Below are 111119 nucleotides of genomic sequence, written 5' to 3' on the forward strand. Positions count from 1 at the left end.
GCATTTTCTCTAAAGTTTGATGGATTGTTTTTAAAGAAAGAAAAACAAAATAGATATTCTGTAAATAAAACCTAAGGTGTTGTTTTATTTATGAATTTATTACCTTTTTTTATGGTTGTTTTATTTGTTCTGATTTTTGTTATAAGTCACAAGAAATGTCTGGATATTAAACAAATCCAAATAAAGTCACAGAAAATCATAACGCAATGCTTGTCATATTTGCGCTTTAAGAGCATGTGGTGTTTTGTAATTGTTTGTGTTAGTTCTCTTTCAAGAATGAAACATTTCCTAAAAATCCAAGTATGTGAATGAGTGAAAATAATAAGTTATAAAATGATCCATTTTTTAACAATAAGAATCCCATACACCCACATATCCAATTTTTTACTTGACAAATTTAAACGGAAATGAAATAACTCCCCTTTATTGTTTTTTTTCAAAATCTATATCTTCTGTCTTGGTGACAAACCAAAGGCTTTTATTTATACAGACTTTGTGAGATGAGGAACTATACGGTGAAATCCTAGATATGTTTTCATGTTTACAATACAGTAATGTAATTTCCAGTTACTTCATTCCTTCCCAGAAAAAGCTGGTTATGGCCAGCTCACACTACGGGAATTTCTGCTGGATTTTGCTGTCGGGACAGATCTCCAAGGTCTGTGACAAAACCCCAGGGTCGCAACCAAATCCGTGTTCGTTTCGGTCACCGAAGCTTGTTTATTTTAAGCAGGTCAGCAAAGTGATCTGGACCACTCTCGAGCTATCAGACGCTACAATATCTTCAAACCATCTTGATATTATCAACAAGTGATCTTGTTGTGTGTGATACTATGGAACTAGTCCAGCCAATCACAGTTCAGAAAGTTTACATCAAATTGTTTCGTGGAGGAGTTAAACACTGCTGGCAAATATATTTATTACCATTACAGAGCGTCAAATGGCTGGTATAACATAATAGAATATTGAAAACCCTTTAATAACACTTCAATGTTTCCCCAACAACTCATTTGCCATCCATCAAACTTGTTGTTTTCACTGTTAGTCGCATCTGCTCCTCGACCAAGGTCTAGTTGTTAATGCACTTTGTCTGCCTTGTGTTGTGTAGTGTGCGTGCGTGCGTGTGAGGTGCTACAACAAGAAGATGAAGGATGACAAGAAACCTTGTTGGTTAGTGTAAGCGCCATAGTAATTCAAGTAGTATCACAGTCCCGTAGTGTCAGCTTGGCTTTAAGTGACTGTGAGATGAATACAGATTTACATGAGCAGAATGGATACATGAAGAAATAAATATTTAATAACAATATTTAATAAGTAATAAAAATCAACACTGCACATAACACATCCTTCTACTAAAACCTGAAACAAATTAACTCCACTTTGTTCTGTGCTTTAAATGCAAAAAAGACATTTCCCCTGCACTTCGAAAACTGTCTGGTCTGGCTCAGTTGCCAAGACCGACCTCTGAAGACTACAACAGATAGTCCGGACTGCTGAGGGAATCACTGGCACAACCCAACTCTCCAAGAGCTGTGCTCATCAAGCTCATGTTTTGACATGTTTTCACTTGAGGAGTTTTGAGTATGGTCAAGCTAAAATCTTTGATAGAGACATGCATACACATGTTTAGACATCATCGTGACTCTTTCTTTAAGCTACCTTTGTTTGGAAGAACATTTTAAATTCTGTTTCTTTACTGTGCAGAAGTTTCTTTTATATCAGACTTTGAGTCTCCTGTACACTTGAACAGATCAGCACTCTTCATGCTGGTTTTGTGATAGGAGACGGGCCACTCGCCAACCACTGACACAAGATGTGCCCGTAAAAACAGATGGAGTGACATCTCTGTCGTGCACTCTTCTTTAGCGGAAAAGTACATAAAATCTACACTTGACTTGATGCCTCAGACTTTGTTTTTTGCTTTCTCTTCCTCACTTTTATAACCTGTTCTGCAACTTTAACTTTCATTCTTACATAACATTCCCTCAGGTTAAGAAACACGTTGTTCATGGAAAATATTGGTAATTTCCAAAGAGTTACAAGGTTCAAACTTACTCCAAGCACTGCTTTTTTTTACTTTTATCTCTATATTATGAAACAATGTCATTTATTGACTGTGTTCGCCAAAAGAGTGTTCATGTCTCGTGATTAAACTATAAAACTAAAAAAATGATGGTTGAAGAGTGTTCAAAAACAGTGTAAAAACATCATTAATATAAATATAATATAAATATAAAAAATATAAATTTGTGTCATTCCAATAACGTGCTTATGAAGAAAAAATCCAGGATTAGATCATGAGTAGAACAAAATCAATTCTTGAAAAAAACAAATTCTTGTTTAATATGGATATAACAGCAATCATGTTTGAAGTAAGAAAAAACATTAAACAACTGTATACATTCAATAATAAGAATACATGAGCTACACAAAGTATACACTACAAACAAAACTGATCAAACTTATTGTTCATTTATATTAAATTTCCCTCTACTGCTATTTTAGATACTAATCCTAGAAAACTGAACTCTTAAATAATTATTTGAGTAATTATAAATCAGATTAATTTCCTTTTATCAGCTTGCAATCTTTCTATAGAAGTACAGTAAATTCAGGATGACAGTCAGATGGTGTAAGGATTTCTCATCTTGTAGCATCAACAGTGTTTTAGGTGTGTCCCAATTGACAAAAAATAAAAGCGAAAGAAGCACACGACAACGTGTGACGTAAAAGGAAAGATCTTAAAAGCTACAATATTAAGTGCCTGTTACAACCTCTTTCAAAAGAAGCTCATTGTGTGATCATAAATAACTGTGATTTTCACGCACTTGTGTTCATTTCAACACCAAGAACAAGAAAATTAAGAAGAATTAAACACAACAATAATAATACCAATAGGTTTAACCTATATAGTGACTTTTCATAGCTCAATGACATTAAAAATAAGTAGAGCAAACAGGTCACAGGGTTACACATCAAAATATATTCAAACAAAAAGAGTATAATGTTAGTTATTAAGGTTTGAGTTTGGATTTGAATTTAGAGTTCTTGTTGATGTTAACTGGGGAAGAAAGTTGAGGTGCCAAACACCCATATGACCAATGAATAACAGCCAACATCTGCTCACACCTGTTTCAGCAGAATGCCATACGGGCGAATGGATTTCTCCACGATCTCTTTCTCTTTCTCAGGTGAGGTGCCTTCAGGGATCTCGATCAGCCAGTAATCTCTTCTGTCACACACTTTTCTCATTTGTGGATTGATTCTGTTCTGCATCATTACTCTGTAGGTCTTTCCATTGGTTTTGGATGTAAATTCTTTGCTGTAACCAGAAGCCTGATCGATGTCATATGTTGAATAGATTCCTCTGCCGTAAGCTTTTCCAGATCCTGGTTCAAAATTAGATTTTGTGATTCCTATTGCTCCCTTAAAGCTGGTTCCATGATAGGAGACGGGCCACTCGCCAACCACAGAGTCCTTCCTCGATCCTGCCTGGGCCGGACTGGCAGACTGGTTACTGGGTGCAGCCTTGGGTTGTGCTGTGCCCAGCCAGGTATTTCCATCAGGATACTTGTCCAGGACTTTAAGGGCAATGCGGGACCATCCACACGGCCGTCTGTACAACTCACCACCACGCATGCAAGTTAAATCTTTTTCATTTGTGTAATCATGATTAAAACGCGGGTCCAGGAATTTCTCCAGGTTTACAGACAGCTCCTTGGGACAGCCTCCAGACAAATCCAGACACCCTGGAATGTTTGAATAATTTCCAGTCACAATGGGAATAAAATTGAATATATCGAGTTCAGCAGCCGGTTTCAAGTCTTCAGCTGAGTTTTTCAGATGAATTCCCATGAGAGCAGACAGAGCCTCCAGCAACACATCTTTATGTGTCATGTTCGTAGACATGTTTAATGTTGATTCTTTCTAATGAGAAATGAATAAGTTCAAATCTTTCTCAATGTGTTGACTGCTCCAGACTGAGCTTTTCTGCTGAACCCTCAGTTTTATAAGAAGTGCTGCAACTTTCACTTTAATTTGCAACAGTAATTTAGATTCTATTGTCAGAAATACAACTGTCCCGTTTCACATTGGATGATACGCTGAGGAGGCTGTTATCTGATTGGTCTCCATTTCTAGCATTATTAGGGAGAACCAGTGGAACTAGAATCTGAGGATACAAAACAGGTAGCACAAAAAGTACAGGTTTTAAGGATAGCCTACAAGTTATAAAGAGTTTCTAAGAAATCACATGACTGTTAATTTAGAAACTTAAGTGTGAAAATGAAACCTGGCATACTACTTGAAATGGAAATTTCTTAAAAATATAAATATATTCTATTATTTATTTTTACACATTTATTTTAGAATTTGTATACATAATTAAGTTTAACATGAAAATATTTATGAGCAAGCATCTCCTCGTTGAACAGGTAAAACTAAAGGAAACAAAGAAACAAATATCAGGGGGTTATAGGTAAAGTGTATTATGAGGCAGATCAACGATAAAAGACATGGATGTATGTATAGAACATGACAAACAGAATGAGCGAAAAAAAATGTTTTGTTCTCTGCGATCATGGAAGAAACCAAATAAATAAATTGCAATGGCAGTTTAATGGCCTGCATTTTCTCTAAAGTTTGATGGATTGTTTTTAAAGAAAGAAAAACAAAATAGATATTCTGTAAATAAAACCTAAGGTGTTGTTTTATTTATGAATTTATTACCTTTTTTTATGGTTGTTTTATTTGTTCTGATTTTTGTTATAAGTCACAAGAAATGTCTGGATATTAAACAAATCCAAATAAAGTCACAGAAAATCATAACGCAATGCTTGTCATATTTGCGCTTTAAGAGCATGTGGTGTTTTGTAATTGTTTGTGTTAGTTCTCTTTCAAGAATGAAACATTTCCTAAAAATCCAAGTATGTGAATGAGTGAAAATAATAAGTTATAAAATGATCCATTTTTTAACAATAAGAATCCCATACACCCACATATCCAATTTTTTACTTGACAAATTTAAACGGAAATGAAATAACTCCCCTTTATTGTTTTTTTTCAAAATCTATATCTTCTGTCTTGGTGACAAACCAAAGGCTTTTATTTATACAGACTTTGTGAGATGAGGAACTATACGGTGAAATCCTAGATATGTTTTCATGTTTACAATACAGTAATGTAATTTCCAGTTACTTCATTCCTTCCCAGAAAAAGCTGGTTATGGCCAGCTCACACTACGGGAATTTCTGCTGGATTTTGCTGTCGGGACAGATCTCCAAGGTCTGTGACAAAACCCCAGGGTCGCAACCAAATCCGTGTTCGTTTCGGTCACCGAAGCTTGTTTATTTTAAGCAGGTCAGCAAAGTGATCTGGACCACTCTCGAGCTATCAGACGCTACAATATCTTCAAACCATCTTGATATTATCAACAAGTGATCTTGTTGTGTGTGATACTATGGAACTAGTCCAGCCAATCACAGTTCAGAAAGTTTACATCAAATTGTTTCGTGGAGGAGTTAAACACTGCTGGCAAATATATTTATTACCATTACAGAGCGTCAAATGGCTGGTATAACATAATAGAATATTGAAAACCCTTTAATAACACTTCAATGTTTCCCCAACAACTCATTTGCCATCCATCAAACTTGTTGTTTTCACTGTTAGTCGCATCTGCTCCTCGACCAAGGTCTAGTTGTTAATGCACTTTGTCTGCCTTGTGTTGTGTAGTGTGCGTGCGTGCGTGTGAGGTGCTACAACAAGAAGATGAAGGATGACAAGAAACCTTGTTGGTTAGTGTAAGCGCCATAGTAATTCAAGTAGTATCACAGTCCCGTAGTGTCAGCTTGGCTTTAAGTGACTGTGAGATGAATACAGATTTACATGAGCAGAATGGATACATGAAGAAATAAATATTTAATAACAATATTTAATAAGTAATAAAAATCAACACTGCACATAACACATCCTTCTACTAAAACCTGAAACAAATTAACTCCACTTTGTTCTGTGCTTTAAATGCAAAAAAGACATTTCCCCTGCACTTCGAAAACTGTCTGGTCTGGCTCAGTTGCCAAGACCGACCTCTGAAGACTACAACAGATAGTCCGGACTGCTGAGGGAATCACTGGCACAACCCAACTCTCCAAGAGCTGTGCTCATCAAGCTCATGTTTTGACATGTTTTCACTTGAGGAGTTTTGAGTATGGTCAAGCTAAAATCTTTGATAGAGACATGCATACACATGTTTAGACATCATCGTGACTCTTTCTTTAAGCTACCTTTGTTTGGAAGAACATTTTAAATTCTGTTTCTTTACTGTGCAGAAGTTTCTTTTATATCAGACTTTGAGTCTCCTGTACACTTGAACAGATCAGCACTCTTCATGCTGGTTTTGTGATAGGAGACGGGCCACTCGCCAACCACTGACACAAGATGTGCCCGTAAAAACAGATGGAGTGACATCTCTGTCGTGCACTCTTCTTTAGCGGAAAAGTACATAAAATCTACACTTGACTTGATGCCTCAGACTTTGTTTTTTGCTTTCTCTTCCGCACTTTTATAACCTGTTCTGCAACTTTAACTTTCATTCTTACATAACATTCCCTCAGGTTAAGAAACACGTTGTTCATGGAAAATATTGGTAATTTCCAAAGAGTTACAAGGTTCAAACTTACTCCAAGCACTGCTTTTTTTTTACTTTTATCTCTATATTATGAAACAATGTCATTTATTGACTGTGTTCGCCAAAAGAGTGTTCATGTCTTGTGATTAAACTATAAAACTAAAAAAATGATGGTTGAAGAGTGTAAAAACATCATTAATATAAATATAATATAAATATAAAAAATATAAATTTGTGTCATTCTAATAACGTGCTTATGAAGAAAAAATCCAGGATTAGATCATGAGTAGAACAAAATCAATTCTTGAAAAAAACAAATTCTTGTTTAATATGGATATAACAGCAATCATATTTGAAGTAAGAAAAAACATTAAACAACTGTATACATTCAATAATAAGAATACATGAGCTACACAAAGTATACACTACAAACAAAACTGATCAAACTTATTGTTCATTTATATTAAATTTCCCTCTACTGCTATTTTAGATACTAATCCTAGAAAACTGAACTCTTAAATAATTATTTGAGTAATTATAAATCAGATTAATTTCCTTTTATCAGCTTGCAATCTTTCTATAGAAGTACAGTAAATTCAGGATGACAGTCAGATGGTGTAAGGATTTCTCATCTTGTAGCATCAACAGTGTTTTAGGTGTGTCCCAATTGACAAAAAATAAAAGCGAAAGAAGCACACGACAACGTGTGACGTAAAAGGAAAGATCTTAAAAGCTACAATATTAAGTGCCTGTTACAACCTCTTTCAAAAGAAGCTCATAGTGTGATCATAAATAACTGTGATTTTCACGCACTTGTGTTCATTTCAACACCAAGAACAAGAAAATTAAGAAGAATTAAACACAACAATAATAATACCAATAGGTTTAACCTATATAGTGACTTTTCATAGCTCAATGACATTAAAAATAAGTAGAGCAAACAGGTCACAGGGTTACACATCAAAATATATTCAAACAAAAAGAGTATATTGTTAGTTATTAAGGTTTGAGTTTGGATTTGAATTTAGAGTTCTTGTTGATGTTAACTGGGGAAGAAAGTTGAGGTGCCAAACACCCATATGACCAATGAATAACAGCCAACATCTGCTCACACCTGTTTCAGCAGAATGCCATACGGGCGAATGGATTTCTCCACGATCTCTTTCTCTTTCTCAGGTGAGGTGCCTTCAGGGATCTCGATCAGCCAGTAATCTCTTCTGTCACACACTTTTCTCATTTGTGGATTGATTCTGTTCTGCATCAGGACTCTGTAGGTCTTTCCATTGGTTTTGGATGTAAATTCTTTGCTGTAACCAGAAGCCTGATCGATGTCATATGTTGAATAGATTCCTCTGCCGTACAGATCTCTAGGACCTGCTTTGTAATGTGATGATAGGATACCTTTAGCTCCCTCAATGCTGGTCCCGTGATAGGAGACGGGCCATTCGCCAGCCACCGAGTGACTCCTCCAACCATCTGTGCCCAGCCACACATTTCCATCAGGATACTTATCCAGGACTTTGACAGCAATGCGGGACCATCCACACGGTCGTTTGTATGCCTCATTGCCCCGCATGCAAGTAGACTTGTCGTTGCAGTGTGTGAAATCATAATCATACTTTGGGTCAAAGAACTCGTCCATGTCCACGAACAGCTCATCACGTAAGCCTTTATCGAGACCTCCCTGCATGAGATCTGTCGTAAGTCTGCCAAACAAAAGTGTGGACAACAAATTCCATATGTTGAGTTCATCAACATTTGACGCTGCTTTTGATACAGACTTCACAGGAACACCGAGGAGAGCAGAAAGGGCCTCCAGAACAACTTCTCTTTCCACTGTAGACATAGTGAATTTCGATCTGCTCTTAAAAGTCCTTCTGCTCGTTGATGGGGATGTTGAACCGAAAGCAATCTTGCTTTATATTGACTCGTGACAGGTCATGACATGTGATAAGTAAACAGAACACGCCCCAATGTCATAAAATAAAGGTACATAAGCCCTCAGTGGGATGGTACACATTTGCCCATGAAGAGTGCCCCATGAAGAGTACATCAAAGGTACCATTTTTGATACCAAAGGGTACCATCCCAATGAGAGCTTTTATATCTTTATTTCAGACAGTACACATTGTTAAAAAAATATCAGCATTACAGTATATTATCCTGCCGACTATATCACAGAAATGAACAATGCCAAACATAGATACACATCCAGCGTTTAGGTCTAATTCAGTAGTTCTCACTGCATCATAAAAAAATACCATTTCCATTTTTCAAAGATAATCATCTCTCTTGTAAGTTATAAAAATACAATAAAATATACTATATACTGTATATAAAAACCACTGATAATCCTTATAAATAGGAAAAATAATAAGATAAATACAACACAGATGTGTCGGTAATCGCAAATCAGAACACATGCACGCATGCACATATTATGACAATACTTCCTAATTTGACATTGTGTCATAGGCATAGCATTTGTTATGTTCATGTTGAATCAAAAATTAAGTTACACTCCATTCAGTACATAGCAGAGGAAATACTTTCATTTTGAACAGACTATCCATTAGATTTAAGATGTGGGCTTGCCAGAACTGTTTTATGAGTATATGTAAGTACAATGTACAAACAGGACTCCTGTAATTTCATATCATTTTTATATATTTCAGTTCTCACAAACAACTTTCCAAAACAACTGCATATTAACCGAAAAAGGCGTAGGAGGAAGCCTATTTACATTATCTGATAAGCGACACTACTTCACCAATTAGTATTACGAAATAAAACAATATAAAACTTGCAATATATGTAAAGAATAAAATTAAGCATAGAATTGAGAAAATAAAGGGTCCATAGTGAAAGTGTGTGGTTGGATTGGTAAACTTTTTGTAGTTGTTTTATTATAGTTGTGCATCATGTAAAACTACCGGACGAGTAATGTGTGAATTGTGCCTAAATTTATCAAATTAAGATTTATTTTCTAATTTATATTCCATTTAACATTAGGATGTTTGCTTAGTAAGCTTGTGTAATTTATGTTTTAGAGCCAACTGCTGCTGGATTAGGGCTGCCACCAAATTCTGATTGGTTGGTATGATGCAGTGTTTTCCTCTGATCGGTCTCTCTTCCTTAACATCCACAATTTTCAACCAACAATTAAACCTCAATAAAAATCTAATTATCATAAACAATCATGAGTTAAAATCATGAGAAGTAAACAATGTGGTCTACAGGCAACTGAAAATAACTTCTTCATTAACCTAATAAGTAAAACCAACGTGGAAAAAAGAGCGGTATGGGACTATTGTTCCAAAGCTGTAGACTTTCTAATGTCAACTCAATCTTTTAACAGCTCTTTTTCACAAAATGGCATTTCAGAATGGCCACATTTGTCAAGCTTTGAAATGCAAACCAACAAAGTTTCATAAAATGACCCATAAGCAACCGCAATTTGCGACATGAGGGCGGGTAAATAAAAACAAAGTGTTTTGAGGACATTTTTAATAAAGAACATTTTTATCACAGACAACATTATTTCGGATTTTACTATGATCTGATGTCTCAAAGGCATAAAACTTTTCAAATGACAAATAACAGATTTCTGTATAAAACAAATCTGTTATACAGTATTGTGATGATTTTTTTTAAAGGTTATTGAAGGTTTTCTTCAAGACATACGGAAACAACCGTCACCATTATTCTTATAGATTCACACACATTCAACACTAATGAGGCAAAGAAGTCCTGTGTTCTCTCTTAGTCTCGCTGGGCACAGAGAACTGTTCTGGAAATGAGCTGCATAAAAAGGCTGAGATTCAAGATGCACTTTGTTCAAGAAATCTGTAGAGAGGACGTCACTTTGTTGGATTGACAGTTCAAATAAATTCCCATTTTATCTCCAAATGGTCCTCCAGTCTAAAAGCATCTTAAGTTAAGGTTTGGATTTCGGATCATTTTGCCCATGAAATCTTATGTTCACGTGTTCTGAAAAACAAGCTGTTTGTGAGGCCGCACTAGACACCAACGGTCCGGTCTCTACATCGTGACACTGTGGAGATTCTGTCGTGGCACCAATGGTTTTGGCTTCTTGAGTGTCTGACCAATGAACAGCTCGGGGGTGCTTGTTCACATAGGTTACCTGAACAATCCAACATTAATGGATAAGGCCACCTCTGGTTTCCGGTTCCTAGTTGGGCCGGACTTCTTAGGGCCTGTGTTTTGTGTACAATCCCCACTGTCAGCATTTTCCCTAATAGACAACATTAAATCAAATGGTCAACAGATTTTTTCCACATTGCAACCAATTGAAATATGTTTTTAAGATATGATCTGTAGGACAGAAGGCACCCAAAGATTTCTCTGGAGTTTACTCTAGGTCACTCAACAGTTATGTTGGCTTGTGACCTCCAATTCAGACTGTAATACGTTTCCTAAACCCAAGTTTAATCTGATTTCACTGTTGGATCTGAATCATGATTTAGTTTGAGTCGGACATAGCAGATGAAGTCAAGTAAAGGCTAACAAACATTTTCTCTATATTCTGAAACAATCGTACCTTGTTTTGTGATTGGCTTCCTCCTCCCTGAGTCTCTGCTGTCCGATCTCATCCTGCACAGTGCAGAATTCTTTACTGGTGTCTATAAGCAGATTCTACAGAAACACAGAAAAAACATTGTTAAAATATGACGCTAATTAGAAAAGCATAAATAGTTGAGCACAGAGTTGGAAATAAATGTGTCTGTTTTCAATGACAGAACTTCCTGTTTCATCTTTTTTTAAGAAATGTGACAAAATCATGTCATTTTTTTTTTTTTTAAGTTGCATTGTATTGCACGGGAGCAAATCAATAAAGTGATTGCTTGTGGGCCAATCAGACAGAACGCGGTTTTTGATGATTCTTGCTTCCGTTTACCTTGACACCTATAATATCTCCATCTTTCAGGTAGAAAGGAGCTGCGTGTAAACCTTCAGCTTTCCTCTTCTTCTTGCGTTTTGAGACCTGTTGAGTCTGAGATTATTCAGCAGGGTTAATACACTTCACTAAAAAAATGGATTACGGTACTTGATGCTGATTGGATAATATAAACCATGGCATATTTACAGCATAGCACAGCTATGACCCCTCACTCAGATACTTTAAGTTACTGTTCTGTTACAGTTTTCATGGGATCATATCTTCTCATGAAAACATGTTTATTTAATATATACATTAGTGATTAAATCTCTCAAACTCTTTCTTTCCTCACCCAGTTGGAGACGGGCATCCAGGTGTGTTTGTCAGGCAGGTGTTTAGCCAGAAGCAGGTTGTCAGGAGTGAGACCGTACTGAGTGGCCAAAGCAGCATACAGACCCCTGGCGGTCCCGTCACGTCCGGCATCCCACAAAAACTCTTCTGCGGGATAATACGCCTTCTCTCCGGGCACCCCCATCTGAACCTTCAGCAGCAAATCCTTCGGCCTGAACAAACAGAAATATGAAATTCTCCTTTCCGCAGGAAAACACAGTATTTCTATAAATTGACTGTCATATGAGTCTCACCCGAGGTCCTCCTCTTTCATCAACCTCTGAACACACACCTCCGCCCCATTCCCCAGCTTTAGTTTCCTGCAGGACGAGGAGAATATTAGCAGCCGATTCAACGAGAAAGTGTACGTCCCTTTAAAAGCACCTCATTGTAGGAAAGGAGGTAAAAGACACAAAGCAATGAACCTGAGTGTCTGCTGTTTTCCTCTGAGTATACGAGCCAGTTTCCGTCCCTCCAGCGTCCATACGCGCAGGAACGCAGGGCTCGGCACGCACACGTCATGAAGGGCCGGCAGAGTTGTCACCTGAAAAAGTGTAGAAAGGCTTTTCTCAAGGGTGGGTGGGGTTTATGGGACTCTACCGTAATTACGGAGGTCAACAGAGTTCCCACACTTATTGACCAATCACTGACATTTCCACGACCTTTCCCGTCATTTAAAATAATTGCTGTGGGAGATCTGCATTTGATGACTCATTAGTGTACAAATGCCTCTAAAAGACTTGATGTTATCATGCTGGCCTGTGGGAAAGACCTGTATAAAGGCCCTGATATCGTCAACCATGTGGAAAGTTATTATTATTAGATAAACAACTGATAGTGCTGTCTGGCGACTATTGACCAACCTGAGTCTTGAAGTCATCTAATGAAGCCTCCTCTGATATCTCCACATATCCTACAAATCTCATCTCTGATCCAGAGCACTCTGAAAACACCACAAAACACACACACAACCCTTCAGCTGGCTGATACTGTTTAATGAAGATATTTATGATTTATGGACGTTTTCACAGAAGGATATAAAAAAATGTGCTAGAAGTCCAACCTGTAGGCAACTTCTGGTATAGCTCTTGAGCGCTGGAGCTGTCAAAAGGATCCGTGTACATCCTGACAGACAGTTTAAGGTAACCCTGAGATTAGAGTGAAAAACACAGATATCTTGTTTAAATTTAAAAAATTTAAACACACAAAGAAAAAACAAAGTCAAGAATGCACCTTTGGAGGAAGTCGCCCCTCCACCAGCACCAGCGTGTCCCCATGAAGAACCTTTGCCTCTTTCAGAGATGCATTCTGGGAAATGAGAGTAAAACCATGGTCAAAGCAATCAGGTCATTTAAGGGATGTAAGAATTCACAGTGAGCCGATTAAAATATTTGAAGATTCAAGTCGGTTCAGATGTTAAATGATTCACGTAATGCATGATTTGAACAACAGGGGGTGCTGTGTTAAGTGCATACTTGGTATATGTTGATATTTCTTTTAAAGAACATGTAAAAAAGTTCAAGTTAGGAAAAGCAAAGACACAATCCTAGTTTATGAGACTTTTTTCAATTTAGTTTACAGTGACAAAAAATATTTTTTTAGTTGACAAAGAAATGTGCAGCATTTAATAAATAACAAAAGGTCACTTGATCATTTCTAATCCATCACAATTCATTTTGTAAAAACAACGCATTGTGAGATCAGCATCGTGAGTTGTGTGAATCATTACATCTCTAGTTATTTGTTAGCATTTTAGCGAAAACTAAATTTGGGTGGGTTGCCATATAACTTTTAAATAGTCAGCTTAAAAAGTCATAAATAATACAAAAGTTGGCTGTTTGTTGGGCAACGGGTCAACTATTGTGCCCTACCTCATCCATAAGGGGCTCTCCGATCTCTTCACACCAGTCGAGTCTCCTCAAATGCCACGAGTCTCCTAAACAGATGCTCAAATCATAAATCTGGTCAAGTTAATCGCTCCTGCACATATTTAAAAAACCAGCTTTTACCTTCAAGCCTCGCCATCAGCAACATTTTCTTAAGGCACTGAAATAACAAGACGCGGCATTATTACTTGCGTTCCCGCACATCTTGATAACACAACCAGAGAGCTCACCTCTTTAACGGTTAGAGACTCCTCTACAATGACCTCCAGCTCCTGACCATCAGAGGGCGCTAGACAAACATTGAAGTACAAAAACAACTGCGAAAAAAAGTAGAAAATTCTCAGTAGAAAGTCAAAACAGTCCACACGGGTAAGACAGATGCTCTCTACAACGCACCTGTTGTGCTGTGGGTGCCGGTCCGGGGCACAGGAAGAGTGATGTCATCAACCTGATCCCCGCATCCCGAACGCTCAGATGTTCGTGCACTGGAACACATGCAAACTCGTATGCTTAAAAACTTGACACCACATTAGCAGCGATGCTGATGTATTTTCTGAGAAGGTACCTGGAGGTAAACGTTTTCCAGATCGATCCATCTGTCTCAGACAATACTCAAGACCTGACAATGAATGAATGACAAAATGAGTCTCCTGAAACATCGAGCTTGTTGAAATGTGATTTCGTAATTATCGAGTCTTGTTACCATTGAGTTTATCCAGGAGTTGAAGTCCCTCGAGAGCTTTGTCTTTCACCTCAGACAGCAGCTGCGAGAGTCACACACAACAAATCAGTTCAAACTCCACAAACAGTCTGTATCTGCGCTTGTATGTATTTATTTACCATATTTCCAGAGGCAGAGACTTTACTTATCCTCTTGTTCTGCTCCGCATCGTCCTCCTGTGTCCCATTCCGTGGGCAAAACTCCACCTGCAGCCACCGACAGTCTGACGGCGTCGTCACCGTAACAATATCACCATTCATGTTAAAGATACTGTGGAGAGACAGTTAACTTACTGTAAATCTGACTATTTATTATAACTTTAACCAACGTTACCTTGATGTTGGCAGTGTGTGTCCCTCACCTGCTGTCCAGTTCTTCCAGCTGCAGGAGCAGTAAAGCATCTCCATCTTTCAAAGACAACTCCCTTAGTGTCCTCTTCATGTCCTGAGGCGGAAAAACCTTCCAGCCGCTGGCGCCGCCTCCATCAGCCCCCGGGCGGCTCTGTTCCTGGCATAGCAGGGCCTCCTGTGGACCTAAGGCCTCGAGAACTGTACCCAGTGTGGCTCCGCCGGCGAAGGCTTTCATGGAACGCACCAGACCGTCTGCGTCTGCGTCTGCGTCTCCCTCCCCGACCCCAGACTCGTCCTCACAGCCCAGCTGCTCTGCGGAGGGACGGAAGACGGTGAGCAAAACCGGCTCCCATTCAGCGCCGGTCTGTATCGTCACACCATTGACCTGAAAAAGACGTTTTAAGGGGGTTTTTTGTCACAATATAATGCAGACACTTTTAAACAGAAGTGTTCAATAAAATAAAACACAGACAGTTGAGAGAGGTTCCGGCACTGAATCAAATTAAATATTTATAATAAATCTGTCCAGCCACTGTGTGGCGCCAGTGTTCAAGCAATTCCTCACATCTCTTCCGTTCCACACGAAGAGGTCCGTGCCATTACACACTCCTGCACTATACAGGGACATCTGGTCATCTGTCACAACACGAGAAACAGAAATAGCCCGTGAATCACTGAATCATGTGTCTGTCTGTCAGCGAGTGTTCAAAAGCAACCGTTCACCTGTAAGCGTGTCATACAAATGTAATCCAGCCGGCACATTCTTAGCCACAGTCAAAGCCATGTCTCCTTCCCAAAGATCCTGCATCTGCAAACCAAGGTCAAAGGTCACTTGCTGGTCACTTCGTGAGTTGATGTAGGTGTGATGTCACCAGACTAAAGATGTCACCTGGTAAACGGCCAGTCGCAGGTCTCCCACCGTCTGTCTGCGATCAAAGGTGACTGTGATGATGGAATCGTTGTTCGGTGCCGTGGGGTGCAGAGCTCCGTTCTCACAGCGGTAGTGAGGGGCCAGATGCAGCCGCACCTCAATGCTGTTACTCGTGGCGTCAAACTCGGTTCTGCAGACACAGAATACTTTGAAGTTACACAAATGTGTCGTACGGGTGTGTGAGCGTGTTGAATTGTACGTGACGCCACCTCCTCTGCAGAAGTCTTGCGTTCTCCTCTTGAACCATCTCCAGAAGGTGAGGCGGCACTTTGTATGCAGCGTTTCCTATTGCTGTTAAACACAACACACTATGTAACGTTTCAATATTTATAAGTGAAAATTAGAAACACAAACGTTTAGACTTAAAAACGATTTTCATCAGCATACCCTCTGGAGGTCTTTTCATGGTGGACTTCCTGTAGAAGAGCATGTAGGCGCTCTCTTTGCCCTGAAACTGTTTCTCTATATCCTTCTCTGTAATGGCTGTTACAGTCGAGTCATTCAGATCAAACCAGTGGCATCCGTCGGATGTGTCTGATGCTTCGGCCTCCATGGTCTCCGGGACGGCTGCAGGACTGAACGGTTTGGTGGGAACCGATTCTTCCGCCGCAGGAGCAGTGCTCTTCAGAGCAACACGGGTTCCGTTCGAGATCAGCAGAAACACCTCAGGATGGGTTTGAAGAAACTGGAACATGAAGTGTTGGAGTAAAATCGCCGCGTACTAGAACCTTCACACTCTCAATCCACCAGCAGCTCAAACAACTTTCAACCTCCACATCTTGCAAAATGTTCTTCTCGTTTAGTTTTGTACAACATAAGCAGCTCTGTTAAAATTGTAAATTTCTAACCTTGCTGATGGTGCCGTACTGTTTCTTGTATTTTTTGCTCCACGGTGTGCCGGTTTGATTCAGCAGCTTTTGTCCCAGCTGATCCACAAGCACAGAGTTTGACTCCTCCTGAGAAAAAGAAAAATTTGAATATTCGCAAGATTGAATGTTCACAATGCATGTTACAAGCATCAGTGCTAGACCAATTTTTTGTATGAATTATATTTTATATAAATATGCTAAATATTACTGGTAAATTCTCTAACAGCGATTTAATTTGAACAACTCATGGCAGCAAGCAGCCCTATAGATTGATGCTGTACCTGAGCAAGAATAGCGGTCAGAACAGAAAGCGGATCATCCGTGTCCACTGAATTCTCAACTTCACTGTTGTCTTCTGTCACTCTGGCCTCTTGTGTCCGGGTCTTCGTCTTAATTTTTACATCTTCCTCCTGATGACAAATCACAATAGAGGATTACATCATAAAGCATGCAGCAGAAAAAAGATTTAGCAAAGCTAAGAGATAGAGATGATGTATGATGTACGTGCTACCTGATGTACATAAAAACCTCATAAAACACAAATTAATGTCCTGAGTGTTCAGAGAAAACCTGAGGTCTATGAAACTACATGTCATACTGTACATACAGACTCACCGGTGCCTCCCAGTGGCCAAGCTGATCCACATCTTTGATATAGACGTGATAATGGCCACCGTAACATCCTCCTTTGTGTATGATGACAGAGAAGAGCTCGTACGAATACTCCGAGTCAGACCAATTGCTCTGTTGAAAACAAAGTGTGTATTAATATTCGTATTACTTTATTACTCACACAATTTGATTACTGCTGTTATCTTTTCTTTTAACGCATTCGGTTTTTGACCTCATGTTCTGTACCTGCTCACAAAATGCTCTGAGATTGAAGGTCAGAGGAAAGACGTAGCTTCCCGTCTCTTTGTAGCGTTCACACTTGGCAAAGTCAAAGTTGAACCTCAAAAGAGAAATGGTGAGGAACGGTGGCAGCTTCCTCAGCTTAGCAGACTGCAAACAGCGACATAATAAAGTTAAACAGGTTTCCCTGTAGCAGATACTGTAGTTCTCTTGAATTGCAGCTTAGCACTATTTGCAAATGCATGGGGTCATGTGATGAGGAATCCATTTTGATTGTTTAAGATGAAAGAGCTTGATGTACTACAAAACTGTGACTTTCAGAACTTGCAGCAGAATTGACTCAAGTTCATAATGTGCGTTACTAAGATAAATGTATGGAGTTTAAAACTATATTTGATTTTTCAGCAAACTCAATTTTGAGTCTCCAGTGAACATGGCCTGGGATAAAAAAAAAGACAAACAAGCGATAAAAGTCGTGACTGACCTTAGCAGCCCTGACCAGCTGGTCACATTTGCTGCAGCGATAGAGGTTTTTACCCTCAAAGAGCTCTTCCTCCACAAACATGTTCCACAGCGCCTCCTCCAGTCCACTCACACCCCGCACGGACACTGTCAGGTCCAGAAAGTCCTCCTGAGAGAGAATCAAAGGAAAGGTAAGTGAATTAAAGCACACTGAAGTCAAGTGAATTATAATCAAGTGTGAATTAAAACAAATTAGTGAAGTCAAATCAAGTGAATAAAAAAGTGAGGTGAACTCACACACACACTCTCTCATCTCACCTGTCGCTCACTGATGTTGCCGCATTCCTTGCAGGTGATCTGGTTGACAAGCGTCCCGTGGTACAGTCGGTGTATGAGACTGCTGCCCAAAGTGTCCACTAAAGAGCTTTCTAGAGCGCTGAACAGGATCCGGTTCAGCTCCTGAACATCCTGCTGAGCCATTTCCTAAAGACACAACCCAAACATTAAACCCAGACCAACATATGAGATGAACATGTTCTCACTCCAGAACTGAAGAGTTCAGTGTCACAGTCATCAGAGAGCATCCTCATTTCTCTGAATGAAGAATCAGTCTGTGACATTCAACTATGGCTTAAAGGATTCCTCATGGTTACTCAAGTAATTCTAATACCAAAAAATCATTGAGGCAATTTGTTTATTTGCAATTTCTCGAAGCCTTGTTTAATCCATTTAACTCCATCCAACTACATTGGACAAATATATTACTATTTAATAGTAAAAAAAGGAAACTTAAGGCATCATGCATAAGCTGAAGTTAGTTGTTTACCTTTTAAATTATTCTTTCTGTTATTATTGTTTCTTATGTATACATTTGTGTTATATTGCATTTTGAATGTAATATGGCAATGTAATGTATTAAATGGGTTAACGTATATTAATGTATGCGATCTCATTTCAGCAATGAAAAATATTTTTTCTAAAAATGAAACTAATTAGTTGTTCATTTTCAGAGACCTGTGTTATTTTCTCTTGTATATTCAGTATGCTAATAAAGAAATGTATTTCCGATCAAAATCTGTAGAATACTGGATTACTAAAATAATCGATAGCCGCAGCCCTACATTCATCAGTGGTTGTTCTATAGTTTGAAGGAATAATAAGCGTTACCGAAACCACCTTAAACAAAACACTAATATAGTTATATTTCAAGTTTTTAATCCGAAGTGACTCTTTGGCAATCTACCTTTTAAAAAATCAAAAGCGTCTGCTGTACGACAAGTAAAGCAAGATCCCTAAGGGCTTTGTACCTCATTGTTGGTCCATCCAAAGCTGTCAGTCAGATCTGTTGTAGAGGCCGTCTGTTCGTCCGCCAGCAAAAGACGAGCAAACAAACTCTGAAGTTCCAGTGGGATCACACGGACCTGAGATCACACAGCACAAACTGTCTATTCACCTGTCCCTCTAAAACACACACACAAGCATCAGCTCATCTCCACCTGCTGCAGCTCTCATCCTCACACGCACCTTGGCCTCCGGTTTGTCCTTATCAGCCAGACTTCCCAATTCATCTGGTCCAAGACTGAAGAGTTCCTCTACAACAGACAATCGTGAGTAAAAGCACCAAACATCACAAACATCCTCCAAGTCTTCAACTCACCTCTCAACTCAGGTGTGAACAGAAGAGTCTGGATGAGGGAGTTCAGGTAACAAGTGCCACCCTGATTCTTGATCCCGCACAGTTGGACTATACCCCGGGGTGGAGGAGGTTCGCACTCTCTCCCCTTCACAGGTTTACCTGTGCCAGGTGTGGAGGAAAAGCCGTCCCCGTCCTCCTCAAACAGATCCCCGAACATCTTCGCAACGTTTAGAGTCGATAAACCTCCTGCTCGTTAGGTTTCGTTTAGAGAAAAGTGAAAGTTTCACCTATTGCTATCTCATCTTGGTCTTCCCCAGCTCCCGGTTTACAACCGACGGGCTCACCCTGGAATAAGAAGACTTGACAGGACTAAACATCGCTTTTTAGAAACCAACCGGGGGAAAATATATATTTTACGGTGTCGTCGGTGAATCTCAGTCCTTTAAACGCAAACTGCCAATCTGACGTGACAGCGCGACTGCTTCCATATTTCAGCGCTGAGATTTCATACAACCAATGTTTGTCGATGACAGTCGCTGTATTAGTTCCGGTTTATTACACCGTTGACGCATTTACTTCATGTCTTGTTAAACGAGACAGTTTAAACCAAATCAGTCGGATATTAAATCATGATAAGGACATAAATTAGATCTGGAGTAGAACGCTGTTCGTGTTTCAGGACGCAGCCATGTTTCACAAGGAAGACGTTCAGCCGCAGTGCATTGTGGCACCTGTAGTTCTGAATGCTAACCACTCTTATTCGCGCTTGTTTTTTTGTTTATCTAAAAGAACTACAACTTTTCTCTCAGGAGCGGACGATGTATTTATATTAAAATGTAAGCAGTTATATATACTAATTGATACAATTAAGTAAAAGCATATTGTCAAAAATAGCAACATGAAGTAAAATAGGTTTAATGTAGTGCAAAGAATAAAGTATGCAATATTTCACATATAAATAGCATTATTACATTATTTTACATTTTTGGTTACTTTTTATTTGTGTTTAACAATGTATTTGTCATGACAGATACACAAAACCTGTCTGTATCCCAAACCAAGACAGATTCTGTTTTTCAGGACCCGGGAAGGGATGTCAGAAGCCCACTGACATTCTGACAGAAACAACGCAGTCCTTTGCCGAAACATTTAAATGATTAAATTGAACACATGTGACAGAGTTATCTCTGAATTTTTTACCATGCATGCCGACAGTCCTTTTAAGGAGATGAGGTAGTTTTCCAAAAGTCTCAAACTTCAATCCATTGTAAATCAGATTCGCCTCTCTGACATTGCAATGTCACAGCTGAGGATGCATAGAAAACCATTGAGTCTGTGACTTCGATTGGACCCTCAGTGGACCCTTAGCTTGAAGACTTTGGAGAGAGGTGCTTTGGCGCTAGAGTACATCAGGAATGAACCTTCTGTTGAGGTAAAGAACTCCCAGTCACTGCAGCCAATAGTGGGTAACCGATGGACCGGCACAAAGCCCTCGTATCCCTGCCACCTGTCAACAACAAACAAAAACGTTTTTTTTAAACATTCAACATGACTATGCAACATAACATCATATCTTCCGAACAATAGACCCTTAAGTATATTTTGTAGGTTTACTGGGGCTTTTATACGTAAACAAGCCAAATCTTGTCTCTAACATGACAGTCAGTATTTAAAATATGTTCAGTAATCTTCAGTTTTACTGCACACTTGAATGACATAGGTTGAGTGGTTTATTCCATATAAGCTGTGGAGTATTACCTGTAAATCACACTGTTCAAAGAGTAGGACGCTCCATCATAAGAGTTGGCTACTACTAAGAAGTGCTCATCTCCGATTGAGAAGAACTCCCAGTCCACTGCACTGTCAACAGAGTGTTAAAAGAGCTCAAATCTATGAGTTTCTCATTTAAAGCAATTGTACTTCTATTTTCATTTGTGGAGGAATATCCGAGGTGTACCGATGTTCGTTTCAGAAGAAAGGAAAGTTGAGATTAACCTGTATGTGACGATGTCTTGGAACTTGAGGAACATCTTGGTTGTCATGTCGAGTTCATATATAGTTGAGTTGATGGCATAAAGGCTCGGTCCTCTCTCACACAACATGTGTCCATTAGCAACTGCTAGAAACACTCTTTTTCCAATCTGAAACATTTCCCAGTCCGTAGCCCCGAATGTCTACAGAAAACCACATATTACAGGATTAAAGAGGAAATGCAATGGGTTATATACTTTACATGACACATTCATATCCGAAAGTCCAAACGCCATTACCAGGTACTGTTTTCTCATGGGTCTGAAACAGTTTATACACAAATGAGATGACATTATTTACATTTTTTGCAAACTTAAAGAGGACTAAAGTGCATGACTTTTTTGGGAAGCACAGCCCGACTGCATCAACATGTTGATGAGTTACATATCATATCACATCACAGAGACTTTGATTTTTGTTGATCTCAGAGATTCAATTATAGTGTAATCTCATCTAAATGCTTAATATTAACACAAAGACACACAATTAAAGCTCTTCTGCTCCTCTTTCCCCTATAAAACACATCTGCACAGAGGGAAATTCCCAGCCGACAGGGCTGACAACACATCACAAGCTGAGAGTCTGACATGTACATTACATCAGTGATTTAAAGCCAATTCAGCAGCCATTGAAATGGTTTAATACTTTTACAGCTTTAAATCAAAGCTGTTGTTACATTATTCATCCGACTTCCGATTACTGTTTATATACTGTGCCATTAGACGCGTGGTTTATTTTAAATCTAGCATATAAAATATCACGTCACATCATTGCTTTGCATTTATTTTCCATACAGTATTTCAAAGAGACCTTGTCTGTCTATAAATGCATCACCACTGTAAAGTAACCCATGAGGCTTACTCTATAGGATTTTAACAATATTGTGTGAAGAAATGCGTATTTCGTTTACAAGTCTAAAACATAAGAGTGAGAAAATAATAAATAGGAATACTTTCTATTTTCCCAGTATTACCTCAAGCTTTTACATATGAAGTCATTTGCAGCGATCGAGTGTATGACAGGATTTTAATAAATCTCTGAAGTAGCACATCGTGGTATTTTATGATGGTTGCGGCTTTAATTCACCCTATACTTAAACAACCCAAGCGATACTACTGACACCCTGAGGTGATTCTGTGAGAACAGGTGTCAGGTAAACGTAACTAACTGGGAAACACCTCCATGAGGACCTTCAATCATATTTTTGACATGATATTTTCCTAACACACTCCTTAGTCTTTGACTCATGCAGGCTGGTGATGTCTTCTATATTTACAGAAGCTTCAAAGTCAGTTATTTTGAGAATGATTCCGTGTGAACCATCATTTAGATGTTTACCCGTATACTCTGAAAGAGTTGAAATGCTCCACCGAGCCAGACATAGATTGACGAATCGGTTTGCGTGGATGTGCCATCAAACGCGTTGGCCACCGCGAGGAAGTGGTACGGCCCTACGGTGAAAAACTCCCAGTCGTACGCTCCTGATGTTGAGATGGTCTGGTTCACCTCAAACGTCTTGGTGTCTGGGTTCCACTTGTAAACAACACTGTCAATGTTGTGATCTCCATCCTCTAGAGTGATGACAGAGATGTTATTTAATGGGCTGAAGTAAGTGAACAAGTGTTTTATAGAACAAATGTTTTTAGAAATACAGCGATATATAATAATTGATTTGAAGTGTGTTGATTGTAACTTGTTTGGTTCCAATTATAAGTGTTAACACTTTATTTATTTTCTTCATTTTAAATATAAAGGACCATAATGCAAATAAGCTTTTTAAACCTTGTTGTTTGGATAGAGAGGCTTTTTGTACAATTTATCAAAAATTTCAAATAACGCAGCAAAAATGTATTTCCAACTTAGTACTAAGTTTTTCAGTACAAATAGCTTAAACAATCTCAAATCGCGATACATTAGTGCTGACAAATCGATTAATGGATTCCAAAATAAATATTTGTGTTTATATAATATGTGTGTGTTTCATATGTACTGTATATATAACAAATATTTAAATAAATATATATTTATACTTAAATATAATTTATATTCAGTACATATATATTCTACACACACAATCACACACCCACTGCTTAAAAATATTCTTGATTGACGGTGTATTTATATATAAATATACACAAAGATACACACACACGTACTGTATATTATATGAACACAAACATTTGTTTTGGAATCGATTAATCACAAATAATTGATTTGACAAACCTATGTGTGCATGTACATTTGTATGTATATATAACAAATATTTATATAAATATAGATTTATACTTAAATATAATTTATATTCAGTATACATAGACACTCACACATATATATATATATATACACACACACACACACCTACTTAAATATATCCTTGAATGTTTGTGTATTTATATTTACATATAAATGTACACAACGACACACACACATACTATATGTTGTATGAACACAAACATTTATCTTGGAATCGATTCATCGTAACTAATTGATTTGACAAATATTTACTTCTAAATGCATCATGATATTAAGTCTTGACTCCTGTGAAAAAATCCAAATGGTGTCAATCTGCCAATAGGTGAGAAAACGAATCTTGTTTTCCTGTTAAATTAAGTGTACTTTAAGTGCAGATATCTTTTTATTTAATTTCGACACATTTTTCAGAAAACAATGACAAAAACACAGAGTACGACATTCGTTTCTTTTCAGTATATTAAAATGTCGACGTGACACATCTTGATGTTAAACCGAGATCAGCTAAAGCAGAGAGTCTTGAGTTTAAATCTGCACTAAAAATTGAATCTACTATTTTTTTGAAGTGCCATTTTGCTCAACATTCTTGGGGAACGACAGCCGAACAGCATCAAGCAACCATACCAACCTGTTCTGTGATTGGCCACGGCTAGAAAAGCTTCATTATTGATGTGAAAGGCCTCCCAGTCTCGAGTGCTGTGTGTCTCCAGAGTCTGATAACGAACGAACTTCAATCTCTTGTTGCTCCACCTATAGATCACAGACGTCTCTCGTCCTCCGTTCGCTGGACCCATGGAGTTCGACACTGCCAAGAACATCTGGCACATGTACAACACACATAAAGATAAATGAGCCCGATAGAGACAAACAGAGATAAAGTTACACTTATCAGTCAGTCTGTCATTTGAATCCAGCTCTTAAATATAGAACTGCGCGGAGATGAGCCGGCAGATACGGCACATGAGTCATTATTTCACTGATCTCAATACAGAGGAGGACAGTTAAAGGGCTCCGCAGGTCTCAACAAAGAACTTTTATGGCTTCCTATTCGCTACAGTTCCACATCTTTGTTTAAGATGAAACAATTAGACTGCAGACAGACAGAAGGCTAGAAACAGTTCATTCAGGGAAGTGAATTTCTGCGGTTGACAGCTTTAGTAATTAAAACTTAAATAGATAAGTCAATGTCAAAAGATCTGTCTCCCGCAGAGAAGATCAGATTCAATTCTTTGCGCATGAATGATGTTCTCACCTTCCCACCGATAGTGAACTGTTTCCATGCCTGGGCTTTGAAGGTGCTGATGTTCTGGTAGAGCTGGAAGTGAACGCCGTCCCAGCGGTAGATGGCAGAACCCGGTTTGGTGGCTCTGTGTGCCATAGCGGCGAACAGGCCGAGAGAGGGGATCTGGAAAAGCTCAATGTCCAGCGTCTCTGAGCTGGTGTATAGATCTTGATAATCATCTACATAGTCCAGTCTGTCTTTCTCTGGGTTCAATAAACAATTTATCAGTTGATGAACGTCAATGGAAGTTGTTGAAACGCACCATAATTTTTTGCCATTGTAATATCATGGTATTCTGGTTCATGTTTTACTGAACGACCTTACCTTGTGACATAGACTGCCAGCGTGTACCATCGCAAATGAAAAGACCCCGTTTCAGAGTATCGAACCAGAGTCGCCCCTGCTCCGCCCCAGTGCATGCTGGGTTAGTCCCCAGAGTCACACGGATCTCAGTCTCTGCACATCAAAAAAGCACATAGAGCCTAACTTGTATCCCTAACATGTTCACATTCCAATATTCCTTACAAAAATAGAGCTTCATTGATCTGCACATGTAAATGAAATAAGACGCTTGTTGTTAATGGATCCACCCTGCGCGGTCTTCAGAGGAGGCGCAAGAAACCAGTAGAAGAGTGTCGAAGTCTCATAATGTGGATCAAAAGCTGATTTGAATAGTCAACACAGAGTGTGTAAACAGTGGATTGACGTGTGCCAGCGTAAACCCGCTCCATCACTGACAGAACTCACTGCGAGCGCTTTCAACAGCTGTTTTCCTTCTCAAAGCAAAGCAAGTGTCAAGTGTTTAGTTTGGGACGATAACTCAAGCGGGTTCTGGGAGATGTGTCATCGGTGTGGTCCTTCACCCCGCAGAAAGAATTATTTGGCAACGCTTCGTTGTAGCTCAATATTAGCCTTGGCTGAGATGATATGTTAAACAAGCTTGTTTTCTTTTAAGGATCTCTGTCTGAAGCATCACCATCCATTTAATTTGTACATACTGTATATAAGGCGTAGTACATTATGCTTTACCGTTTAACTTAACTTTCATCTAACCTTAAAGAAATGGTTTTAGTAATGTTCCAGGCCATTATGTGACTTTTTGGACAGGACAATTTTTTTTTTAAATGTAGATTTTCACAATATCTGAAAGCTTTCTATTGATGTATAGTTTGTTAGGATATAATATTTGACCCAGATATAACAATTTAAAACTCTGGAATCTTAGGGTGCAAAAATGCTTTTCAAAACAGAGAAAATCGCCTTAAAAGTTGTCCAAATGAAGTCCTTATAGGAAATTGCAAAAAAATATATAGTTTCAATTATTTATGATAGGAAATAGGTACAAAATATCTTCATTGAACTTGATCTTTACTTAACATCCAAAATAGATCTTTTTGACCAAAACATTGTTTTGTTGGCCATAACCACAAATATTCCCGTGCTAATTTTTGTGATCCAGGTATATAAATGTTTTTTTTCTCTTAAATATATGCATGTATCAGTATGTTTTTAAAAATAAAAATGATATGCACAGTATTTTATTCTGGGAGTTTTAGTCACCAGTAATTGCTTGACAGCCCAAAAATAGAACACTTACCATATGGAGAGAGGAGAACATCATTCGAGGGGATTTTGACTGGCAAATGCGACAGAATCGAAGGGATAGAAAGTTCAGTCAATGAGGGTCTGGATGAGGGACACACCCGTGATGTCGCGTCTGATCCGGGCAACAGGATGAGCTGCCGTAATAAACCCTTTAAGGAGAACACAAATCATTATCTGATGAACGGTTAGGAACTGTACAACCATTAGAAAAATTATACAAAACTCACAGTGAACAGGCCTTTCCACTGCTTTCGACTTCCAATGTGGAACCTGGAGCCGTGGGTATTGAGATCCGAGGGAAACGGCTGTGTATGAAGTCTGAAATACAATGGTGTAAATACATAATAAACACAGCTGAACTCCAATTTTGTGATTGAAAAGATCCCTGAAAAAAACAGATATTATATCACCAATTTAGTAATCTCTTTTATCTATTTTAGTGAATTGTAAAATATTGTTAACATCCACCAAACTTTGCTTTAACAAATGGTTTAGTAAAAGCTTAAAGTTGACAACTATCAACAGAAGGTCACATTAAAAAATACATTTGTAAACTTAATTTTTGGATTACAAAAAAGAGCCAAAACTTTGCGTTGACATGTAATAAAGTTGCATTTGTCAAATTATTTTATGTAGTCTCATGTAGATGTATATTAGCATGTTTTTATTGCTATATGAGTTTGGTTCTCACAATTCCAGCGGGATGCCGCAGTCCAGGGTCAGTGTGGCATGATGACCGCTGATGGATATCACTATAGTGTGCCATCGGTCATCCGCCAGTCGGATTCTTTTAAAACTGAGACGCTCTCTCCCCATTGAGCCTTGATAGAGCAGATGAACTTTGTCTTTAGAGAAACGCAAACCAAGCAGCAGTTGATTGACATCTTCCTTCACCACAGCGAATAAAAACTCAGTTCTCTGAAAAACAGGACACAAATTTTGGTTGTGCTTATTTCAGGTTTGTTGGTTCAAGATGTTTGGAAAATTTCTATGTGAGTGCGAACATCTTGAAAGAATTATTGATTTCAAAATCAATAAAACTTGAATGAAAAACATTTTATATTAAAACTGTACATGTGAAAATGAGTAATGAACTAACTACAGCAAGTAATAGAACTTTATTCAACTAAGTAAATAAAAAGAAACAAACACGATATACACTACTTCATAACTTTATTACAGTATAGCTTGCAACTTTTATACTTTTAATCATTTTGTTCCCAACAATTTAAAAAAATATAATAATAATATAATATTTACTTCATGGTAAACTTACCATTTGAAGATATTAAGTAGATTGATACTGACAAGTGAGTTGTACTTGATATTATAGCAGTATAATTATATTTAATTTGAATTTTCTTAAGTCATTGTGTAAATTGATAGGATTCAATCAAGTAAATAAAAAATAAACATGCTTTTTTATATACTTCACTGTAATTTCTTAAGATAAGAATAAAAAAACTCCATAAAAGGTTGAATGGGTTATAGTTAGTATATTCTAACCTTTACTCTGGTGTCTGGCACTTTAACAGTGGCCACTATGGAGAATTCAGCAGGGAAGAGAGGACAGTTGATGAAGAGCTGAGAGGATGGGAAGGTGAGATCCTGTGAAGGACTGAGAATCTGCAGTCCACGGGCATCTCCGGCCTGTACCATACGGACCCCCGCCAGAGCCCTCCCGTCACGAGGCAACACACGAGACAGCAAGTCCAGAGGATGAAGATCTGGAGACCAAGACATGAGAGAAGTTTAGAGTTTCAGAAACAAGCAGGTCAGGTATTGAGTATGCATGGACCTGTCAGCATCTGCATCCGGAAGATACTGTGAGGTTTGGCAAAAATCATATTTTTCCTTTGATGGTCTTTCTGAATGTAATTATATGTCAATTGCTTACATTCCGTGGTAGATGCTATGGACGACCCTTAAAGGAACGGTTCACCCAGACATTACATTTCTCACAAGTGAATGAATATTAAATAAAAAGCTCCAAATATTTAAGGTTTGTCTCAAAAACGTGTTGTTCCAATTCAGAAGACATTTAGTCACCCACTGGTATTATTTTAATTACTTAAATGAGATTGCACGATGGGGAGTAAATTATAAGAAACTACTTACATTTTAGTGAATTATACCTTTAAGAGCATGAAATGAATTGACATTTTCAGTCTGCAGTATTACAAATTGTTATTGCTGTAATTAAAACATTAACGAAACATTTAGGACTGTGTTTGTTCTTAAAGTCCCATCAGCCAATTAGCATTGCGATTACGGCATAATTTTCCTAAACCTCAACACAGTGATTAATCACGACATTTATAGATCAGATAATTGTCTTAAAAGCTCAGATGTTCTGCCCGTAAATGAAGATGGCAGAAGAAAGTGTGTTGCGTACTTTTTGGTAACAGAACTGACACATGTTTGTTTTATTATGCCAAACAATGTTTTAACATACTGTAAGTGTGGCAGATTAAGAGAATACTTTTGGCCACGATGTGTTTGCGTCTGCGGACTGGAATGGCTCTTTATTTAGTTTATCTCTCAAAGTATGCAAATTGTCCCCCATGCAAAGAACACAGAGAAGAGACAGTTTGAGATTCTCAAAATCGTGTTTTAAAACCTGAGCATACCGGAATATCTGAATGTAAAGACTATAAAACCATTGTTTAAATACATGCAACTAATAGTTTTAAAATGTTTGGTTTTGCTTTCTTATTCCATTAAAGAAGACACGCTGATAACAAAGAGATGTCAACTAGAAATGAAATGAAGGACTTCGACTCTTTACACATTCTCAGCATTCTTGAGTTCATCCAGAGCATTGTGGTATTTACAGCTTCTATTGTAATAACAGTCTATTAGCTCAGGTCATCGCTCTAATTACGCACCATTGTGAAACATTTCATTCAGTGTTTTCATTAAGCTTAGTTAAAACAAAACTCCATAAATGTATTCCATTGTAAATTAAAGAGGGAGTGCAGGTTAGATTAAAGCTTAAATTTAAGTTATTGGTGGGTTTAAATAATAGACAATTCTATACAGAAACTCTAAACAGTTTTAAAATCTCAAAATGTACTTTTTGAACGAGATCAGAGCACCCATCTCAGTTTGTAACTATTTTGCTTTGTTTTCAAATCACAAAATGTCATTTGCACACTATAGTATGATCTGCATTCAAGCCAATGACGGGTGGGATTAGAGGTGGGGCATTGTCATTGCTCAATTCTCATTATCATACATTTTTGTAAGTTGTACATTGTAGATATTCATTTTAATGAGACACCTTGAAAAATAATGATGAATTCCAATAAGATGCAGCAGTTTAATGCAGAAGTTTATTTCTTAAAGAAACAGTCAACACGAAGCAATAAAAACACTCTAATTATGGTTTGGGTCCAGAGCATTGGGTCAAAAAGGGACGAACCCAACCCGCTGGGTTATAAATTAACCTATGCTTGGTTAAGTCAACCCAATGGTAGGGTTCGTCCCCTTTTGACCCAATGCTGGGTTGAAGAAAATGCATCGTGTCCTTTGAAACTCATTTGATGTTATTTATTTCCATGCAACACTAAATGAGTATTTAAAAAACTTCACTTGAAACGCCATCAAATAGCTTAAAAGATCCCTTCAAGACTGTTTGACAGCTGTCGATCATTAAACCAAATAAACCATCTATTACCAATAAGCAAGGTGCCTCACCTGTGCATGGTTTCCATGGCACTACTTTCAAACTTTCTGTGAGGGGAAGAAGCAGCAGACACCACTGCAATGGAAGAAGCCAGGATGATAGCACCAGGTTCTTTTGACCTTCCATTAGACGTGACTTTTTCACAAAAGAAAAAAAATGTTTTTGGCTTAAAACTGTCCAAAATCAGTGCACTGAACTTGTCCGAGCTGGTCCAACGCTGTCCTTACGACACCTTTAAAAGTCCCGACCGTGGTCAAGACGTCTTGATGTTAAGTTTCCTGAATTGTCCAGAATGAACAGTGTCCATCATTGTTTGATTTGACAAAAGAACCAGATTAAAATCGATCAGTCATCGGCTACTTCATGAAGCAAAAACAAAGCGTGTCATCACAACACACAAGAGCAAATATACCGTTAACAGTTTGGAAGAGCAAAAGCCAAAGATGTAAGCAAAGTCTACCCATCTACTAGCTGCTGAAGTCAAGCTTTGTTCCAGTCACCTGTCACCTGTAGGATCAGATGCTAACAGATGAGAAGTGAGAGCTCCAGGGGAAAGGTGCTGTATTTAGAGAGACATTCAAATGAAGTCATGTCAACACGAGAGAGGAGGGGCTCAGAAGGAGGTACAGAGACAGGCAGACAGACAGAGAGAGATTTCCTGAGCTCCTTCATAACATAACCTCCTCCTGCTTGTTTGATTTTCATCGTCTGGGTGGAGTCGCTCTCGGTGTGTCCAGGTCTGGATTGTTCTCTCGATGACCTTTATGAAGCTCAAGTCAAGATTCTGCTTAACAACACAGTCATACATGGATTCTTTAAGTTGTTTTCAAGGCAAGGAAATAAACAACTTTAACACAATCTGCATTTTTTTGAGGAGCAACACTAGATGAGTGATTTAAAAAAATATGTATTTTGAATTGGTTTGTGTCAAGGTTATTTTGGTTTACTAAAATGAAAACGTTTCTGTTCATTGAAATCTAAAGATTATGGTAAAACTTCAACTCAATGAAAATTGTAAGTGTTGCCTCAAAAATAAACTGAATTAAGCTCAAAGCACTACAATTATAATGATAACAAAAAATGAATTAATCTAATAAAGCGACATCAAAACTATACAAATTCATGCAACTTTATATTAAATTACCATAAAAATAAAACCTAATTTAAAATACTCATAAAACTAAAATCAAAAGTATTTTAACTCCGATTTGTGCATATTTTCTCTTGTTTTAAGCATAAATTTATTGAAATTATGTTAGATTAGTCTGCCCTATGAGGAAGGAATAAACGCAAAATATATTCCCTGAAAACAAGTCATACAGTTATCATAACATATAATATATCCCTTTATTTAAGTGTGCTATTCATATTTTTTTAACTAAAAATAAGAAAGTATACATGGGTTGTTGGAGAATAAATCTTACAAATTTATATTCTTATATGAAATAATCGAAATTACACTGAGGTATACTTGATTTACACTGACCAGTCCAAGAATATTTGGCCTATGTTCTATAATCGTTTGATGGAGAAATACTACGTATTATAATGAAGTAATCTATACTTGGTTAGTGGTTGTATTCCTAATTTGATTAAGTGGCCTATTAAATATTTTCCGCTTAGTTTTAAATACTGCCTTGTAAAATTTAGGAGCTTATATACAGTAAAAAGTCAGCGTTGGGGTGGAATAATATAGTCAATTATGCTACTGACACTACTACAAATAGTAAACTGTATGTATTATGTTAAGTTCACTCAAAGGTAATTTTAATGTTTTAAACAAATAAAAATGTAGTGTACTCGTAGTTTACTAACAGTATACTTCCAAATCTACTTTCAGAAACTAAAACATGTCCTACAAGTATTGAACTAGTAACATTTTAGTATACCATGTGACTAGTGTTTTTGTGAAATAGTATTGAAATAGTATCCTAACAAATAAATTATAGTACATAGATGAATATTTACCACATATAGTATACTTAAAACATACTTGAACTGTACTTAATCAAACTTAATAAAATGAGTAGTTTTTAAAGGATAATGTTATAATATAATATTTCTAGGGCTGTCAAACGATTGATCTTTACATTATATATGACTGTAGTGTGCATACACATGCATAAAGTCAATAAATAAATAAAAACATTTATAAATTATTGGTAAATATAAATAAATATGTCCTAAATATGCATACATGCATGTGTTTATTAATACAAAATGAATATGCACAGTGCACAGACATGCATTATGTAAACACAAATGTTTATTCTGGATGCGATTGATGGTGATTAATCGTTCGACAGCCCTAAATAATACATCAAATATCTGACAAAATGTCAATAAGGCTGGAGTGGTTGTCAGGGTGTTGCTATGCAGGTTCCGTGTGCATTGCACATTGTTATGTTGATGCTATAGAATGCTCTGGGTGTTTGCTAAGTGTTTCTTTTCTATCTGCCATCATGTTTCTGACAGTCGGGTCTCTAGATATGCCTCACAGCCCTCCTTAAGTCTAAGTCTACACACTACTGTCGGCCATTTCAGTGTCCTTCAGCCACAGACATGAAGTCCAGCAGCTTATCATAGCATGTCCTTAATAATCATGATTTGTGGTCTCGTTCATGTATGAAGCTGTTCTATCCCCACCTAGTTTGGCAGGTATTTTTGTTTTGAAACTCTTTTTTTCTTTCTCTGTCTCTCCATCTGCTGATACTATTTGGGGATGTACAAGCCACTAATGGTTAAATGATTGGCCAAATGGGTGGGTTTGACTCATTAGTGGAGGCAAGAATTTCAGGTTCAAAGAGTCCGTTTGAAGATCTGTGTTCTTGGCTCTTTCAGCCCTTCACGCGAAGGCTTATTTGTTATATATGTTAGCTCAACGCAATTATCGTCGTTGTATAGATATTCACTATCAAAACATGGGATGGGCACATCACTTCTTAAAATCAGCCAGTAGCTTTTAGCGTGCAACACAATTCATACTTCCTAGTTCAACTATACAGTAAACACAAAAGAAAAAATCTTATAATCTTGCATAGTAAAAAAAAAAGAATAAAAAATCGAGTCAAACAGGTCATTACAAATTTACCAAAGTTGTCCTGGCAGATCAAAGTCAAATGTGATGTCAGTTTCAAGGTTGGGCTAGAGATGAAATTGTGAACAACAAGCTGGACTTCAACAAACTGAACCAGTTTCAGATCAAATTGGCCACAAAGGTCACGAGCGGCGTAAGAGAACAGTGAAGCAGAAAGAAAAGGGAGTGAAAGAGAACGAGGTGTGATGTATGTTAGCTCTTTATGGAAAGCTGTTGCGGTCTTACGTCTGACCCTGAGGCAGATCTGAGCTTTGAGCTTCACATCAGACGTGTTTAGACAGAGAAACTCATCAATTGAGTGAAGCGTTTGTATTTCCATTGATGGGATTCCAGGAGAGATGGGTGCACTCTCCATTTTGGCTCGGCGTGCTTGTTTACAAGTTACTCTGTGTAATAGCTGTAGACTCGTGGGTTGCGAGCTAAAAATAGGTCACGGGTATGTACAGATACCATTTTAAAAATAAAGGTGCTTCAAGATACCATAGAAGAAATGTTTTGGGTGTATGGTTTCATAAAGAACCACCTGATGAACTTTTCTGTTTCACAACAGGTTCTTTGTAGTGAAAAAGATCAATTTTAACGGCATCTAGTGGTGAGGTTGCAAATTGCAACCAATGGCTCACTCCACCACTCCCTTACCAAGCACTAAGGTGACTGACACAGAACTAAGATAACGTCACGTTTCCGCGCTCAGGAGAGCAGTTTGTCCGTTAAGGGCTACTGTCAAAACATGGCGAATTCAATGCATGGGGACCCACGGTGTACGCAAAGAGAAATAGATCATTCTAAGCTAATAAAAACATAGCGCTTCATATGCAAGGTCTTTATACACCTCTCAAGACATAGTTATGTATATTATATTGCATTTCTGTCAATGGATCCTCCAAAAAATGAACACTGGACCATAACAGCACCTTTTTTCAATTATTATTTTTATGTAATACATGAATTATTGTATTATTTATTGTGACTTGAGTCATTTTTAAGATTGTGCAAGCAATTTGTTTGTGCTGATCACAATGTGCATTGTGTGGTGAATTCAATAGTCTGAAAGGCCAATGTAGTTGATAAAATGAATAACTTGAATTTAATCTCATTAAAAAAACTTATTTTGGATTACACAAGTGAATACAACAGACAAAACATGAGACTTGTTTTTGAAGTGGTTTTGTGTCCATAGTCAATGGGGACCTAGTGTTTGGTTTAGATCTGTTGACTGTTTGTGAAAAAAATGCATTCTTAAATCACCCACATTTCTTTTTTATTGGTTTCGCAGAACAAACCTTAAGAACAGATGAAAAACGATACAATTGACCAAATAAACCGTGAATTAAGATGTAAATCGTCTTTTTTCTAGCATGAAATTTGAATGTATGACAGGATTGGGCTTAAAAACAATACACTGATTTATCGAATTAAAACAGTGTTTCATATCAAATATAATTCAAATGTTTGTATACACAGACTTTATAATGATTCCCAAAGCATCAGTGCTATAATCTAGCCTATATAAAGAAACAAATAGATCTCTATGTGATTTTCCTTACGACGCGTTTTAATAAAAAGAGTCATTGAAGCATGCATCAGCATACTGTAATCAAACCAAAAGCTGCATTCCATTGGTTATCTCATGGATGTATGGACACGTAACAGGCATTAGATATGAACAGTCCGAGAATGCTGCGAATCGATGTCTCCTGTACTTATTCTGTGATTGATTCTTGATTCAGAACACTGTCCGGCCGATGTGTAATGTTTTGCATTCTTCGAAGCATCCGTCTGCTCATCCAAATGATGACAGCGGAGGGGAGGGCCGAGAAGAGAGGAGGAAAGTTTGGATGGGAGTAAAGTGCTCAGACTGGTGGAGGTAGGGGGTAGTACACTACAACACTCAGCACAAAACTCTGCTCTTCTGTGGAGAGAGCGTGTCCTCGTAAACGTCCATCCTCGCTATGTGCCTCGTGTGTGCGTGCGTGTGTGCTCGTGTCTGTGTGCGGGTGAGTCAGAGACCCAGAGATTTGCGTACGATCTGCTTGGCTAGCCGGTTGAACTGCTCCCGGTCCTCGCGCCACATCTTGGAAGCGTCCACGTTTGCTCCGCTCTCGTCGTTCGGCTCTGTAGGATCAAAATAAGAGACAAAAGTTACACAAGTAATAAGCATATCACATGTACAAAAAGGACAATCAGACGGGCTGCGATTTTGACTGACCAGCGAGCATGCTGACCACAGAGAGCAGGATCTTCTCCACGCTCTGAACGGGACTCCATCTCTCTGCACTGCTCTCGTATCCCATGGGGTCATCGCCAGGAGCATGGAGGATAGAGATACACACACGGCCATCTGGGTAGACTGCAGAAGACACACACCATACAAAATAATTATGGAGGGATACACAACATCATGACACTCAGGACGAACAGACTCTACTGATAGGTCTGCAAAAAAAACAATACATCAACTGATGAACTGGCTTCAAAATTGTCGAAAATCGTTTCGTGGCCTGAATGAATCCACACACCCACACTAAATCAGAACACTGGATGTTATCTCCTCATGATGAGAATCTGAGCTGTGCCGCCGTGATAAACGCCTCCAGAGTCCCTGCACCATCAGAGATCTGCTGACTGCTCGACTGCTATCTGTGGCCTGCAGGAAGACCTTTATCTGGACTTACTTCCCTGAACGCTCTGTCCACACATCCAACAGCTGGAGCAGAGGAAACATCCAGACCATAAAGACACTTTAGGACATGGGTGATAGACTTTTATTGCTTTTCGAAAAGTGTTTTTCAAACCCACTTCTGCAGTCCCTCAGAACCAGACAATCCGACTTAAGCTACTATAGCAAAATGGGTGATATAAAAAAACACTATGTTGTATAGTGAAAAAAACATCAGCAGAACATTTTCGTAATATTAATACGCCATGGCAAAGTATAGCGCACACTTTCAAACATTAAACAATATGTTTTATACAGCAGAAAACTTTCTCACACAGAAGCAACAAAAAATATATATAATATACACAATTTTTGGAGACTTACTCAGTTATATATGCTCCTATTTTTTCCATATTTTAGAATTATAATGACCTCATCATAATTATGAAATTAAGAAAACAAAGGAACAATTGGAATTATGTTATAACAAAAAACATATTTAAAAATTAAAACGTGTTGTATTTTAGCATCTTCGGTGTAGTCACCTTTTGAATAGAACTTGCAGAAATGTTTTTTTTGCCAATTTATCAAGACGCTTCTCGATGTCTGACCCTGAAATGCTTCCCATCAATTCTGTGCTCTTAATGGCTGCTCTTTCTTCCTTATTCAGTCAAAATCATCCTTTTTTTTATTATGAAATAAAATGTTAGTTTTGTCATGAAAAAAAACTTTTTTTTTTTTTTTATCTTTTTGTGTATTAATCTAATTTCAGACATTTAAGCATACACACTCAGATCAAGCGTTTTTTTAAATAACGAAAAAAAAAATCACTCAAGTGTCCAAAAACTTGTGTTGTATACTACAATGAAATCCTATGACACGGCAGCTGGAGAAGCTCGACAAATTAGAAACAACAGAAAATCCCCAAAATATCCCATGCCACAACCACCCCTAACATACAGGTGGGATAATCCATAATCATATCAATACTTTGCTTGAAAATGAACCTCAAGCGAAGAACAGAATGAACTGGCAAGACATTTAAATCAAAGGAGATGTTCAGCCTTGATATCCAACAAGAAGAAAACATTTTTTTAAAACAACAGAATTTCTTCAGGACTTTTTCTTAATTATTATAAGATACTTTTATCTAAATGAACCATAATCATAAACGGTTTAATTGCGATGATACAAGTACATGGCAGTTATCCAACATTCAAATATACTCCAATCATCAAACCACAACACAGTGAATGTTAAATACGTTCAGATTGACTCACTGTTAGGATGAAACATGTCACAGGTGAACTTCATTTTAGGAGGGCTGAGGGGATAATCTGATGGAAAACTGAGGATGGCAGGAAACACGCCACCCTCGAAACATGTGTCCTCTGGTCCCCTAATGAAAGAAAACAAGAAAAGATACAAATTCTCCTTTCATTTGCTTATAACATCCAGATATTTGCATTGGTTTGTTGTAGAAGGCATTTACACAAAAGTTTTCAACAAAGTAAGTATGCATTTGGCTTAATTTAAATAATAATATAATATTACAACAATAAAATATATTGAATACATTTCTTGTTATTATTATGTTATATTAATCGGCTCTATGCTTTCGCCGCACTATAGAATAAGTACTGTGTGTGCGCATGGCACGCTGTGTTTCATTCAATGTGGCATCACCAACTATCTTCGTATTACCCATAAATCCTGAGAATTTTGTAGTTTTATTACAGCAGTTTGTAGTTGTGATGTAGAACAGCAGATGGACTCAGGATGAACATTTATCCATGTCAATCCATTCATAATATAACAGAAAGCAATAAAAACTTAAGCGTCAAAAATACAAGATCAAGATATACCTTAAGAAGAAAACTTAATCGAGGCAATTGTTTCTCTAATAACATTCTGTAACTGAATCATTGAGAAAGAAGGAAGTGAAACCAATTAAAGCCTTCTTTTCATCTCAAAACGTCAAAACAATCCCTTGATCTCATCCAAAATGTCTCAAACAGAAACCGCCATAAAAAGGCAGTTAGTGACTAACTTTAGATGAGTTATTCCTGCTTAAGAGCTTCTCTTTCCATTCCACTGAACGCAAACAAATCTGTATGCTTAAATGTTGTCATTGCTTTTTAAGAGGGGTTTAACACGGTATCCTGTGACATAAAAAACATCTACGTGATCACTCAAAGACATTCACCCAGTGGCCAAACTTCATGGAATCATTCTCAAAGGCCTGTTTCAAATGCAAATGTGTTATCCACCTGTCTATCAAAATGTAGTTTCTATGGGCGGATATCAGTATGGTTGATCTGTCATCGCACACATCAGTGGAGACATCAAACAAAAACAATTCCATATCGGTGGAAGAGCTGTCGGGGACTGAGAACGATGTTCCTTGTTTAGTTTGGCACTCACAGGTGATTATCGGTTTAAACCACTGATCTGACTAGTTTGATTTACCCGAGAACACATCGTCCCGTCTTATGCTAAATCAAAATCAGTTGTTACCAACTGTTTGCATATCTTCATTCTTCAAAATATCTCCTTTCGCGTTCAACAGAACATAGAAATTTACAGAGATTTTTTTCCTACTATGCTAGTCAATGGTGGCCAACAACTGTCTGGTCGCTTTTGCAGGCGGCATACGTCATCAAGTCCAAGCATATCACAATAATTTACGCCTAAGAATAATGGTCATATTTATAATTGTTCATATTCTGAAATAAGGCATTCTTTATGATGTATGCAAAGTACAAATGTGACCTCTGGAGGATTCTGTTTAGGAAACGTCCTCAGATCAGTGTTGGCACTTTTGCTTCTAGTCTCTGAACTGTCATACACTATGTTTTAATGCAACTAAGTGCCCAATAAAGTCTCTCATTATATTTTCTGTTTTTGTTGTAAGGCATTAAAACAAGTATAAAATATTTAAAAAACGCGACTCATGGATTGCCACATCGTCTGATAAAATCATATACACCTCCCTTAAGGAGCAGTGCTTTTGGCAGTATTACTCTATTTGTCTACTGCAGCACACCAGTGACAGGTTTTAGGAAATGCTATTGACAAGTCACCTGCCGTACGGTTGATCAAATGTGCCGCTTCTCCCTGACGCACAATTAACAGACAAGAGACATTTCAAAAACATTTGTGACTTGGTTAAGAATTGTCCACGTGTAACGTCCGCATCACAATGCATCCTAAAATCACATTTTTCAGCCACTCTTACTAACATCTCTCCAACCCTTTTGATTCCTCATTAAAATGCACTCATTGGGCCTGTGGTGCAGCTCCACTTCTAGACTCATTGGGCCTGTGGTGCAGCTCCACTTCTAGACTCATTGGGCCTGTGGTGGAGCTCCACCTCTTGGTTCATTGGGCCTGTGGTGCAGCTTGACCTCTAGGCTCATTGGGCCTGTGGTGCAGCTTGACCTCTAGGCTCATTGGGCCTGTGGTGCAATATTGTTTTATATATAATGATAGCATGAAAGTAACTTACTATAAAACATGTTTTTTCATGCTGCCCACAGTTTTGTTTTGAACATTTGACATAGAAATATAAAAGCAAGTATAGTACGTTTCCAAGAAGATATAATTTATAAAACGGATATTTCCAGTCCTCGATTCTGTTTGGGTTTATTCATGATATTCGGTTGTTTAGTCTGACGTCACGCACCACCATATATGGAAGGTCATATATTGTTTCCGGGTCAAAAAGCTCAATAAGATGATACAGGTAAACAACAAAAGATGCTAATATACGCTCATAGCGAGCTGTAAAACTATCGGAAAACCACGATACTATCCTTTATCTTCGTAACGAAATCCCACATGCCCAGTCAGTGATTAATTTTTCATAATTTATTTGATGTCGGAGATTCCGTAAGCATGTAATGTATACTGTGAGTTAATAAATGTCTCGTTTAAATATGCGATGTGACTAAACTGAGAGAAACGGGTTTCCTTACGTCACCACTTAACAACCGAATAGCGCTGCGTTGAATGCGTCACCTAACGATTCTGCGTGTCACTTGGAAACCCTAAATAACATATACAATCAATATTATAGCGTTAAAACTGTTCATAGTATCATGTTTTAAGCAAAACTAAACAGCTAATTATTTATACAATGAAGTAAAAGTGACCCCTGCTGGCGTTAGGTTGCGACATTCACCTTAAATGTTGATGCCACGGCCTTCCCCCGTTAAAGAAACTTTGCTAATGTGTATATGTATATGCATAGTGTATATAAATAAGGTTGATTTGACATAAAATATTAATAACGTTACTTACATTATAAAAGCCTCCCATTCAAAAAAGTTCTCCTCGTTTACAGGCCCTGTGGAGATGAGATCACAGCCATTAACAAGTGCTATAACAACACAGTTATATAATAGCATATTGTACAGTAAAATGACTTTGTGTGTATAGAAGACAACAATGTTGCGGAAAATCAGGGTCAATGGGATAGTTTTATAACTGCACTAATTCTTACCAGCAACTATGCCTTCCGGAGGATTGAGGGTAAGTTCTTGAAAAGAAGAAATATGTTAAACATAACTCATGTGTGAGGAGGTCCAACGTTTAATATAACGTTAATGAGAACTGATACGTGAAAGCTTCAGCGTGTGACAGAAACACTGATATATTTAAGAGAGAATAAGGAGCTCCGGTGATTTGTTTTGCTAAAAATAAGGTCAAATTTCAACCTGTCAGCATACGTCGGTAAAGTTCTGGAAGCGTCCGAGTATGTTTTCAATAATAAGCAGCTAGTTATTAGCGTTGTGTTGCATTTAGAGTTTAATTCGCATCAGAGAACTTACGTTTGTATTCAGCCATAAGTCTTTTTAAAGCTGTTCCTGCCATTTTGAGCCTTGTCTGGAAAGAAGTTGTTTTGGCACGAAGTGTGACGACAAATGACACGATAAAAAAATCTTGTTCTTCCGGGGACAAAAAGCGCGGAGAGTTTCTCGCTGTGCGGAGATCTTCCACTCGACCTTCACTTCCGCATTGGGTCACGTGGTCTCAATAACGTATTCTCCGTACTATTTTATTTTTATTATTATTATTGCGTCAGTGACAACAAACACAATTCCAGGGGAAAAAAGGAATAAAAATATAAATGTGTACAGTTAGAACAACATAATTTGCCATATACATGCGTGTAAAACTAAGTAACAGAAAGCGGTCTATGTTCGTGTGCAGTGAGCGCCGCACTGACCTCTAGCGGACGCTTCACAGAACTGCACAAGAGTTGCAATGGCAACCACAACAGAACTGAAGAGCGGTGAGTTGATCAATCAAAGCGCTATAATACATCGTATTCTGCACAGGGATCGTGAACATATCAAGTGTTTGTTTTATATAATAGCATAGGAAGTCTCCCGTCGTCACGTTTGAATAAATGCATAAATTACAAACGTAATCAAATATCCACGCTACGTAGTCTGTAGGCTAAATTACTGTTTGTTTAGCTTTGAGAGAGACGCTGGAGGCCCGTGGGGTCCTTCAGCAGCTGAAGGCGAGAATCCGGGCGGAAGTGTTCAGCGCCCTGGACGATCAGAGCGCCCCACGGCCGCCACTCTCCCACGAGAACCTGCTGATCAATGAGCTGATCCGAGAATACCTGAACTTCAACAAGTATCGATACACAGCATCTGTACTGACCGCAGGTGACCACAGCACGTGCATGCTTATCTGACACTCATCCTCACTGTATTACCCACATTTCAATGAATGAACATTTCAGATTTGGAGAGTTGTTCTGTTTAAATACTTAATGACACCTCACGTGTGTCTTTCAAATGTTGTTGTGTTGCAGAATCAGGACAACCTGAAGTTCCCCTGGACCGCCAGTTTATAGCCAACGAGCTCAATGTTGCCGAAGATTCAAGTAGTAAAACAGTGTAAGTGTTTTTTAAAGGGTTCGCAATAAGGTCAGAATGCTGCCATTTGTCATACAGCAAAAGTGAATGAAGCCCAAAAGGATTGAAGCTCCAAAAATAACTAAAAGCACAATCAGGATAGACCACATGACGCGGTCATTGTGTTCATATCCCGGCTCACGTCTCATTTTGTGTTCTTTGAAATAAGTATGTGATTATGTTTTTTGCATTGTTATGTCTCACTGATGTTTTAGGCCATTGTTGTACGGCTTGCTTCATCATTTCCTCGGCAGTAAGGATGAAAACAAGGGAAAATTCGTATTGAGAGGCTCATCTATGGCACCTGAGTCACACAGCCGTCTTAATGCGGAGTCATAACCCTGACCGGTGAGACTGCCAAATGAAATATCACAGGTTTGAGTTTTATAAATCTGAGCTGTCTCTCACATTCAGATGCTGTTTTGTGTTTGCAAGGATGGCAGAAGCGACACTTACAGGAGGAAAATCAGAAATGCTGTTTCTCAGTTAAAGATGCTGAAATACTCTGGTTAGGTTAGCCTCCTCATTGAATGCATTGCAGTTGAATGGGATCTACAACATAACGCATTTCCTCACAAATCTTATGTTAGCAGTTTCAGCAACAGATATGTCCATTTTTTTGTACCTTTTTTATTTAAATGTAGCATATTAAATATACAATTGTTGTAATATGACTGAAGCTTCATTTATTGGTGTATTTATATTTCTTCATTTTGCAGATGATTTTATCCAAAGCAACGTATTTAGTACCCTTTTCATCACAATAAGCTGCATTTTGCGCTTTTATACCAAGCATTTTATTGCAATGTATTTTTTAATATCACATTCACGAAGACACGGTAGTGCCACAAGCACAATTCTGCAGGCTTATTTTAAAACCTCAAGAGAATGAATTGGGTTTCCTACTTTAATTTCAAGAGTTCCCAAAACAAGCCTAGAAACGTGGTCCATCACGAGAGGAGTCCCAGCTACGTTTTTTCAACATTCTTTGTAACCGGCTGTCATCAGTCAATCTTTTCATCCTGCCGAAGTGGACCTGTCTTTGAGAAGTGTCATTTTAACAACAGTTCTAAGTACTTTCTGAAGCCGGTTATATTTGAAGTTTTTCCCAAATGTGGTCACTATGGTCTTGACGTGCGTCTGATTCTCGTGATGCACAGCAACAGATTCAGTGTTGATTCAGACATGTTGCAGTATGTTTGGCTGTCCTTCACCTCAAAACAAGCAAGAGTGCAAATACTGTAAACACCACCTGTTGCCAGATTCTTCAAAATTCCTCACTACCTTAAAAGGTGAGTTAATACTCCACTGGATGCTTTTCTTCACGTTTAATCGTTCACAAAAGGATGACGTATAACGGGTTGGATAAACCTTTAAAGTGGTTCTTTTTTAAATAAAAGCCTTCCTGTAAAAGGTTATCACCGCCAACTGATAGTTCATGGGAAACACTGTATGAGCCCTCAAAATATTTGCTTTCCTGCTGCTGAGTTGAAACGGCGTTCCAACAGTATAAATATATCCAAACATGTATGACTCTTATAAATAGTGTCTTCTTTAGAACAACTGGACGTACAGACGCAACTGTACTTTTTGCTCCATTCACTTTTTAGTTAGATTGTGTTTAGTAGGGGTTTCTTTGGACTTAATGCACCAATCACTCAGGTTACTCTGGATGGCTTTACTCCAAATGAGTATTTGGCTCGGTCTCTCTGGACACTATCTATTCTGAACAGGCTGTACCTCGCTCAGTTTCAATCTGGCACATAGTTCTCCATTCCGCCTCTTTTTGAGACACAGATCTAATTCCTGTGAGAGGATCGTTCCATTCACTTAAAACCAAAAATCTTGACATATAGTGTCTGTCTATTGTAATTACTTTCCTTATAACATCAATTGATGAATATTGGAAAAACATTTAAAGGGACAGTTCACCCAAAACTCTTTCATTATTTACTCACCTTTGTTATTCCAAACCTGTGTGACCTTTTTTCTTCTGCAGAACACAATAGAAGATATTTTGAAGAATGTTGGTAAACAAACATTATTGCCCCCCCATTGACTGTAATTGTATGAACACAAAACCTTTTTCACAAGACATTTCTCAAAATATCTTCTTTGTGTTCCACAGAAGAAAGAGACATACACAGGTTTGAATGACATGAAGCTGTATAAATGATGACATAATTAGTTATTTTGTGTGAACTGTCCCTTTAAAGTATAATCATTGACAGCTGTAGGATGTAATACCATATAAGGTGAAACCTGATATTTCAGATTGATATGAATGATTTCATGACAATTTTTCGCAACAAGCTTTTATTGTTCTCTTTCAGCGCGAGCAGGTGTGATCCTTCACATTCCTTAATTGGCGTGCTAGTCGTTGGCCGGCTCCGAGGTTTATTGTTGGTGAGTAAACATTCGAGAGATATCCCAATGAATGCCTATTTGTCTTAACAATGACACCGCCGTTGCACCATATTTAGTCACTCCGATCAAGTCTTTCTGTGTACCTTCTAAACACAGAATACAGGCCAGATTCCAGGCAGACCCCATTGTCCTTATATGGCACAACAGAAGGTTGCTGCATCTGCCTGTCTCTCTCTCTCTCTCTCTCTCTCTCTCTCTCTCTCAGTCTCCTCACTCTCTCTCTACACCATCTTTCCATCTATCTCCCAGCTCTCCGCCTCCCTCGCTTTCCTTCACATGTTTGATGCTGAGCAGTGACAGTGTCGCTGTTTTCTCCTGTTGGACCGCTGCGAGGCCTCGGAGCATACCAGCCACTGTTCCCTGAAAACATGATTTACTGGATGCAATAGGAGGTTGTCCTTATATAGGAAGTTCCATTAGATAGCCGGGGCATGTTGTGGGAATAGGGAGGACGGAATGTGATGTGCGTAACCATAACGGTCCCAAAAAGGATCTCTGGGGGATTCGCCTCGTCCAGATGTATGGTATAGGGTGTAATCTAGGGAATCTCCCCGAGCTCTCTCTCTCCCTCTCTCTCTTTTACCATGTACTGTAAGATGTGGTTCCTAGTTTGATAAGCAATATTTGGCCTTCTTGGGTAGGGGAAGGGGATAGCGTCCCACAGCCCTCTATGGTTACAACTGTCAGATCAAGACTTTCCTTTTTTGATATCTCTGTATTGTTATGTGTATTGTTGTCTTGTGTGTAATTTCACAAATGTAGGTTTTTTCTGTCGGTTAGGTAAATTGTTTTTCACACTATTTAAAAGTCAACTACAGTATATGATGGAAAGTCGGGGCAAGTTGTCTCATGTCATATATTTATACTATATTCTACTATTATTATATTGTCCTCAGATTTGATTTACATGTTTTTGTGAATTATTTTTTATATTATTTTATAATATGCTTTTAGTCGTCACGTTTGAGTGTGACATATTGTATTCCCCTATGACAACTTGCTTTAGTATTAAAACTATTTTCACACAGTGTTCTGTCACTGAAATGTTGGATTAAATAATTGAAGGCTTAATATTTGTTTTACAAATGTACCAAATACCATCTTCCCTGTTCTGTTAATCCTCACATAACATTTGAATCAACCTATACTGTATGTTCATTATAGTGAGTCTCATGAAATGTTAATAGTAATAATTAATAAAAATAACATCTTAACTGTTATCAACAGCAGATGGCTTATGTTTACCATTAACATTTATTGATTTTGCAGACGCTTTTCGTAACAGAACCGATAGACGATACATGTATTCTTATAAAAGATTGAATCTTTCCATTGATTCATTTACATTTAGTCATTTAGCAGACGCGTTTATATTTATGTATGACGATATATTTGTCATACAGGAGCACTAATACAATAAGTGCTAATACAGAGTTACTAGTTAAACAAACACCTGTTGAGAGAAAGAGAGAGAGTTAGTTTATTTCTTTCACATTTGTCTGTCAAGTATTCCCATAAGAGAGTTTTGAGGGTTCTTTTCAGTTAGGAAGAATGTTGCAGTTGTGAAGGACAATGTTACCGTGTCGCATTCTCGCTTTTGACGGTCTCGACTGACCTCTTCGCGATGTTTTCTACACGGATAAGGACATTTAAACCGAGCTCCGTCTTTCCCTGTCACTCACCTGCGTCGTCACAACCCACTCTCCAATCGCAGCGCGGTTCGCCTGCGCGGCCCCGCCCCCTCAGACCGCAGCGCGTTTAAATGATGTTCTCACGCGTCTCGGTGTAATTTGGACTGTTCGTATTTGGAGTATCTCTCTGTGGCAGGACTCTCCAAAGCCTAACTTTCCAAATCACAGCTTCGTCCTTTCCTCCTCCTGTGAGTATGTCTTAATGTCTCCATTGTTGATCTTTAATTCATCCTGAATTGACAGTGACCAATACGGTTGTTTTTGACACGCACGCATGCTTGAGTGATGCTTTGAGGTATGTGATCATCTTTGACAGTGGACAGTATATTGACTCGTGTGGAGTTCTTTTTATCTTTCACTGCAGTTTGCTGTCACTATGGACGTTTTTTTATGGCCACTTCTGTTATTTCATGCTGTCACTGAATCTATGAGCTTTCTTATACTGTGCACTATAGTTAGTCAATCTAATTGAGTTGGGAAAGCAGATTGTGCAGAGGTATTGTTGCACTGTTGCAAAGCAGCTTTAAAGAAAATCAATTTCAGAACCAACAGTAGAGACATGAGAATAAACATTACAGAAGAATCGGGAAACAGAACAATGATACAATTCATAGAATACGTAAATAACATCAGCATAATAAAAAAAGCCTCTTTGGATGTCTCATGAGCTCTGAAGGAATAAAACGGGACTGTCCACCTGCTCTTATGTGAAAGTTTGACTTCTGCACAGTCTGTCATAGGAAATGGTTGAGGAAAGTGCGCAGAATGAAAAACGCAACCAGCCTGACAAACCAAATCGTTTCCTGTTCTCCAAATATGGTTATCAAATGCAACTTTCTGTTGAAGGTTGTGGTGAACAGTAGACATATGACAGGCTTCTCTTTTCTCACCGGCGTCATGACGTGTACGGACAACAGTGTCAGTCTAATACTGAGTGAATTGAGTACTTCAAGACAAAATGTTTTGCATCAATGAGGTGATCAGAAGCATAAACGTTCATATGAATGATTCTGCAGACATGCAAAAGAAAATCTGAACTATATACACTTTAAGTAATGTGACGCTTTGGACATTTCAAGAGAATGAAGTAATGAAAGTTCAATCAGAAGTAATGAGACAAAGTTAAAATGAAGCGTAACCATTGACTCCGTAAAGCCACGACTGCTGTATCTGTGTGTTTTATGTCATTTGCTGACTATCGTATTGTTGCTCTAAAGCCAGGTTTTAAAAAGCAGTGTCAAATAGTTTCATCTGTTCTTTTCTCAGGATCAGTAAAGAAAGAAGGACTAGTCTTTAATGGCAGTCTGGTGTTTAATGTGCATGATCTAGGATGCAATACATTCAGAACACGATGTCATGCCAACAGTTTTAAAGTCGACTCCCGTTAACCTCGCACGTCCATCATAATAAAAAAGTTCATACGAGAAAGTGAAATGTCACAGCTGCTTATGAGGAGAAGATAGGCAGATGGGGTGGAATGAGGAAAGGATGAGGAGGAGAAGAGAGGAGGAAACCTTGGGTCACAAAAATCCATCCTCACGGCACGGTCACGTGATCTTCTGGGCTTCGGGCCATTTGACGGCAGGCCAAGGATACTGATAAAGCTACCGATTTTACTGCAATAATAAAACACACAAAACACAGCCTTAAGTGATTATACTGAGTTTCAGACAGTCATAAGTGAAACTACTGATGGATAATACAGAAATGAAAACAGAGGCAGAAAGGTTACGATTAAAGAGATCGATCTGTAAAGAAACACCCATAATTCTATCCAGAGGACAAAGGGAGTTCCCTCTTTTAATCAAATCTGCTTTAATTGTAGATAAAAAACTTAATTTGTTTGTACCGCCCCCAAACCATCACAGGATGTTTAAATGACCTTGTTCCTCTGTTGTGTTTTGAGAGGGCGATTGTCTCATCATACTGACAAAAGTATGTGGCTTGCAAAGCTTGGTGGTAAAAGCATTTGAGGATTAATTTATTCGCTAAATATTGTAAAGCTCCGTTGTTTTAATGAGTATAAGCATCTGTTCAGTGTTGATAGGAGCTTGTAAAGATAAAGATGTTTAGTCTGGTTTGCTTTTGACTTATCGGGGTTATAGTACATCCTGACTGACTATATAGACTGCTTCCTCTTCAGTTCTTATCGTCAAACTGTCAGCATCTTAAACTCTTCTTGTTCTCTGTACTTACAAAAACACTTTAGACACACAACACTAGATGTGCATCATGACTGACATCACTGAAGAATTATCAGAGATTGTATATAGAGGAAACTCTGTATATCTACAAAGTGTTTCTGTTGGAGCTCGATTGATCAGCCATTTAATACCAATTAGATAAATCCGAATGTAAACTTGTGCTGGTGGATACTCAGAAGGTTTTATAGGTTTTCATTTGCTGCTTTTGCATGGTATTGAAACAGCGATTTCAATGGCACTTTTATTTTTTTTATAGTTGACTTGGTGCACTCAATATATAGTGTATATATATTTTCAATTTTCCAAGATTTTGTAAATGCGGTAAAAATAGGTCAAATTACAAAAATAGACAGCAAATGTAAATGTCAGTTGTAAAATAACACGAAAAATATGTTTTGTTTAGTTGTTTTTTACACTTTTCTTGGGGCCCCTGCTGCCAGAATATTATGAAATATATATGTTTTTGTTGTTTTTTTACAGTGCATAAGTTGGAATATCTATTCTTTTAATTATTTTTATCCCAGCACTGGATCAAAAGGGGGGAGGCCGGCAAGGGGTTAAAACAAGCCAGCATTTTCGGTTGAACCAACCCATGGTTCATTTATTTAAAACCCTACGGTTGGGTTCGTCCCTTTTTCACCCAAATCTATAAAAAAGATATTGTGAGAAATGTCTGGTGGGTTTCGTGTTCATACAATGTAAGTCAATGGGGGTCAATGCTGTTCGGTGATCAACATTTTTTTCCATTCTGCAGAAGAAAGAAAGTCATTGAAGTTTGTAATGACTTGAGACCGAGTAAATGATGAAAGCATTTTCTTACTTAAGACGCACTGTCCTTTAAGATGAAAAACATGATAATATTTATCAATATCAATAGAACTCCAAATCTGCACCTGCCAGCTGTACTGTACGTTGTTTAAACATCCTTTTACTAGCCTAGCAGAGGAAGAGAAGGGTGGGGGAACGCTGCAGGAAAATTGCATCCCCCCAAGCCCGGGACCGTCCCTCCCTACTGTTATCATTTTGGAGTAAACTGCGAGTCCGGCTGGAGGCATACTATTCCCTATAAGGGCTTTGTTTGGGAGTTCACTTGCTTCTGCTGTTTAGGTCGACAGATCGTCTACTGCTTAGAAGGAAACCTTATATGGTCATTACAGCATGGGACCAAAGATGAGCCACTGAAGTCATGAAAAAATAGCGAGTATTGATTATCACATTTGGTTTGCATATGAAGGTGTGTTCTGTACCATTCGACACCAGAGGAATAGAGCAGATAAATGTTCTTTATGTTCTCAGGCGGGTTTTCATCTTGATTTGGGATGATAGCGATGTGTCCCCTGTGACCTGCATTGCTTGTTTAGGAAAAGGGCCATTTTGATTAACTTTGCACGAGTTACACTGCAGTGTTAGTGTATGACAACCACCACCAAAAATCTTTTGCAAAACGTTTAGCTGATGTTGCGCAAAATGTAAACGTAAAATGTATACAGATGTTTGATGATGTTTTATTTTGTGCCATTTTGGTACATTATTGTAATGTATTTATAAACAAAACTCATTAGCTACAAACGTTTAGCTTTGGAGCATGAATAAACAATCCATAGCAGTCCGGAGGAAAATGCTCAGATGTTGCTCTTTTATACACTGCTGAACTTTGCCAGTAACTTCCTGCAGATTTCATGACTATTTAATGCTTTCCTATTAGTAATGTTTTCATTTGAGTTAAACTTTACTTTAAAGGGTTGGTTCATACCAAAATGATGACCTTACCCTTTAATCAAAATTGAAACACTCAAAATGAGCAAGAAGAGACTGTTCTCATTACTACAGGAACACTGCAAAAAATGACATTCTTTCCGAGCATTTTTGTTTTGTTTTCTAAAAATGTTTAAAACTTCTTAAATTAGGATACATTTACATAACAAGAAAAGTGACTTAAGATATTTAGTCTTGTTTTATCTCAGAAAATATAAGAACTGGGTAAGTTTATGTTTAAAATAAAATTGCAAATTAAATACAGTAAGTTACTGGCAAACCTGCTACAAAACTACAGCAAAGTTTTACAGTGTAGCTCATGAGATTTGATGGAGTTCTCAGTTGTGTTTTATTTAATGTTTCTACCAAAACTAAAGAAGAGAAATAAAAATAGAAACAAATGCGATATAAATTTAAGAATATTAGTTGTAGAGCTAAAATAATTATTAAATTTGATTTAATTTCATGAGAAATGTTCAAGTTCATATTGGGATCTTCAACAATATTGATTTTTGTTTGTAGACTTGACAAATCTGAGCTCAGTTTGAGACATTGTTGACATTTCTTCTGAAACTCAATGATAGAGACATTTGTCAGATTTCTGACTCTTTTTCTCAGGAGAAATATTTCAGACGCAATTGATTCTTAAGCAAAAGTTTCCATTTGAATTCCATTTAATCTTAATAATAACCATATAAGCAACTGCATGTTTTTAAACTTCAATTTCTCTCTTGTACTTCCAGTTGTCTTAACCCAACACCAAGATGACGAAGAAGAGCTTGACCGAGGATGAGAAGTTTCTGTTCCTGGACAAGGACTTTATGAACAGTCCCGTCGCACAGGCAGACTGGACAGCCAAAAAGCTTGTCTGGGTCCCTACTGAGAAACACGGGTTTGAGGCGGCCAGCATCAAAGAGGAACACGGCGATGAGGTCCTGGTGGAGCTGGTGGACAACGCCAAGAAAATCACAGTCAACAAGGATGACATCCAGAAGATGAACCCACCCAAATTCAGCAAGGTGGAGGATATGGCCGAGCTCACCTGCCTGAATGAAGCCTCTGTGTTACACAACCTGAGAGAGAGATACTACTCCGGCCTCATCTATGTGAGTACATCACAGTAATTTGTGTATTTTTTGGCCTCTCTGTCGCCATGTCTGTTTGAAACATAACATTGGAAGATGCTTTATGTACTTTTCTTTACTTGGATTGAAGTCAAATGTGTTTTCCCACAAAACTGTACTTGACAGCCTAACAGAGATCAAGATAAGATAAAGTGACAACACAGTTTTAATTTTATAAAGTTTTAAACAGACTTTTGGTGTACTTGCCTGGTTTTTTTTAACCAAAAAAGTAACAGATTGCAGCTTTAAAGTTTTTATTACAAGTGCTTAACAGTTTACATATTCATAATAAATTTAGTATGATATTCATTATAAAATCCTTTTAAAACCATTTAAATTGTCCCTAATTTTCTTACAAAGTACAAAAAAAATCATTATCTGCTACTATAATATCCAATAATATTGATTAAAATATTCACATATAGTTAAACACTTGCTCTGAATAATTTAGCTTGACTCATCATTGCACATAATATTAATATTTTATTTTAATTTATTGATTTTAAAGTTGGTGGTATATATAAATCAACGTGGTTTATTCTCTTTTTTGTGTTACATGGACAGAGAAATGCAAGTTTATTTGTCAGTAAAAGTTTTCTGGATGATACAATGACGTCATTTGGCATATAGGAGATGCAAAAGTCATCAGTTCATTTTTCTGTCCAAGTAACAGAAGATGGTATATAAGGGCATACTACCAGCTTAAATTTTTTAGAATTTACACTTTTTAATCCTTTTTTAATTTTTATAATTATAAAAAAATCTATTGTGACAATCGTATGTTGCACTAATTTCTATTAAACAGTAGTGGTCATTTCCAGTGTTAAATGGACTTTGAGGATGATGAAGTAGGGTCATTAGGGGTTATACTGTATAACTTCCACAGGCCTCCAAACATACGCCTGTGATCTGTTTTGCTAACAAGCCATTCGTTTTTACTCCGAAGATGCAAACAGTCAAGAGAATTGTTTAAAGTATGGTGAAACAAAGTCTTCTGTTTGGAATGTGTGACAGTGCTTTGAAATATTAAGAAAGACGCCTTCGGAGCTAGACCTGTTGACTCTATGCTATCTTTTGCTGTTTTTCAACCTGTGGATGCATAGCATAACGCTCAAACACAATGTACATCATGTTTATTTCAGACATACTCTGGACTCTTCTGTGTGGTGGTAAATCCATATAAAATGCTTCCCATCTACTCTGAGAAGATCATTGAAATGTACAAAGGCAAAAAGCGTCACGAGGTCCCGCCTCACATCTACTCTATCTCAGATAACGCTTACAGGAACATGATGCAAGGTGAGCTTTAACAAATGTTTGAGTTTCTTGTTGATCTCTGTCTTTAATACTTGAAATGTAATCCATGATGGATGCTGAACCCTGAAAATAACATGTGTAGACTCCTGATGAGAATAAGAATGAGCTCTTGTCGTTTGTGTTTGTTTATGTGTTGTGTGACAGCTCTAACAACAGCTTACGTTAACAAGTCAATGGTGTGCGTGTTTGTATGTGTGAACAGGTCACACGTCTAATGTCGCTGTAAGAACACTGGTTAAAAGCTGCATCCGTTTGCAAGAACTTAAGCTTGAAGCTAATTTATTCTATTATACATTTACATTCATGCATCTGGCAGATGCTTCTATCCAAAGGGACACAATGCATTTAAGGATATATTTTTATAACTATTTGTGTTTTCTCTGGGAATTAAACCCACAACCTTGAGTGATATGAGATATGATGTAGCTGACCAATAGCCAAATGTACAAACTTGAGATACATCACACCATCTCACTGCATATAAATGAGCAGTTTATCGTACCTTCATACAAAAGTGTTTTTGTTGTTTCACGATGATGACCGACTGTAAACTCGCTACAACATCAATGCTTTTCAGCTTTACTAGACAACAACAACCTGCATAGCCAACAATATGTAAGAAAAATCATAGAAACGTACGTTTATACTTAACATTTATACAATATTGTTTCTCTCAGAAGGCTCTGGTAACTTAACTGGAAAACTCTTTAAAACAATAACTTGAAGACGTAAATGACCCTCTTTGAAAAAAGTGAAAAAAAGGTTTCACTCAATGACACTTCTCTTAGAAGAAACAGCAAAGCCTACAAGAAATTACAGGAAAAGCAGAAGTGCAGGACGATGTATTGTCACGCTGATCTTTAAGGGTAGTGATGCTCTGATGGATCAGATCGCTTTAAACTCTTAACATCACAGAATGTTGTAGTTTCAGGCGCATTAAATGTGTGCGTTTTCTGTTATTTAAAGACAGACAACATGACACAAATTTTTTAACAAGACATTTAAAGATCTGGTTTTGTCGGCTCTTTCTAATGAATATAACATGTTGAGAAGTCCAAGCAGATTTTGAGGGGTTGCTGTATTTCCTGAACTACCATTGATGGTCCAGGAGTATCTCTCTCTCTCTCTCTCTCTCTCTCTCTCTCTCTCTCTTCACATTCCAGCAACGGTTTACACTGATGTCTCTTTGAAGTCTGGCAAGGTTTCCATGGTTGACCGGGTATGACACGAATATCGGGTTCACATTCTGGGTGAAATGAGAATCAAATTACATTGATCAACATTTGTAGAAGGTTAAAACTATATATGAGCATCTTTCTTGTTGTCAAATGCTTTGACTGAGGTAGTTTTCCCGTCCATGTGTTTAGATTTGGTTTTCCTGCCGTGATTTGTGCCTTAATTAGGACTGAGGTTTTTTAAAGAAACTGACCTCATGTTGTGCGTGGAAACCTGCCCGGCTTAAGTCATATCCAGAAAATGAACTGTAGTCATTCATTGTGTTTACAGCGATGGACGTTTTTGAGCGGAACACGCTATAGCTCACATTAAACTGGTTGGGCATGGGTCCAACCTTCAGCGTCCTAGATAACAGACGAAAGCTGTTTTAATGTGAAGTGCAAACTCATTGATGTGGAGATATTGAGCCGTCATTAATGTAAGGTTTGAGGAAGGATAAAACCCTTAAAAGGTGACAACATTATATCAAGAGGTTTCATGTTCTAACTTTAGCATTGTGAATCAATGATTGTCGATTGCTGAGCTCAGGAGAAGAGCTGTGAGAATTAGAAGGAAAGCATTGTACGTTTTTCGTCGAACAATTCAAATTACTGCTGCAAATCTAATGTTTTTGGATTATCTGTATTATTGGATAGGGTTATGACATTGGTATTCGGTCGTACGCTAACAGTTTACATGATGGCAAGAACTTCAAGGCTGATCTCAAAAGCAATATGTGTAATGATGCAAGTCCAAAAATAAGTTTGAGAATTACAGTGGACGATGCCCAACTCATATCTCTTGAGTTTCAGTCTGACTAAAGTCATTGTTGCAATCTTTTCCCTACAGATCGGGAGGACCAGTCCATTCTTTGCACGTAAGTGCTTTTGTTCTTTTTATGCATCTCCAATCACTGCTAAATCTAACTAAATCTAAGAACAGTGCATACTGTACACATTTCAGAATAAAGTTGACAATCATGGCAAATTGAGATACAAACATCAATCACGTACTTAGAAAACAAATGTGTTGTTGAATGCAATGCAAGTCGCTTTATAAAAGCGTCTGCCAAATGCGTAAATGTAAGTCAATGTTGAATCTATGTCAAGCCTGTTTTAATATTATTTAAAGGGATATAAAAAAACAGACACAAAATGGACTGCCAAAGAAGATATTTTGAGAAATGTCTCGGTAGTTTTCTGTTCATATAATGGAAGTCAAAGGGGCTCGATGCTGTTTGGTCACCAACATTCTTCAAAATATCTTCTTTTGCAGAAGAAAGACAGGGTAACACTTTCCTTGAAGCATGTATGTATAATGCATTATAAAGAGTTATTAAAGGGTAAAATGCATTATTATTATTCATAATGTGTGTTGTAATACATTATATGTAGTTGTAAGGAATTATAACCTAATTTAAAATGTTTAGTGTAACAATGAATTACTAAGTGTTATAATGTATTAACTGTAATAACAAGTATTTATAAGACAATACACTGCTTTAAAACTACTTTTATAATGCATCATACATACATGCTTCAAGGAAAGTGCATAACATTAGGGTGAATATACGATGAAACAATTCATTTTTGTGTGTCTGTTCCTTTAACAATACTAGAAGTTAATCGCAACTGCATATTTACACAAATTAAGATTAGTGTCCGACATAATTATCCACCAACAAACAAATAGTTTTAAGTGTTTCTCAGCAGTGGGAACATACTGTATGAGATGAAGCCCAAAGGTCTCGGTCCCCTCAGTGTCGTCCCGCTCACAGGAAGTGTGCCCTCTGTCCCGATTCTAAATCAAGATATTCTTGCATGCTGACTTTATTTGTGTTTTTTTCTTTATTATTATAGCTTTTAATGAGTTTCTGATGAACATTTGAAGAACTCACAGGTCATGCAAAACAAAATCAATTTATTTTTAACAAACAGTCATTCAAATATAGATATTTTTGTATCTAACAAGAATAAAAGATGAGCAGTATAATTTGTTTCACACAACAAATGCTGTGAAATACTGTGCCAACAAACACAGTTTGTATACTTCCTGTGACTGTGGAAAAGGAAATGGATGTAAATAGCTCTGGGGCGACGGTTGCTAGGGTACAGAATTCTCTAATGACATTTCCACATGTTTCTTCCCAACTCTCCCATGAAGTGTTTTTGAAGCTTTGAACTATGACAAACCAGCCGGACAGTATGATAGGACTGACTTATTAGACTTTAACCCTCCAAACATGCTTTCCCATAACTAAAACCCACTGCAGTGTATGAGGGCAGGCCAACACTTTCATCACCATCAGGTCAGACTGCTGGCACGTCCATCCTGAATTTTAAAGTGCAAGATTTCATAAATGGTCCAAAACTGAATGTAGAATCATTTCAGTTTAAAGTTTCCAATAAAATGGCTTAGATGAAGTGATCCAAGGGCTTCGTGCTCCTGCCAAAGCTCCAGTCCTGAGGCTGCGGACCGGCCTTATGATTCCCAGACACAGTTTTCCTAATATGGAAATGTTGGTGTGTGTCAGCGTGAAGTTTGGGATCAGTCATACACAATCTTTCTCATATCGGAAACGGCTAACAAAACATGGTACAATTGTTGACCATTGTAAAGAAAACTTCTCACAATGTCAGATGGACTTTATTTGTCCATTAATATAAATGAGTCTCTTGGCGAAATAATGTTTATTTTGACCATGAATTTAGTTTGATTTTAATCAATCTTATATCACGCATATTTTAAAGTTGTTCAAACTTGAATCCTTGAAATATTTCTTGAGTTTGTTTTTCTTCTAACAGATTCTTCTGGATATGATTTAAAGCTAAAAAATAAACAAATGTCCCTGCATTACCCTGATTCACAACTGTAAGCATATAATTATGATTTATAAATTGAGCTGTCGGGAACGATTTCACAGAAGAAGTCCAGTTAACTTCATTTGACTTCAATCCACATTCGAAATGTTGCGTGGAGATGTTTTCTTACCAATGTTGTTTTCTATCTAGTGGTGAATCAGGTGCCGGAAAGACAGAAAACACAAAGAAAGTCATCCAGTATTTGGCATTGGTGGCCTCGTCCCACAAAGGCAAGAAGGACACAAGCGCTGTAAGCATGAATTTCACACCTGTCGTCATCTGTCATCTGCTCAAGTGAACGTGTTTGGGTCAATTATGAACTTTTTCTAGGTCCATTCATACCAACGATTGGGGTTCTCCACATTTTACCCAAGCATTAGGCGATCACATTACAGTATGTTTAATTCTGTTAAAAAGTGGTAAAACCCTTTACTTGATATTAGATGCGAAAAGTTATACTGTAAATATTAAGCACAAAGGAAGGAGCTAATAAGTATCCTGTTATATTGATGTTTTTGATGTCTTATCTCATTTATGTCTATATCATGCCGTTTTAGCAATAGCCCGATTTCAAAATAATTTGTACGATTTGTTGTCGAGTCATTTTAACCTCACAACACTACAACACTGAAAGCAGTTAAGAGCCGGTGAATGCAAGAGAGTGTTTTTAGTTAACCTACGATATCTAATGATAACTTCCTCAATGAATTCCCTCAAATAGCAACATTCAGGACAACAGTTTGCCTATGTGAGTAAAAAAGGAATTCCCCAAAAATTCCATGCTGTGTGGGTTTGAGAATTTGCATGCCTGAGTTTCTCACTGCGAGTGATTTTAGCAAAGCAAGTCTTACATGGAGGGACCGCCTGTAAGACTATTGTACAAACTGTGCTATGAAGCCCGTGTGTTCATGAAAACTGATATAGAAATTCAATTTAACATAATTATTGGATCACGTGTGCCATTCCCCCATCTGAGATGTCTTTCTCTGTCAGAGCTGAGGCCTGGCATTGAAATGGTGTTTCTGAACACAGTGTGTGTGTGCATGCCAAATAATAGCTTTTTGATTTGATGATCTCAGTTTTTTCTTGACCACATATTAATCTGACTCACGCATCAGCTGTCAAGCTCATATGTGTGTGCATTAGGACTGTCATTGCTCTCTCAGTGTCAACTGATGTGGTTTGTAAGATTCATACAATCTCTTTTGCATGGTCTGCTTTTGCGTCAGTGACAGTTAGGTTTAGTGTCGGGTCTCTTTAAACATTTTTGTGTGATTCACTTCTAAAAACTCATACGAAATATTCATGTCCGAAATTCCTGTGAGATCAGGCAATCTTTGTACACATTTTAGATCAGTGGTTCTCAACAGGGGGGCCGGGGCCCACAAGGGGGCCCAGCTGACTTCTAAGGGGGCCTCAAGATTAATTCAATTAAAACCAATATATTTCTTATTATTTTGCCACTTTTTTCTAGATAATGCTCAGATTTTTTGTAGTAAAAATATAAGTTTTTGTGAGTGGGAGGGAGGAAGGCCTTTGAATATTGTTGAATACGGCCTTGGAGTCAATAAGGTTGAGAACTCCTGTTTTAGATGTTTGCTTCATGCATGACTGCCACACATATGAGCTTATTTTGGATGCTTAGTCATAATGCTCAAGTTCTTTGAAATGTATTTTAATGAGTGCGAGAAAATCTGTTCTCTTTATGTGTATTCCATGATCACTGCAGTGCTGAAAAAATGACAAATCGTTATTACTGTTCTCAAAGTGATTTCACTCTGAACTCTTTACTGCTTCTGTCTTTGTCAATTTATTTGTTTTGTCTTCTTCACCTTTTCTTGTTTGTTTTTCTTCGTCAGTCTCTGAAGCTGTCAGCGATCTTCTTTCCTTCTAAGCAGCAAACTCTTTCTGGTAGATATCTAACTTTTTCCACACGTTGGGATTGCTTGTGTCCAATTAAACATGAACATTGAAAATAAGCGCGGAAACGGTCTACAGTCTAAACTCCTTTATTTTCTTTATGAAGTTTGTCTATATCTTCCATAAATTTTGGGACGATGGACAGATCAGGGAATGAATAAATGTGTAAAATTTTATGCCATATTTATTATATATTTTTAATTAAGTTTAGTTTCTTCAGATGACAGCCCTGTAAGAAAGTAGGCTGATTGAAACTTTCTGTCATGCTTTTATCCTTTTTCAGTCCAAAAATGAGAATCTCATCATAAGGGTCAATTGACACCAGGTGCTTTTTGACCCACAGACGGCATTATCCAAGTTTAAGAGCTCAATGTTTCATTCCACTGAGATTTAAATATTTATATTTTTTGGAAGGCGATCACTTAAAAGATATCAATAACTGAAACTCATTTTAAATGCAATCAGTGCATATACGTTTTAAACGAGGAGCTATATTTTATAAGTTCTTTCTACCTTTTTTCTTTTGAACTTTTTTTATTCCAATATTCTGTCCAATTTTTTATTTTTCTTGTTAGCTTGATTTCTGTATAATGATTCCTAAACCTGGCACTTTAGGGCGAGTTGGAAAAGCAGCTACTGCAGGCAAATCCAATTCTAGAGGCCTTTGGTAATGCTAAAACCATCAAGAACGATAACTCATCCAGATTCGTAAGTTTGTACAATATACAAAAATATATATAATATAACCTTCATTCTTGAGTCAATGCACAAGATTAAAATTCAATGTTGCAAATGTATTCTCTCCACAGGGCAAATTCATCCGCATTAACTTTGATGTAACAGGTTTCATTGTTGGAGCCAATATAGAAACATGTATCCTTGAAACTGATGACTTCTTACATCCTGAATAAGCAGTTGAAGCAAAGACATCACACACTTAACTTTAATGCATGAAACACAGATTGCACCTTAATTTCCAAACCACCTCAGATCTGCTGGAGAAATCTCGCTGTATCAGACAAGCAAAAACAGAAAGAGCCTTCCACATTTTCTACTACATGGTAGCAGGAGTTCAGGACAAATTACGCGGTAAGTCTATAGCTGCAATTACATCCACCATCTTCCATTCTGACTTAATTCATTTTGGCTTAATGACAGAATGATGTTCAAAAACGTAAAACAGATCTTCTTGCATCAATGTTGTTTTTCTACCATTTTTGCATTGGCATATGATGATACATACTCTCTTTCTTGACAGAGGAGCTTCTGCTGGAAAGCTTCAGCAACTATCGGTTCCTTTCTGCCGGCCACGTCCAGGTTCCAGGCAACCAGGATGATGAAATGTATGACGAAACCATGGAGGCCATGAACATCATGGGTTTTACTCCTGAGGAAAGAACAGGTGCGGCATTATATTCCATAAAATAAGAACATGCCGTCTTTTCTGCTTATTATTGTAAGGAACACTCTTAAAATGCTCCATGGTTGGGTCAAATATGGATATTTTCAGGGTCAACATAAATCAATGGTTGAGCTTATCCATATTTTACCCAATTTTCGAGGGTATTTAATTATTAAGTCAATATTTAGTAAATGCAAAAATACTTTTTGGCCAGAGAAATATGATGAGAAGAAATATTATTTCCACTTTTTCTTCTTCGTTAGATGTCCTCAAAGTAGTCTCAACTGTGCTTCAGTTGGGGAACATTGAGTTCAAGAAAGAGAGGAACCAGGAACAAGCAACCATGCCAGACAACACGGGTCAGACACTATTGGCAAAACATCAAATGACTATTAATATAAATAACATTACAGACGGAAACTGACTAAAGTACGTTTTCCATTCTCAGCTGCCCAGAAAGTTTGTCATCTCCAAGGCATTAATGTAACAGACTTCACAAGAGCCATTCTGACACCTCGTATCAAAGTTGGTCGTGAGGTTGTGCAGAAGGCCCAAACCAAAGAACAGGTAAAGAGCTCTAAAAGACACTACATACTGTATGCTTCCAAACTTTATGAATTAACACGGCTGTGAATGGGGGGGGGGCATTAGAGTGTTAGCTTTTACTTATCATTTATTGATTTCCCCCAACAGGCAGATTTTGCAATTGAAGCCTTAGCTAAAGCCATGTATGAACGCTTGTTCCGTTGGATCCTTCTGAGAGTTAATAAGGCACTGGACAAAACCAAACGTCAGGGAGCATCTTTCCTGGGAATCTTGGACATTGCTGGCTTTGAGATCTTCGAGGTTTGGAGACAATGAAAGGAAAGAGCATATTTGGCAAAAATCTCTAACATTCGTTGAGACCAATGGCGTGTACTATATTTCTCCTTCAGGACAATTCATTTGAGCAGCTCTGTATCAACTACACCAACGAGAGGCTTCAGCAGCTCTTCAACCACACCATGTTCATACTGGAGCAGGAAGAGTACCAGCGTGAAGGCATCGAGTGGAACTTCATCGACTTTGGTCTGGATTTGCAACCTTGCATTGAACTTATTGAAAGAGCGGTACGTTTTTGTGCCCGTAGACCAACCACGTCATTAAGTGTTAATTGTTAAATTCTTGAAGTCTTGCATGACATTTTTAATTAATTTGTACTGAATCATCCCAACAGAACAACCCTCCAGGCATCCTGGCACTGCTGGATGAAGAGTGTTGGTTCCCAAAGGCGACGGATGTGTCCTTTGTGGAGAAACTGTGCAACACTCACGTTAATCATCTGAAGTTTGCTAAACCCAAGCAACTGAAGGACAAGACCGAGTTCTCTGTGTTCCACTATGCTGGAAGGGTAAGCGCCTACAAAAAAATGTGAAGAAGATTGTGATCCAGACGATGATCCAGATGCTGTTTTGAAACCAAACCTTTCTCAATTAGGTGGACTACAATGCAACCGCATGGTTGACCAAGAACATGGACCCTCTGAATGACAATGTTACCGCGCTCCTGAATAATTCCTCTAATCTTTTTATGCAAGATCTGTGGAAGGACGGTTAGTATTAGTTATTCAGAACAACAAAACTGAATTATACGATTTATAACTGAGATAATGGTTGATAGATTCTATATTTTGTCTTTCTCAGCTGATCGTGTGGTTGGTTTGGAAACCATTGCCAAGATGTCAGACAGCTCTGCACCTAGTGCTTCTAAGACCAAGAAGGGCATGTTCCGTACTGTTGGTCAACTTTACAAAGAGTCTCTGGCCAAGCTTATGACCACACTGCACAACACACAGCCAAACTTTGTACGCTGCATCATCCCAAATCATGAGAAACGGGTAAGTCTACTGTCCTATAAAGAGAAAATGGTAACTTTTAAATGCAAGCGCATGAAAAACAGTGCATGTTTATATTACCTTTTTCTTGCTTTCAGGCAGGAAAATTGGACGCCCATCTGGTGCTTGAACAGTTGAGATGTAATGGTGTGTTGGAAGGTATAAGAATCTGCCGTCAAGGATTCCCCAACAGAATTGTCTTCCAGGAGTTCCGCCAACGGTTGGTGGTTTAAGTTGTTGAGGTTAACATAACATTGCTTGATGCCATAAGCGAGACTCATGGTAGACTCATTACAAAGTTTACATTTTACACTAAGGATCTGAAAGGAATTCAAAGCAGCTGAAAATGGGCTACCAATTGTGAGCATTTACATTGTTGAAGTATCATATGATGGACTGTTTAAATAGATATTAGCATCAACGTACTTGAGTCCTTTCTGGTACGTCATCGCTTTGGGCCATTAGAAGTTAAAATGTCTTAGAAAGTTTGAGCAAGCTGTTTTGAACCATCACAACAAATCCTTAACACCTTTATTTTGACTACATTAACCTTGAAATGACGTTGCGTTCAAGTGAATTATATCTGAACCTTTATGGTACACTTATTGACTGTTTGTATTGTTATTCTTCTAACTGCACAAATGTGTAACGGCAAGTTATGTAACTTTCTTGATTTTGTTCCCGGTCTACAGATATGAGATCTTGGCAGCAAATGCTATCCCAAAGGGCTTCATGGATGGCAAGCAGGCCTGCTGTCTCATGGTAAGATCACATCATCCAACTAATTCTTGTCCCAGTGGATTGTACGACCTAAAAATGTAAATGTTTCTTTTTCCCAACTAACTTCCTATGTAGATCAAGCACCTGGACCTTGATCCAAACCTGTACCGTATAGGTCAGAGCAAAATGTTCTTCCGCACAGGAGTCTTGGCACAGCTTGAGGAGGAGCGTGATCTTAAGATCACCGTCATAATCATAGCCTTCCAGGCACAGGCCAGGGGTTTCCTATCTAGAAAGTGGGTCTAATACCTGGAGATTGTTTGGTTGTGCAGTATACATTAGGATAAACAAGCAGACTTATTCTCCTCGCAGGGCCTTCGCCAAGAGACAGCAACAGCTGACAGCGATGAAGGTGATACAGAGAAACTGTGCTGCTTATCTGAAACTCAGGAACTGGCAGTGGTGGAGACTGTTCACAAAGGTGAGACACTTTTTTGTGTTCAAGGATTCAGGAAGATATCTGAAAAACCTCATGACTACTCCATCCGCAGATGTACATTACCATTTATCTATCTCCATCATTGTCCACAGGTGAAGCCGCTCCTGCAGGTGACACGTCAGGAGGAGGAGATGAGTGTGAAGGAGGAAGAGCTGCAAAGGGCTACTGAATCAGCAGCAAAATTTGAGACGGAACTGAAAGACATTTCGTTGAAACACACACAGGTATGTATACAGGTCCTGATTTTGAAATGATGCTTTCTTACAGCATTTAAAGTTAAATTAAATAAAAACAACAAAACCATTTCATATCTAGCTTCTTGAGGAAAGGAGCCAGCTCCAGGAGAAGCTACAGGCCGAGACCGAACTCTACGCAGAGGCGGAAGAAATGCGAATGCGCCTGGCCACCAAGAAACAAGAACTAGAAGAGATCCTGCATGAGATGGAGGCCAGGCTGGAGGAGGAGGAAGACCGCGGTGCAGCCCTACAAATGGAAAAGAAGAAGATGCAGGACCAGATCAGAGTATGTCTTCAGTTTTTTTTCACAGGCTTGTTGGTGGGCATTGATGATACAACCCTAAAGTGTACTGTTCATTGTATGGTTTAAGGACCTTGAGGACCACCTTGAGGAGGAAGAAGATGCTCGACAGAAGCTGCAGCTGGAGAAGGTTACTTGTGATGCCAAGATCAAGAAGTTAGAGGATGACGTCCTGGTCATGGACGACCATAACAACAAACTGCTGAAGGTTTGAGTTCATGCTTGTTTCATTACCACTGTGCATAAGTCTAGGGCAAATTCGATATTTTACCCCAAAAATGTTTTGCTTTCGTGTTCCTGTAAAAAAATATCAAAATAGGTCCCTTACATTAATAGTATTAAGTGAAACTCGTGTATGAACAAGGAGTCCTATAGATGATGGGATGCCCCACACAGAGATATTATCCATCATAGAGTCAGTCTGGGATTACATAAAGAAACAAAAAATCTGAGACAGCATAAATCTAAAAGAACTATAAGGCAAATTCTTGAAAATACTTGAGGAACTGCTCAATGATGGTGAGATCAGATCTTTGTGTGGGTCATACCCTCTATTGTATAATTATTTTTAATTCATTACTTATTATTGTTAATAGCTTGGAAACGTCTTGCTGACACTTTAAAAAAAAGATTTAAATAAATATTTTGAAAATATTTTAATGAAGTATTTAATGTGTGCGGTATTGTTTATTTGCGGTGTTTGTCGCATGATATTTTATGATTTTCAAATGTTTTCTGTTTGCAGGAGAGAAAGCTTCTAGAGGAAAGAGTAGCAGATTTTAGCTCTAATTTGGCCGAAGAAGAAGAAAAATCTAAAAACCTGACCAAGCTGAAGAATAAGCACGAGTCAATGATATCCGATCTTGAAGGTTTGTTTATTATTCTAAAACAATTCTCCGGAAATCAATTAAGTCAACGTCCAATTAGCATCATAAACTGGAATGAATTATGTGTTGCTCTATAGTCCGCTTAAAGAAAGAAGAAAAGTCTCGCCAGGAGCTGGAAAAAGCCAAGAGGAAACTGGAGGGTGAATCAAATGACCTTCAGGAGCAGCTCGCTGACCTTCAGGCTCAGATCGCTGACCTCAAAGCCCAGCTCGCTAAGAAAGAGGAGGAGCTTCAGGCTGCATTGGCACGGTAAGCAACTCCATGATCCATGCTTCTGATCGATTTGTTTTAAGTGCAAATGAAAATTTGCCTTTGTTATATTTCACTCCTTCCATTCACATCAGACTGGAGGATGAGACTGCTCAAAAGAACAATGCACTCAAGAAGATCAGAGAGCTGGAGGGACACATCTCAGATCTTCAGGAGGATTTGGATTCGGAGCGGGCTGCCCGTAACAAAGCTGAAAAGACCAAGAGAGACTTGGGAGAAGAGCTTGAAGCTCTTAAATCAGAACTTGAGGACACGTTGGACACCACAGCTACTCAGCAAGAACTCAGGTTTGTGAGTTTTGTCCATTACTCCCTTTGGAGAACAAAACAGAAAGGAGACACTTTTTAATATCCCTGTAACGTCTTGAAGAGATGAACAAAATCAAAATCAATATTTTTTCAGGGCCAAACGTGAGCAGGAGGTGACTCTCCTGAAGAAAGCCATGGAGGAGGAGAGCCGTGTCCATGAGGCTCAGGTGCAGGAGATGAGACAGAAACACACCCAAGCTTTCGAGGAGATTACAGAACAGCTGGAGCAGTCCAAGAGGGTAAACACATCCTAAAAGTCCACTTCCCTTCTGTAAAGATTTTTTACCAAGTTCTTATATAAAACCTGTATCATTTTTCTTAGGCGAAAGTGAATCTGGAGAAAACCAAGCAAGCTTTGGAGAAAGAGACGTCAGAACTTCACGTGGAGATCAGATCTCTTGCTCAGAGCAAACAAGATGTTGAAAACAAGAGAAAGAAGGTGGAGGGACAACTCGTTGACCTTCAGTCTCGTTTCAATGACAGCGAGAAGCAGAAAGCTGAACTTGGAGATCGGGTGTCTAAAATCACGGCGAGTTATTTTGTTGCAAGTAGAATCAAATAGTTTTCTATTCAAGAGAAAACCAAGCATCTTAATTTATCGTCTGTTCTTGATTTGACAGGTGGAACTTGAAGGCGTCACCAATCTTCTGAATGATGCTGAAGGAAAGAACATAAAGCTTAGTAAAGATGTGTCTAGCCTTACTGCTCAAGTGCAAGATACACAGGTACTAACAAATGTGCAGTTTTACTCAAGCATTTTTTGTTTAACAGTCGGAAAATAAGTGTGATTTTCACTCTTGATTTCAATTTTAGGAGTTGCTCGCTGAAGAAACCCGACAGAAGCTTCAGTTCTCTACTAAACTACGTCAAATAGAGGATGATCGCAACGCCATACAAGAACAGCTGGAGGAGGAAATGGAAGCAAAGAGGAACGTGGAGCGGCACGTCTCAACCCTCAACATCCAGGTATGAGGTTAACGACGTCATGAATTTTCTCTAAATTGAGTTCAAGAGCTTGAGATGTTGAAGAATCTTTGTGTTGACAGCTCTCTGACTTCAAGAAAAAGCTGGAGGAGATGTCAGGTAATGTAGAGGTTTTAGAAGAAGGTAAGAAGAGGCTGCAGAGAGACCTGGAGGCGGTCAACACTCAGTTTGAGGAGAAGGCGTCAGCTTTTGATAAGCTGGAGAAGACCAAGAACAGACTGCAGCAGGAGCTGGAGGACACGCTGATGGATCTGGACAATCAGAGACAGCTGGTGTCCAACCTTGAGAAGAGGCAGAAGAAGTTTGATCAGGTTTCTACATGCTACGTGGCACTACACCTACTAAATGTATTGATTTACTGTCCTAAATAGAGTTGTTTCTTCTCAGATGCTCGCAGAAGAGAAGAGCATCTCCAGTAAATATGCAGATGAGCGAGATCGAGCAGAGGCTGAGGCTAGAGAGAAGGAGACCAAGGCCCTGTCGTTGGCTAGAGCTTTAGATGAAGCTCAGGTAAGCCGCGAGGAGCTTGAGCGAGCCAACAAAGGCCTTCGTGCTGAAATGGAGGACCTGGTCAGCTCCAAAGATGATGTGGGCAAAAGTGTAAGTTCAACATATCATGTCAGTTTTAAAGGTTGAACACATTAGAAAGACAGTTACCTACCACTTAATCCATTGATTTTAGGTGCATGAGCTCGAGAAGTCCAAACGCGGTCTAGAAGCTCAGGTGGAAGAGATGAAGACCCAGTTGGAAGAGCTGGAGGATGAATTACAGGCTGCAGAGGACGCTAAGCTTCGTCTGGAGGTCAACATGCAAGCTCTAAAGGCTCAGTTTGAGAGAGATCTTCAAGGCAGAGACGAACAGGGCGAGGAGAAGAAGAGGCAGTTGGTCAAACAGGTACAACATCTCTCCTTTACTCAGACTGTGTGGTTTATGGTGGGTCTTCAAAATAAGGTACATGTTTGTGGTCATCTGCATGTGTAATGGTCTTCTCCAACAGGTGCGTGAGCTGGAAACTGAACTTGAGGATGAGCGCAAGCAAAGAACGCTTTTAGCTGCTGCCAAGAAGAAGATGGAGGGAGACATGAAAGACCTGGAAGCCCATATTGAGACAGCAAACAAGGGACGAGACGAGGCCATTAAGCAGCTCCGCAAGCTTCAGGTAAATAGTAAAGAATATAAATGAATAGATGGATGGATGGATAGACAGACATACGGATGGATGGATTGACAAATGGATGGACGGATGAGTGGATGAATGGATGCTTGGATTGATGGGTTCGACGGACGGATGGATGGATGCACGAATTTATGCATATTGTAGAAGCACAAATCCACGAATGGATGGACGAATCTGTAAAATGTTTATTTCAACATTATTAAATTATTTTACTTTGTTTTTATCTTTTAGGCCCAGACGAAGGACTTCCAGCGAGAGCTTGATGATGCCCGAGCAGCCAGGGAGGAAGTTTTATCTAGTGCCAAAGAGAATGAGAGGAAAGCCAAGACTCTGGAGGCTGAACTTCTACAACTGCAAGAGGTGAAGCTTTTTAGAAAATAAATTTTTATTTTCTTATTTATTTTTTCATTAGCCAACTTGATTGAACATTGAACATGTCGAACCCATATAAATTCACTGCATGGTGTTCGATATAAAATGTCAATGCTAAAAATTATAAAATATAATTAATTGTTATTTTAAATTGATATTTATATTATAATTATAACAGATTAATATCGCATAAAATAATACATTATATACATACATAAAAACATACAATACATAAAAAACAGGATTGATCTAATTTCCATGCAGATTTGACATTATATATCATAGATTGATGATAGATCTCTTAACAAATGTAATTCTTCGAATGTAGGATATGGCAGCGGCTGAGAGAGCTAGGAAGCAAGCAGAATCCGAGCGAGATGAACTGGCCGATGAACTCGCCAGCAACACATCTGGAAAGTGAGAACTGCTAAATGACTCCCTCATAAAACATCACAGAAATATTCTAATCCTGTGGAATTCAGGATAATCCTGTTATATACTGACTTCGGATGGCAGTTGAAATTAATACGCTAGACGTACTTGAGTGCGACTAAACTGTGAAAAACTGTTTGTTCAGGAATGCAGTTCTAGACTTTAGTTAGTTGAAATATCCCACATTTCAGCTCCTTTAGACATACCGGCATAGTTTGTATCACAGTACTCTTAATGACACACCCATGTACTCAAAGCATGTGGGTCTAAAGTTAAATTAACATTAGATTCAGACTCTAATATTTGGTGTGACTAAACCTTCAAGGTCTGCGCTGTCTGATGAGAAGAGACGTCTAGAGGCGAAGATCCAACAGCTGGAGGAAGAGCTTGAGGAGGAGCAAGGAAACATGGAGATGCTGAATGACAGACTGAGGAAGAGCGTCCAGCAGGTACACATTATGTTGGATCTAATAGAATTTCTAGTGTAAAAAAATCAGGACAGTCACTTGCAAATCTCAAGGAAGGGGTTATACAAAATCATCCTTATCTTCCAGGTTGACCAACTTACCAACGAGCTCCAGGCCGAACGCACCACATCCCAGAAGAACGAGAGTGCCAGACTGCTGATGGAGAGACAGAATAAAGAGATGAAGGCCAAACTTCAGGAGATGGAGAACCAAGTCAAATCCAAATTTAAGTCCTCCATCACTGCTCTTGAAGCCAAAGTGGCTCTACTGGAAGAACAACTCGACCAGGAGAACAGGCAAGCAGTTCACAATAATAATCTTTTACATTGTAGTCCATTTATTTGAAATATTTAGCATGTTTGGGTGCTGCTGCACGTCCCTCTGTGTGTTATAAGCAGAATGTAAGAGCGATGTACACCCACTTATATTACTAATGCGCTCTTAAATTAACCAAAAACATATTGCGCCATTGACTTTAGACCAGGTATAATTTGGTCAGTGGCACAGTCTATTTAAGTTGCCTCAATATAGCAACGTGCCGACAATGCACAGACCAGTATCCCCATGGGTGCACAAATAGGTGCAAATGGACGTGAAAACGATAACTGTCGGGCCCTAAGTCACTATGCGAAAAAGCAATAAGTATGTTTTTGAATATGGTGATTATATAATAGAACAAGACTATGTAGTCTATAGTCATTTTTTATGATACGGTTTGATTGTAACGTAGTGATTTTTTCTCAAATGCAGAGAAAAGCAGAACACAGCGAAGGCACTTCGCCAGAAGGACAAGAAACTGAAGGATTTCATGACCCAAGTGGACGATGAACGCAAACAAGCCGAACAATACAAAGACCAGGTCAGTCATACTTAGAGTCCGTGTAATAACATCATTTTCATCGTTTCCTGCACTGTGAAGTCAAAGAATGTTTTGAATGACGTTAAATAAAACAAAGTCAATTATTCTGTGATAAAAAATATATAACCCAAACAATCCAAAACTGGCACAGTTGGCCAGTCAACTGATCTATGTGAATTAGCTGGGACCATGGTGCTTTATAGACATGATTCTATTTGAGTGAATGAATATGAAAGTTTTCTCCTTTGATCTCAGGCGGATAAGGCCAATGCCCGTGTCAAGCAGATAAAGAGACAGCTGGAAGAGAGCGAGGAGGAATCCCAGCGAATCACTGCCGCCCGCAGAAAGCTTCAGCGCGAGCTAGATGAGGCCACGGAGACCAATGACACCATGAGCCGTGAGGTCAATTCTCTCAAGAGCAAACTCAGGTATGCGTGAAGCTCCCAAACATGTCGTCTGACATCAGAGCGGCTCTGTGCGACGGAGAGCCTTGGACATAGTGAGAATTTGGTAGTGTTATAAATGTATATCTATGTTGGACGACCCTGCTTTTATAGCTTCGCCTTAACACTTGTAAGCACACACTCATAGCATCCGTCTATAAACTTCAAACCGAAGATTGTCTGTCTCTGTTGCAGAGGCAATCCAGAACCCACACAGTGACTATGCAGGTACCTCTGTGCTCAAAAGATGACACAGATGCTGTACTTTTCACAGAGCTTTAATTTTACTTGTCACAAATACATTTCTTGCATAAAAGAGTGAAATATGGTTTATTACACTTTAATGTTTTGCACCGAACAAACATAATGTGAGGAGAACATCAGAGGAAAGTCACGGACTGCACGAGCAATAAAGTAATGAGAAGTCCATGCTATATTGTAAATAGTGTGCAATGTCACAGTTAGACAGCATTATTACAGGTGTTGTGTGTAATTTTTGAGGGGTTCTATTGAAAGAAATTTAAATAAAGCGTTTAATTCCAAAATGAGATAGCTCCGTTTTTTTATTTTTCAATAATTACGTTTTTTATAATATTATATGCTTTATTGTGTTAATTAGCTGTATTTTTTGAGTTATTATGGCCTAAATCAAAACACACCAACTAAATTTGATTTATTTGAAAACGGATCATTTTAGAAAAGAAATCTCATTTTGGAACCAAACTCTTCAAATATAATATACATTACTATTTCTTCAGAGGTGTTTAAAGACCTTACGTAATACCTTAAAATTAACTATTTCTATCTACACACACCGCAGGCTCCCTTATTTTTACAGTAGCCCTAAATGGACAAACTGCTCTATGTCGTGTGTTTCATTAATACATTATCTTCTTCGGCAAAGAAGTCGGAAGGTGACAACATCTTAGTCCTGTGTCAGCCACTGTAGTGCTTCGAAATGGAGGGGATGGAGTGAGCCGTTGGTTGCAATTTACAACCTCACCTATAGATGCCGCTAAAATCTCCACATTGCTACTATAAGTTTGACACAAAACTACATCGTACATACCACATATTTACAATATAGCGTGGTCTCCTGCAGCTTATTGCTTTTTTGCAATGGTTGGTACATCACAAAATTGACATAAAAAATGTACACTATGTAGTAGTTATTGTGTTTCAACCCATTCGTTCATTGTAATTCACTTTGGCACTCTAAATTCATTACACTTCAGGGTGAAAGCTTGCGTTAAAGCTTATACTTGACCATATTTCCCTCTGTCTCAAAAAGCATGGTTCAGATTTGAGAACCAACCTCATTTAACCTGTACGGGTTTTCCAATGAGGTGCTAACGCTACCTTTAACCCTCTACAAATCTAACTAGATGACCAGTGTTTTCCACTTTAAAGGAAGCACTTGTGGCTGTATTGTGGTGGCATGTCAACATATAAGGATGCAGAAAGGTGTTTCAGTTTTACATTTGTACTTACAGCTGCACTTAAACTGAAGTCCTACCACAGTTATTTTTGGACCAGGTGCTGTCTACCACAGACATCTGTTAAAAAGAGTCAGTGTGTGCTTTCCAGTGCGTTCATGCTAAGATTTGTTGTAATATTTTAGGCGAGGCAATGAACCATCATCCTTCAGCAGCACACCGAGGCGCACAGGAGGCGGCAGCCGACGGGGAATGATTGACAGCTCTGACGCAGCGGATGATGACGCAGACATGCAGAGTGACTACAATGGAACCAAATCTAGTGATTAGACGTCTCTCATCGTGCTATCCAGACACGCTATTCCTTTCTTTCAAAAACCTGATCGAAGATCCACACATTTTTACAAATGTCATAATTTAGATCGTAGTTATGTTTTAGTTGTTGAATGCAACCAAGCACTGCTGTTCAACCAGGATTTTAACTGTTCTTGATTTAATAGTTTTGTTTTGTTTTGATTTCATTCCATCCAACACAACCCTTACTTTTACACTGACCTTTATGGTACCGTCAATATGCTGATATTTGGTTTATCTCTCAAAAAAATGATTCATCTTTTTTTCCAAATGTTTGTCTAAATGAAACTTGGCTAAGACATCTAAAAATGTCACTATTGAGCTACATAATGGTCCTCAAAGTACAGTATACTGCACGGTCTCTTTTATTTACAGTTGTATTCACGTGATAATACAGATTGGTTAGCAATAAAATTTGATCTTTGGACAGGTTTTGCAGAGCAGTCGTTCTGGAGGACACTTTGGTGACAGGGTTTTTTGTTCGTGATTTTTCTGAACTTCATTTTTCCATTTGCAGACATGAGACACCTGGTTTATATGCTTGTTGAGTTTGAACTCTTTCAACAAATTTAAAGTTTTCCTCAACTGTACCGTACAGAACTATAATTTCGACAATTATACATTTGGAAAATGTATTCTATCCTTAAAAAATTCTACAGCTTTTAAGTTCATTTTATGTTTGCCATACATATTATATTATAAAGAAACTTAGACAAATATAATATGTTTGGCTCTCCTATAAATTTTTTAATATATATAAACACTGTTAAAACGATGAAATATCCTCTCAAATAGTTGTCTTTTGACAGACATTACCTGTGAAGGAACGTTGAATTATATAAAATGTATATGTAAAGCTTTATTTTCCCAACCGTTTCACTTGTCACGAGTAATTTACATTGACAATAGGTCAATTATATGTACTTTTTATGTATTTGTGAAACCACTTGCACATGAAATAAAGTCCAAAAATGTATTCTGTGTTTTTGCCCTTTGTTATCATTTGTCAAATTCCGAGCATTATTTATTTGATAGCCTAACTATTTTACACAACCTATCCAAATGATTAGAAACATCTAAGATTGTCTTGTATTTGGTGTGTGTACTGTAGCAACAGTATGCAAATCATGCCTTCTAGAGTTAGCCAACTGTTCAACAATACAGCCTCCCAAGTTCTTCATTTTTAATTATTATATTATATTAATTATACCATATTATATTATATATTAAATTAATTATAGATGAGCCTTATTGCCGGTAAGTTGATTGGTGATAACCCCGACATTAGGACATTTTTCTTTACGCAATTTGAATCAGCTCTCGCGATAACTCAATGACGTCATAAGGCGACCGGTCTGCGCAATCCGCAGCACAGCACGAAGTCAAACAAGTCTCGCACAAATAAGGTCATGAAATCACAGTGCATGTTTAAAGCGTTTACTGTGCTTCTTTTGGAAAGATTTCAACAGGTAAATATTTAGTTCTGCTCTTGAAAATCGAGGCAATGTGTGCTCATTCTTCAGGCAAGTGCATGCACATATTTAATATTAAATTAAAGTAAGCTTCATTCTCATTTGCTAGCATCGCAAGACCGCGGTGATGTTTAAAATATATTTTAAAACACACACATAACTAACCCGTTGAAATAAATAACTTTACGATATACATACATATACCTCACATATGCTTGAAATTTCACAAGGTGACTACAGGCACGCATGCGTCAGATTAGCTCCGCCCTTTTCATATTAGGCCCCAAGGGATAATCCGTTAACGTTAGTTTTATAATTAGTTCACTCATACAGATGGGTAGATTACTGGGGAATTTGTGTAACAAGTGTATGTTTTATCTTTACCTGGTGTTCCTATGTTTCCACAACACTTTTCTTCTTAAATTTTAAAACATTAAAATAATAAAAAATAAATAACAGTATATTCAATTATAAAAGTACACGAAGAACTAGAAGTTCGTCAAATGCCTTTATACTCAATGAGAAAAAATACAACAGCACATGTAGTTACAACATGATGGTTAAATAATAGAAAAAATACTTTACAGTGTAGATATAAAGTAATTTACAAAGGTACAAAAAGTAATCTGATGGCAACGTGACAAAAATCTTATAATCAAAACCATAAACCAAAAACACTGGATTACAAATGACAGGTACACACAGTCACAAAACAACAAAATAACGTTGTGAAAGATTAAATGTATTTCGTGCATGTGATTAATATCTTATACAAAATCCAATTTAAACAATGGTGAATATATACATATCGTTCACATGAATTACCGTTGTGAACCAAAATGTTGAAAATAGATGAAATATTGTGAATGCTGGGCATGGACAATTCAGCTGCACAAATCTAATTGAATTTCTGACTAATGCAGTTTCGCACTGAATGTTGTGATTTGCACTAATCGTGCAAATATTATTGCTGGACTGGGAAGATTAACACTGTGCTTGAACAATACATAGAGAACATAAATGCATGTAAAGAAAAACTTGTCAGACTCGCACTCGTGGGTTGTAAACAAAATGTTTGCAAACAAAAACATGTTAGACTCGCTATCGTGGGTTGGTTGCAGTGCTCGAATAGAAAGGGGACTGGGGGGATCCGGGACCCCCCATAAGGCATTAGGGACCCCCCATAAGAAGTAAAAAATAGACTTTGGGGTGTCCCTCAGATATTTATATTTGAGCAAAAATTATAATGACAAATTTGATTAAATTAATGCAATGGATATGGTATATTTTGTGAATTCACTATTTACAATAATTTATGTTAAGTTTGTTTATGGGCTAGTTGTCATGTCTCTTTCAATTTGAATAGCCCCGCCCCATATCTAAAGACCGCTAAACGCAGTGAAAGAAGCCTGGTCTTTTCTGTAAGCCTGTTTTTAAGTAATAGTATATAGTTATGCATATTATTATCAAATATATTGTGTATTTTGTATAAATTGTATATTGCGAGACTAACCCCCACCAAAAAAAGTCTTATGAGGGGGACCCCTCAATTCGAGCACTGGTTGGTTGGTTGTTTTAACAGTTAAAGTGATAGACTCAACAAAAATAAAAAAGTAATATGTATTGTAATTTGCAATAATAAATAGTAACTGTACTCTGATTACGAGTATTTTAAAATGTAACGTAATTAAATTACAATTACTTTTGGAACCTGATTATGCATTCCAGATTACAAGTAATCAGTTACTACACAGCTCTGCTCATGTATCCAAATATCTGCAGATATGCTAATCTATCCCACTAAAAGACGGCTACAAGTTATGACCTTTACTTCCCTTATTTCGAGTGAAGCTCTTTGAACAACAAACAAATCTCTGTCATTCACTGCCATCCAAAATCAATATTTGTAGTTCAATTCAGGTTAAGGGGAAGACCTTTACTCACTTTGACATCAAGGTACAACCTCAATCATGCAATCCCTCACACTCCACAATACTGACAAACAAGAACATTTGTCGCAACAGGAATACACCCCCTGACCCATTAGGTTTGAGTATTCAATGTGTCGGCAAAGTTTATCCAAATCGAGCACTTACTGCTGTACACTTGATAGTATTTAGCATGATACCAGGAGCACTATGGATTATTACCTTATCTGGGATATGCTTATGCATTCAGAGCAAGGGTGAGTAAGCAAGCTGTGTTTATTTATTGATTTGTTTATTCAATTAATTTAAATTTCAATTTAAACATTTGATATTGTATAGTTTACCCTATAATGAATATTCTGTCATTCGCTCACCTTCATGTTGTTCTAAAGACGTCAGACTTTCTTTCATTCAGAATGTTTAAGTTCAAGTTCAAGTTGTTCAGGAAAAATGAAAAGGAATTGATAGCCTCAGTCACCATTTACTTTCATTGTATGGAAAAATTATGCCATGAAAGTGAATGGTGACTGAGGCTATCAATTCCTTTTCATGTTTCATGAACAACAGAATAATAAATTCTAAGTGAATTTTTACATACAGACGTCATTTTTTTTATCTGTCTCTCAAAATCACTTTATATTTCAGTCACAGCAGTTCATCTGATGACTATGGAGAACTTTGTAGCTGCTTTTCAGCGCTTGGAAGATTTAAACCCAACTCTGACCCCATTGGATTTGTTGGCGAGTTTACTGTCGACTGTTAGCCAACGTGATAATATGACATGCAGTATTATAGGATCATCGGACAATACCACTGATGTCCACTATACAGATTCTAACAACACTTTTATCACAGAGAACCTGAGTGGGAACATAAATCTCTGTTGGTTCTTCAACCAAGCCATTCATCATTTCATAACAGATGATCGTGAGGAAAGAGGAATCGTTCTGACGCCTGATGGCACGACTGTTGCTCTTTCCCCCCTTCTTTTGGGTGTTGAAATGGGCTTGCAAGCTACAAAGGATGTTACCCAACCTCATGGCATCTACCTGCTCCCCCTGGCCAAAACCCTTGGCCTGTCGTTCCTTCAGTTTCAAAATTCAACACCACCTGAGCGGCTTGGTCCGGACGGTTGTTGGGACAACATATCCAGCCCTGTGGTTTTCACTCTTTCAGAAGAGCCTTCTTTAGCCACCGATGCTGTGGTCCATGGCGGAATGGATGGCGCTATAATTGGGAGACACCTTTCTGTTGTTAATGATTCTGAAGTCAAATTAAGTGAAGTGCTTAGCAGCTACTACTCAGACGGCATCGAGTTAGACCATGGAGTTAGTCACCTGAAGGGGCGCTATCGCAGACAAAATTTTCAAGACATCACAAATGCATCATTGCTTCAGAAAAAGGTAGCGGATGCATTAAACAGTAATCGACGGCGAGAAAACGCTGCGGAGGAGAGTCTTATAGAAGAAGGAATGAGAGAATTTGCCCTGCGATACATGGGTGAGTAAACACACACGCATGCTCTTGCTATGACATTGCTTCAGAAAAAAGATTTAGCCAAATGCATAAATGTAGATTTATTTATTTTTTTTAGACTGTCCTACCATCATTCCAAGATGTGTATGGGGAGCTGCGCCGCCTCGTGTTCCTCTTTCTTCCCTGTCTCCACCCCTGCAGTTCCTGTATATTCACCATACATCCACTCCCAGCAAACCCTGCCTCAACCTTCAGAAGTGTTCTCAAAATATGAGGGAGATGCAACGATTCCATCAGAAAGATCGAGGGTGGTATGACATCGGTTACAGGTGCAACTATTAGCTACTACATGATTGTTAAAGGTATACTTCAACCAAAAAGGAAAATTCTGTCATCATTTACACACCTTCGTGCTGTTTCAAATCGGTATATATTTCTTTGTTCTGCTTAACAAAAAGAAAGATATTAGGATGAATGTTTATGACCAGACAGATTTTTCCCCCCATTGACTCCCATAGTAGGAAAAAATAAAATGGTTGACAAAAGGAACCCAGAACTGTCCTTCATTCAAAAAAAATGACAAAGTAGTTTTCCTACTATGGGAGTCAATGGGGGGAAAAATCTGTCTGGTCATAAGCATTCTTCCAGATATCTTTCTCCGTGTTAATCAGAACAAAGACACTTATACAGATTTGGAACAACTCGAAGGTGCGTAAATGATGAAAGATTTTTCGTTTTTGGGTGAAGAATCCCTTTAATGCATCACTATTTACAGAAATACTGTATAATATCTACACTCCTAAAAATAAAGGAACCTTTTAGACAAGATTTTGAAGAAACATTTCTTCTTAACCATAGTAAAGTGTAGTAACCGTGATTTTTGTTAAATTACTATTTTTTGGAATGGTTGTTGAGTAACTTGCAAGTGCTGTATCTATGTGGCCATCTCAAGTTTTGTGATTGGCTCCGATGGCTACGTCTACGAAGGTCGAGGTTGGATGTCACAAGGAGCTCATACCAGAGGACGTAATCTTGTTGGGTACGGCGTTGCTTTCATCGGCGACTACACCAGCCAGTTACCCTCACGCTACACCATGGAGCTGGTGCGCCATCATCTGGTCAAATGTGGAGTGAGCAAGGGATTTCTACAGAAGAATTTTACCATGCTAGGACACAGACAAGTTGTAAATACAAGTTGCCCTGGAGACTCCCTGTACTCTGAGATTAAGACCTGGAAACAGTACAAAGTATGGAAGAGTCTTTACACTGAAATTACAACATAAAAGTACAACATGGAGTTAAAAGGGAGTGTTCACCAAAAATGCAAATTAATTCGGTCGGCATTATTCTATTATTTTGGTCCGTGGAACACAAAAGGAGAAATTTTGAGAAATGTCTTGGTGGTTTTATGTTCATACAATGGAAGTCAAGAGGGGGCCTGTTTTGGTTGGTTACCAACGTTCTTCGAAATATCTTCTTTTGTGTTCTGCATAAGAAAGAACGTCATACTGGTTTGAAATGACATGAGTTAGATTTTTACTTTTGGGTGAACTATCCCTTAAATGTTGGAATCACTCTGCCATGATAAACCATGTACCTCTCTTTGTCTGTGCCACAGGATACGGATCCTTTAAAGTACCAAAGAGGTGAACCAGTGTGAAAAATATTCATACTTCAAATGTAATTCAAATGGTTTGCACTAAAAAGTTTTTACACAAATCAGGACATCAATATTGGTACGTACATCCGTTCCGTTAATGAAAGTGTGCTGCAAAATGACTGTATGCGAGTGCTGTACATGTGCAAAAATAAAAAGTGTGACATCTCTAATCTTGAATGTTGGACTTGCTTGTGAATATTTAAATGGGAAAAAAGGTTAGCATGTTTTCTACTAGTGTTCACCACGACAGGAAGTGGTTTTCATTACAGGCCCCGGAGTGAGACAGGAAGTGCTGCTGATGTGACAGGAAATGTAACTGTCACTTAACAAAATAACAGGTATTTAGGTTAAATCGACAAGCTCATTAACTTAAATCAAATACTACTCTCATAAGTGTTATAATAATAATCGTGTTTAGCAGTTACAGCAATACTATTTGAATTCAAACTTAAAGACGATATATATATATATGGAGTTAAAAGTATTTAAAACTAGTTACAAAAAGATTAACTAACTTTGGTAACCTCTCAAATTTAAACCCACAAATAAGAAATAAGAATAAAATGTGGGATCCATATTTCATCACTTGTTGGGGATCTGCCAAACATTTGTGCTCCTTTTGACTTTCTGTAACCTGTCTATTTCAACCTGATTCTCCACCCACAAATCGAGTGACTTCCTGAAAGCTGGACGACAAACTCACACTGCAAAAAACGCCTCATAGCTCAAAGCTGAGGACCACAAAACGCTGCACCATTTTAAACTAAATGACCAACTTAGGAGAACATTTTTTGGTATATTAAGGAAGGAATATTTGGTCATCAGTACACCTCTGATTCTGCCGATTTGGGAGAAAAACTTACGGACCACAAGAAGTACATCACGTTCGTGTACGAGAATTGGTGAAAAGTGCTGAGAGAACAGCAAACAGTGAGTGAAGCGGAGGATGAGTTTCAGTGCTTTGGAAACAAACACGGCAGCAGAATCTTGGAGAGGAACAGAGGTACAAAACATCTTCAAAAATCTCTAAAGCTGTAAAGCAGTACAAACTTAGCTTGTCATTAAAAGACATCAGAAACTATAAAGCGTGTTAAAAGTTCTCAAAAGTGGGTCGCAGAGTCGACCTCAAAGATTCAAGATGGGCACCAACAAAGAACCAAGCGTTGAACAGTCAACACCAGATATTGAGGAGGAAATGGATCAGACTCGTGAACAGAACAGTCCAGTTGACCAAGAACCATCCCAATCAGAGGATGGTAAACTTCTCAACACCTACAAGTGGCACACGGGGGCCAAGACCGAGACGGCAGGACAGGGAACTCTCGAGAGGCTTGAGAAAGGGGCTTCCAACAAATGGAGTAAAATGCAAAATTGGCGCAAAGCTCTGAGTGAGGATGCGGGGGAAAAGATGTCGACTCGAGGGGCCGAAAGTCCCACGAAACCAGAGAAATCAGCGACAAGGAAGAATCCTTTCCACAGAGCTCTTTCTGCTCCAGCAGGGTCCCTTCTGTCTTCTGTTTTATCCTCCTCTTCAGCATCTGGGCCATCGAACACTCAGGCATCAGGCTCCAGTGTCCCAGACACAAGTCAGAAGGGTAAATTAAGAAAGTATCTACAAACCGTCTCGCAGAAGTTTAAAAGGCCTCGTCTGCACAGTAGCTCCATCGTAGAGCAAGGTAAAAGTTTTATTAATAGATACATTTTTTATGAAAATGCAAAGAAAATAAAGTCAACTGATATCAAATCCAAGAGGGACTTGTAATGTTGCCCCTGGGGATGCCACATGTTCGGCAACCGAAAATATTCGGCCGAAAATACCAAAAAATAATGAAATGACATGTGAAATGATCAAGCAGCAACCAGTGCAGAGAGAGAGAGACACGCGGTTTATTAAAGGTGGAGTGGTTGATTTGGAAGGTGGCTAACTTTAGCCTGCTAGCACTGAAATTATAATCTCACCCTCTATGAGATTTGCCGTCCAAAGCCACGCCTCCTCCAAACACATGAATGTGTTTCGTAAATCTACGTAACGAATTATAAACTAAATCCATTAAATTCTTCTCAAAGCATGTAAATATATATCCAAAAGAAGAGAGCAACCATGGTATCGTCCTTCAGAACCTTTGCCTGGCGGAGCTGTCTCCATCGTGTGAAAGCTGAACCAACGTTAAATCCAGTTTTTTGCTCTTTCATGATCTAGACGTTTTTTTGTCACTACTTTTTCAAAAACGGTTAGATTTACTTGTTGTCGGTTTTGCAGAAAAGTTTGATTGTCGCTGATTGTCCGCCCTTCTCCCTACATTGACACAGCGGACGGCAGCGTGCTGATGAAATATAATGTCATCTTGAACAGTGTGCGCAGTGGTATGCAAAATACTTTGGCTGAAAATCTACACATGACCAGTCACAGCGTTTGGCCAGAACGTTTTGATTGGGCAAACCTTTTTTTGGTTCTGCTCCTTTCACAGACGATATATAATTATAAAATATTATTTGACCATTATACTTCTTGATTGCTATCAGGATGTAAAGAAATTTCCAAAAACATGATAAAAACATTTTCAGGACAGGATCACCCACCCTGCCTTTAATGCAGCAAACGTGTCGACAGTGTGTGGAGCATTTTAAAGTGTCATAGAAAGACACAGCACAGAACTTGAGGAGTAAATTTCTGAATGAAAGCGTCTTTACCAGCCGGTAACTTGTGTACTTCAGACTGGAGCAGGCGGTCTGACATTAGCCCCGCCGCTCGCGACATCCTTTGACATCATACAGTGGTCGCTTGCACACAGTTCCCTGTACTGAACAACTTGTCAAAGAATGTTCTGGGCATCCCGGCCATGAGTGCACCATCCTGAGAGAATGTTCAGCTTTTGTGGGCGGGGTTAGGAGGAGAGACGTGAACTGAAATTGTTGTCGGTCAGATTTGCTTGCATGGATGTTTTTATTTAAATAATTTTGCTGTGTTGCCTATAATAATCCAACAGTTTCGTTTATAATGTTGAATGACACTTTTTAATGAAGTGTTTTGTTGTAGGCTTACAGAGTACAGTAAATTTACATTAGTTCATTCTTTCAGCGGTCAGTTATAGGCCTAATATAGGCTATTAAAGAAGCTCATATTTGTTTCAATTTAGCCTACTTGTTTTGTTCACATTTGTTTTTCAGTTATGTTGTATTGTATTGAAAAGCAAGACAAAATGATTTGGCCAAACATTTTCCTTATCGTGCATGTCTAGTCGCACTGTGTAAATGGAGGCCAATCTCTGACACTACGAGTACAACAACAGGATGCGCAAGACAGACAGAGCAAACAACCAAAAAATTTCACAACATAATGATTTTAAAATGCAGCAAAGGGGAATTGTCTTGTTTCCTGAATTAGCTATTTCCTTTGTACCATGTGCCTCATTCGTTATTTTCACAGAACTTTAAATGATCATCTGACAAATTATTATACAATATTAACCTAAATGATGTTTAAATTCTTTTTTTCTGTTTGGTGTTTCACCGTGACGTGGAACATATTTCGTGATTTAAATAAAAACAGTGTTGTTTTTTAACTTGTTTATTTTATGAGAAGAGAAAGAAAAGGCTGAGTCTGAGAATGTGGTCCAAGAACCTGTTCGACTCTCCTGGGCCCCCCAACAAGACGTCCCCGTGTGGGACATCAGCAGCTGTTGTCTTCAGGACGGTCAGATCCTTATTCCACGTGAGGAGGAGGTAAATCATATGCTAAATGGATGCGGGTGACTTTCTTTATAATCAGAATAAAAACATTTTATTTTCAACAGTTGACTTAGCACATGTGTTTTATTTATGATTTATCCGTATAGCCCCTGATGAGGGTACAGAACCGGGCCAGCAGTGGTCTCTCCAGCATCAGTCTTCAGAACATCAGTGAAAGTCACACTGGTCAGTATCACTACAAATATTTAATCAATTAGTATCTCCAGTAACATTTTTGTTGTTGTTTTTATTTTAAGATTATTATTAGATTTAAGTGTATTTTACTTAATACAGCTATAATTTACCTAATTTACAGCTATATTCATTGCATTGTGCACTAAATATACAGTAAAATAAATATGAAATATAAGCCAACATTAATTATATAAGAAATATAAGATCATTAATTCACCATTATTTGGCGAAAACTTGTATATGACTCACAAAAAAAGACAATTTGAGAAATGTGGTTTTGTGTTAATGCCTTTAACAAACATTAATAAACGCTGTAAAAATAATTTTGCTCATTCTTATCAAAATGCATTGACTAATGCTAATGTATAAGACAGACATTAATATGAATTGTTATCAACACTTCTTTTATTCGTTTGAAGATCGCCATGGTGTTGCACTATGTGGCAGTTATTGAATCTTTCTGTATCCTGACGATTTGTAACTTGGAGAGATGAGATTTATCATGATTGTCAGTCAGTGACTGTAGTAATGCTTATTAACATATACAGAGGAAATGACTGACGTGGTTGTGTGTACGTGTGCTTGTATAATTGCTTCCTTTGAGTTTCGGAAGATAGCATCGTAACTGGGTGTACCAGAGCAGATGGCGACTGGTACGAGGCTGATGGCTTTTGCTGTCTAAATCATTTGACTAAGCATGCAGGGCATTCACCTTAAAGTAAAAGCCTTCAAAGAGTCTAATCTAAGAAAGCTCATTCTAAATTAAAGCATGGGTTTCAGGCGTTGGTTTGTTTGTGGAGGGGCATTAGGTAAGCCAAACAATTTTTTTACTTTAATATTAAATATTTGACAAGATTTTGATCTGGAAACAGAGAAGACCTTGGAAGACATCTTGGCTCTTAAAGCTTAGTTACCATTAGGCGATTCAGAACATTTGGTCCTTACTTGTTTAATGTTGCTTTGAAAATGTTGTGTCTGGTCAAACTGACAGGATTCCTTTTTTGTAAATGATTTCCTTGAAACTTAAGCACCAATATATTCAAGCTTCAAAATCATAAAGCTCCAAACATGGACCGCATTATTTGCACGATGCAGTTTGTCTTTGTTCAGCTTTTGCAACACATTTGAGACATTGAAGAAAATGAAGTGCAGTTTATGAGATTATCTGTATTTTACGAACCGTTATATTTTCAGTTAAACTGAACGTTTTTGACATAATACATATACGGAGGAAGGAAATGACTGTGCTTCCTGTAAAATCTGCAATTGCTTTGATAATAATCAGCTTTGTGAAACCTTACATCCAACCAGACCCAAATAAATAGTACGACATACGCTCATGCACATATACACATGGTCAATAGTAGCATTTTGGAGAACTTAAAAATATGTATCAACCCTGAGCTTCCTTCTATTTAGATGTTTTTAATACTTGTTTCCTTTTCTCAAGAATTAAACCCAGATTCAGTGGTCTCCCAAAGTGGTGCAAAAAATAAAGTCAAAGATGGCGGAGTCAAAGTAAGTATTAAAAATATCCCTCCACATCTGAGACTGTTGATCATGCGCGTATAAATATATTTACTTGAATAACAACCTTTTTTATTTCAACCCCTTTAATTGTCGAACATTTCTTTCCACTGTTGTTCTTTGATACGGTCAGAATTTGATCAGGCGCCGCTTACAGACTGATGATAAACGGAAAAGCAGCACGCAGCTCAATACTGTAGGACTAAGTGTTGCTGGAAGGTGGGGTATCATTTTTGTTATACTAAATATACAATAAGCCTGTCTTCGGTTCGGTTAGCATGTTCTCATTTGATGTTTTTTATCAAGGAGTGCTTCAAGGGAATCTTTATCCATTCCGGTCAGTGCTGCGAAAAGCCTTGATCTGAGTGCAGATCAGACCACCGTCATCCGGCCTGTCCATAGCTCTATTCTAGGAGAGAAGTACTGTTTTCAAGTGCGTGTCCCTCTGTATATTAAAGTTTCAAATGTTCACTTTCTCATCTTATTTGAATCTCAAATCATGAATATTTGTGCCGTTCTCTGTATTTCGTGTCCAATAAAAGGTCATCAATTCTGAAAACAACCACTGTTTTGGATGCACGTCAGCTGCGGAGCGAGACCGCTGGATCGAAGACTTGAGACGTACCGCACAGCCAAATAAGGTACAGCATATTCTTTAAATGGTTATTCACGTTATTGCTCAGATGTTTCTCTGGAGATTTTCAAGGGACAGTTCACCCAAAAATAAAAAATTATGTCATCATCTAAATCTTGACAAATCTGAGCTCATTTTGGGACATTGTTGACATCTCTTCTAAAACTTCTAAAGACAGAATTTGTCAGATTTCTGACTATTTTTCTAAGGAGAAATGTGATCTCATCAGATGAGAAATAACAGATATGAAGACCCGTAATTTTCCTTTCTCACTGTAATTCAGGACAACTGTGAGCGCACTGAGAACTCTCTGAGTCTTTGGGTCAATGAAGCAAAAGATATTCCGCCCAAGAAGCGATACTACTTTGAGATCCACCTTGATGGTATGCTGTATGCCCGCACCAGCAGCCGGACCGTCGGGAAGTCCACCCAGCGCTCCAGCCAAGCGGCCGACGGAGGATTTGGAACATCTGGTGCAGGTGCCGGAAGCGGTTGCCAGTTGTTCTGGGGTGAATTTTTTGAGCTGGACAACTTGCCCCCTGTCAGCCAGATCACCCTCCACCTCTTCATAGACGAGGACCCCAAGAAGAAGCGTCATTCCAGGGATGAATTGCTCATGCATCCTCTGGGAAGCGTGGCTCTAGCTCTGGCAGACATTAAAGGACGGGCCTATCAGGAGAAGTGGTATCCTATCATTCCCTACAAGCCCCCGGGAGGGAGTTCGGCGAAGGACCAAGTTGGACCGCAAGCGTTGCTTCGCATCAAGGCTAGATTCCAAAACCTGAAAGTTCTTCCTATCGAGAGGTACAAGGAGTTTGCAGAATATGTCACCTTGAATTATGTGGACATGTGCAGTAGCCTGGAGCCGCTCCTGAATGTGCGAGAGAAAGAAGAACTGGCGGGAGCGCTTGTTCATGTGCTACAGAGCATCGGGAAAGCTAAGGTGAGTGTCATTGGCCGCATCTGTAGGAAAGACATGTATACGTCTGATTTCTAAACATGATTTGCACACGCAGGAGTTTTTGATTGATCTCGGCAGTGCAGAAGTTGAGCGGCTGGGTGAAAACGAAGCTTTGATTTTCAGAGAGAACACATTGGCTACAAAAGCCATTGATGAGTACATGAAATTGGTGGGACAGAATTATCTTATTGACACACTTGGTAAGGAAATTTTTACGGAATCTTCATTGCTATATGAGTGCAATGTGTGGTCTTATTTCATCATCTTGACCCACAGGTGACTTTATAGTCAGGCTGTATAATGGGACAGAGAGCTGTGAGGTCGACCCGCTGAAATGTTCGGCTTCGGATCTACCAATCAACCAGAGGCACCTTAAAGACACATGCGGAGACGTTGTGAAGAGAATCACTGATATGCATGAGTATGATATTACTTTCGACATCTGGGAAATTGTGTAATTATGATTGATTGGTTGTACCCAAAAAATATCATTTCTGTCAGTAGTTTCTTGTTCTTGTGTTGCTCCCTTTTGCGTACTAAAAATATAAAGAGTGTATTTTATGATTTATAACAGCACTTTCCCAAGTGCTGTTCATTTTTAGTAAAAGAAAACACTGAAAAATTGTGTCCACCTTCAGTGTTTAGGGTTCATGATCAGCCTCATGTTAGCTGGTGAAATTCCTCATTGTAGAGAGATTCAAAGTAGGGAAGGAAGGAGACAGGAACCGGCAAACATTTAAACATTTAATAAAGTAATAACAGTCGGCGGCCCCTCGCGGCCGACAGCTGGTGAACAAAACAAATACAAATACAAACATGTTCGGGCCCGGTCCTCTCTCTCCGACGGTCCGGTCGCTCGTTCTCTTATATGCTCCCGATCTCCTACGTGATTCGAGACCGGTGCGCGCACAGCTGGCGCTCATTAACAATTACTCACCGGTCTCGAACCACGGTCTCCCCCGCCTACTCCACTACACTAATAAACAAAAAAATGTATTGTGTGATTTTACAGATGTGATCAGGTTTCAGATTGTAAAGGCATCACCCACAAAATTGGGTGACTTTTTTAAAGGAACTAAAAAAACAGGTGCATAAAAAAGGACGTCATACAGTACAGGTCTAAAAAAAGAGTGAGAAAATTATGACAGAAATGTGAATTTAACTCGTTCTTATTGCATCCTTTCATTTTTTCAAGAATTGAAGGGATATTTCACATCTTAAAATAAATATTCTGTCACCATTTACTCATCCTGAGGTTGTTCCAAACCTGTAAAAATGACTTTGTTTTGCTGAACACAAGGGAAGTTATTTGGAAGAATGTCAGTAGTAAAACAGATCTCATCCCCCGTTTACTGCCATAGAGGGGAAATAAATACTATGGGAGTCAATGAGATCTGTTTGGTTACTGACATTCTTCCAAATATCTTCCCTTGTGTTTTAGCAGAATGAAGACATTTATTCACCTTAGGAACTATCTAAGAGTGTGTAAATACTTAAAAATGTACATTTTTGGGTGAACTATCCCGTTATAAGTAATGCTGTCGATTATAGTATAGTAATAGTAATATAGTAGGTTTCAGCGGCAACAACATAGACAAACGTTATGTGGCACAAACTTACCTTTTGGTCGCCCTCGCAAAAAATCAATAACTGTTGAGTAGTTTATATGTTATTTTATACAATTAACCCTTCTATAAAATATTAATTTAAATATGAAATATATTGTTCTATTCAAACCAAACACAGACCAGAACTTCAAGGCAAACTCGCGTGTCCGATGAAACCGTCTATACTGCACGTAAATGAAAGACGTAATTTAAGATTTTATCGAGCAAAATCAAGGCTATCATGTCATTATTTTGAAATGATTAATAGTTTCCTCTCTATGAACAGTTCATTCCCGGCAGAGTTGAATGAGATTTTCTCCAGTTGGGTATGGAATTGTGAGGAGCGGGGCCAAGCGGACATCGGACACCGTCTCGTATCATCGTCTCTGTTTCTTCGATTCCTGTGCCCAGCCATCCTCAGTCCATCGCTCTTCGGCCTCACCCAGGCCTACCCGGAGACGAGCACCCTCCGTACTCTCACTCTGACAGCCAAAGTCATCCAGAACCTTGCCAACTTTACTTTGTAAGTCTGATCTTTAAAGGTGTTGTGTCCTTCAGTATTTTTAACATTCCCGTGCACGTACATCTTACTTGGTCTATAAAACAAGATGTTTTGTTTGTTACGTAAAACACGGGCTTGTATTTCTACAGGTTTGGCGAAAAAGAAGAATACATGTTATTCATGAATGAGTTTCTAGAAAAACATTGGGAGCCCATGAGGGGATTCTTACAGAAGGTGTCTGATCCAGAAAGCGAAATAGCCATGGCTCGATTCGACGGCTATGTCGACCTGCCCCTTCGCCTAGCGATCCTTCACAGTCTACTGGTTGATATTATTTGTCCCATGAAACAGGTTACAGATTTTTTCCGTCCTTCGCTTTCATCTCTCATTATGAGATTTCTGATGTTTTTCTCCAAATTTAATCCTAATGCACTCGTGGGCCTAAAAATACATTGTCTGCAGGACACGATAGACAACCTGAATCCCTTGCCTTCGATCCTGAACAAGATCACAGAATTCCTCGGCCAAGTTGCTCAACGGATTCCTGTTAGCAGGTGAGTTTAAGTTACAATTTTAATGCAACAAGAGCAATTATTTCCAATAACGAATTCTAATTTAGTGTTCATCTTTGTCTCTCTTCTTGCTGAAACAGTGCCTTTGGAGCACCAAAGCCAACGTATGTACCACCGAAGGACCTGGCCAAGTTCAGTCCCTTACATACCTCCATGCAACAGCTTCCAGTAGACACAAAGCCCAGCCAAGGCAAAGGACGTCAGAGGAACCCGGTGCAACGGGCTTTGAGCGTCCCTGACAGACGTAACCACAATCGGATGATAAAGAGACAGGCGAGCAATGAAGAGCTGCAAGCACAGGACTTCAGCAAAGATCAAGAGCATGTTTTCGCAATTTCATCACCCGATGTGAGTACGCAATTGACACATGTTGGATTCGTTTATAGTGATCAATATTCGATACATTTTTTTGTATTAGTGTTATTGGTATTTACATTTGGCTATTTTATCGATTGTGTCCATAGAACATAAAGCCCAAACCGCGGCCGAAACCGGTACCCTGGATAGAGAAAGAGGAACAGAAAGAGCATATCCAAACGACAAGTCAAGTGGAAGAGCAGATAAGCATCGATAGGGTAAGTTCCACACAATGGAAGTCAATGGGGTTTAGTGTTGTTTGGTCGCTAACGCTCCTCAAAATATCTTCTTTTGTGTTCTGCTGAAGGAACTTGCAGGTTTGGAATGACATGAGGGTGAATAAATGAAATTAAAGAATTTTCGTTGTTTGTTATGAATTATCCCTTTCATTTTTTGGTATCCCATAGCACACACAAGACTTGGCCCAGCTGCGTCAGGGCATAGAACAGGTGACAGACCGCGAGTTGGAGGCAGAGAAGCGGTTAGAGGATTTCATTGCGATGAGCCAGAACCAGAACGCACAGCTACAGGCAGAACTTCAGGAGCTCCGGAACCTGTTAGGCATCCGTGAAGAGCAACTGGCGAGCGCAATCTTCAGGTCAGGCAATACGCAACATTAAAAGAATGACGTGGATATACGAACATCCGTATAATATGATAAATACTGTGCGTTTGTGTGTAGACTTGGTGTCATAGAGGAGGAGAGAGATGAAGATGAACGAAAGCTTAATGTCGCTGTGGCTGCGGTTGATCGGCTGAATGTTGTGGTAAGTCATATGGTTTCACCTAGGCCTGGTTGTAAATGCACATTTAATGGGCTTGTATTTGTTAACACTTGTATTTATGTGTGTGAAAACAGGAGGAGCAGCTCGCCGGATTGTTGAAAGATATGCACCAACTCTATTCGGTCAATGATGATGGCTTAAGAACGACTTACATCAACAGCTGATGCAAGACCGGATGTAAACTCGCTACAGTTCCGCTTTTTTACAATGCTTTTACAATGTTTAACCAAATCTACAGTCAATATGACCGCACCGATATACTGTAGTGTCAAAAACATTCATACAAAATTGAAAATAATACAACCATTTCTTATTGAGATCTTCCAAGGCTCATGTTTGACTTCATTAATAATTTTTATCTTGCAAAAAATACAACATTTTTCATTTAATATCCTTACAGACTGTGATTTGTAGATAAAGCCAATAAAATGTGCATTTATCCAAACAAGCTGATTCATTTTTTGGTCTCGTCATAAACGAATCAGCCAACTCAAAGGAACAGACACCCTTTAATTTGTGCAAACTTGTTAAAATAATTCACTTCAAAATTTCTGCAGAATGATAACACTATTAAGAGAAGGTCAATTATTGACAGCATGTAGTACAAAAAAATATTTTTGTCATATTCCTTCATTCTCAACACGATAAAACTGTACTGTAATAAAAGCATCTTTTAGAAAAGATCGTACTTAAAAGGTTGTCTGTATTCTATTGTATCACATTAAATATAATTTTCCTTCCAAATATTACATAAATATTATCAAGTTTTTAGGGTTACTTCATTGTATATTTTTGAAACAAAACTTTTAATTGATAGCTTTAATGTTCAAATATGTAATGTTATGGGCTTTGTTGATTATTATCAGTCTAAATGATTACATTTTTTTAATAAATCCAATTTGTTAAAAGTCACATTTATAGATCTAGATGTTTGTATTTCATTATAAACATTAATTAAAATGTCGTACACACACTGGAGGTCATTGTCAACATCTGATAAGTCTAGATTGTTTTGAGGGATCGATTGCTTTTGCCTTGTACTGCAGCTCGGTTTCGATTGATGTGCCTGACTATCGTCCTGTGAACCTTTGTCACGGCGAAATCTTACCGGTTTGAGGTAATTTTGACCATTTACTGCGTCTTACATTTTGTTTTGTCATGTCCATATGCATACAGCTGAGCAGACCGGCGGACTTAGTTACCAGAAAACCCGTTTAAATCGCATGACAACCCACAATCGATATTTAGCTCGTGCTAGCTGCCTATGCGCGTGCATTGTGTTATCCAATTAAACTGACACAAATATTATCCAAATGTAAAGCGCTTTTGGTTGATCGGTACAAGACAGCTTTAGCAAGTCCAGTGTAGGTTTTGTATATATATATTTATATATATATATGCATTTATAAATAAGCAGGTGCATAAATCTTAAAACGAGAGATCGGATCGAGTGGATGCGCATCTTGAGCGCTATAACATGATGAAAACATTTCGCTTACTATGGTTACCATATTTCCCGCCAAAGTATCATAGTTACCACATATTTATCATTACGACCGAAAAATCACTATAAATTGGTTCATTGAAATGTTCTTGGTTTGAATCTTACTGAATTCTGTCACTTTAATTGCCTTTTATTTTATTTGTGACAGTAATGGCTAATACCATGTGAATGATGTTTCTTGGTGTCATGTGCATTATAATTAAAACTGTAACCAATGGTTGGCATCTTCATTAGCATATTTATATTAAAAATAGCGTGGTTTAACTATGTGAGATCATAGTAAATTTGTTGTTACCGTGGTATTACTATAAAGAGACATGGTTACTAAATAATATCTTTTAATTAATTCAAATAAGCGAAGTTTTACCAATGGTGTGTAACTGTGTAAAACATAAAAAGTGTTATGTTTTGTTTTTTAAGCAGGAGAGAGTTTCATATCCAGCCATGGAGATGGCGACACCACAGACCGCAACGAAAAGCAGTGTCACCGTTTCCAAAGAGTGTCTGGACACCGACCCTGAAAAAGATGTGGATGAATTGGATTGTAAGTAACGTTTCTAACAGGATTGTTATAAACGACTGAAAAACTATGAATATGAAGTTCTCTCTTACATTTCTACAGTAGGTGTCCATATCTGCGAGGTGTGCAGGACCAGCTTCGGGACGAGGAAGGGTCTCTCCAGTCACGCCCGATCTCATCTGAGGCAGCTCGGTGTGGGTGCGTCTGACAGCAGTGGGGCTCCCATAGACCTCCTGTACCAGCTAATGAAAGAAAGAGGTGGAAGTCTACCCAAGCTTCAAAAACAGACCCACCCTGTTAAAAAGCCCAAAGCACAGCCCTCCAAACTCAAAAAGGGCACTGGGCCCAAACTAAAGATTAAAATATCTAACCTTGTCAAGAAAAAATATGCTTTTTCCTCATCGTCGACATCCGCTGTCAAATCTGGCAAAAAATCGGCCAAGTCTGGTCGGTTAGCTTTTGCTGCAATGAAGCCTCGTAAAGTCTCTTCGAAGGGGCTCGCGGTGTCCGCCACATCTAAAGTACGTCCCGGTCATAATGCCGTGGAGTCCAGTGATGGCAGTCCGTCGACCTCCCACCCTCTGAACTCAACCAAACCCCTCTGGGCTCCTAAGGAAACAGATGCGCCGATTAATCTAAGTGAGTAACTAGTGTTTGTTTTTATTCTTGCATTGTCTCATTGGTAAGATGGTAAACACGATTTTTTGCTTTTTCACCAGCGGCGATGATCAATTCCTGCGCGAGGGAAGATGTACACGTGTGTGAATTGTGCGGAGCGTGGTACGAGACGCGCAAGGGTCTCTCCAGTCACGCCCGGGCACACCTGCGCCAGTTTGGTGTGCCTTTAGACTCTAAATGTGGTCCCATAGAGACCCTCCATAAAATCATTCAGACTGAGGAATTTAAGGGTAAGGCCAGCGGCGGGCAGACGGAGGGGTTGTCTGTCTTTGAAGATTGTACTTCACCTTCTTCCGCCCCTTCCCCTTTACTTTCCATCCCCCCAAATCCCTCTATTTCCCCTTATACACTGGTTTCAATGCGTCAGACACCTCCGCCAACCAAAAAGCTGAAAATCTCCTCTCCACATGCTGCGGCAAGCTTGTCCTTGGGCGGAAAAACAGATTTGAAAACGCACTCTGGAGGTGAGAAGTTAATGTTAAAAGATTAGGTCAGTAACCATATGCAAATATCTGATAAGAAGTATCCAACAATCGTTTTTTGCATTCCCAAACGTGTGTAATGTTTTTTTATATAATCATCCATAAGAAAACTGGCCTCACATGCACTCTTTCTGAAATGTTTTACGTTCCAGGCCAATCATCCAAAAATCTCTCCTGCGAGTTCTGTCACGAAACGTTTAAGAGGAGTCAGTGCCTGGCCAGTCACGCCCGCTCTCACCTGCGTCAGATGGGCATCACCGAGTGGACCGTCCGCGGCTCTCCCATAGCTACTCTGCGCAAGGTGATGTCCCAGCAGGGTGGTTCTCTCAAACCCCCGGACCCCGCTGCGCTGTCTCCGCCTGCGTCTCCCTCTGCACTGACCGCTCTCCCCCTTCTCGCCTCATCCCCTAAAATCAGCCCCCAGTCTTCATCTTCTCCTGCCCCTCACAAAGTTCCAAAAGCCAGGAAAGGCTCCAGGACTGTGGTATCCAAACCAAAAGATGAGCCAGTGGAAGTCGATATCTCTGTCGTAGAGTTTCCTAAACCCCAGAGCACGCCTAGGTCTCCGCTATCACCTCCCACCACAGTTAAAAGCTCCGTAACACGTATGTAACATACTTATTTATCAGAACATGCGGATATTCTTTAGTGATTCTTTTGTTTCATGATGCGTGTTGTTTACTTCCGTAGCCCTTAAGCTTGAGAAGCAGGACCCGGTGCAGTTTGTGTGCTGTGAATACTGCGGTGAGATGTTTGACACTCGCAAAGCCCTCTCCTGTCACGCACGCGCTCACTTACGACAGCTGGGTGTGAAGTGGTCCGAAAAGATGTCGCCCATTGACACCCTGTATACGCTCATGCAGAGAGAGGGCAGCGAACGGGCATCGGATGTGAAAACAGAATCGGTCACGGTGGCGGCAGTGCAGTGGAAAACAACAGCCTCCTCGCCACACACGGTTACTCCATCGCCTGCTGACGTCACAAAAGACAAAACTGCCTCGGACAACACAACGAATGGTACGTGTTTGATATATTTCGAGCTTTGAACACCGAGAACATTAAAGCCTGTGTCATATCTTTTGTTCTCCACTCTTCCACAGGCCTTGATGCCACGTGTGATCTATGCGGATTTGATTTTGAGAATCGAAAGGCACTCGCCAGCCATGCCAGAGCCCACCTGAGGCAGCTGGGGGTGGACTGGAAGACCCTCGGATCTCCTATAGAGACCCTGATGGCCTGGATGAAGAGCGAACCAAAGAAGGTGGCCGATCTTCACAAACGCTACTTGCGAGGTGACCTTCCTTTTGTTAAGAAGGTGAGTCCATGTTAGAACGTCAGATGGACATACAATTTTTTTTTTGGGTGAACTGCTTCTTTAAGGAAGAAAAAACTACCATTTTCATCCTAGGGCCCCAGAAAACCCCGTTCTTCTGAGTGTGAGTCTGTCCGCATGGGTTCTCCCAACGCTTCATCGGGTGCTCAAGTCTCGGCCGGTCACCCTCGGGTATCTCCAACTTCTAAAGCAAGCGTACGACCAGAACCGACCAGAGAGGTCAAAGCAGGGATGAGCCACTCCTCCTCCTCGCACAGAAAACGACCCGCGTCGGGTGAACGCTCACTATCCGGACTGTTCCAGAGCCCTGCGGCTCACAGTGAACTCAACGTTCGTACACCTAGAGGTAGATGAAGTTTTTGGTATATACTGTGCATATATCCAATGAAAGCTGTGTTTCTGCACATGCAGCGGGGGGGTGAAAGGCACGGCTAGCTAAAAAAATCATTTCAATTAATTTTGAACTAATATAAAATGAGAGATGGTGGTCTAGTGGGTTAAACCACTGAACTGGTAAATCAAAGGTTGCTGGTTCGATCCCAGCATCCACCACCAGTGTGTCCTTGAGCAAGACACTTTACTCCACGTTGCTCCAGGGGGATTGTCCCTGTAATAAGTGCACTGTAAGTCGCTTTGGATAAAAGCGTCTGCCAAATGACTAAATGTAAATGTAAAATGAAAATAGTAGAGATGCACCGATGTATCGGCAATAATCAGTAATGGTTGATAAAAGCATTTTTCACCCTACCTGCCATCAGTTTGATGCTCAATATTAATAGTCAATATATTGTATTATAAAAAAAGTTACGAAATATTAATTTAATCTTCAGAATCGGCATTGCAGATATCACTCTGAATAATCGGCTATCGATATCGGTGGAGAAATTTAGCATCTGCATCTCTTAAAATAGAAATAAAAATGATCGTTATAATCACATACTTGGCAGGTAAATAAGCATCTATTTCACTGTGTCTCAGGATGTGAACGGCGTCCCCCGAAGCATTCCTCCCACCCGGAGAAGATATCAGAGGAGCAGGAATCTTCGAAAGCGTCTCGGACTGGAAACATTCCATCTTTGGTTCCCAGACCACCAGAGACCAGACTGGTAAAGCTGGTTGGGAAGATATACTCTCTAAAATGCAGGTGAGTGTGACATCTGGGCTATTATTAAATGTAAGATTGAAGGTTCAAATTCAACATTCAGTATTGTGCCCTTAAATAAGACAATTAACCCACAGACTGGAACAACTCGAAGGTGCCTAAATGATGACAGAATTTTCATTTTTGGACGAAGCATCACTTCACACAATTTTCATAATTCCGGCAATTCTAAACTTATATTATCCCTTTTTTTTCTTGTTGAATGTTTTCTTTCACTCAGAACTACAGAACATTTCACAAGCGAAATAAGTTTCATGTTGACTTAAAGAATATCTTCCTTTGTTTCATGTGGTAGGTTCTGTGAGGAGGTCTTTCAGGGACCTCTGTCCATACAGGAAGACTGGGTCATGCATCTACAGCAACACATCCTCAAACTGAAAAAGAATTCAACCTCGTCGCCTCAAAGCAGAGAGTCCTCCGAGCCGTCTCTCACACACACAGAAACACCGCTTCTTATTGGTCCTCAGGCTGTATAGATGTTCTTGCTCTTTCTTTTCATACGTTTGCAAAGATGGATTTACACTACACTGATTTATTATTTTTGAGTCATTTTTTACTTTGATCAGATTTATTTTTTTAATGAGAACTTTTGAAACACTACTGAAAGAGATTATGACCACAACCTTTCTCACCAGTTGTTACTGTGATGCTTTGAATGTATTTTACTGTTTATATTGTATATTACTGTGTATAATGTGTTGTCACGTTTTAGCTCTTTCTTGGTTAGCAAGGCTTCTGACCCGTTGTTTAACTAGTTTGCGAACTTGTTAAGTTTTAAATGAGGGTCTGTTTTTTACGAACAGAATGAAACATGTAGGACAGGATGAATTACCCTCACCGTTTTACTTTTTAATACAGAAACAGTGCTGTGTACATGAAACATAGGGTTTGTCGTGTCAAAAAGTACAATCAAATAAATTACTTTTTTATTTATATGCATTAAACAAAAAATGCATTTCTCAGCTGATCGCAGGGAGTACGAAACATTCCATCTGTGTTTACTTTTTGTTGCAAGGAGTTGAAAACTCGCACTTAAGCATTAAAAACTGTTGAGGAATGTAAATGTTGTGCTTTTCTTTCTGAGAAAACAGCTCCCTGTTTTCTTGATTTGTTTATAGGGTAGTTTTGCTTTTCCCAATCTAGCGACGCTATTGAAACTTAACAGCAATGGGCCAAAGCAAATACTTTATTCAAACACATTTTATCTTTGAGTTTATAGGGTGTGGCCAGACAGGAATAGTTCTTGTGTTCTGTAAAACTACAGTCACCCCATATATTTTCTTCTGAAACACTATTCTACTGATATGATAATAGGTCATTCGTCTTTATATTCGTTGTGTTGGAGACATAACAAGCCTCTGATATTCCCACAGCTCCTCTCCCATTTCACTGTTGAAGTCTGCAAATGAGAATAAAACTCTTCTGTTTCTTTCGTCTTCCTGCAAATGATCCTGTTATTCTAGTGATTTTAGTCGTTTGCTATGAATCTCTTACTTTGGATCTAGTTAGTGATGTCTACAGAACCGCAGGAGGCCTTCGTGTTCAGATGTCATGAGCTACACATCACAAGAACACTGAACATCATTTCTTGAAAATGAATAGCGTTTATTAATACACTACAGGAGAAACATTGTTAGTGCTGACCCACGTCAAGAAAAGAGGGTTATGTAGTTAAGCTGTGAACAAATGTTCATAAAACAAAAACCTTTCACCTGTCAAAGCAAATGAAACTAAACAGTCCATTTAAAGCCTCCTGACAGACTCGGAAGTTTATTTTCCTTCCATAATGTCCAGACCATTTGTCAGACATGAGATTCAATGTCTGTGAAAAGGTTAAAGGTTAGCGTCTGGTAAAAGGTTCAGTTGGAAAATGACAATATTATATTACAGCGAAGATTTCAAACCTCCTCAGTTTAAATGAGGCTTTTAATGTTTCAGAGGTGATTCATGAGCCTGAAGGTTTGGCAGCTGAAAACACTTTCTCACACGATTTGTGGCTTTGCCATCAGAGCTCTGAGAAACCGATCTTGTGTGAACCACATTTGTGGACCGATCCCTGTTGAAAAAATCAGCATATGGTAGCTTCACCAGCTCAGGACCAGTTTAAACCAGCACATGACCATCTTAAACCAGCATCAAAACATAGGCCAACCTAACCCAGCATATGCAGGCGGCACAAAATTCACATTTTTTAGGATTAATATAATGTAACACAATCCCACGAAGAGCTTTTTAGTTTTTTAAATTGTCAAATTTGTCGTGTTTTTATTACTAAAATGTAATGCATTTTTCTCATTTTCTTAAATTGACGCAGCAACCAAAATATCAGCTGAAAGGAGCAATGCACAGTGAGCAAACATTACTGTAGGTCTAATGAAACATTTGAGTAAAAGTGTCATTAATACACGTAAACCTGCAATACTTTTCACTTCTTGGTAAAAAAAAACATGCAGTTATGTCAGAAGCGCACTAAGAATGTGTTGTAATTCTAGATTTCTCCACTAGATGGCGTTTGGAAAATTCGGAACGCTGAGGAAGATTTTAGGAAACCAAAATTTTAGCTGACTGGTTCAATCTACATTTGAACAGTTTACATAAAAAACAGACAAGTAATTGTAGCTTTATAATTATAACCTGATCTTAATCTGAAAGCATGTTTGCACAATTGCAAGACATTTTTATTCAATATCAATTAATCAAGCAGTGACCTCATGATCAAACTACATGTGTTGTGTTTTATTAATGAAAGTGGACAATCTGTTTGAACAGAACCGACTGATCAGAGGTGTTCATGCAGTGCTGTTGGGAACAGAATGTTTTTCTGGGTTACTGTCTGCATCTCTGATTTCTGCTGATGATGACAGTGACTCTGTATTTGCACTGAACTGTCACATGACACGGAGGACCTGAGCTGCTCCATCATTTACCACAGCCATCCAGTACTGGTAACATGTTCTCATACTTCTAAAGGTTGTGTTAAATTTGATCAAGTGCATAGCTCTGCTCATACAGCACACAATTCATGTATTATGTAAGCCGAAAAATCATGATTTTGTGAACAATATTATTATTGGGCATATTATTCTCATAGGATTTGGTGTTTTAAGAAGAAGATAGGCAAAGGTGCCAGACAGAATGTTTGAATGTTTAAATATTTTCTCTCAGTGACTTTGAAGTTCCAGTGTCACGGATTGTCTTACAATAGAATAAAATATTATAGAATAGAAAAGAATATTTGAACTATTTAGAAATAAAATTATCTGAACAGTTTTGTTAGGGTTATATAAACATTTTATAAACAGTAGTTGCATAAGAATACCACAACGCAAAACATTTCAAATCATTTTCTGTTTTATAATAAATACAACGTTAATAAAACGGTCTTGTACTTCACGTGGATTTTTTATGTGCATCTGTGGTGTTTTTTCTTCGCATTAACTTATGATTTTTATCCTTCCCCCCCAAAAAAACGTTTATTAGCTACACCAGTGGTTCTCAAACTGGGGACCCCAATATGAATCTAGGGGTCCACAGACTTTGCTTCATTTTATGAAATATAGAAATGTATCATGTTTTATGCAATCACTCATCAGAAAATTAAGACCACCAACTAAAAGAATTGATGCTCCAGCATTGTATAACTGAATATGATTTTGGTTAAATTAAAATTCGAAGTTTAAGATTTTAAGTCTTTATTTGGGGGGCCACAAAGCGAAGCACCCTACACAAAGGGGATGTACAACACAAAAAGTTTGAGAACCAGTGAGCAACACATTCACGTACCGCCCTTGCTGAAACATACAGAATACTGCAAAATGAATACAAACATAAATCTATCAACTCTGATTCTGATATTCATGCTTGTGAATAGAAAAGTGTCGAAGACAAAACCCCAGAGATTCTGGAAACTTGCTGTATGACAGTAGGAAATAACAGTCTGAACTGATCTGATCTCAAGTCAGTCACACAAAATGAAATACATTTTTTTACACATCTGGCATAAACCTATCCAAATTGATTTACAGTGCATTCATTACATACATATTTTGTGTACATTTAGTATTTGTATTCCCTGCAATCTGACCCTCATAAACCTTGACGTTATAAATGTTCTTCACCAGCTGAGCTATAAGATAAACATATGTGCTGGCATATAATAAATATGAAGAGTTCATCTGCAAAAAAATGATAACGTTCGAATGCACAATAATAAGAGTTTTGAAACTAAGAGTTATTTTTGCAATAAACTTTTCATGACTATTAGATGACCTTTACTTAAATCAATAAGAGAATCAAATTTGTTCTCATTAGCTCGACCGGATGCAGTGACAAACCAGGATGACACATAAACAATATTGTTTATTCAGTGTGACGTATGATTTATTAAAAGTAACTCATTTTGGCAACGGCGCACAGAAATGGCCTCCAAAAGGGAATGAATTTGTAAATTCTCAGGAAAAGATGCATCAGAGCCAGCAATTTATAACGAAACACAGGCTAGTAAACCTCAGAATTAATGGGAAATAAATCATGTGCGGCCAGTAATGGAAGTCAATGGGGTTCAATGTTGTTTGGTCAACAATGTTGATCAAAACATCTTCTTTTGTGTTCTGCAGAAGAGAGCCAGACTGGTTTGAAAGAAATAACATCTTAACATTTTAAAATGATAGATAAATGATGTGTGATATAATGCTACAAAACAAGGTTTGAATCCGTCTTTTTCTAAATCATGAAGGATGATCTGAGCTGTTCTGTGTAAAAAAATACAAACCATTCATTTAAAAAACAGTGCATTCTTGGCACATAATGAATGTGAGCACACGTAACAATGTGAAGGCCGATTATTCATCTGACATTAGAGACATGGAGTGTGAATCTGAATATATTACCCGATGGGATATTTTGCCTCTATTATGGTCCAGCTCCAGCATTGACTTACACTCGGCCTATTTCTAAAGCAGACTGGTCCAATGAGAAATCCAGGCGAAGGGTCTTAACATATCACGAAGAAAGAAAGAGTGAGAAAACTATGGTCACTCAAGTGTGTACTCAAGTAAATAATATTTATAAAGAGATTTTTTTATTTTGCATCATTTCATAAGATGTCGATTATACAATTATCCAGAATGTGAGAAAATACTAAATTAATATTAATACGATTTGTATGTGATACAGGATATGAAGACAAGGACGAGGAGGACGAGGAGGAGGACGAGGTCAAGGTCGAAGAGGCCATGCACGGACCCCTATTTCTGATGATATAAGAGCAACTTTGATGGACCATGTCATCAACCATGACCTTACTATGAGGGAAGCTGGGCAGAGAGTACACCGACATCTAAGCCGCTTCACAGTGGCATCTGTAATAAGAACAATCCGACTAGAAAACAGGTATGTCTTCACCTCTCTAACTTCTACTCTACTCAGATGGTATTTACAGCACTGTACTACAGTATATCACATTACCACATCACATGTACAGGGTATTAGAGGGTGCTAATGCTCCTTTTGCAGCCAAAGTGATAGTTTTTGTGAAACATAACATGGCATGATTACTTACAGTATATTGAGATGATACAGTATATACAGTAAAGTACTGTAAGAAAAAGAAGCAAACCGATGATAATTTGTGGTTGTATTTCTCTAGAATGTCTAGAAGACCTTCTGGGGGAGGACGCCAACGCATGTTCACACAACAGCAGGAACTTGCCGTTGTGGAGCTAGTGAGGGCAGACAATGCCATCCGTCTCCACCAGCTACGACAGAAAATACTTGCAGACAGGCAAGTGTTCAACAACATAAACCATGTGAGCATCACCACCATCAGACGCATCCTGGGAAAACACAACATCACCATGAAGCAGCTCTACAGGGTCCCATTTGAGAGGAACAGGGTCAAAGGACTTGGAGCTGAATATGTACAGGTAAGTGTAACTGTCCTTTACATTTACAATACAGTATTGGAGAAATCCAGTAGCAGCTGAATATGTACCATATCAGTACCACATGGATCCATTCGGAGAGCTACACAGGTACCTGTGTGATGGGGTGAGGGTTCTGTATGTGTAGCACTGTAGTACAGTAATCTTGGCCATGGATGGAGCTGCACAGCCTCATGAATTCATTTTCATTGATGAAGCTGGATTGGACCTGAGCAAAACAAGACGACGGGGTCGTAATGTAATTGGCCAAAGTGCAATTGTGCACGTCCCGGGCAGCGAGGGGGGAAATATCACATTGTGTGCCGCCATAAGCCTTCGAGGGGGTCTGCATCTTCATGCAAAACTAAGTCCATACAATAGCCAACATATACTCACATTTCTAGATGATCTACATAATATAGTTGTACAGAACAGACCAGATCAGCCCAGGTTTGTGGTGGTATGGGATAATGTCAGTTTCCATCGGGCTGCTCTGGTCAAGGCCTGGTTCACCAACCACAATCAATTTTTAAGTGGCATACTTGCCCCCTTACTTGCCATTTTTAAACCCTATAGAGGAATTATTTTCGGCTTGGAGATGGGGTGTATATGACCATCAACCACATGCCCGCATGCCTCTTCTGCAGGCAATGGAACAGGCCTGCGGCAACATTCAAGTACATCAATCCAAGGATTGTTTCTACATGCAAGGGGATATTTTTTCCCGGTGTCTAGCGCGAGAAGACATTGCTTGCGATGTCGATGAGATCCTGTGGCCAGACCCCAACAGACGGCGGGTTTCATGAGCCCACGTATGCACAATTTCCATGATTTTCTGTGTTTACAGTATAGTGTTTTTTCTATTTTCATTTTTTTGCTTTATCTGAATTCATGTTACTGCAATGTACAATATTGAGTAGGCCTATTTCCGTTTTGGTTGTTTGAAAATGTGCCTCCTGAAAATATGCTTTCTGAATTAACAGTGAAAATCAAAGACCGCAGTGTTTTATATTAAGTAGACTAGTGTGTTCCCCCTGATCTGAAAGTGTATGCATATGATGCAAGAATGTGTCATTTTGTCATCAGAGTTACATTTTGACAAAGGAATGTTAGGTTTTGATAGTAGAGTTTCAATTTGACACAGATGTGAATGGTATATTTCCCAGTGTTGTGTCATGTTTACTTGTGTGTAAGGTTTTGGTAAAATGAGCAAAGTTTTGCAAAATGTGTTCAAGCAACAGGCAAAAACTGTAATGTTTGCCTAACCGTACATTTGAGTTTTTAGAACTAAATCACTCTTTACATACTGTACATTATTTAAATTATATATAAGTGGTTGAATGCACATTTATTGGTTGAAAACTGTGACCCTGGACTACAAACCTGTCTTACGGCACGATTTGTGGCAAAAGCCAACAAATTATTGTGTGGGTCAAAATGATCGATTTTTCTTTTATGGCCAAAATCATTCGGATATTAAGTAAAGAGTTCAATGAAGATATTTATTAAATTATTAATTCATTCTTAATTAAATCAAACTTAATTTTAGAGAGTTGAAGAAATCAAAATCTCTACATTAATGGCTATGAAAAACGTCTAAAAACTTCCCTTGCTCCTGCCCGCTCTTTGTGAATAACACACTCAGGTTTTGGTATCTTTAAAGCTTAGAATTTCATCTTTTGGGTTCATCTATTCTCCACAACATCACTCCAGCGGTAAGCCCATAAAGAGCATTAAAACAAACCTGTTTTTCTTATCATTGGCCTGCTACATCGCCTCTGATAGACAACTCATTGCACCCTCAGTTTCCAGAGTTTAAATAGTCGTATCTCGGACAAATGTTGTTCTATCCTAACAAACCATCAATGGAAAACGTATTTATTCAGCTTTCAGATGATGTACAAATCTCAATTTTGAAAAATTGACCCCTGGTTTTGTTCTTCAGCTGCATCTCGGTTGATTTACTACAGTCCTGCTGAGTCGAGATCGTCGACAATACAACCATCACTACTGATAACATCTTTCTTTCAAAGCTCTTTTACGGAGACATAAAACAATGATTTTAATGTCTTTCAAATTCCTGACAGAGAAGAACACTTTATAAACTATTTCCTGTTCCGGCGGTGATGTTGTGAATAATGGATCCAAGGACACAAAGAAAGATGATAAATCACACCGGCACCATTACACGAGGCTTTTATCTTTCTATTATTTTCCCTGATCCTCTCACTTTCTCCAGGTTGCTTTCTCCAGCGCTCTCCGTCCTCTTTCATCTGTTAAACATGTTAAATGAGTTTCTCCTCACGCCCATGCCAGACAGCTGCTCCGTGAACCAATTTTGCGTCTGTATGATGTATAATTCCAATAAAGTTCAGGCTCTCAGGAGATAAACGCACTCGTGTAAGAAACACTGTCACTGTAAAGTCAAGCAAAGATCACCAGCGTGTGCTCGGCGCATCCACTCACTTTTCTATATTTTAGAGATGTTTGTCCACTCGTGAAGAATCGGTTTGGAGATGCTTTTTATTTCTCAGGGGTCTTCACAGTGCACCGAGCCTCCGGAACAATTAAATCTGTTGAGAAATACAGTGCGTGTGCCAGAGACACAGCTAATAGTGTTTTGGTCGCAGTGGGATGTATAAGATGGCCTTTTCCAAACTAATTGAATCTTTTCAGACTTTTGAACTCTTCTGTTTTTATATTTCAGTTTTATTACAGTGTTCATCTTTCTAGGCAGCAGATGTTTCTTGTGTAAACACATATTTAAAGTTATACAGATATAGATGGCATAATGTGCCACTTTAGTTGTCATCAAAGGTTTTCTTTTTGCCAAAATACTTAACATATCTGCTGTGGATATGAGCAGCGTTGGGTGTAACTAGTTACTGTAATTGAATTACCTCTCCCTTGAAAAAAAAATATTTTTCTGTAATTTAATTATGGTTACTTCTGATGTAATTAAACTAAATATTGTGTGTAATATATGTGTGTGCAATAGTGGAATTGACATCAAAATTCAATGTCTATCACATTTGTAATACTTTGGTCAGTTAATAATACAACTTTAAGTAGTTTTATATTATTTATTTGAATGAATTAAAAGAGCTGTTTCATGTCTATCCTTGAATCAATTAACTAATCACAGTCTCTGTATAAAAAGTACATTTACATTTATTCATTTGGCAGACACTTTTATCCAAAGCAACCTATAAGTAGGAGAGTATATAAACATTTCGACCAGGCTACTAGGAGGATTAAAGCTGGAGTGAGTAAAGGAGAGAATTAACTCTTTCTTTTGACTGACAGACATACAGAGTTATTGGATAGTCAAATAAATGCAGAACATGTAAGTTTTGAGCTGAACTGTCATATAATTACACTATTGAATATGTAATTAGTAACTAGTAATTAATTACTTTTTCAGAGTAACTTATTCAACACTATATATGAGTTAAAAGTATGTTGTGTGTTTGATTCTTCTTTTTTCTTTTCATTTTCAGGACAGTTTTCCAAAGGAATGAAAATAATAAAATCCCAGATGAGAATGTTATTTCTCAGAGGTTCCTCTTTCATAGCTCATGAGATTTAATGGTGTTCTATGTTGTGTCTCATTAAGGATCCACTTAGCTCAGATTTTTTCCCTAACTAAAATAAAAACAAAGACAGAGACAATTATTATGGAGGTGTAAAATGTTTGCTGATTGGAGAGGTCAAATAATCTGGATTTGGGTACATTCCATGAGAAATATTTCATATTGAGATCTAATTGACTGTATGAGAAATAAGAAGAGATCATGAAATAGAGATCGTGTCTGTGATCTTTTTTATTGCCTTTTTATGTTAAAATGATATGTACATCCATATTCTGAAGATTGACTTTATTAAATGGTAACACTTGAGGTTCTGTAATATTAATTCAAGCATAGATTTCCCAAATTACTTAAATCATATCATTTTAAGTCTGGATTGTCTCCTCTTGTAATTTAATATTCTTGTCTCAGTAGATCATCTGTCCAGGGTGAACGCTGCCTGTGGCCAAACATGATGGGATAGACTCAGCCCTCCCGCGATCCTGCAGAAGACAAGCGAGTTTGGAGATTGGATGGACTCAGCTGAAAAATTTGGATGAAAAAGTACCAAAACAAAGTATTTTGGAAGTCTGCACATTGCACCTTAATTAGTCACTTTGGACAGATGCGTGTGTTTATGAATTGCATTGGTGGAGAAGGTTGTGTTTACCTTTACCATGCGTGCATTTATTCATTGCATTGCATCTTTGTTATTTTGCTATTGAGTTTATTTATTTATATGAATTATATAACACCACAGGGGACTGAAGATCTTTTCACAGACTTTCACTGTTGACTCTTGGTAAAAATACTTTCACACACATTTGCTTTCAAACATGGAAAATATCCAGAACAGCTGGAAAGGTCTTGGCCAGCCCAGTGTGGCTTCCAGCACAATATTTGTTCTGTGTTTGGGCGTTTTCAAAAAACAATCATTGACAAATGATTTAAATGACTTCTCATAATCTTACATGATAATTTGCTTTCAGAAAGCTAAATGTTCAAGAAACCGTAATGTGTTTAATTGTATTTTGTTATCAGCAGCTTAAGTATGTCAGTTTACTAGAGATGCAATTTATTTATTTTAAATGAATGAATCTTTAATTTGATGCTCATGTACACATACTCTATAGTATAGCTATGTACCTTAATGAGTGTAAACGTTTAAAGGGTAATTTTTTTTACTTTAAAGCATGACACACACAGTTTCCGCCAATCTCATAATAATCTTGAGAACCTATAGAGTAGTATTGCATACTTCGTATCTTCGAAGATTTAGTTTAGTTGAATCACATTTATTTAGTTGAATCACATTTATAAAAAATAGATAGGCCTAAAGCTGTACGATTATTGCCGAAAACATATGGTGGGGGGGATGGGTAGGCTTAACCAAAGCACGTGCGCACCCATTGTCAACAAAACACATCAGTTTCACTCACTGCATGCGGTTCATGTCTGACATCCTTTAGCGCTGGGACGGCTCCATATATCAGTTTCAAACGATTTCCAAATCCACGATATATCCACCCTTTATATAACATTCATTACCCAAATGCAGTAAACATTTGGATGCATGACACAACGTTGCACCACCCCTTTAATTTATGTGCACCAACGTTCTGGAGGCTAAAAGATTGTCTAAACCCTATTACGTTTTGGCAGACACTTCTATCTCAAGCATTTATCTATCTAATTTTCTTTTAAAGTGTACATTCTATAAGTATGTGTGTTTTCTGGGATTGAACCCAAAGCCCTGGTGTTGTGATTGCGTTACTCTACTTGAGCTACATTTACACATCCATTAGAAAGGAATCAGTTTCTGAAAGCAAAACCTTCATTGATCTTTCATTGATCACTGATGGAAACATTGCGTACCAGTCATGTGATCACAAGCTTCAGACCTCAGAAAGAGGCTCTGATTCATACCCTCAGATCAAACATCAAGTGTTTGCCCACATTTGGCTTTGAACGCTGACAAAATTTGTTTTGCAAGCCTGACTCTCCTACTACTTTGTCTGTGTGTATTACTGACATTCAAACATCATTAATTTAGAGAGAGAGAGGGAGAAGAGAGAGAGAGAGAAAGTTGTGCTTAATATTTCAGTGTCTATTCTGAAAAATGAAAATTCCTTGATAATACTGTACATTGTGCTCTATTTTTACATATTTTTAATAGTGTGTGACAGTCGTACAAAGTCTTACAGCTAAAGAGTGTAATTGATCTTTACTGTAAAAACATTCTTAAGAAATATAAGTTAACTCTTGCGTTGCCTTGAAGTTTAAATAACTCAAAATTTTAAGGCAGTCAGGTAACTTATTTTTTAAGTTGAACCGTCAATTTATTCACAGAGAGATGTTATTGCAAGTTTAACCTTTATCCTTTATCACTGCTGAGAATATTTACCCTGGCTACACCCGCAGCTGACATTTTATTAATGTAATTCATCATAATAGAAATGTGATTTTCTCCAGATAACTGTGAAAAAATCAGAGTGGCTGTTAAGGAGCAGCTGTATGTTTTCACAATGCGTTTTTGCTGTTTACGTCAATGAACATATCCACTAAGAGCATTTTATTGAGAATTCAGAAGCAGGTGCCAATGATAAAATAGCAGTTATTGCTAACCAAGCTATTCACAGAAAACAGTAAATCAGCTAAAGAGAAAGAATACTAAAAATATTGTACCATTTGGCAATATCATCATTAAATCACTACTATCATGCATATGTGCACGGTAAACTGTTGCCAGATTGGGTAAAATAAGGTTTGTGTTGAATAAGCATTTTTTACATTTAAATGAGCAAGAAAATTATTAGAATTTCAATATCTTTTTGGCTATTAAATGCTCCTCTGGTGAAGGCTGCGGTTTTTGTTCTTGTTGAAAGCAGAATTTAATTTCAATAGATTTGCGGTTGACTAGATCAAACGTTACATGTCTCTCATGTGGGCTCAAGAGAGGTGTTTATCCACAGATGTCTGTAATAATGCCCATTCCCCTCAGGCTGAAAAACTACAGAGAGATGATACAGACCACAAGCCCTGATGACTTTGAGAGAATCCTTTTTAAAAACAATATGCATTCATTTCCAGAGTCTGATGTTTTGGTGGATGCAGAATACGAAGAATATCTCTATATTTATGTCTCTTTCTTTGTCTGCGATCTTTAAGCATACATTTATCTTGACAGCTGAAATAGATACTGAAAGAAAACGCTCTGTGCCGAACATGCTGTACTTCTCGTGGCTTCAGTATTCTCATCGCATATCTTGTCTTTAATTACTGATGTTACACAGACAATTTTTCTGACCTTTTTGGGATAGTTTCTTCGGGCATCGAACATCTCACAAGCTTTTCGAACACCTCACATTGTGTGTTTTGAAATGTGTGTCACCTTCCAGCAACACAACGGGAGCTCTTTATAGCAGAATATCTACAGTAAGATGCTGTTTTTCATACAATGAAAGTATATGGTAATCACAGTTGTCAAGGCAAAATTGAGGGATTTAGATGTTACTCACGGTCCTGGTATGGCTTCAGAAGCCTTAGAAATATAGCATAAATACCATTTTAATATAATACCATCATAATATTTTTGTCATTAAACACCATGCTTATTTGCTTTTGTTTTAGAGCAAATTATGTTTTTTGACCTGTTGTAGCTCCTGGGGACCTGCGGTCACTCCACATTGGCATTCTGAGCATTTTGACATTTTAATGTGAATGTGGCTAACCCCAGTTGAATAGTAAAAGATTCATGGCTGGGTGGAACTTTGGGCCGGAGAATGATTTGTGAGTTTTTGCATGTCTCTGACTTCAAACTGAACATAAAGCCTGTGGCGACATGAAGAGAAATCAAGTTTCCAGCCTAATTGTTTCAGGGAAGCTTCCAGACTCATTTCTATCATTTTTTAAGCAATTCAGCCTGTATTTAAGAACAATTCGGCACTGTTTTGTACATTCATTTATACATTTAGCATGTCAGATTAACAGGACTTTTATTTTCTAAATGATTTTAATAATGCACATCACCAGGGTCATGACTAGTGTAAAAGACAGCCCACTGCCCCAACGACAGAATCCAATGGTGTGGTAGAAGCGATCTCATGTTCTGCTTCTCCTCAGAGATTTCTACATGAAGTTATTTAGGAACTGTTACAATTCAGTTCAATTTATATGACTCTGTGCTCAAGACTCCAATTTTAATATGATATAAAATAACTCTATAAAAAATCTATAAATCTGCATACTCTAATATTTATTATTTAAAGTCATTCTTTCGATTGGGACCTGCAGTCGCACAGAGTCTCATGCCGGCCGGGTTCATGGATCTCACGGACACGAAACGGTCAGTTCTGATCTAGTCAGAGGTTGCCGGGTAAACTAAGATCATTAAGTTTGGCCGCTATATGCTTGTTCAGAAACATAACAATAGTTATTTTAATAGTTATTATTTAAGCCAGGTGATTGGTGGAAATTTGTAACATGTGAGGTTTAGTAATGCCCCATTTATAATTTAAAGTCTAATATAAACTAGTCCATCCTATCCTGACACGTCGATTTTGCGATGACAGAACAGGTTCCTTTCAATCTACTGGTAACAACAGAGTCTGAAGAATTCAGATAATATCAACAATGACAATTTATTATACCAGGCAGGCAAAACAATGATTAAAATCATAGAATGCACATACAAAGAAATTCCTAATTTAATAAGCAAAGATTATCAACATAGTATAAGAATAAAATAAAACCACAAAGTTTATCATACCTGGTAAAATCGAGACACACAGTTGCAGTGTGGGAAGTTCTGGTTACAGATGCTTCCCTTAGTCTTTTGCCAATGTACCTTACATACCCAAATGTAACAAAGAATTGTGAATTCAATGGTCATTGTGAAATTTAGTTTAACTCCTGGCTGACGAGATCATCAGCCAATTTATCTGTGAACAGGATTCCCTGATAAAGCCAATCCTGTTAGAGGAGTGCAGGTCATGTCCTAAAGTTAAAAAAAACGTTAGTTAGGTTTGAAGGAACGAGACCCTTTCACACATCGCACCAAGACATTTAAAACAATACCAAACATGATGTTCAAATCTTCATAACATGACAAAACATTTTAAACACAATATGGAATGTGTAAGCACTTTTCCAATGATCAAGGCCTGAAGAGATGAAGGGGAGGAGAGAGATGTGATAAGAAGAGAGCTTCAGTTCATGGACATCATTAAACTTTTTTTTTTACATTTTTTAGGCATTTGGCAGACGCTTTTATCCAAAGCGACTTACATTGCTTTATCCTATACATTTTACATAGGTATTTGCAATCCCCTGGGATCGAACCCACAACTTTGCATTGTTTTACGCAATGCTCTTAACACTGAGCTACAGGAAAGCTCATCAACCCCTGATGGGAGGAAAGGATATCATTCCTCAGGATCAGGCAACAAAGGGGGTTTTATTGTTTTCTAGCATCACAAACAACCTTAGTTCTTAGTACTTTCCAGCTGCCTTACTAGAAATTCTCAAAGACATCAATTGTATTATATTGAGAGCAAATGGAAACTTTTGCTTAAGTCTCAATTACGTCTCAGATATTTCTATAAAGAAAATGAGGCCAGAATCTCACAAATCTCTACCTTATCTCAATAACCTCTCAAACTGAGGTCAGATTTGTCAAATGTGCAATCAAAAGTCAATATTATTGAAGATTAAATTAACTCAAACATTTCTCATCAAATTGACCTAAATCCAGATGGTTTGACCTCTACGATCTACATTTATTTTACACCTCCAAACGTTTTGTGCATTTCAACAATTTGTTTCTGTTTTTCTTCTCCTAAGACGTTTTAGAAGAAACTTCTGAAACCGAGTTGATTCACAACTCAGAACTCCGTAAAGTCTATGAAAGAAGAATCTCTGAGCAATAAAATTTTCCCCCATGAATAAAACAGTTCATCATGCATGTCTGCTAGCATCTGGATTCCTCCATCTTGTGTCTACTTGATTCCCAGAACCCTTCTTTTCTTTCCAGTTGCCACCTTGGTATCTTGCACATCTGCTTTGTAGCCAAGACACGTCTCAATCCGTTCTCATCTGCAAACGCTTGGTTAATTGGTTAAGGAAATAGCTTTACTTGTTTTCTCTACTGCGAATGTCACCGAGACAGATAGGTGAAAGACTATGACCTTTCACAAATCATATTACCGGGACACTTAATTCAAATAAGCCGTTTTCAGACCTGGAATAAAAACAGCTTCCGAGCAAGATGTGTAGTCTGTAACTGCATTGGTTGGATTAGGGCGACTCGTCCCTCGTGTCTTGTTTCAATGGGATGCTAAAGTGAACGACATGGCCTGGAATTCATCTCTGGTTTTATTGTCCAATACTCCTCTTTCAAAAGCAAACACATGGCCCATCAGTGAATGTTGTAAAGCAAACAAATGAGTTTAATACAACCCAGACTACATGAAGCTTGAGGATTTTAGGAATAGCTGCCCACCGATTAACACATACCACATTCCAATCCACAGAGATCCATTTCTGGAGCCCAATGTCTATTGCCATGCCAGGATAAATACCTGTTTTCATTTCTTATGCCAGAGGGAGTAAACACGCATCTGGGCAGATTTGTAATGTCTGGCAATGAAAAACAATGTTCAACCTCTGTGGAAAGCAAGAAACCCCTGCCGTCTTCTGACTTTGTGCTGCTTTACCTTCAAACAAACTGAAGGGGATCTAGGGATCTAAAGTTAACCAGGTCATGCCCCACTCTGAAACGTTTGGATTTAAGCCTGCGATGAAGTTGTTTTTATTTTAAAAGTAATCTTTCTTGGCATACGA

General features: G+C 38.3%; 8 protein-coding genes across 12 annotated transcripts; 5 read left to right on the forward strand and 3 right to left on the reverse strand.

Annotated features, from left to right (window-relative positions):
- Window positions 1-10128: 10128 nt before the first annotated feature.
- Window positions 10129-20315, reverse strand: usp40 (ubiquitin specific peptidase 40). Its single transcript, XM_056751214.1, has 31 exons — window positions 19647-20315; window positions 19514-19581; window positions 19297-19410; window positions 18308-18472; window positions 18012-18158; window positions 17534-17677; window positions 17291-17419; window positions 16957-17085; window positions 16655-16762; window positions 16194-16491; window positions 16016-16097; window positions 15765-15936; window positions 15599-15683; window positions 15441-15511; window positions 14887-15260; window positions 14645-14795; window positions 14508-14568; window positions 14370-14423; window positions 14201-14289; window positions 14035-14121; window positions 13928-13964; window positions 13790-13854; window positions 13152-13226; window positions 12982-13066; window positions 12782-12861; window positions 12344-12462; window positions 12173-12238; window positions 11881-12091; window positions 11547-11642; window positions 11190-11284; window positions 10129-10883 (listed from the first exon to the last, which is right to left on the reverse strand). Exons 1-31 carry the CDS (start codon window positions 19840-19842, stop codon window positions 10769-10771), a joined length of 3768 nt encoding a protein of 1255 aa, XP_056607192.1. The 5' UTR covers window positions 19843-20315; the 3' UTR covers window positions 10129-10768.
- A 470-nt stretch (window positions 20316-20785) lies between these two features.
- On the reverse strand, window positions 20786-30672 carry tspeara (thrombospondin-type laminin G domain and EAR repeats a). Its single transcript, XM_056750984.1, has 12 exons — window positions 30493-30672; window positions 28300-28520; window positions 27485-27711; window positions 27021-27111; window positions 26786-26942; window positions 25513-25644; window positions 25159-25391; window positions 24535-24724; window positions 22995-23227; window positions 21621-21799; window positions 21384-21485; window positions 20786-21132 (listed from the first exon to the last, which is right to left on the reverse strand). Exons 1-12 carry the CDS (start codon window positions 30605-30607, stop codon window positions 20979-20981), a joined length of 2034 nt encoding a protein of 677 aa, XP_056606962.1. The 5' UTR covers window positions 30608-30672; the 3' UTR covers window positions 20786-20978.
- Window positions 30673-34637: 3965 nt separating this feature from the next.
- ube2g2 (ubiquitin-conjugating enzyme E2G 2 (UBC7 homolog, yeast)) lies at window positions 34638-41229 on the reverse strand. The gene is made up of 6 exons (XM_056750570.1): window positions 41070-41229; window positions 40742-40777; window positions 40540-40585; window positions 37518-37636; window positions 35788-35928; window positions 34638-35693 (listed from the first exon to the last, which is right to left on the reverse strand). The coding sequence occupies exons 1-6, from the start codon at window positions 41110-41112 to the stop codon at window positions 35581-35583; spliced, it is 498 nt and encodes a 165-aa protein (XP_056606548.1). The 5' UTR covers window positions 41113-41229; the 3' UTR covers window positions 34638-35580.
- A 141-nt stretch (window positions 41230-41370) lies between these two features.
- On the forward strand, window positions 41371-42844 carry cep20 (centrosomal protein 20). The gene is made up of 5 exons (XM_056750571.1): window positions 41371-41533; window positions 41721-41918; window positions 42068-42152; window positions 42386-42518; window positions 42606-42844. Exons 1-4 carry the CDS (start codon window positions 41506-41508, stop codon window positions 42507-42509), a joined length of 435 nt encoding a protein of 144 aa, XP_056606549.1. The 5' UTR covers window positions 41371-41505; the 3' UTR covers window positions 42510-42518; window positions 42606-42844.
- A 150-nt stretch (window positions 42845-42994) lies between these two features.
- On the forward strand, window positions 42995-72681 carry myh11a (myosin, heavy chain 11a, smooth muscle). 3 transcript variants are annotated; one of them, XM_056750569.1, is made up of 43 exons: window positions 42995-43462; window positions 44504-44576; window positions 50991-51353; window positions 52514-52670; window positions 54753-54780; window positions 56915-57014; window positions 59300-59392; window positions 59494-59557; window positions 59675-59773; window positions 59943-60086; window positions 60350-60445; window positions 60535-60653; window positions 60780-60932; window positions 61022-61195; window positions 61303-61476; window positions 61563-61677; window positions 61769-61962; window positions 62058-62179; window positions 62652-62721; window positions 62815-62975; window positions 63052-63160; window positions 63271-63402; window positions 63494-63700; window positions 63786-63923; window positions 64461-64584; window positions 64680-64851; window positions 64947-65159; window positions 65275-65419; window positions 65503-65709; window positions 65801-65905; window positions 65994-66146; window positions 66227-66475; window positions 66552-66764; window positions 66847-67059; window positions 67163-67324; window positions 67574-67702; window positions 68043-68131; window positions 68472-68595; window positions 68701-68909; window positions 69364-69472; window positions 69728-69900; window positions 70111-70143; window positions 71537-71675. In XM_056750569.1, exons 3-42 carry the CDS (start codon window positions 51012-51014, stop codon window positions 70133-70135), a joined length of 5805 nt encoding a protein of 1934 aa, XP_056606547.1. In that variant the 5' UTR covers window positions 42995-43462; window positions 44504-44576; window positions 50991-51011; the 3' UTR covers window positions 70136-70143; window positions 71537-71675. The 3 variants fall into 3 exon arrangements, with proteins under 3 accessions (XP_056606547.1, XP_056606545.1, XP_056606546.1); XM_056750567.1 differs by lacking the exon at window positions 70111-70143 and having other exon boundaries at window positions 71537-72681; XM_056750568.1 differs by lacking the exons at window positions 42995-43462; window positions 44504-44576; window positions 70111-70143 and adding an exon at window positions 46390-46476 and having other exon boundaries at window positions 71537-72681.
- A 2466-nt stretch (window positions 72682-75147) lies between these two features.
- Window positions 75148-78411, forward strand: pglyrp2 (peptidoglycan recognition protein 2). Its single transcript, XM_056749779.1, has 5 exons — window positions 75148-75362; window positions 75751-76605; window positions 76700-76910; window positions 77534-77828; window positions 78200-78411. The coding sequence occupies exons 1-5, from the start codon at window positions 75299-75301 to the stop codon at window positions 78239-78241; spliced, it is 1467 nt and encodes a 488-aa protein (XP_056605757.1). The 5' UTR covers window positions 75148-75298; the 3' UTR covers window positions 78242-78411.
- Window positions 78412-78559: 148 nt separating this feature from the next.
- rasal3 (RAS protein activator like 3) lies at window positions 78560-89558 on the forward strand. Of its 2 annotated transcripts, XM_056749775.1 has the most exons (18): window positions 78560-79917; window positions 81825-81964; window positions 82078-82156; window positions 83616-83683; window positions 83826-83911; window positions 83999-84125; window positions 84235-84333; window positions 84610-85269; window positions 85343-85487; window positions 85564-85708; window positions 87181-87417; window positions 87546-87747; window positions 87859-87950; window positions 88049-88316; window positions 88433-88543; window positions 88733-88923; window positions 89008-89092; window positions 89185-89558. In XM_056749775.1, the coding sequence occupies exons 1-18, from the start codon at window positions 79380-79382 to the stop codon at window positions 89272-89274; spliced, it is 3363 nt and encodes a 1120-aa protein (XP_056605753.1). In that variant the 5' UTR covers window positions 78560-79379; the 3' UTR covers window positions 89275-89558. The 2 variants fall into 2 exon arrangements, with proteins under 2 accessions (XP_056605753.1, XP_056605754.1); XM_056749776.1 differs by lacking the exons at window positions 78560-79917; window positions 81825-81964; window positions 82078-82156 and adding an exon at window positions 82553-82974.
- Window positions 89559-90151: 593 nt separating this feature from the next.
- Window positions 90152-96166, forward strand: wiza (WIZ zinc finger a). Of its 2 annotated transcripts, none has more exons than XM_056749777.1 (10): window positions 90152-90227; window positions 91038-91158; window positions 91237-91773; window positions 91854-92276; window positions 92447-92899; window positions 92985-93311; window positions 93395-93609; window positions 93703-93973; window positions 94606-94771; window positions 95085-96166. In XM_056749777.1, the coding sequence occupies exons 2-10, from the start codon at window positions 91059-91061 to the stop codon at window positions 95263-95265; spliced, it is 2673 nt and encodes an 890-aa protein (XP_056605755.1). In that variant the 5' UTR covers window positions 90152-90227; window positions 91038-91058; the 3' UTR covers window positions 95266-96166. The 2 variants fall into 2 exon arrangements, with proteins under 2 accessions (XP_056605755.1, XP_056605756.1); XM_056749778.1 differs by having other exon boundaries at window positions 90162-90227; window positions 91035-91158.
- The last annotated feature ends 14953 nt before the right edge of the window (window positions 96167-111119 follow it).

This window comes from Triplophysa dalaica, chromosome 6 (assembly GCF_015846415.1).
Source record: "Triplophysa dalaica isolate WHDGS20190420 chromosome 6, ASM1584641v1, whole genome shotgun sequence".
NCBI lineage: Eukaryota > Metazoa > Chordata > Actinopteri > Cypriniformes > Nemacheilidae > Triplophysa > Triplophysa dalaica.

Bases quoted from the DNA above. Each gene is read 5' to 3' on its own strand.
- ube2g2 (XM_056750570.1), bottom strand. From the start codon at position 41,112: ATGGCAGGAACAGCTTTAAAAAGACTTATGGCTGAATACAAAC. The intron at 37,637-40,539 runs GTAAGTAACGTT...TTCTTTCATTAG, and splicing joins GAATGGGAGGCTTTTATAAT to GGGACCAGAGGACACATGTT. The intron at 35,694-35,787 runs GTCAGTCAAAAT...TTGATCCTACAG, and splicing joins TGTGGTCAGCATGCTCGCTG to AGCCGAACGACGAGAGCGGA.
- cep20 (XM_056750571.1), top strand. From the start codon at position 41,506: ATGGCAACCACAACAGAACTGAAGAGCG. The intron at 41,919-42,067 runs GTGACCACAGCA...GTTGTGTTGCAG, and splicing joins AGCATCTGTACTGACCGCAG to AATCAGGACAACCTGAAGTT. The intron at 42,153-42,385 runs GTAAGTGTTTTT...CTGATGTTTTAG, and splicing joins GATTCAAGTAGTAAAACAGT to GCCATTGTTGTACGGCTTGC.
- pglyrp2 (XM_056749779.1), top strand. From the start codon at position 75,299: ATGATACCAGGAGCACTATGGATTATTACCTTATCTGGGATATGCTTA. The intron at 75,363-75,750 runs GTGAGTAAGCAA...TTTATATTTCAG, and splicing joins CTTATGCATTCAGAGCAAGG to TCACAGCAGTTCATCTGATG. The intron at 76,911-77,533 runs GTGCAACTATTA...GGCCATCTCAAG, and splicing joins TGGTATGACATCGGTTACAG to TTTTGTGATTGGCTCCGATG.
- usp40 (XM_056751214.1), bottom strand. From the start codon at position 19,842: ATGTTCGGGGATCTGTTTGAGGAGGACGGGGACGGCTTTTCCTCCACA. The intron at 15,512-15,598 runs GTGAACGGTTGC...GTGTTGTGACAG, and splicing joins TTTGTATGACACGCTTACAG to ATGACCAGATGTCCCTGTAT. The intron at 14,424-14,507 runs GTAACAAGACTC...ATTCATTGTCAG, and splicing joins ACTCCTGGATAAACTCAATG to GTCTTGAGTATTGTCTGAGA.
- tspeara (XM_056750984.1), bottom strand. From the start codon at position 30,607: ATGGAAGGTCAAAAGAACCTGGTGCTATCATCCTGGCTTCTTCCATTG. The intron at 25,645-26,785 runs GTAAGTGTTCTA...TTTGATGTGCAG, and splicing joins TGTTCTCCTCTCTCCATATG to AGACTGAGATCCGTGTGACT. The intron at 21,486-21,620 runs GTTAATCTCAAC...CTCTGTTGACAG, and splicing joins CAAGACATCGTCACATACAG to TGCAGTGGACTGGGAGTTCT.
- wiza (XM_056749777.1), top strand. From the start codon at position 91,059: ATGGAGATGGCGACACCACAGACCGCAACGAAAAGCAGTGTCACCGTT. The intron at 91,159-91,236 runs GTAAGTAACGTT...ACATTTCTACAG, and splicing joins AGATGTGGATGAATTGGATT to TAGGTGTCCATATCTGCGAG. The intron at 93,312-93,394 runs GTACGTGTTTGA...ACTCTTCCACAG, and splicing joins CTCGGACAACACAACGAATG to GCCTTGATGCCACGTGTGAT.
- rasal3 (XM_056749775.1), top strand. From the start codon at position 79,380: ATGGGCACCAACAAAGAACCAAGCGTTGAACAGTCAACACCAGATATT. The intron at 83,684-83,825 runs GTAAGTATTAAA...TGATACGGTCAG, and splicing joins TCAAAGATGGCGGAGTCAAA to AATTTGATCAGGCGCCGCTT. The intron at 85,488-85,563 runs GTAAGGAAATTT...CTTGACCCACAG, and splicing joins TTATCTTATTGACACACTTG to GTGACTTTATAGTCAGGCTG.
- myh11a (XM_056750567.1), top strand. From the start codon at position 51,012: ATGACGAAGAAGAGCTTGACCGAGGATGAGAAGTTTCTGTTCCTGGAC. The intron at 59,774-59,942 runs GTAAGTCTATAG...CTTTCTTGACAG, and splicing joins AGTTCAGGACAAATTACGCG to AGGAGCTTCTGCTGGAAAGC. The intron at 65,420-65,502 runs GTAAACACATCC...CATTTTTCTTAG, and splicing joins AGCTGGAGCAGTCCAAGAGG to GCGAAAGTGAATCTGGAGAA.